Source organism: Ranitomeya imitator, chromosome 6, assembly GCF_032444005.1.
Source record: "Ranitomeya imitator isolate aRanImi1 chromosome 6, aRanImi1.pri, whole genome shotgun sequence".
NCBI lineage: Eukaryota > Metazoa > Chordata > Amphibia > Anura > Dendrobatidae > Ranitomeya > Ranitomeya imitator.
This window is the reverse complement of record NC_091287.1, coordinates 137,589,718-137,733,896: the sequence shown is the minus strand read 5'-3', so window position 1 is coordinate 137,733,896 and position 144,179 is coordinate 137,589,718. Positions and strand designations below refer to the sequence as shown.

At 44.0% G+C, this 144,179-nt stretch overlaps 1 long non-coding RNA gene across 2 annotated transcripts; it reads left to right on the top strand.

The window, feature by feature from the left end:
* Positions 1–34,849: 34,849 nt before the first annotated feature.
* LOC138643608 (uncharacterized) lies at positions 34,850–135,725 on the top strand. 2 transcript variants are annotated; one of them, XR_011314212.1, is made up of 3 exons: positions 34,850–35,023; positions 35,113–35,178; positions 135,488–135,725. It is a non-coding gene; the product is annotated as an uncharacterized lncRNA (long non-coding RNA). The 2 variants fall into 2 exon arrangements; XR_011314211.1 differs by lacking the exon at positions 135,488–135,725 and adding an exon at positions 35,258–35,480.
* The last annotated feature ends 8,454 nt before the right edge of the window (positions 135,726–144,179 follow it).

Sequence of the window (144,179 nt, the reverse complement as noted above, 5' to 3'; positions counted from 1 at the left end):
GTTACCAGTGAAGACATCGCTGAATCGGTGTCACACATGCCGATTCAGCGATGTCTGCGGGGAGTCCAGCGACCAAATAAAGTTCTGGACTTTCTTCCCCAACCAGCGACAGCACAGCAGGGGCCTGATCGCTGCTGCCTGTCACACTGGACGATATCGCTAGCCAGGACGCTGCAACGTCACGGATCGCTAGCGATATCGTCTAGTGTGACGGTACCTTTACTCTTCACACTAGGCTCCAGTGGTAACGCATTTATAATCCGAAATGTTGAGTTGTTTGTTTGCTACTTGTTATCTATCTTGCACTATTACCTGCTAAAATGAATAAAAACTGCATAAGACGAAGGTCTTACAGGCCTTATTATAAACTTTTAACATAAAATTGTTTACCTCCCCTTCCAAAAAAAGAAAAGAAAATAAGGGAAAAAAACGCTCTCACTCATGAATGGGAGTGGAAAACCATCTACATAAATCTTAATTGGATCATTACTTAGAAGTAGCAAAGAAATTTCACAAAGATTTTAAACAATCATAAATAAGCAAGAATATAATATTACGACAGAATACTGGCACGGGGGCATAGTGTGTGGCACCTTTGGCAGCGATAGGTAAGACTTACATGGGGTTATGACCTGGTGACATTTCATCAAGGGACAGACTGTATCTTTACACCCCACTTGAGGACTTACTATGTCTTTGCTGATATGATCTCTGGGACCCCTTTCTTTACCTTATCTTTGCACTGACACTTTATGTATATTTAAAAGTATATTTGAACCATGCTGTCACACTAATGGTACTGCAATTGTGTAGCACCGCTGTCTCTTACCAGTATTCTGTCCTAAAATTCTTGCTTATTTATGTTTGTTTAAAATCTTTGTGAAATTACTACGAATAAATATATTGATTGAATTTTAACAGTGGATTTGCACTCCGTTTTTTTGCATGTTTACAAATTTAGTGGGAGTTATCCATGGCTAGTGCTATTGGTAGTTTGGACATTTAGACCTAGTACCACGATTTGATATTATGTTTCCTCTTACTGGGATTTTGTATTATTAGAAGTAGCAAAGGTAGATCTTGTAAACCCTCTTCATTATTTATACATATATAAACACATTCAATGTTACTTTTTCAATATTCCCATTTTCGCTCAACAGCTATTTCAATTTATGTACTGAAGATATGGATTTCTATAGAAGATCGAGGATTAAAGAGGAGTAAAGCTGGCTAAATATTGACACGTTTAATTTTGTGGAAGACGGCAAATACTTGTTAAAGTCACATACTTCCCATTCAGACTTCTAAAGGGACATATTTAAATGTATGGTAGTAAAGATCCCAGCTTAAATTATGGTGAGCAGTATTAATCACACCCTCATTATGACTTTGTGGCTTGACCCAACCATGGCTCTTTGTCTTGTTAGGGCAGAACATTCATGGCTTCATGTTACAGAAGTTATAAGACACATTGGTTTCTAGACCCACAATAGTTAAGTTGTGGAGCAGTTCAGTAATCCATTCATTGTCAGAGGTCACCAGACTTGTCAACCCATCTTTCTTCTTGGAGAGGATGTATGTGGGAAGGACTCACAATCCCAACAAATAATCCTGTGTTTTTTTAAGCTTTGTACACTCTTTATACCCAACTGGAGGTGTGCCCATGCTCTACTTAATCCATTTGGGTTTTCTTTCTATAGTCTTTGATGTAAGCAATTACAAATATGTCTTCATTGATATATCAGGAGAAAATCTATAGTAGTTTCCTGGTTTGCTAAAACATTTGTGTTAAATGACAATGTGGATGCATGATAGCGTGTTTTTTTTCCTTTTCAGTGATATATCTTTATATCTTATTTGGCATTAATTATAGCTTTAGTTCTCATATGCATTACCTTTACCATATTAAATTTTTGAGTTCTGGGATATAGTACAAGCTGTATTACCCATGTCTATTGTAATTTTGTAATTTTGAAAAACAATTCCATAAAGATTATATTTTCAAATATTTAACTTAATCTCCTATAATTAAAGTAAAAATATTATTCTGCAACAAATTCTAAAATTGTGAATATTTTTTGCACAGCATCATCTCTGGCATCTATCTAGTGTGCCGATTGGAAGGGTTTACTTTGAACTACTCATTGTCCTTGCAGGAGAAAACATGAAGTCAGCAATGCGGCTGACTAGATGCAATGATCCCTAATTGTTCTACCTTAGTGATTGTTTTTGACAGCAGCCTGTATAGACCAAACCTTTCAGACGCACTTACGTTCTGAATGGGTATAGCGCACATATTACATTTTCTTGTATGAAATATTGCTTTATTTTTGTTAGTTACTGTACCCAATAGCACTACGTATCAAGACAAATCTTTGTCTATAGAGATTTGATCTTTAAATTAACTATGCACTATATTCATGTGTCTGCTTTATGCTTCATGTAATGAACCTACATATGTGCCCATTTATCGAGTGTTGCATTCATCAAATACTTAAACCATTATTGATTTACAAAAGTCTTATTAATCCAAAATAACAAACGTATATTATAATTCCCCAAAATTAAATAAAAGGCATTTTGTCCCTAAATTCCCAAAATACAACTCTCTAATACTGCAGCCTTATAGATGTATCATGCGTTAATATATTAGAATAGAGTTAACAATATAAACTCCTGAAATACATACAAATAATTTCTTAAATGTTTTTTCTGCTAAATAGATTTATTCACTAGCCACCTGATAGGTGAAACATATATGATTGCTAGATTGTTAACCTCTGTAACCCTCACCACTCCCCAGAACATTGATCCCAAAGTCATCTGCGCATTAACACAACTGTTCCATCCTCAAAGGAGGACTTTAGGATCCCTGTTTTCAGGATTAGTGTAAGTTCCATTGGCCCCATTCTGTACATAGTTAACAAATGCAGTTAGTGAAAAAAATCCCTATAAAAATAAAAGTACAATGCCATAAGACAATTTGTAATGCTCTCATAAAGTAGATGCTTCGTTAATATGCTGTATTTATCTATATCAATATGTGCACTGTATGGTCAACATTATAGGGAAACATGTAGTAACTTTTATGACTTTACCCCTCCTTTGAAGCTATAACAGCTACCATTCTTCTGGGTAGTCTTTGTGCAAGATTTTGGAGTGTGAATTTTTGCCCTTCATCCAGATGAGCACTTGTGAGTAGAGATGGTAGGACCTGACCAGTAAAGTTTGGGATCCGTTCTTGTTAGTGTTCGAGTGTTGTTAGTGTTCTAGTATTGTTTTAGTGTTGCTTGTGTTAGAGTTAACTGTCCTAGTGTTTTTGCATGGACCTCGAACACAGACGGCCAATAATTCCTATACCAATCCTGAAAACAGGAATCCCAAAATCCTTGACTAATGAATACTTCCATCAGTGGTACCTGCTCTTGCTGCTATCAGCGATAGCAGGCATAGGCTGATGAGAGTAGTACTCTCTGATCAGGTGACGCCTGTGGCCATCCGTCATATTTTTACCGCCGGACACAACAGCTGGCTCACGCTGAACAATGGATGTTTGGGACCCCCATTCATCTGAATGGGGTCCGGGTTCTGCTGCCAATGTAGTACTGGAGCCAAACTTTTTTTTAGATGTTCGGTCTAACCCGCTGGACCCGAATATCAACGGCTTTGCACATTACTATTTGTGAGGTCATACTAATGCTGCACAAGAGAGCCTGGCTTACAAAATTCTTTCTGCTTCATCAGAAAAAGTGTTTGATGGGGCTATGTTCACTCTGCGGGCCAGTCAAATTTTTCCACATCAAAGTTCCCTCCTCAACCATGCATTTATGGACATTGCTTTGTACACTGGGGCAAAGTCATCCTGGAACAAAATAAAAAAAGGCCTTGCTCAAACAGTTGTCTTAGTATGTTTTAGTATACTAAAGCATTAAGATTTCTAGTTACTGAAATTAAGATGCCTATGTCAATGCCACGAAAAAAATCCCAATGTTCTCCTAGCATTTGCCTAAACCTAAACTTATTCATTAGCCTTCCAGATAGAGAAGCAGGATTTGTCACTCCACAGAACATCTTTCACTGCTCCAGAGTTCAGTGGTGGTGCTGTGCTTTACACTACTTTATTTGAAACATGCATTGTGGTGATTGGGCTTGTTGCAGCTGCTCACCTATGGACACCCATGCTATGGTGCTTTTTATGCATTACGTTCCTCAGTACTTGGTGACCTCATTTGGTAACTGGCTGAATTTTTGCTCCTAAATGCTTTAACTTCTCAGTAATACCACTTGCACTTAATTGTGGAATATTTAGGATGGAAGGGTTTCACAAACTGACATGTTGCAATGTTAGCATATTATTACAGGCCCATGCTCAAATTCAGTGAAATCTTTAGCATAGCAGACTGTGGGAGGATTTTCAGCATGGGAGGCAATCGGACTGAATGAAAAACCTTAATTCAATGAGTAAGATAGGTGTCCCAATAACTAAGCTTATTCATTAGCCTTCCAGATAGAGAAGCAGGATTTGTCACTCCACAGAACATCTTTCACTGCTCCAGAGTCCAGTGGTGGTGGTGTGCTTTACACTACTTTATTTGAAACATGGCATTGTGCTTGGTGATTGGGCTTGTTGCAGCTGCTCACCTATGGAGACCCATGCTATGGTGCTTTTTATGCATTACGTTCCTCAGTACTTGGTGACCTCGTTTGGTAACTGGCTGAGTTGTAGTTCCTAAATGCTTTAACTTCTCAGTAACACCACTTGCACTTAATTGTGGAATATTTAGGATGGAAGGTTTTCCCAAACTAACATGTTGCAATGTTAGTATATTATTACAGGCCCATGCTCGCTCAAATTAAGTATATATATATATATATATATATATATATATATACACACACACACACACACACAGCTACTGTATACATACACTGTATGGACAAAGGTATTGGGACGCACCCCATAATCATCAAATTCACCAATCCAGGTTTTTCATACAGTCCAATTGCCCAATTGCCAGTATACATAGTAGTGTATATATGTATCTATCTCTCTCTCTCTCTCTCTCTCTCTCTATATATATATATATATGTATATATCTATATATATCTATCTATATATATAGATATAGATATATATTACTGTGCAAAAGTTTTAGGCAGGTGTTGAAAATACTGCTAAGTAAGAATGCTGAGAATGCTTTAGAAAATAGAAGTTTTAATATTTTATTTTTATCAATTAACAAAATGCAAAGTTAATGAACAAAGCAGAAATCTAAATTTAAATCCAAATCAATATTTGCTGTGACAACCCTTTGCCTTCAAAACAGTATCAATTAGGTACACTTGAACAAAATCACTGATTTTGTAGGGTTATAGTCAGATGTATGTGAGGTCAGTTATACCAGACAGGTGATAATCATCATCACTTTCATATACTGTATAGGTTTAAACACAGTCATTAACTAAAACAGGAACAGCTTTGAGGAGGCGTAAAATGGGAAAAGGAGCTTCCAAACTATGCTAAAAAGGTGAGATTGTGGAGACACGTCATAGGTTGTACACTATGACAAAACTGATCACAGCAACAAGACACAAGGTAGTTATACTGCATCAGCAAGGTTTTGTTCAGGCCAAAATTTCAAAGAATATTTGCTGTCCAAACTCTTTTGAAGAAGCACCAATAAATGGGCAGTGTTGATGGCAGCAGATGTAGTGGTAGGCCAAGGAAACTTAGTGCATCAGTTGATAGGAATTTAGATATTGAAAAATCCCAGAACATGCTCTGGACTGATGAGTCAAAATGTGAAATATTGTCTGCAACAGAAGACTGTTTCTTTGCTGATTGACTGAAGAACGTACAATAGTGTCTGTACGTAACAGTTACGCATGATTGAGGTTCCTTGCAAGTTTGTTGCTACATTTCAACAAATAGAGTTGGGGATTTGATCAGGATTAATAGTGTCCTCAATCATGGGAATTGCAGGCAGATTCTTATCCATCATGGAATATCATAAGGGAGGTGTCTGGTTCAATTTATTGTGCAGAAAGACAATGACTCCAAAAATACAGCCAACGTCATAAAGAACTATCTTTAGAGTAAAGATGGGCAAGGAGTCCTGGAAGTGATGATTTGTCCTCTACAGATCCCTGATCTCAACATCATTGTGTCTGTGTGGGATTACATGAAGTAACAGAAAAATTTGTGCAAGCCTACATCCACAGAAGATCTGTGGTTAGTTCTCCAAGATGTTTAGTACAACCTCCTTACCAAGTTCCTTCAAAAACTGTACAAGTGCACCGACAAGAATTTATGCTTTGCTGATGTTTTGCTTTCAAAATATTTTATTAAATTTTAAAGGGACACTGTCACCTGAATTTGGAGGGAACAATCTTCAGCCAGCCATGGAGGCGGGTTTTTTTGGGTGTTTGATTCACCCTTTCCTTACCCGCTGGCTGCAATATTGGATTGAAGTTCATTCTCTGTCCTCCGTAGTACATGACTGCACAAGGTAAGATTGCCTTGTGCAGGCATGTACTACGGAGGACAGAGAATGAACTTCATTCCAATATTGCAGCCAGCGGGTAAGGAAAGGGTGAATCAAACACCCAAAAACCCCGCCTCCATGGCTGAAGATTGTTCCCTCCAAATTCAGGTGACAGTGTCCCTTTAACTTTAACTGGTAAGGATTAGTTAGGGAAGGGAGGAGGGGAAAGGGTGGGGTATGGAGGTAGGGAAAAACAAAACCCCTAACAATAGGGGAAGCAGGCGATCATACAGTAGAATTGTATAAACATAGTAAGATAACAAGTATTATGTGCAGTTTCGCTATAACATAGTAATTTAGGATGGAATAACGCGATAGGCTATTAAACTGACTCATATAAAGTTTTATGTGAATTGGTTGAGTATGCATCTAAGACCATTATGACTAACTAATAGGTAGTAGTATATGAAGGCCTGTTATAAATTTTAGCTTTATGTATGATATGTATGGAATAACGCGATAGGTTATTAAACTGACACATATAAAGTTTTATGTGGATTTGTTGAGTATGCATCTAAGACCATAATGACTAACTAGTAGGTAGTAATATATGAAGGCCTGTTGTAAATTCTAGCTTAATGTATGATATGTAGTAACTTATGTCTGGAAACACCCAATGGTGATCCTGCGACTATGTGGGCGGTAAAATATCTGGCTCAGTATTAAAGCTAATCTTTGGGAATAAGTACATCTATAACTTGTAAGAGGTGTTGTGAAAGTAGATGTCAATGTGTTCAGAACAAAACTACAGTTCATGCAGGACCATTGTAGGTTCTAAAAGATTTCAGGCCATGTTGCTTGGAGATTCCAGGAGGATTTAGGCCGTGGTGCTGCAGAAAGGATAAGCCCTCCATTGGGTTTGCAACCTGTACATTTCCAGACAAAAGTTTTATCGTAAGAATAGAGGAGGGGGACCACGAATATGCAAAGTGAGCTCTCCGAAGCTCCCGTGTAATGGATGAAAAGTCTTTACGTTTTTTCAGAGTGTCTCTAGATAAATCTCTAAAAAATGATAAATGACTATATGGGGAGAGCTGAAAGTTCTTATCAGAGGGGAGATCGAATAATTTACTCCTGACCCAAGCCGGGAAAAAGGAGACAATGATGTCCCTTGGCACGTCTTGTGGGAGAAGCGCAGGTCTTTTGATTCAGAAAGCTTTTTCAATAATGTTTGGTCCACTGGCGTCAGGAATGAATTTGTGAATCATTTTAAGAATATAATTCTTCAAATGAGGGGGTTTGACAGACTCCGGAACTCCTCTTATTTTTACGTTATTTCTCCGTCTGTGGTCCTCAAGGCTCGCCATGCTGCTTTTTAGTGTGTCTATGTCTTTTTGCAGATTTTCGAGTGTAGTTCCAGATATAGGAGGGGTCAGCGAACTAACTAAGTGGGGAAGATCTAAACCCCTAGGTGCGAAGTCCTCCTCGCTGCTGTCAGATGAATATACAGAGGGTGAGTATGAGTCGCATATAGGCGAGGAGCAGTCACATTGGGATGACCTTGAAGAAGATGCCGATGAGGAGGAGTCAATGCTCTCTGCAATGGAAGTCAGTGCGTCTCTTATGTAGGACTCAGACGCTGTCTCCATACCATCTAATCCTGTGTTAAACGATTTGAAAGAGAGTATGTATTTGTCTAGCTTTGAAGAGCCTTCATCCATTTTTTTTCTTAATGATGTCACAGAAGCCTGTTAGTAAATTGTCCATAGTTATTTTAGTGGGAGGACCTTCTGTTACCATTGTCTCCACTGATCCGAATGATGGACATGGGGTGTTTGATGTGGAGCAATTCTCCCCCTGATCGATTAGACTGCTATGGCCCTTTAACAGCGCTTTTTGTGAAAAGCGATTTTTTTGTGGCGTGTCCTCTGGTTTAAGCTATGGTACCCCAAGGCTTGTTGACTGACGTTTCTCCTTTGACTGAGGTCTGAGCTGCGGTATGAATGAAGGGGCATCATATCTAAGGGTACGGGTTGCTGCTTGTTTTCTTATGTTGTTAGTGGCAGTGCAGCTGTAATCAGTGGGCGGAGTTGAGGGCGGGGTCTCATCCTGTCTCTCTCTTCCCTGTCCGAGATTTTTCCCCTGTGCTGCCCTGTACCCCGTCCCAGCCGGCAAATGCAGAGCCGCGCCACCCAACCCAGATGACGTACCGGACCGAGGAGCTGCAGCAGTCCCAGCTGGGGAGCTCTGAGCCAGAGCTGTCCGTGACCGAGGAACCTCCGGAGCTTCTTCTGTGTGCGGGTCCAAGCTCTTCTTAATGGGATCTGAGTTGCCGTGCGCTGTGGGCGGGACTGTGGGCGGGACCTTCTCTCCGTCCCCTCTCTCAAGCTTCTTCGGCGCGAGCAGTGCCGCGGCTCCACGTCCTCTCTCGGAGGTGTCACCGGCCCGGGTAAGTAAGTCGGAGGGTCCCAGGGGACTGGTGGAGGTAGGCATCGCTTCACCCGATCTCCCCTTAGCTTTCGGGATGCGGTTCAGTCCTCCTGTAGCGGCGCTGCCGCGAGTGGCGGGCGGAGCCGTGGGCGGGGCCACCTCCCCTCTCTTGCTTCTCGGCCTCGCCAGCTCAGGCGAGGCCGCGGCTTTGGGCCTACCTGCGGCGGCAGCTCCGATTCCAGCGGTGATGCCTGTGAGACCCGCGGTTTTCAGTGTGGGAGCCGCTGTGGACGTGTGCTTGTTCAGAAGTCCTTCTGTGGACGGATTCGATCTGGGGCTTTGTGGCACCGATGCGTGCAGCCTCTTGTCCTCCTGTTCATGCAGGCCTGTCACACGGCCATGTCTGGGATTAGTATGTCCCTTTGTGTTCTGTGCCTTCCATAAAGTTGCTTTTTTCATGGTGTATCTCACTCCTGGGCACTTCCAACAACTTTCTGGGTAGTTTCTTCCCAATGAAGTAGCTATTAGTCGCTAATAATACGGGATTCAGCAGGAGCTCCCCAGTCACAGGTCTGCTCCTGAGCCCGTGCAAGCCACGCCCCCTTTGCTGCTGTTTTGAAGGCAAATAATGTTTGCATGATTTTGCAATTTGGTAATTGAAAATTACACTACAATTTTAAAAGTATTCTTGCTTTGCAGCATTTTTTCAGACCTGCCTAAAACTTTGTATAGAAGTGATATATATATATACATTTATATATAAATATATATAGTTTATCTGTTATGACTCCTTGCTTATGTGTTTGTAGATTGTAAACGTTAATCTATAGTTCTTTGGAAAACTAACTAAAAATTGTGTTATGTGACTCTCTTAAGTCCTACAACATTTTCTGAAAGGGCATAAAAATGAAATTTTATAAAACTACAGTAATAGCCATTGCCTAAAGTAGATAATCCATAACCTTTATTTCATTTAGTTAAAATCTGTAAATTATATCTCATAAAAACCTTGCTAAATCGAATGCACAGTTTTGCTGTGGATGTAATTTTACTATACAAATTGAAGGCTCTATTTTATTTTCTATCTCTGTCATTATGATTTATTTTGGCTAATGCACTTTTCCAAATGTAAGCTGTGATAACAGTGATCATGATTTGTGAGACATTTCCTGCTACATTTAGTAGTGAATAGTTTAGTCTTGATGCTACTACAATAAATCTCTTAATTCTTACTCTATATTGTGAAGATAAACTTTAAACATGTCTATGTCATGAATTTTATATGGTCTTATGGAAGGATTTTTGTTTTATTTTTTCCATCCATTAGTTTTGCTTTGATGTTTTAATAGCCATGCTTTCAGTGACCTAGAGTATACACAGTTCTTTATACTCATGTCATGGCATGCATTTACAATATCTACTTTAATGATAGTGTGGCCTTGTTTCTGTTAGCAGTACAGGAGCATCCAACAATTTCAGCTGCATTTATGCCTTATAGATTTCCATATATCAATTAAAATATCCCCATATTTGCAAATATTTATTATACAAATATTTTCTATTCACTTATCAGCATTAAAAGCAACTTGGATCCGGCCTATGCCAAAAATATGCCAAAAATATAAGTCATGATCAGGTCCCAATTCCCATACCATGGCGCACATTTTTGTCAAGTTGATCACATGGGCGCATAGATGGCAAGGCATAAGTGAGCTCAGAATTAGGACCAGGGCCAAAACACATAGCCCTGCTTTTACTACATCCGCTTGCTAGCTTCGACAGTTTTACTCTTCAGATGGTGCTTTAAACATTGACTGTGGCATGTAAGTAGTTGGAGAAAAGAATGGGGTTCTCTCTATCACAGCTATGGCCTACTTGTAATGATCTAGCCAATTGTTATGGTAGCTGAAGACTCAACAATGGTCCTCATTGCTGCCACCTTAGGACACCTCTTAGACACTGCTTGAAATGGGACTTAACAAATTGCGTGTTAGTTTTCAGGTATGTGCACGCAACATCTTTTCTTGGTGGTCAAACAGAGCTTTTGAAGAATAAGACACTTCAGGAAACACCAGTGTTTTTTCCCTAAAGCCTCTTTTTTAGAGTTTTTATTTTTGTTCTTTCCTCAGCATTTTTGTTTATGAACGCAGGCTTTTTTCCATCATTTTTGTAGCTTCTCTTTCCTGACTTTTTTTAGGTGTTTTTTTTTTCTTTTAACTCTGATGAATTGAACAATGCAAAAACCTTAGCAGACTGTGAAGCAAGAATTCTGGAAAATGCTCTCCACTGGGCGTTTTCCAGACATCTTTTGAGCCTTCCGATTGACTTTTATTATAAAATATAGAGCATCTTCAGAGCAGAAAACGCTTGAAAACTGATCCGCTCACTTCTTTTAACAACTTGACGCCTTTGGACATTTTAAGGAGGTAACATATGCTCAAAATACTGAATGTATGAATAGCAAATCACTTTTAGTTAGTACTTTTTCAACTGTTTTTCAAAGTGAAATTTGCCTGAAAACATGTGTGAATATGCCTTAACACTGAGAATCACAATCGACTGCTGTCACGATAATGCAAATATGCCATGTTCGGAGTATATTTCTAGAAGGATTCATGGCTTTTCAGACACACACTGTGGGCTTTCTGACTCCCCCTCTTTACGCTGCCTAAAAGCTCTTCTTTTCACTGCCAGCCTCTCCCTCCCTACTGCATACAGCTGTAATGTGAAACCCGTGTGCTGTGAGCAGGCATACACACACACACAGCCTTTTGCAAAGAGCATGGTCGGGGGGCATTTCATTTGTTCTCTTACACTGGTATATCATCGAGCAGCTTAGGTCTGGAAGCAGGACCAATACATTTTTGGCCTCTGCATTGGCCGGGCCATCACCCAGTGCGTTTTCTAATTTTACCGTACCATTGGTATCTGAGAAACAAATTACTACTTGCATAGCCAGGTCATGTTTGGTCTAAATAGAATGCTAATCTCAAAACAAGATTAATTGTATTTGTCATCACTATATGAGTTTGCATCCTGGATCTACGACAGATATGAATGCTCTGTAATTCTGAGCCCCTCTTAGAAAGTAGGAGTGCATTCCATAACTCAGCCCACTAAGTGATGTCATGACCAGGGGTATAAGACAGTGAGACCTCATTTTGCTTCAGTCTTTGTCCAGGAAGCTAGCTGAGAGATGCTCTGTGATGCATCTTGATGTATCGCCCCCCCCCCCGCACTGCATGGTCTGCTATGAAATTACTTAAGCAACTGTAAGTGTTTTTCTTCCTTTAATCCCTTTTTATTTTGTAATGGTCTGTACATATGATACTTGTCCTCTTTTATAATATCTCTTTATACTTTTATAAACACTGCCTACCTTTTGGAGTAAAATACATACAATTGTTAGCTTTGTTTCTCCTTGCTCTATAACGTACTTTCACGTCCTCTGAAGTAAATTACGCTACTAAACCATTATTAATTATGAAATAGGAGCTGGTGGCAGCAGAAGTGTCCTGCGCTGGTGGGTAACGCTGGCAGTGACGATACAGGGTTTTTATAGCATATTGCTCGGTTGCATCTGGGAATAATTATGTCACTCTTACTGCATTGTGTGCCCAATAGTCAGTACATAGCAGCAGCCTATCAAACAGTTGTTCTCCAAAATTATATCAATAAAAACATCATCTCTTCACAAAAAAAATCTACAGGAAAATGAAAGAATTATAGCCCTCAGAATATTAAGCCAAGAAATTATTTAAAAAAAAATTATTAAAAAAAAAAGTAATAAAGTATAAAAAAAACTATTTGCATTGCAGTAATTGTGCTGAACAGAAAAATACATTGAACATGTAATTTAACCCCTTTCCGACGTTTGGCGTAATAATACGCCACATTGGACTCCCTCCCTCTGATGTGGGCTCCGCATCTGATCTGAGCCCGCATCTTTCCTGGCACATGTCAGCTGTTTGGAACAGCTGACATGTGTCCCTAACAGCCACGGGTGGAATCACCATCCTCCCGCACCTGTTAACCCATTAAATGCTGCTGTAAATTTTGACAAGCGCTCCAGTGACCCCGTCATGTGATCGCAGGTCACCGATGGATTGGCATGACAACTAGAGGTCTCCCATGGAGACTATTGAAGAATGCAAAAAGTAAAAAAGTTTTTAAAAATATAAAAAAATATAAAAGTTCAAATCACCCCCCTTCGTCCCATTCAAAATAAAACAGTAAAAAAGCAAACATACACATATTTGGTATCACCGCATTCAGAATTGCCCGATCTATAAATATAAAAAAAATTACCTGATCGCTAAACAACGTAACCAGAAAAAAGTCAAAATGCCAGAATTATGTTTTTTTGGTCATCGCTACATTGCAATAAAATGCAATAATGGGTGATCAAAAGATCGTATCCACACCATAATGGTATCAATAAAAATGTCAGCTTGGCACGCAAAAAATAAGGCTTCATCCAGCCCCAAATCATGAAAAATGGAGGCGCTAAAGGTCTCGGAAAATGGCGCCATTTTTTTAAACCAATGTTTGGATTTTTTTAATCACTTAAATAGAAAATAATCTAGACATGTTTGGTGTCTATGAAATCATAATGACTTGGTAAATCATAATGGCAGGTCTGTTTTAGCATTTATTAAACATGGTAAAAAAAATGAAAACAACTGTGGAATTGCACTTTTTTTTGCAATTTCACTGCAGTTGGATTTTTTTTCCCGTTTTCCAGTACATGATATGTTCAGACCAATGGTTTTATTCAAAAGTACATCTTGTCCTGCAAAAAACAAGCCCTCAAATTGCTATTTTGACTGAAAAATAAAAAATGTATGACTCTGGGAAGAAGGAGAACAAAAAAACTAAGACAAACAAACGGAAAATGTCTCGGGGGTAAAGCGGTTAAAATGTTAGCTGAATGCCTTAAAAATTAAATCCAAAAAACAAATCCCAAAAGTTGCTGAATTTCTAATGTGTAGAATAGTATGAGACTTTTTTTTCAATTTGCGCAAATCAAATTTCAATTTGTTTTAATTCCCCTGGACATTTGAATTTTTTTAAAAAAATTACATTAATGTGATTTGAATGGAATCAATTTGTTTTCAATTGTTCATCTCTATTTAGTTCCTATCAAAAATGGTCCAGGTAAGGGCTACCTGTGATCTGGCTACTAGGTCATGTGCTCCCAATGTTCATTGATACGTACAAGTGAAGCTTAGTCCATCTGTTCCAATCTCACAGATGAACTACTATAGCATACATTGCTTAAACAATTTAATGCTAACATTGAAACTAAGGTGTCAAAAATGCACAGTATGTCTCACCTTGTTGCAAAGCTGCAGACTTTTTAGAGTATCCTTGCTTATTTCTGTCCAATAGAGCCTACAACAAACTTAAGAATTGAACCATGAAGAAATGAAAGAAGGATAAATAATGTTTTCATTAACATCATGCTAGATACATTGCTTACCTTGCAAAGAAATGGCACTAGGATACATTATGGCAAAAAAAAAAGTGAATGCAGTGGAGGTGGCTTGTTGCTTCGGGCAATGTTCTGCAAGGAAATGTTGCATTCTTGCCAACCTAGCTAATGAAAAGAAAATCTGGGGATAGAGATGGGAGAATCAATTCGCAAGCAAGGCTCTGGTCTAGTGGCCAGGTCAGGAATCTGTGACCACTGTGTAATGTGTAAGCAGGCTGGCAGATGCAGTGACCGACAGGAGGCAGATCAAGGGTTAACAGGTTTTAACCTGGTCTTAAGGCCCCTTCACATTAAGCGACGCTGCAGCGATACCGACAACGATCCGGATCGCTGCAGCGTCGCTGTTTGGTCGCTGGAGAGCTGTCACACAGACAGCTCTCCAGCGACCAACGATGCCGGTAACCAGGGTAAACATCGGGTAACTAAGCGCAGGGCCGCGCTTAGTAACCCGATGTTTACCCTGGTTACCATCCTAAAAGTAAAAAAAAACAAACAGTACATACTTACCTACAGCCGTCTGTCCTCCAGCGCTGTGCTCTGCTCTCCTCCTGCACTGGCTGTGAGCACAGCGGCCGGAAAGCAGAGCGGTGACGTCACCGCTCTGCTTTCCGGCTGACCGACGCTCACAGCCAGAGCAGGAGGAGAGCAGAGCACAGCGCTGGAGGACAGACGGCTGTAGGTAAGTATGCTATGTGTGACAGCGACCAACGATCAGGCCCCTGCTGGGAGATCGTTGGTCGCTGAATAAAGTCCAGAACTTTATTTTGTCGCTGGACTCCTGCTGACATCGCTGGATCGGCGTGTGTGACACCGATCCAGCGATGTCTTCACTGGTAACCAGGGTAAACATCGGGTAACTAAGCGCAGGGCCGCGCTTAGTAACCCGATGTTTACCCTGGTTACCATCCTAAAAGTAAAAAAACAAACACTACATACTTACCTACAGCCGTCTGTCCTCCAGCGCTGTGCTCTGCTCTCCTCCTGCTCTGGCTGTGAGCGTCGGTCAGCCGGAAAGCAGAGCGGTGACGTCACCGCTCTGCTTTCCGGCCGCTGTGCTCACAGCCAGTGCAGGAGGAGAGCAGAGCACAGCGCTGGAGGACAGACGGCTGTAGGTAAGTATGTACTGTTTGTTTTTTTTACTTTTAGGATGGTAACCAGGGTAAACATCGGGTTACTAAGCGCGGCCCTGCGCTTAGTTACCCGATGTTTACCCTGGTTACCAGTGAAGACATCGCTGGATCGGTGTCACACACGCCGATCCAGCGATGTCAGCAGGAGTCCAGCGACAAAATAAAGTTCTGGACTTTATTCAGCGACCAACGATCTCCCAGCAGGGGCCTGATCGTTGGTCGCTGTCACACATAGCGATTTCATTAACGATATCGTTGCTACGTCACAAAAAGCAACGATATCGTTAACAATATCGTTATGTGTGAAGGTACCTTTACTCCATGCAGGGAGATAGGGAAAAGGTGAGGTAAAATGTAGCCAGAATAGGGAAAACGTGAGGTAAAATGAGGGCAGAATAGGGAATACAGGGATTTTATTGGGGAGAAATCTATGCAGGTAAACAAAGAAATTCATTTTCAATGAATTCACTTATCCATCGGGCGTCCTCCTGACAGGAACGGTTCTGGAGTAAATAATGGCGCCAACAGCTGTCGGCACGACGTGGTTCTGGTGTGGTGCTGAAAAAGGCGATGATACGTTCCTGGCTGGCAACATTGAGTCTTTGAAATGTCCCATGGAGTCCTCAATAAGGAGACTCTGGTGGCCAGCTATGTATAGGCCCAATTCCTGTCAAAATTAAGCGAAGTGCGAGTTCGCACCGGGGATTCAGGGAGTGGTATCCGGTCTCTGTCTCAGTCTCTGTCAGGCTGCACCCATGCAGCACTGACCCGTTAAAGAGCGATTGGCACCTTGGTTTCTGGGAGCCAATCTGCACACAGCAGGCTTCTAGTTAGAGTCTCTGTGGTAAATTTCCCTCATGGCAGGGCACACATCTCTGCAGCTAACGGTCCCTGAAGTAGTAGCTCTCCTTTTCCTCAGCCGTGTGTTCTGCCTTCCCGTCAACAACTCCTGTACCCACGTGCTGCACTCACCCTGGTAATGCTTAGCCGTGCCCCCTGTCAGACCATACACAGATCGATCCAGTTCCTTAAACTTTCTGACGGACGGCAGAAGAGATAGCCCCGACAGTTCTGGGAAAGGCACCCCCAGCCTGGTTTCTCTTCTACACATGCAGGTGACTGAATGCAATGCACAGAAAATGCAAAATGGAGACAGTCAGTGAATGTTATAACTTTGTTTAAATACAATAACAATTTGCGGCAATTCTAAACAGTTGGTAATAGTAACAAGGTAAATCAAACAATAAACCAGCAACTGCTATGTGCAGATTAGCAAAATAAGTTCTTCATTATGCAATATGGAAGTCCTCTGCGCAAAGGTGATATGCCCGTTCACGGGATTTACCACGTAGATGCTATCACTCGCTTTGGAATTCTGGGCCTAGCGGGGGCCACTAGGTTTTCCATATTGACCCCAAGTCTCTTTCTGACATAGTCTATTAACTTGCATTGAGTCTCCTGTACACCAAATGGCCACCTCCCAACCTGTCGGTCTAACCTCAGCCAACCCCAGTACCATATTTCCAGGCTGGAAGGGATGACCCTGCTTACTTGCAGCGCCTCACTGCGGTCATAGTCGTAGCTCCTGTGACATCGCCTCCTCGCTGATCCTCACGGCTTGACAGAGAATATCTGCTGTGGCCATAGCGGAGAGGACTGGGACTTGGCTCTTGACTGGCGAATTCCGATCTCTGGGTCTTCTCAAATGTTGTCTGGCCCTTAGCAGGTGGTGTCCAAAATTCCAGTTGCATAGACTTCCTGCTGAGGTTAATCACACTGGCCATCCTGGATCCCCGCCTTCTTCTCTCTCGCTCTTGGCGCCAAATCCTGCTGTTGTTTGGAGTGCAAGGTTTTCATACCCCAGGTCTCTGCCCTGTGAGTTACCTGACCAGGACCAGCACATGAAGCTGCACTCGAAACCCAAAACAAATTGGTTCCACCATGTTTTGACCCGCAAAAATGCTGGGATAGGCACAAAATAGCTGTTGTCCTCCTTCACTTCCCCACTCCCCCTGCATGTTAAAGGATTGTCCCACCACATAAAATAAAGGACATTAACCTTTTTTAAGATGCAATACTGAGTGCTGTTTCTTTTTTCAATATTGAACTGATTCAGACTGCAGTCAACAGTTTGGTGCCTTTTTTTCCATTTTTTCACTTTTTGCTTGTGTTATTATACTCGTTTACATTAAACTTAATGTAAAGTCCATGGCTGGAAAACATCAAAGTCACCCTTTGGGTACATTCAAGTGTTGTGGATTTCTCTGCTATGGATCTGCTGTGAATCCAAATTTTGCAGATTCTGGTGCTAATTTGCCACATTTCTGCATTGCATTTTGAAAAGTGTATTTTACTGTGAAAATCTGTGACAAATTCTCAAGACAACAGAGTGCTGAGGATTGTAAAACAGCAGCATGCCCCCAAATTGTAAGATTTGCTACCACTGTTTTTTAAATTTGTTGTCAATTTTTGGTGTGGAGTTCACCCTACAATCCTATAATTTGCAAAAAACCTGCAATGGCCGAACTCTAATATGACTGTTTGACAATAACTGATTAATTGACATCGGTTTCCCCCATCATCAACTACATGAACATATAAGATTTCGATGTTCAGCACCATATGGAGGGGGAGATGAGATCCACTGCCAGACACCTTTCATTGGACTCCAGTTCAGTGAAGGGAATGGGTAAAACTTGCAATACCTTTCAGCTAGTTTATCTCTGTAATCTAACAGTATGCGTGGCCATTAGATGTTTTTTATAGAAAGGTCAGTGAAGAGCTGAACTTAAGAAAAATAACTATATTTTATTTCAGTGTGTCAAATACACTACTAGTGAACATTATTCTTGGACTATTCACAGAATCCATAGTTCTTCTGCTTGCACTTTATTGATTTTCCCTCCACACGACTGATAACCTAAGAGAGATAGAAAGAAAGAGAGGCTCAGTCAAATAGCGGAGGCTTCAAATTTGTTTATTGACTGCCTGCTCAGCCAGCAGCGGGTCTCTCCATCGCAGTAATCTATTGAGCTAATTTACTAATCTCTGGAGCAAATGTCAACATGCTATGAAATGTGATTTAACACAAGCAAGGAGTTTGAAAATAAGAAAGCTGTAGCTGATATATCATATCATACACCACATCGACGAGAAATAAAGCCGTCCATTCAACAAACTATAGAAAATTCAGGACATCAAAATATTGTTAAGATGTGGTCAATGGAAATATATTTACGTGGTTACAACAATGCAGGATTAATAACCTCATATTTGGTCTTATTGTCATGATTTGTATTTATTGGTTTTATGATTTCATCCCAGGCAAGATCACCAGTTCCCATTAAACTCCCATTAAGCTCCCATTTTATTTAATGAAAAGTAATTACTCGCACAAAAAGGAGGATACAATACATGTATGGGCAACAGTAGAGGCACAGTTGTAATAATTCTGGACACATTAAAAATTCACTATTGTAATAATGGAATATGAGTTGTGAAATAATCTTAAATAATGACTGATCTGTTAGAATTGGGGCCAATGTAATGTATATCTAGCAGGATATGAAGTACCCACCGCTTAGTGCTAAACGTAATTGCAGTGGCTCAGATGCTGGCGCAACTTTCTCTCTATACTGTTAATTAAGAAGAAACTGCTTGAAGAATATTCATGTCACTCAATTTAACCATTTCAGGGTTTTCGAACCTTGAAGTGGTTATAAGAAGTGACATAAGACGGAACATGTGAACATGTACACAGCCATCCCATTTTGACATTGCTGTGTACTATGTTCATTTTACGAGGCATATTTGTGGCACTTTTTCAGGTGGAATCTGCCTAAGAAATGTGCTGTGTGCACATACCCTTAGGTTAAGTTCCCACGATGAGTATTTGGTGAGTTTTCGTCCCATCATATTTTTGCTGCACAAAAAAAAACAGGGTAATGCTTTTCCGGTAAAATGGAAGGGATTTACATGTCTCATACCCACTGTGCCAAATTCTTTTGTGCAGTGCAAACTGACCTGCAGTCCATTTTAAAATTTTGCAAACTGTCAAATTTTCTTGCAGTAAATATGCATTTTACTTTCAGATTTTCCACATAGACTTGAATGAGATTAGAGAAATTGAAAGGAGAAAATATGAATATCTATTTCTAGTGTGTTTTCCTAGTGGAAAAGCACAAAAACCTCATGTGATCTGCTCATGGTTTTATCTATATAGTTTTAGCAAAGCTAATTAAGAGGAAGCAGTTTTATTAAAGAGACAAGAACTGTAGCAGAAAAATAAACGATAAAAACATATATAGAAAATGTACTCAAAAATGCAATAAAAAACGCAAGTAACTTGATTTAGCCATTTGATGTAGAAATGCTGCAAAAAATACTCATTGTGATTAATGATGAGTGAGTGTGCTCGTTACATGAGGTTTCCGAGCATGCTTCCAAGCATGGGTGTTCTTCAAGTATTTTGGGCGTGCTTGTAGATTATGTTTGTGTCACCGCAGCTGCATGATTTGCGGCTGATAGACAACCTGAACACATGCAGGGATTGCCTGTTTGTTAGGGAATCCCCACATGTATTCAGGCTGTCTAGCAGCTGCAAATCATGCTGCTGCAACGACACAAACATAATCTCCAAGCACGCCCAAGATACTCGGTGAACACCCGAGCATGCTAGGAAATTTCGAGTAACGAGCACACTCACTCATCACGAACTGTGACAACTAAGTCTAAATATAAATATATATAATAAAAAATGGAGACTGCATTCCCTTTCATCTAGTCCCAACAAGAATATTCTGTCCACATTGCCATAAGAGGGTGGAACAAATCTTTAAATGTAATCCAAAAAAATACGAAAAAAAAATACTGCTTAAGAAAGGCTCATCATTGAGCCAAAACATCGCAGGCTTGTGTGGTGGTAATAAATCCCCATTTTAGTTTTTTAACCCCTTCACCTTGAAGCCTGTTTTCATCTTCCTGACTAGGCCAATTTTTTTTTAAAATTCTGACCACTGTCACTTTATGGCATAACTCTGGAATGCTTCCACGGATCCTGGTGATTCTGAGTGCACAGGATAAATGTGATTCAAAATGTTATGCAAAATGTTCCCAATAATAGCTTCAACTCAATCCAAAAAAAAGCAAGAAGGAAGTCGCCATCGTCATTTGTCACTGGAAAGGGTGTTTCTACTTTCTTGTATTACAAAGGCTCTGGAAAAGTGCTATAGCTCCTCGCAAACAAAGGAAATCCAGCAATTTCTGCACTCCCAAATCCAAATGTCCCCTCCATTCTGAGCTGTAGTTTGCTTAACCACATTTAGTGTCCACATGTTTGGCATTTCTGTAGCGATCAGAGCCTTCTTAGTTTATGGGGTACATGTCTCCAAAAGTTGGGCATAATGTATGGTCACTACCAGGGCCATATTTAGAGTTTCTAGTGCCCTAGGCACTTTTAGTTCTGCGTCCCCCACTGGTGAGTATAACACTATCGGCAATGACTTTGGCAAAAAATAGCTGATGTGAAGGTAGCCTTTTGCAGCAGATCCAGCAGTTTTTCCGCATCTGCCGTGTAACGGATTACTTACGGCAACACTGTGTTCGGCCTCATTCATTCCCTATGTGACTTGCGGACATGAGCCGCACTTGCGGTTTTGCCACGATCCATCAAATGCGGTACTTGCACCCCAAAAACTCTCCTACTACCTACACCCTCACCTTCCAATGTGTCTGTGTTTTCTAATTTGTCTCTCCCTTCCCACGCTTCCACTTCTAATGTGTCTTCTTCCATCCTTGTCCTCCCAGACCCCACGCATTTTTTAGGCCCTTCCCCTGTAACCCCTTCATCATCCACACATACTAGCCAATCATCCAAGCTCCACACTCCCCATGTCCATCCTATTTCACCCTCCAACATTCCCCAAAGCTAATTTTTTATTCTAATTTTTTGTTAAATAAAATTTTGCTTGTTTCCACAGTCACTGTGTTCTCTATCTCTGTATGAACCGTCGCCACACTTATGCACCGTAACCACACTTATGCGCTGTCGCCACACTTTTTATGCACCATCACCTCAAACACACACTTATGTGTATTGTATTGTTGAGGGAAGTTGGAACAGGTGTTTAGAGGTTTTTTATTATTTCAGTCAACAACAATTACATGAACATTTAAACATTACAGGTACATAGCTATAGCTCCTCACAAACAAAGGAAATCCAGCAATTTCTGCACTCCCAAATCCAAATGTCCCCTCCATTCTGAGCTGTAGTTTGCTTAACCACATTTAGTGTCCACATGTTTGGCATTTCTGTAGCGATCAGAGCCTTCTTAGTTTAGGGGGTACATGTCTCCAAAAGTTGGGCATAATGTATGGTCACTACCAGGGCCATATTTAGAGTTTCTAGTGCCCTAGACACTTTTAGTTCTGCGTCCCCCACTGGTGAGTATAACACTATCGGCAATGACTTTGGCAAAAAATAGCTGATGTGAAGGTAGCCTTTTGCAGCAGATCCAGCAGTTTTTCCGCATCTGCCGTGTAACGGATTACTTACGGCAACACTGTGTTCGGCCTCATTCATTCCCTATGTGACTTGCGGACATGAGCCGCACTTGCGGTTTTGCCACGATCCATCAAATGCGGTACTTGCACCCCAAAAACTCTCCTACTACCTACACCCTCACCTTCCAATGTGTCTGTGTTTTCTAATTTGTCTCTCCCTTCCCACACTTCCACTTCTAATGTGTCTTCTTCCATCCTTGTCCTCCCAGACCCCACGCATTTTTTAGGCCCTTCCCCTGTAACCCCTTCATCATCCACACATACTAGCCAATCATCCAAGCTCCACACTCCCCATGTCCATCCTATTTCACCCTCCAACATTCCCCAAAGCTAATTTTTTATTCTAATTTTTTGTTAAATAAAATCTTGCTTTTGTTTCCACAGTCACTGTGTTCTCTATCTCTGTATGAACCGTCGCCACACTTATGCACCGTAACCACACTTATGCGCTGTCGCCACACTTTTTATGCACTATCACCTCAAACACACACTTATGTGTATTGTATTGTTGAGGGAAGTTGGAACAGGTGTTTAGAGGTTTTTTATTATTTCAGTCAACAACCATTACATGAACATTTAAACATTACAGGTACATTTTAGCATTGCAGGTACATTTTAGTGGCTAAACCATTTTGTCTTGCCATGCCATACATCCATTATCAGAAACAAAGTAGGCAGCAAATGTATCCCTCATTTGGACAACTTCCACTGAAGTCCTCAGAGAGTGATCTTGTAATCACGCAATGTGGTACTAACAGGTTCCTCTAGTTCTAAGTTTGGTCAGTGGTCACTCTTTAGCCAGGATGTATTTGTGCAGAACAACACACGCTTTCACTACCTCATGAATAGTATCAATTTTTAGATTAAAGAGAACCTGTCACCCCAAAATGGAAGATGAGCTAAGCCCACCAGCATCAGGGGCTTATCTACAGCATTCTAGAATGCTGTAGATAAGCCCCCAATATATCCCGGTCAGGTTCTGGTCCGATGAGCGTCACAGTCCGGTCCGGGGCCTTCCTTCTTCATAGGATGACGTCCTCCTCTTGTCTTCACACTGCGGCTCCGGCACTGACGTACTTTGTCTGTCCACAGTTCTTCGTGCCTTTGTCAATTGGTAGCTGTAAGTCTTTTTTGTGTGATTTAAGTACAGACTTGAGTATGGTTTTTGGAGGTTAGCACACATTTGGAATGCTTCATCCCCAACAACAACAAACGGCATTGGCGGTCCTTCAGTGTTGGGAAGGGGTTGTGGTGGTGGAAAATTAAAATCATTAGCATACAATCGTTAGTCCATTTCAGAGTTTTTAAAAGTCTGTGAGTCATTTCCTCGTCCAAAAGAGCCAATGTCAACAGCGACAAATCTACAGTCAGCATCTGCAATCGCCATGAGAATGATAGAAAAGTATTTTTTATAATTGAAAAACTCAGATCTACTTCCAACTGGTTTCCTAATGTGAATGTGTTTGCTGTCGACAGCCCCCAAACAGTTAGGAAAATTACAAATGTCTATAAATTTTCCAGCATTTTCCAGCCACAGTTCAGTTGTTGGTTGGGAGAGAAATTCTGCAGGAAGAACATCACATAAAGCCCTGCAGATGTCTCCAACAATCCCAGAAAGGGTGGCAGTCCAAAACCAGGGATTCAAGCTTCAGGAGGCTAATTTGCATATTCCAGGTGCCTTCTGGGAGAAGCGAAGTCTCCCTAAGCTAGAAGATCGTTGGGTACAGCCGGGACCAGCTGATTCGAAAGCATCACCAAACCAGGGATTCAAGCTTCAGGAGGCTAATTTGCATATTCCAGGTGCCTTCTGGGAGAAGCGAAGTCTCCCTAAGCTAGAAGATCGTTGGGTACAGCCGGGACCAGCTGCTTCGAAAGCATCACCAAACCAGGGATTCAAGCTTCAGGAGGCTAATTTGCATATTCCAGGTGCCTTCTGGGAGAAGCGAAGTCTCCCTAAGCTAGAAGATCGTTGGGTACAGCCGGGACCAGCTGCTTCGAAAGCATCACCAAACCAGGGATTCAAGCTTCAGGAGGCTAATTTGCATATTCCAGGTGCCTTCTGGGAGAAGCGAAGTCTCCCTAAGCTAGAAGATCGTTGGGTACAGCCGGGACCAGCTGCTTCGAAAGCATCACCAAACCAGGGATTCAAGCTTCAGGAGGCTAATTTGCATATTCCAGGTGCCTTCTGGGAGAAGCGAAGTCTCCCTAAGCTAGAAGATCGTTGGGTACAGCCGGGACCAGCTGCTTCGAAAGCATCACCAAACCAGGGATTCAAGCTTCAGGAGGCTAATTTGCATATTCCAGGTGCCTTCTGGGAGAAGCGAAGTCTCCCTAAGCTAGAAGATCGTTGGGTACAGCCGGGACCAGCTGCTTCGAAAGCATCACCAAACCAGGGATTCAAGCTTCAGGAGGCTAATTTGCATATTCCAGGTGCCTTCTGGGAGAAGCAAAGTCTCCCTAAGCTAGAAGATCGTTGGGTACAGCCGGGACCAGCTGCTTGGAAAGAATCACCAAACCGCGCGCGAATTTTTGCCTGTAGGACATTATTGCAAGAGAGCTTGGCTGAGTAGATTACACAAGAAGGAAAACACACAGCAAGTCAGCAGGATCTAGGAGCAACATGGCAGATGTGACAACCTACATGGTGAGCTGCAGCATGTGCTACATGTTCACAGATCGACCAGAAGAAGAATCCAATTTCACCTGTCAGAAGTGTAGACTAGTGGCCCTTTTAGAAGAAAAGGTGCGGGGTCTGGAAGAAAGAATAGCAACTTTGAAACTCATCAAAGAGAATGAAGACTTTCTAGACAGAACAGAAGCATCTCTACTGGTCACAGAAGGTGCAAAAAGTGTCAGAGAACCTCCAAAAGCAGATGAGTGGAAGCATGTGACCAAAAGAAGCAAGAAGACCATGGAGAAATCACCAACCACACAACTGAAGAACCGATATCAAATCTTTGTAGAGGATGAAGATGGCACACCTAAGAATGAAGCAATACCAGCATGCAAAAAAGAAAAGGGCACACAGCAACAAGTGACAGCAAAAAGTACAGCCAAGAAGCAACGAAGAGTGGTGGTGGTGGGAGACTCACTACTGAGAGGCACAGAAGCAGCCATCTGCAGACCGGACATAACTGCAAGAGAAGTATGCTGCCTTCCAGGTGCGATGATCAAGGATGTGACCGATAGGATACCAAAGCTCTTCAGCTCCAAGGACGTCCACCCATTTCTTCTGATACATGTTGGCACCAATGACACGGCAAGGAAGGACCTACCGACAATCTGCAAGGACTTTGAAGAGTTGGGGAAGAAAGTAAAGGAACTGGATGCACAGGTAGTTTTTTCTTCTATCCTTCCAGTAGATGGGCATGGCACCAGGAGATGGAACAGGATCCTTGATGCAAACAACTGGCTAAGACGATGGTGCAGACAACAAGGATTCGGATTCCTGGACCACGGTGTGAATTACTTGTACGATGGACTCCTCGCCAGAGACGGACTACACCTCAACAAACCTGGGAAACACACATTCGCCAGAAGACTCGCTACACTCATCAGGAGGGCGTTAAACTAGAAGAAGAGGGGACGGGAAGAAAAACATTAGACTCGAACAAAGACGACCCAGGAAAACATACTCAGAAGGGAGGTAAGAACATTTCTAAAACAATCCACAGTGAGGAGATTGGAACAAAACAAAATCCTCTAAACTGCATGCTCGCAAACGCCAGAAGCCTGACAAACAAGATGGAAGAACTAGAAGCAGAAATATCTACAGGTAACTTTGACATAGTGGGAATAACCGAGACATGGTTAGATGAAAGCTATGACTGGGCAGTTCACTTACAGGGTTACAGTCTGTTTAGAAAGGATCGTAAAAATCGGAGAGGAGGAGGGGTTTGTCTCTATGTAAAGTCTTGTCTAAAGTCCACTTTAAGGGAGGATATTAGCGAAGGGAATGAGGATGTCGAGTCCATATGGGTTGAAATTCATGGAGGGAAAAATGGTAACAAAATTCTCATTGGGGTCTGTTACAAACCCCCAAATATAACAGAAACCATGGAAAGTCTACTTCTAAAGCAGATAGATGAAGCTGCAACCCATAATGAGGTCCTGGTTATGGGGGACTTTAACTACCCGGATATTAACTGGGAAACAGAAACCTGTGAAACCCATAAAGGCAACAGGTTTCTGCTAATAACCAAGAAAAATTATCTTTCACAATTGGTGCAGAATCCAACCAGAGGAGCAGCACTTTTAGACCTAATACTATCTAATAGACCTGACAGAATAACAAATCTGCAGGTGGTTGGGCATTTAGGAAATAGCGACCACAATATTGTGCAGTTTCACCTGTCTTTCACTAGGGGGACTTGTCAGGGAGTCACAAAAACATTGAACTTTAGGAAGGCAAAGTTTGAACAGCTTAGAGATGCCCTTAATCTGGTAGACTGGGACAATATCCTCAGAAATGAGAATACAGATAATAAATGGGAAATGTTTAAGAACATCCTAAATAGGCAGTGTAAGCGGTTTATACCTTGTGGGAATAAAAGGACTAGAAATAGGAAAAACCCAATGTGGCTAAACAAAGAAGTAAGGCAGGCAATTAACAGTAAAAAGAAAGCATTTGCACTACTAAAGCAGGATGGCACCACTGAAGCTCTAAAAAACTATAGGGAGAAAAATACTTTATCTAAAAAACTAATTAAAGCTGCCAAAAAGGAAACAGAGAAGCACATTGCTAAGGAGAGTAAAACTAATCCCAAACTGTTCTTCAACTATATCAATAGTAAAAGAATAAAAACTGAAAATGTAGGCCCCTTAAAAAATAGTGAGGAAAGAATGGTTGTAGATGACGAGGAAAAAGCTAACATATTAAACACCTTCTTCTCCACGGTATTCACGGTGGAAAATGAAATGCTAGGTGAAATCCCAAGAAACAATGAAAATCCTATATTAAGAGTCACCAATCTAACCCAAGAAGAGGTGCGAAACCGGCTAAATAAGATTAAAATAGATAAATCTCCAGGTCCGGATGGCATACACCCACGAGTACTAAGAGAACTAAGTAATGTAATAGATAAACCATTATTTCTTATTTTTAGTGACTCTATAGCGACAGGGTCTGTTCCGCAGGACTGGCGCATAGCAAATGTGGTGCCAATATTCAAAAAGGGCTCTAAAAGTGAACCTGGAAATTATAGGCCAGTAAGTCTAACCTCTATTGTTGGTAAAATATTTGAAGGGTTTCTGAGGGATGTTATTCTGGATTATCTCAATGAGAATAACTGTTTAACTCCATATCAGCATGGGTTTATGAGAAATCGCTCCTGTCAAACCAATCTAATCAGTTTTTATGAAGAGGTAAGCTATAGACTGGACCACGGTGAGTCATTGGACGTGGTATATCTCGATTTTTCCAAAGCGTTTGATACCGTGCCGCACAAGAGGTTGGTACACAAAATGAGAATGCTTGGTCTGGGGGAAAATGTGTGTAAATGGGTTAGTAACTGGCTTAGTGATAGAAAGCAGAGGGTGGTTATAAATGGTATAGTCTCTAACTGGGTCGCTGTGACCAGTGGGGTACCGCAGGGGTCAGTATTGGGACCTGTTCTCTTCAACATATTCATTAATGATCTGGTAGAAGGTTTACACAGTAAAATATCGATATTTGCAGATGATACAAAACTATGTAAAGCAGTTAATACAAGAGAAGATAGTATTCTGCTACAGATGGATCTGGATAAGTTGGAAACTTGGGCTGAAAGGTGGCAGATGAGGTTTAACAATGATAAATGTAAGGTTATACACATGGGAAGAGGGAATCAATATCACCATTACACACTGAACGGGAAACCACTGGGTAAATCTGACAGGGAGAAGGACTTGGGGATCCTAGTTAATGATAAACTTACCTGGAGCAGCCAGTGCCAGGCAGCAGCTGCCAAGGCAAACAGGATCATGGGGTGCATTAAAAGAGGTCTGGATACACATGATGAGAGCATTATACTGCCTCTGTACAAATCCCTAGTTAGACCGCACATGGAGTACTGTGTCCAGTTTTGGGCACCGGTGCTCAGGAAGGATATAATGGAACTAGAGAGAGTACAAAGGAGGGCAACAAAATTAATAAAGGGGATGGGAGAACTACAATACCCAGATAGATTAGCGAAATTAGGATTATTTAGTCTAGAAAAAAGACGACTGAGGGGCGATCTAATAACCATGTATAAGTATATAAGGGGACAATACAAATATCTCGCTGAGGATCTGTTTATACCAAGGAAGGTGACGGGCACAAGGGGGCATTCTTTGCGTCTGGAGGAGAGAAGGTTTTTCCACCAACATAGAAGAGGATTCTTTACTGTTAGGGCAGTGAGAATCTGGAATTGCTTGCCTGAGGAGGTGGTGATGGCGAACTCAGTCAAGGGGTTCAAGAGAGGCCTGGATGTCTTCCTGGAGCAGAACAATATTGTATTATACAATTATTAGGTTCTGTAGAAGGACGTAGATCTGGGGATTTATTATGATGGAATATAGGCTGAACTGGATGGACAAATGTCTTTTTTCGGCCTTACTAACTATGTTACTATGTTACTATGTTACTATGAAATGGGGAGATGATAATGTCTCTCTAGTAGCCAGGAATCTGCAGAGCAGAAAATGAAAAAAAAAATCAGTACATGGCTTTTAGAAAAAAAATGGAAAAAAAAATCAGTACATAGCCCTTAGAAAAAAATGGAAAAAAAGTCAGTACATGGCTTTTACAACAATCATATTATTAATGACAGGTGTTTCTTTTTCAAAATTACGTACTTTATGATCACCAACAGACGTTCCTCAGCAGGAATTGCTCGCCAAAGCTGTGTGTCGTGCCTTGGTTGTGGACCCTTGCACACGTTGGAGCAAGTCATCGAAGCTCTGTTCCGAGATCCTGGTGTAGTTGAAAGACTTCTGAGGGTTCGCAGGCAGCTCAGTGTACAACGCGTGATAGGCTCCACGGCTCTCTTGGACTTGTTGGAGTGTTGCCAGTAGTGATGACGACGTCTTCTCTGTCTTTCTCTTTCTCTTTCTTCATAACAAGAAGCAGCATAGGCATAAGCCAAGTTCAAATCCAATTTGAGATTAAGATATACGCTCTCCATGCGAAGATCCATCTTGCAGCAGGATACAGTAGCAAAAGATGAGGATTTCATCTGTACAAGGGTCTATATAGAGAATTTCCATGAGAAACGCCCATTGGACGTGGCTTGTGTCAAGGAAATTCTCCTGGAAAAGTATTATCCTATGAAACGCCTTCGCATAAATAATGCAAACGCATGTAAAAACGTAAACAACCGCATGCAAATGCAGCGTTTTTTGTTATCATGCGCAAGTTCCCCTTGGAAGAAACGTGGAGGAGGGTAAATTTAAAAAAAAAAAATTTCTACAGCCATTATACACCCTTGCAAAAAACTAGAGTGGCTGTAGCATAACTGAATAAGTTCATTCTCGTGGTGTCTGAAGAGACATCAAGGATGTCCCCCTATGAATGTTTTGCTTGGCTGAGGCAGTGTGCCATCAGTGAGATGTACCATCCCTGCCCACAAGCACTTGTCCACATGTCCGTGTTCAGGTGGACTTTCCCAGTAACAGCATTGTTGAGGGCATGGCTCATCTTGTTGGACATGTGCTTGTGTAATGCCGGGATGACACACTGGGAGAAATAGTGGTGGCTGGGCGACCGAATATTTTGGGGCGGCCGCCACCATCAGGTTGTGGTAAGCTTCCGTCTCCACAAGCCTAAAAGGAAACATTTCAAGAGCAAGCAGATGAGAAATTTGTGAATTTAGTACTGTGGCCTGTGGGGCTTTGGAGGCGTACTGCTGCTTGAATTCCAATGACTGTGGTATGGACAACTGAAGGCTGTGCTGGGACAAGGACGTGGACATGCTTGATGATGGTGCTAGTTGAGTCTGGGTAATGGCAGGTGCAGGGCAGGAGGCATCTTCACATGCACTGTGGACAGGGGATTGGCTTTCATGCACAACAGTGGAAGAAGGAGTGGTGCTACCTGCAGACACTGTTCCTGGTGCCTGTGGTTCTGCCCAAAAAGTCAGGTGCTTTGCTGCCATGTGTCTGATCATGCTGGTGGTGGTCAGGCTGGTAGTTTTGCTACCCCTGCTGATGCGGGCGTGGCAGGTGTTGCAAATTTCCTGTTTGGGGATATCGGCAGAGTCTTTAAAAAGCAACCAATAATATAGAGAATGTTCAGCACAGCCGAAGGAAGGAGGTGCACGGTCATAGGTTCCCAAGCCTCAATATATAGATAATAAGTGACTGGCACACTCCGGACGTGTTGTGATGCAAAATTGGGGTTTATTATACATACAGTAACACAAACGTTTCGGTCATAACTGGACCTTCATCAGTGTGCTAAAGAAAAATACATACAAAGGGAGTGATATCCAAAACATAAAGGATCAAAAATATACAAAATAAACATAAACAAAATGAACAAAAGTATATACAACACAAAAGGTCATGTTTCCAGAAAGAATTGATAATAACATCCTAGGAGGACCGTCAAAACAAAATTTGCCGAGAAAGAAGCGAACAATTGTGTGCAGGTCTGGTGACATGGAAGAGGGAGCAAGAGGAAGGAAGTATGGAAAGTAGGTGATGAAAGACACACTGTGCCGTGAGGTAAGGCTGAAAAGGTAAACCTACCTAGATAACTAGTATGTTGAAGGAGCCCCAATAATTGAAACTACATTGCATCTGAGGGGAAATAAAGTGCATATATACATGAACCTGTGCGTCCCTAAATGGGCCAAAGCGTAATACTATAAGGCTTTATGTGTCATATAAGATGGTTACATACCAGAAAAAAGCCTGGAGCTATATGAAATTCAGGTGATAGTATCAGTCCATGGACACAGGGGAATATGGCCCAGATGGTGCTATCTGCAGGGGAGATTGGTACAATGTAGATTGTGCCTGTGAGCCACTGGGTCATGTAGGTATATGGTACCTACCAGAAAAGAAACCTGAAGGTATATAGATCCCAGCAGGTGAGAACAATCTGCAGATGCAGGGTGGTGTATCAGAGGTAACGCTATCTGTAGGAAGGATAGGTAAGGTATATAATGGCACTAGTGAGCAATTAGATAATGAGCGTATGTAGTACACAGGACTTACCCCCCAGTAGATATGAAACCATGCGGAGTCACCGCTGCTGTGAGCTAAGAGGGAGGTATGCGCTGTCTGTACAGGGAGAGTATAAGCAGACATTGTATAAGGGGGATGTCGCTCTGTATTGCTAGGACAGAGAGCGTGCACTGTGTAGAACTTACCAGCCTGATGAGTGGAGGGAGCACGCGGTGTCCACCGCAAGTGCAGGCTGGGGAACGGAGCACCAGGGACCTCCTTATATAGTGGGGAGGTGAAATAGTGTGTGCATAGTAGTTGCCGGAGAAGAGAGGCCGGAGGGGGCGGGGCCGGGTGATGTGAGTGTCACATGACCGCTGGGGGCAGTGTTATTTGTGTTCCACTGTAAAGGAGAAGAGGTGGAAGTGCGTTCCAAGGTAGTGGATTGGCTGATATCGAGGTGTGCTACGGTGGCCCCAGAGTGTCACAGAAGGGGAAGTTTCAAAGTGGTCGATTCTGTAAAGGAGAGGCAGAGAATTAGCAAACAGAAAACCAACATTGTAAATCATGTATAGACAATGATCTTTATATATACACTATGCGCGCTGGTGCTGAATAGGAGGTGAATATCAAAATGCATTAAATGTAATTTGAAGAGAAAGTAGCTTATCGGACATGATCGGCTACGGACACAAAAAGGTTGCTGTATAAGCAACTAAAGCAAATGGGCAGACGTGCCCGGTTGTGCACAAACGTAATACATAAAGAACACCTGGCTGTTAGGCATCACACAAGGGCAGCAATGATACATTAGGTCAGGGAGGTTTCAAGCTGAAATGTGATAAACAGTCATGAAAATACTGTAACAATAACCGCAAACACATAAAATTACATCATAAAAAGGCGGTGTGGCGAGGCACAGCCCAAGGGTGTAAGGTAAATAACGTCTTTATGGCAGGGACTTAAATAAATGCTAATAGTTCGTAGTCCCTGTTGAGTCCCCTAGGGTGCAGTGTATTGAGCTCGTGTATCCAGTAAGCCTCTCTACGTTTGAGAATGGAGATGCGGTCTCCGCAGCGGCGAGGTGGTGTGATTTGCTCTATTATCTGAAATTTGAGCTGGGATACATTGTGGCCTTTTTCAATGAAATGGGATGGTATAGGAAGTAAGAGATTTTTGCACCTTATTGTCGATTTATGTTTGGATATCCTAGATTTGACTGATTGGGTGGTCTCACCGATATACAAAAGACCGCAGGGGCATTTGATGAGATATACCACGAAATTGGTGTTGCAGGTGAAAAAACCATCAATAGGGTATCTCTTGCCTGTGTGTGGGTGGTGAATGATATTACCCTTAAGGACGTTATTACATTGGTTGCAACTGAGACAGGGGAAGGTTCCTGTTTTGGGGTTACTTAAAAACCGTTGAGTAATCTGGGGTTGCGTAGGGCCTATATCCGCACGGACTAAGCAGTCTTTGATGTTACGGGGCCTTTTGAAACACGGTAAGAAAGGTTGTTGAAATTCCCTGACTGATGGATATGCTGTTCGGAGGATATGCCAATGTTGGCGGATAGACTTGTGTAGTCTGTAAGCAGCAGGGTGATATTGGTGGACAAAAGGGATACGTGATGTGGCAGGAATTTTATCCCTACGTGTGAGGTCTGTAGTGGACACTCAAACGGCATCCAGTCTACCCGCTGGTTACTCTCTAAAAACAACATGAGCCCTGATTTAATTGATTTTTGTTGCAAACTCCTATCTATTATCCTCAATAACAACTTTTTTCTCTTTGAGGATACTTACTATCTTCAAATCAAGGGCTCGGCCATGGGCTCAAACGTGGCACCTCCTTATGCCAATGCCTACATGGCCCACTATGAGGACACGTCAATATACACCCATGAGCTGTTCCACAACCATGTCTTAACGTGGAAACGATATATTGATGATGTTTTCTGCATCTGGAGGGGCGATGTCGCTTCTCTACAGACCTTTTTTCAATTTTTAAAAACTACCTGGCCTGGTCTTGATTTTACTGTCACACACGATCTCTACCAGATTAGTTTCCTTGACACATTGGTCAAGAAGGACATCAATGGTAATTTGACCACTGATCTCTACTCAAAACCCACTGATCGCAACAGTTTGTTGCATTTTGATAGCTTCCATCCGCTAAATATGAAAAAGTCAATCCCTAAGTCCCAACTCAATAGGGTAACTAGAATAGTCTCTGATCCTGACCTGAAAGACCATCGTCTATCCGAGATGAAATCCAAATTTTGTGAGAGGGGCTACCCACCGAGAATTCTAGAGTCCTCCACTACAGACCTCACACGTAGGGATAAAATTCCTGCCACATCACGTATCCCTTTTGTCCACCAATATCACCCTGCTGCTTACAGACTACACAAGTCTATCCGCCAACATTGGCATATCCTCCGAACAGCATATCCATCAGTCAGGGAATTTCAACAACCTTTCTTACCGTGTTTCAAAAGGCCCCGTAACATCAAAGACTGCTTAGTCCGTGCGGATATAGGCCCTACGCAACCCCAGATTACTCAACGGTTTTCAAGTAACCCCAAAACAGGAACCTTCCCCTGTCTCAGTTGCAACCAATGTAATAACTTCCTTAAGGGTAATATCATTCACCACCCACACACAGGCAAGAGATACTCTATTGATGGTTTTTTCACCTGCAACACCAATTTCGTGGTATATCTCATCAAATGCCCCTGCGGTCTTTTGTATATCGGTGAGACCACCCAATCAGTCAAATCTAGGATATCCAAACATAAATCGACAATAAGGTGCAAAAATCTCTTACTTCCTATACCATCCCATTTCATTGAAAAAGGCCACAATGTATCCCAGCTCAAATTTCAGATAATAGAGCAAATCACACCACCTCGCCGCGGCGGAGACCGCATCTCCATTCTCAAACGTAGAGAGGCTTACTGGATACACGAGCTCAATACACTGCACCCTAGGGGACTCAACAGGGACTACGAACTATTAGCATTTATTTAAGTCCCTGCCATAAAGACGTTATTTACCTTACACCCTTGGGCTGTGCCTCGCCACACCGCCTTTTTATGATGTAATTTTATATGTGTTTGCGGTTATTGTTACAGTATTTTCATGACTGTTTATCACATTTCAGCTTGAAACCTCCCTGACCTAATGTATCATTGCTGCCCTTGTGTGATGCCTAACAGCCAGGTGTTCTTTATGTATTACGTTTGTGCACAACCGGGCACGTCTGCCCATTTGCTTTAGTTGCTTATACAGCAACCTTTTTGTGACCGTAGCCGATCATGTCCGATAAGCTACTTTCTCTTCAAATTACATTTAATGCATTTTGATATTCACCTCCTTTTCAGCACCAGCGCGCATAGTGTATATATAAAGATCATTGTCTATACATGATTTACAATGTTGGTTTTCTGTTTGCTAATTCTCTGCCTCTCCTTTACAGAATCGACCACTTTGAAACTTCCCCTTCTGTGACACTCTGGGGCCACCGTAGCACACCTCGATATCAGCCAATCCACTACCTTGGAACGCACTTCCACCTCTTCTCCTTTACAGTGGAACACAAATAACACTGCCCCCAGCGGTCATGTGACACTCACATCACCCGGCCCCGCCCCCTCCGGCCTCTCTTCTCCGGCAACTACTATGCACACACTATTTCACCTCCCCACTATATAAGGAGGTCCCTGGTGCTCCGTTCCCCAGCCTGCACTTGCGGTGGACACCGCGTGCTCCCTCCACTCATCAGGCTGGTAAGTTCTACACAGTGCACGCTCTCTGTCCTAGCAATACAGAGCGACATCCCCCTTATACAATGTCTGCTTATACTCTCCCTGTACAGACAGCGCATACCTCCCTCTTAGCTCACAGCAGCGGTGACTCCGCATGGTTTCATATCTACTGGGGGGTAAGTCCTGTGTACTACATACGCTCATTATCTAATTGCTCACTAGTGCCATTATATACCTTACCTATCCTTCCTACAGATAGCGTTACCTGTGATACACCACCCTGCATCTGCAGATTGTTCTCACCTGCTGGGATCTATATACCTTCAGGTTTCTTTTCTGGTAGGTACCATATACCTACATGACCCAGTGGCTCACAGGCACAATCTACATTGTACCAATCTCCCCTGCAGATAGCACCATCTGGGCCATATTCCCCTGTGTCCATGGACTGATACTATCACCTGAATTTCATATAGCTCCAGGCTTTTTTCTGGTATGTAACCATCTTATATGACACATAAAGCCTTATAGTATTACGCATTTAGGGACGCACAGGTTCATGTATATATGCACTTTATTTCCCCTCAGATGCAATGTAGTTTCAATTATTGGGGCTCCTTCAACATACTAGTTATCTAGGTAGGTTTACCTTTTCAGCCTTACCTCACGGCACAGTGTGTCTTTCATCACCTACTTTCCATACTTCCTTCCTCTTGCTCCCTCTTCCATGTCACCAGACCTGCACACAATTGTTCGCTTCTTTCTCGGCAAATTTTGTTTTGACGGTCCTCCTAGGATGTTATTATCAATTCTTTCTGGAAACATGACCTTTTGTGTTGTATATACTTTTGTTCATTTTGTTTATGTTTATTTTGTATATTTTTGATCCTTTATGTTTTGGATATCACTCCCTTTGTATGTATTTTTCTTTAGCACACTGATGAAGGTCCAGTTATGACCGAAACGTTTGTGTTACTGTATGTATAATAAACCCCAATTTTGCATCACAACACGTCCGGAGTGTGCCAGTCACTTATTATCTTTAAAAAGCAACCAGGCTCAAAAAGATCTTACAGTTGGGCAGGCAACTTCCGTCATGTTGGTGTTGCGTGGAATGGTAGTCTGCCTTCTCTCTGCGGACAACACATTGCGTCTTCCTGACTGTTGGGGTGCTACGCCTTCATTTCCCTGTGTGCTGCTGTCCTCGCTCTTCATGTCCCCATGCCAGGTTGGGTCAGTTACTATATCATCCACCTCCTCTTCTTCCACTTCCACACCCTGGTCCTCCTCCTGAGTTTCTGGCAATTGCGTCCCATCATCGTCCACCTCTTGTGATACGTTAACACTGTTGCCTTCGTGTGACAATGGCTGCTCAAATATTTGGGCATCGCTACATGGAATCTCATCTTGCCTTGCTCCAATTGGACCGGGAGAGAGGTACGAATCGATAAATGGAAAAATGAAAACTCTTCGGAGTGTCCAAGTGTTGGATCAGTTGTCTCAGGGCACTCAGCATGGTGGGAGGAAGGAGGATCAGGGTGAAGAATATGCGATGCAGAGTCACAGCCACTCAGACCATGTGGAAGACAGGGTGCTGGTGGTGGTGGCAAAGTGACTCTTCTGCCGTGCCCTATAAATTCTGACATAAATCTGTTGCGAGAAGATGTGGGTGTTTGTTGTGGCCCACTTTCAGCTTTCCAAGGCCAGTCCTTTTTATTTTTTATTTCAAAATAATGTTTTGAGCAAGGGAAGCGGACAGCCAAAAAAGTGGAATGAATGCCTGAAAAGCAACTATTTCCAAAACACAGATTGATGAGGAGTCTGATGGAGATAACACACCCTTCAATATGTGGCCTGGAGTTTTTTTTTTTTTACCCCAAAATACTGTATAGACCTAGGGTAGTGGACAGCTAAAAAAGTGGAATGTAGGCCTGAAAAGCAACTATTTGGAGAGCAGAGATAGACCAGGCGTCTGACGGAGATAACAAACTGTTCAATACGTGGCCTGTATTTTTTTATTTTTTACCCCAAAATAGTGTATAGACTTAGGGTAGCAGACAGCAAAAAAGTGGAATGTAGGCCTGAGAAGCAACTATTTGTAGAGCACAGATAGACCAGGAGTCTGACGGAGGTATCACACTCTTCAATATGTGGCCTGGAGTTTTTTAATTTTTTTACCCCCAAAAACTGTATAGATCTAGGGTAGTAGACAGCCAAAAAAGTGTTATGTAGGCCAGAAAAGCAACTATTTGTAGAGCACAGATTAACCAGGAGTCTGATGGGGATAATAGACTGTTCAATACGCAGCATGCATTTTTTTATTTTTTACCCAAAAATAGTGTATAGACCTAGGGTAGCAGACAGCAAAAAAAGTGGAATGTAGGCCTGAAAAGCAACTATTTGAAGAGCACAGATAGACCAGGAGCCTGACGGAGATATCACACTCTTCAATATATGGCTTGGAGTTTTTCATTTTATACCCCAAAATAGTGTAAAGAACTAGGGTAACCGACAACAAAGACAGTGGAATGTAGGCCTGAATTGTCACAATTTGTAGGCCACAAATAGATCAGGCATCTGACAGTGATACCAGACTGTTCAATATGTGGCCTAGTATTTTTTACCCCAGAATTGTGTAAAGACCTAGGGTAGCAGACAGGAAAAAAAAATTGGAATGTAGGCCTGAAAAGCAAATATTTCTAGAGGACAGATAGCCCAGGAGTCTGACAAAGATCTCACACTCTTCAATATATTGTTAGGGCTAGCGGAACACACCAAGTAATAGCGTGATAGATACGAGGTGTGTTCGCAGCCCGGAGTCCACTGTGTAGAGATACCTGCTGCAAGTAATGGCGGATGGACACTGAGCTCACACGTAGGTTAAACTTCACCCCGTGTGAAATGAAAGCGAGCTCTGTTGCCTCACAGATTCGCGCTGTACACAGGGACTAAAGCCCTAACTAAAAGTTGTGCTTGCTCTGAAACTCTTCTGTGCTAACCGCACACATGAAGGAACCAGATGCTAAGCCAAGGCTAATTGCCCCCACTGACACTAGCTGCCTGCCTGAGTGTACAGCCCCAAGGCTAAACAGACTCACACCACTTAAATACAGTGTGGCAGAGTATCCACTGGCAACTGCCAAACACAAATGATACTAGCGCATGGCCATGCGGCCATGCGAACCTTTTATAGCTGTAGCAGTTCAGGACCTTCCTAGTGGACCAACAGAAGCTGCTACAGGACCTGAGCATGTGACTCCCGACCTCCAATGAGAGGTCTTCCCTTCTGTATGCTCAGGAGGAGAAAAGCAGGACTTAGTCCCAGGAGCGCCTTCTCGCCGCCGAGCAGTACTGATTATAATAGCTGGACCTGGAAGGTCAGCTGTAACCAAGCGTGCAGCATCTGTCTGAGCCAGGCGCTGGGACCGACGTCTCTGCTGAGCATGCTCTACTGCGGCTTGAGAAGAATTGGAGACCGCAGCGGACATGGCTCAAGATTCCCCCTGTGCAGCGGCAGGAACTCGACGCCTAACATTACCCCCCCTCCTAGGGCCGCCCTCCTTGGGCCTCGCTATGCTCAAAGACCGCAATGAGCAGTGGAGCCCGAATATGCTAAACAGGCTCCCAGGTTCTATAGTTTAGCCACTGGGCGGTTTGCAAATACACCAAATTTTTGTGCTCGGTGAAAACTTGGAAGGGAAAATAAGCCCCCTCCAGGATGTGTCTCCACTCCGAGAAGGCCAACTTCTTGGCTAGTTACTCACTATTCCCGATGGAAAAATTCCTCTCCGGCGGTGTGAAGGTCTTAGAGAAGAAGAAGCAAGGATGCTTCTGACCTTGAGCATCCTTCTGGAAAAGGACTGCTCCAGCACCAATGGAAGAGGCATCCACCTCCATGATAAATGGTTTTTCAACATCGGGGCAATGTAAAATGGGAGCGCCAGTGAAGTGTGACTTGATAGAGAGGAAGGCCTTGGAGACCTCCTCCGACCACAATTTGGGATTAGCTCCCTTCTTGGTGAGGACAACCAGAGGAACTACCAAAGTTAAAAAGTGGGGAATGAAATGGCGATAATAGTTGATGAACCCCATAAAGCGTTTCACCACTTTGAGAAAATGGGGCTCCTGCCAGTCCATCACAGCCTGTAGCTTGGCGGGATCCATAGCCAATCCTTGGGCCGAGAGGATATTGTCCAGGAAAGGCAAAGACTCCCGCTCAAACACACACTTCTCCAACTTGGCATAGAGGGAGTTTGCCCGTAGGAGGTCGAAGACTTTGCAAACATCTCTCCGGTGGGAGTCTATATCTGGAGAGTAGATGAGAATATCATCCAGGTAGACTACAACAGAGGTGGAGAGCATATCCCGGAAGATATCATTCACAAAGTCTTGGAAAATGGCTTGGGCATTACAGAGCCCGAAGGGCATCACCAGATATTCATAGTGCCTATCCCTGGTGTTAAAAGCCATCTTCCATTCGTCCCCCTCACGGATGCGAATCAGGTTGTAAGCACCCCGCAGATCTAGTTTAGTAAATATCCTTGCTCCCCGAAGCCTATCAAAAAGCTCAGATATCAGGGGCAATGGGTACTTGTTCTTAACAGTGATGGCGTTAAGACCCCTGTAATCTATGCATGGACGTAACTCTCCGTTCTTCTTCTGCACGAAGAAGTACCCAGCCACTGCAGGTGACACTGACTTCCTAATGAATCCTCTTGCCAGATTCTCCTGGATGTACTCAGACATTGCCTCCGTCTCCAGGAGAGACAATGGGTTGACCCCGGGGAGGCTCAGCACCAGGCAAGAGGTCAATAGGACAGTCATAGGGGTGGTGAGGCGGAAAGGGTCTCCTCTGTTGTGAATTCTGTTGTCAAGCTCCCTCCTGTGGTCATGAATGGTACTTCGGCTGGTTCTGTCCATGGGCTTCCTCTGGTGGTTGTGAGTGGGGCTGCGGCTTCTGAGTTTCCTTCCACAGGTGACAAGGTTAATTCGTTAGCTGGCTGCTCTATTTAACTCCACTTAGATCTTTGCTCCATGCCACCTGTCAATGTTCCAGTATTGGTCTAGTTCGCTCCTGGATCATTCTTGTGACCTGTCTTCCCAGCAGGAGCTAAGTTCCTGCTTGTTTTTCTCTTGTTTGCTATTTTTCTGTCCAGCTTGCTATTTTGATTTTTGTCTTGCTTGCTGGAAGCTCTGGGACGCAGAGGGAGCGCCTCCGCACCGTGAGTCGGTGCGGAGGGTCTTTTTGCGCCCTCTGCGTGGTCTTTTTGTAGTTTTTGTGCTGACCGCAAAGTTACCTTTCCTATACTCTGTCTCTTCAGTAAGTCGGGCCTCTCTTTGCTATATCTATTTCATCTCTGTGTTTGTAATTTTCATCTTAACTCACAGTCATTATATGTGGGGGGCTGCCTTTTCCTTTGGGGATTTTCTTTGAGGCAAGGTAGGCTTTATTTTTCTATCTCTAGGGCTAGCTAGTTTCTTAGGCTGTGACGAGTTGCCTAGGGAGCGTTAGGAGCAATCCACGGCTATTTCTAGTGTGTGTGATAGGATTAGGGATTGCGGTCAGCAGAGTTCCCACGTCCCAGAGCTTGTCCTGTATTATTAGTAACTATCAGGTCATTCCGTGTGCTCTTATCCACCAGGTCCATTATTGTCCTAACTACCAGGTCATAACAGTACAGGTGGCCCAAAGTACTAATGCATCTCAATAGAGGGATAAGAGAAGTTTTGAGACCATTTTTTTTTCTTTGCAGTGTGTTTTGTCTCTCTTTTCCCCTTTACCTCTGGGTGGTTCAGGATACAGGTGTAAATATGGACATTCAAGGTCTGTCCTCTTGGATGGATAATCTCACTGCAAGGGTACAAAACATTCAAGATTTTGTGGTTCAGAATCCGATGTCAGAGCCTAGGATTCCAATTCCTGATTTGTTTTTTGGGGATAGATCTAAGTTTCTGAATTTCAAAAATAATTGTAAATTGTTTCTTGCTTTGAAACCTCGCTCCTCAGGTGACCCTGTTCAACAAGTGAAAATCATTATTTCTTTGTTACGTGGCGACCCTCAAGACTGGGCATTTTCCCTTGCGCCAGGAGATCCGGCATTGCGTGATGTTGATGCGCTTTTTCTGGCGCTTGGATTGCTTTATGATGAACCAAATTCAGTGGATCAGGCAGAGAAAATCTTGCTGGCTCTGTGTCAGGGTCAGGATGAGGTAGAGATATATTGTCAGAAGTTTAGGACGTGGTCTGTACTCACTCAGTGGAATGAATGTGCCCTGGCAGCAATTTTCAGAAAGGGTCTCTCTGAAGCCCTTAAGGATGTCATGGTGGGATTTCCCACGCCTGCTGGTCTGAATGAGTCTATGTCCTTGGCCATTCAGATCAATTGATGCTTGCGTGAGCGTAAAGCTGTGCACCATTTGGCGGTATTCTCTGAGCATAGGCCTGAGCCTATGCAATGTGATAGGACTTTGACCAGAGCTGAACGGCAAGAAAACATACGTCGGAATGGGCTGTGTTTTTACTGTGGTGATTCCACTCATGCTATCTCCGATTGTCCTAAGCGCACTAAGCGTTTCGCTAGGTCGGCCACCATTGGTACGGTACAGTCGAAATTTCTTTTGTCCGTTACTCTGATTTGCTCTCTGTCGTCCTATTCTGTAATGGCATTTGTGGATTCAGGCGCTGCCCTGAATTTGATGGACTTGGAGTTTGCCAGGCGCTGTGGTTTTTTCTTGGAGCCCTTGCAGTATCCTATTCCATTGAGAGGAATTGATGCTACACCTTTGGCCAAGAATAAGCCTCAGTACTGGACCCAATTGACCATGTGCATGGCACCTGCACATCAGGAGGATATTCGCTTTTTGGTGTTGCATAATCTGCATGATGTGGTCGTTTTGGGGTTGCCATGGCTACAAGTCCATAATCCAGTATTGGATTGGAAATCTATGTCTGTGTCCAGCTGGGGTTGTCAGGGGGTACATGGTGATGTTCCATTTTTGTCTATTTCGTCATCCACCCCTTCTGAAGTCCCGGAGTTTTTGTCGGATTACCGGGATGTATTTGATGAGCCCAAATCCAGTGCCCTACCTCCTCATAGGGATTGCGATTGTGCTATTGATTTGATTCCTGGTAGTAAGTTCCCTAAGGGCCGACTGTTCAATTTATCTGTGCCAGAACACGCCGCTATGTGGAGTTATATAAAGGAATCCTTGGAGAAGGGTCATATTCACCCGTCGTCGTCACCATTGGGAGCAGGGTTCTTTTTTGTGGCCAAGAAGGATGGTTCTTTGAGACCTTGTATTGATTACTGCCTTCTTAATAAGATCACGGTCAAATTTCAGTACCCTTTGCCGCTGCTGTATGATTTATTTGCTCGGATTAAGGGGGCTAGTTGGTTTACCAAGATAGATCTTCGTGGTGCGTATAATCTTGTGCGTATTAAGCGGGGCGATGAATGGAAAACTGCATTTAATACGCCCGAGGGCCATTTTGAGTACCTAGTTATGCCTTTCGGACTTGCCAATGCTCCATCGGTGTTTCAGTCCTTTATGCATGATATCTTCCGAGAGTACCTGGATAAATTCCTGATTGTATATTTGGATGATATTTTGGTCTTCTCGGATGATTGGGAGTCCCACGTGAAGCAGGTTAGAATGGTGTTCCAGGTCCTTCGTGCGAATTCTTTGTTTGTGAAGGGGTCAAAGTGTCTCTTTGGAGTTCAGAAGGTTTCATTTTTGGGTTTCATTTTTTCCCCTTCTACTATCGAGATGGACCCTGTTAAAGTCCAGGCCATTTATGATTGGACTCAGCCGACATCTGTGAAGAGTCTGCAGAAGTTCCTGGGCTTTGCTATTTTTTATCGTCGCTTCATCAGTAATTTTTCTAGTGTTGCTAAACCGTTGACTGATTTGACCAAGAAGGGTGCTGATGTGGTCAATTGGTCTTCTGCGGCTGTGGAAGCTTTTCAGGAGTTGAAGCGTCGTTTTTCTTCTGCCCCTCTGTTGTGCCAGCCTGATGTTTCGCTCCCGTTTCAGGTCGAGGTTGATGCTTCTGAGATTGGAGCAGGGGCTGTTTTGTCGCAGAGAAGTTCTGATGGCTCGGTGATGAAACCATGTGCCTTCTTTTCTAGAAAGTTTTCGCCTGCTGAGCGCAATTATGATGTTGGCAATCGAGAGTTGTTGGCCATGAAGTGGGCATTCGAGGAGTGGCGTCATTGGCTTGAAGGAGCCAAGCATCGCGTGGTGGTCTTGACGGATCACAAGAATTTGACTTATCTCGAGTCTGCCAAACGGTTGAATCCTAGACAGGCTCGATGGTCGCTATTTTTCTCCCGTTTTGATTTTGTGGTTTCGTACCTTCCGGGCTCTAAGAATGTGAAGGCTGATGCCCTGTCAAGGAGTTTTGTGCCCGACTCTCCGGGTGTTCCTGAGCCGGCGGGTATTCTCAAAGAGGGGGTAATTTTGTCTGCCATCTCCCCTGATTTGCGGCGGGTGCTGCAAAAATTTCAGGCTGATAGACCTGACCGTTGCCCAGCGGAGAAACTGTTTGTCCCTGATAAATGGACTAGTAAAGTTATCTCTGAGGTTCATTGTTCGGTGTTGACTGGTCATCCTGGAATCTTTGGTACCAGAGATTTGGTGGCTAGATCCTTTTGGTGGCCGTCTTTGTCACAGGATGTGCGTTCTTTTGTGCAGTCCTGTGGGACTTGTGCTCGGGCTAAGCCCTGCTGTTCTCGTGCCAGTGGGTTGCTTTTGCCCTTGCCGGTCCCGAAGAGGCCCTGGACGCATATTTCTATGGATTTTATTTCGGATCTCCTTGTCTCTCAAAAGATGTCGGTCATTTGGGTGGTTTGTGATCGCTTCTCTAAGATGGTCCATTTGGTACCCTTGTCTAAATTGCCTTCCTCCTCTGATTTGGTGCCATTGTTTTTCCAGCATGTGGTTCGTTTGCATGGCATTCCAGAGAACATCGTTTCGGACAGAGGTTCCCAGTTTGTTTTGAGGTTTTGGCGATCCTTTTGTGCTAGGATGGGCATTGATTTGTCTTTTTCCTCGGCTTTCCATCCTCAGACAAATGGCCAAACCGAACGAACTAATCAGACTTTGGAAACATATCTGAGATGCTTTGTTTCTGCTGATCAGGATGATTGGGTGTCCTTTTTGCCTTTGGCTGAGTTCGCCCTTAATAATCGGGCCAGCTCGGCTACTTTGGTTTCGCCGTTTTTCTGCAATTCTGGTTTCCATCCTCATTTCTCTTCAGGGCAGGTTGAGTCTTCAGACTGTCCTGGTGTAGATACTGTGGTGGATAGGTTGCAGCAGATTTGGACTCATGTGGTGCACAATTTGACATTGTCCCAGGAGAAGGCTCAATGTTTCGCTAACCGCCGGCGCTGTGTGGGTCCCCGACTTCGTGTTGGGGATTTGGTTTGGTTGTCATCTCGTTATGTTCCTATGAAGCTTTCCTCTCCTAAGTTTAAGCCTCATTTCATTGGTCTGTATAGGATTTCTGAAGTTCTTAATCCTGTGTCATTTCGTTTGGACCTTCCAGCTTCTTTTGCCATCCATAATGTATTCCATAGGTCGTTGTTGCGGAGATACGTGGCGCCTATGGTTCCCTCCGTTGATCCTCCTGACCCGGTGTTGGCCGAGGGGGAGTTGGAGTATGTGGTGGAGAAGATTTTGGATTCTCGTGTTTCGAGACGGAAACTCCAGTACCTGGTCAAGTGGAAGGGTTATGGTCAGGAAGATAATTCCTGGGGTTTTGCCTCTGATGTTCATGCTGCCGATCTAGTTCGTGCCTTTCATTTGGCTCATCCTGATCGGCCTGGGGGCTCTGGTGAGGGTTCGGTGACCCCTCCTCAAGGGGGGGTACTGTTGTGAATTCTGTTGTCAAGCTCCCTCCTGTGGTCATGAATGGTACTTCGGCTGGTTCTGTCCATGGGCTTCCTCTGGTGGTTGTGAGTGGGGCTGCGGCTTCTGAGTTTCCTTCCACAGGTGACAAGGTTAATTCGTTAGCTGGCTGCTCTATTTAACTCCACTTAGATCTTTGCTCCATGCCACCTGTCAATGTTCCAGTATTGGTCTAGTTCGCTCCTGGATCGTTCTTGTGACCTGTCTTCCCAGCAGAAGCTAAGTTCCTGCTTGTTTTTCTCTTGTTTGCTATTTTTCTGTCCAGCTTGCTATTTTGATTTTTGTCTTGCTTGCTGGAAGCTCTGGGACGCAGAGGGAGCACCTCCACACCGTGAGTCGGTGCGTAGGGTCTTTTTGCGCCCTCTGCGTGGTCTTTTTGTAGTTTTTGTGCTGACCGCAAAGTTACCTTTCCTATCCTCTGTCTCTTCAGTAAGTCGGGCCTCTCTTTGCTATATCTATTTCATCTCTGTGTTTGTAATTTTCATCTTAACTCACAGTCATTATATGTGGGGGGCTGCCTTTTCCTTTGGGGACTTTCTCTGAGGCAAGGTAGGCTTTATTTTTCTATCTTTAGGGCTAGCTAGTTTCTTAGGCTGTGACGAGTTGCCTATAGAGCGTTAGGAGCAATCCACGGCTATTTCTAGTGTGTGTGATAGGATTAGGGATTGCGGTCAGCAGAGTTCCCACGTCCCAGAGCTTGTCCTGTATTATTAGTAACTATCAGGTCATTCCGTGTGCTCTTATCCACCAGGTCCATTATTGTCCTAACCACCAGGTCATAACACTCCTCAGCCCTTTTGGAGAATACGTCCCCATAGGGCCAATATTGCTTGGGTCGAGAGGACAAATCTGCGGGTACCTCAGTAGTAGCAACCTGAACGCATTTCCTCTGATATCTACCCCCACAAGATTGACTCCATCCCAAAATTCTGACTATGGACCACTCAATATGAGGGGAGTGGTACCGTAGCCAAGGTATCCCTAACAGGACCTCATCAATTCCCTCAGGAATGATGAGCAGAGATATAATCTTCTGATGAGATGGGGACCTAGAAAGTGTAAATGGAATGGTCTGGTGTGTTATCTGTGAGGGCAGTGTTGACCCATTCACCACTCGTACGGTCACTTGTTTGGCGAGCATCACCAGGGGCATTGCGTGTCGTTGGGCGAAGGCAGATGACATAAAATTGCCCTCTGCCCTGGAATCCACGCAAAGTTCTACCGAATGAGTGGATGAGCCTATGGTAATTGTCCCTTTAAAGGACAGTTTGGAGGCAAACGTCGCAATGTCTAGTGTACCTCCACCTACTACAACTAGAGGCTGACATTTCCCCGACCGCTGGGGACATCTGGTGGCAAGATGTCCTGACTGCCCGCAGACATGACAGACCTTGAGTGCATGAGCGGTCCAGGACTTAAATCCCGCTCATCTCCATGGCCTCATGTGACTCAGGCGCCTTGACTGGAGATTGCAAAGGTTTGGCGAAGGTGGGAGCCAGCCGAAACCTCTGCCTACACTGGGCTCGCTCTAATCTCCTCTCGTTAAAACGGAGGTCAATGCGAGTGGATACAGCTATTAGCTACTCCAGTGTGGCGGGAATCTTCCTAGTGGCCAAAGCGTCCCTCACATGGTCAGCCAGCCCCCTCCAAAATACAGGGATGAGGGCTTTATCCGACCACTCCAGCTCAGATGCTAATGTCTAGAAATGGACAGCAAAATGGCTGACCATGGACGAGCCTAGAGTCAATGCCAACAGTTGGAGTGCCGTATCATGGGTGACTTGAGGTCCCAAAAAGAACTGCTTCAGAGTGCTCAAGAACAGCGGAGCACTCTGCACGACATGATCACCATGCTCCCACAGCAGCGTAGCCCACTCCAACGCCCTGTCCGACAGAAGAGATATAACAAATCCTACCTTTGCCCGCTCTGTGGGAAAACATGCAGCCAGGAGCTCGAGGCGTATTGCACCCTGGCGCTAGTATACTGTTAGGGCTAGCGGAACGCACCAAGTAATAGGGTCAGGGGCGGATTATCAGAGGGTCAATATGGGCGGTAGCCCAGGGCCCAGTGGTCTGGGGGGGCCCTGGGCTGCCGCACAGATTGACCCTCAACTAATCGTCTGTGATTGAATGCCCACCGCCGGGCCGGCATGTATGTGCCCCCGGATCCGGTGGGCAGAGAGAGGGGGCCCGCATTGGGCCCCTTCTCCTCTGCTCACCGGGCCCCTTCCGGCGCTGCGGCGGTTTCCTATTGATGTGCGGGCGCGCGCCCGCACATCAATAGTTAACAACAACAGCCGCCAGCCAATTGGAGGCTGGCAGCTGATGTCGGCCGCAGCGCACACGTCGCCGGCGTCTGACGTCATTGTCAGTCGCCGGCGAGTGTGCGCTGCTGGAAGGAGCTCGCCGCCTGGAGCGCGGACAGGTGAGGAGACTGTTTTTTTTTTTTTTTTTTGATAAGCTAACGGTTACGGTGGACACACTGGGGGGCAATGCTGGAGGACACACTGGGGCAATGCTGGAGGACACACTGGGGCAATGCTGGAGGACACACTGGGGGCAATACTGGAGACACTGGGGCAGATTGCTGGAGGACACACTGGGGGCAATACTGGAGACACTGGGGCAGATTGCTGGAGGACACACTGGGGGCAATACTGGAGACATTGGGGCAGATTGCTGGAGGACACACTGGGGGCAATACTGGAGACACTGGGGCAGATTGCTGGAGGACACACTGGGGGCAATACTGGAGACACTGGGGCAGATTGCTGGAGGACACACTGGGGGCAATACTGGAGACACTGGGGCAGATTGCTGGAGGACACACTGGGGGCAATACTGGAGACACTGGGGCAGATTGCTGGAGGACACACTGGGGGCAATACTGGAGACACTGGGGCAGATTGCTGGAGACACTGGGGCAGATTGCTGGAGACACTGGGGCAGATTGCTGGACACACTTTCTGGGGGCAATGCTGGACACACTGGGGCAATATGTTGGACACACTGGGGGCAATATGCTGGACACACTGGGGGTAATATGCTGGACACACTGGGGGTAATATGCTGGACACACTGGGGGTAATATGCTGAACACACGGGGGTAATATGCTGAACACACTGGGGCAGATTGCTGGACACTGTCTGGGGCAATGCTGGACATACTGTGGCAGATTGCTGGACACACTGGGGGTAATATGCTGGACACACTGGGGGTAATATGCTGGACACACTGGGGGTAATATGCTGGACACACTGGGGGTAATATGCTGCACACACTGGGGGTAATATGCTGGACACACTGGGGCAGATTGCTGGACACACTGGGGCAGATTGCTGGACACTGTCTGGGGGCAATGCTGGACACTGGGGCACATTGCTGGACACACTGGGGGCAATATGCTGGAGTTAGACACTGGGACAGATTGCTGGACACACTTGGGCAGATTGCTGGACACACTAGGGCAGATTGCTGGACACACTGTCTGGGGGCAATGCTGGACACTGGGGCAGATTGCTGGACACACTGTCTGGGGGCAATGCTGGACACACTGGGGCAATATGCTGGACATACTGGGGCAGATTGCTGGACACACTGGGGGTAATATGCTGGACACACTGGGGCAGATTGCTGGACACACTGGGGGTAATATGCTGGACACACTGGGGGTAATATGCTGGATACACTGGGGCAGATTGCTGGACGCTGTCTGGGGGCAATGCTGGACATACTGTGGCAGATTGCTGGACACACTGGGGGCAATACTGGAGACACTGGGACAGATTGCTGGACACACTGTCTGGGGGCAATGCTGGACACACTGGAGCAATATGCTGGACATACTGGGGCAGATTGCTGGACACACTGGGGGTAATATGCTGGACACACTGGGGCAGATTGCTGGACACACTGGGGGCAGGACTGGAGGCATGGGCAGAATGTAGACATGTGGCATGATTGGAGACACGGGGCAGGATTGGATCATGGGGCAGGATGGATACGATGGAGACAGATGGGGCAGGATGGGGAGATCATATGGTGTAGAATGGATAGTCATGAGTGCAGGATGGGAGAACATATGGCTGGAGCCAGGAATGAGACACACGGGGCAAGGGTGGGGAATATTATTACCATAGGGGCTAATTAAGGGATATTATTACTGCAGTGATGTATTTATTTTATTTTTTTGAGTATACTGTTTTAAATGGGGGGGCGGTCCTGTTACTGTGCAGAGTGACACTGTCGCCTTTTTTTCTTCGTGTTGTAATGTAGAAGTTGTGAAAAATTAAGTAATGTGTTCTGCAAGCGGAGCTCGAGATAACTGTGTTATTTCCTGCAGAAACGAGTCCTGGCTAGAAAAAATGATGGCGGTCTTTGCTGGATGAAAGATGAAGGACTTCACCTAGAGACGTCACTGGTGAGTCAGTGTTACCTATACACTGACACTATACACTGTATACTATATACAGAGCTCCTGTGTACTATGTCACCAGTGATCACTGTATTCCATATACATTATATACAGAGCTCCTGTGTATAATACCACCAGTGATCTCTGTATTACCTCTACACAGACACTGCATACTAAGTACAGATCTCCTGTGAATACTGGCACTTATAGTGTTATAGTATTGTGTTTGTTTGTTTTTTGTTTTCTTTTTTATTACTGATCAGTATTGTAGTATTCAGTCACTATGTGGTGGTAATATGTGGTCTGGAAATGGTGTTGTGGTATTTGTCCCTTGTATGTGCTATTTGGTCACCAAATGGTAATATGTGGTCTTGACATGGTGCGGTGGTATTTGTTCCTTGTATGTGATATTATTCGATCACTGTGGTTGTAATTTGTGGTCTGATCATGGTGCGGTGGTATTTGTTCCTTGTATGTGATATTATTCGATCACTGTGGTTGTAATTTGTGGTCTGGTCATGGTGCGGTGGTATTTGTTCCTTGTATGTGATATTATTGGTCAAAATATACCTAAATTGTATTGCAGATTTTAACAAATATTTAATAGGTTACAGTAGAGTAGGGCCCGGCCATTTTTCTGGAATAATCTGGCTCGGGTATGGCACATGACCCCCGTCACATGACCCCCGTCACCCGTCACATGACCCCCGTCACATGACCCGGGGGGCCCACAGTGTCTGAACAGCCCGGGGCCCTGGCTACCCTTAATCCACCCCTGAATAGGGTGATAGATACGAGGTGCGTTCGCAGCTCGGGGTCCACCGTGCAGAGATACCTGCTGCAAGTGATGGCGGATGGACACTGAGCTCACACGTGGGTTAAACTTCACCCCGTGTGAAATGAAAGCGAGCTCTGTTGCCTCACAGAGTCACGCCGTACAAACCCTAACTAAAAGTTGTGCTTGCTCTGGAACTCTTTTGTGCTAACCGCACACATGAAGGAACCAGATGCTAAGCCAAGGCTAATTGCCCTCAATGACGCTAGCTGCCTGCCTGAGTGTACAGCACCAAGGCTAAACAGACTCACACCACTTATATACAGTGTGGCAGAGTATCCACTGACAACTGCCAACAGAAATGATACTAGCGCATGGCCGTGAGGCCATGCAAACCTTGTATAGCTGTAGCAGTTCAGGACCTTCCTAGTGGACCAATAGAAGCTGCTACAGGACCTGAGCATGTGACCCCCAACCTCCAATGAGAGGTCTTCCCTAGGGCATGCTCCGGAGGAGAAAAGCAGGACTTAGTCCCAGGAGCGCCTGCTCACCGCCGAACAGTACTGGTTATAATGGTCTGGAGTTTTTTTATTTTATACCCCAAAATAGTGTACAGAACAAGGGTAACAGACAGCAAAGACAGTGGAATATAGGCCTGAATTGCCACAATTTGTAGGCCACAAATATATTAGGCGTCTGACAGCGATACAAGACTGTTCAATACGTTGTCTGTACTTTTTTATTTTTTATCCAAAAATAGTGTATAGACCTAGGGTAGCAGACAGCAAAAGAAGTGGAATCTAGGCCTGAAAAGCAACTTTTTGTAGAGCACAGATAGACCAGGTGTCTGATGGAGATAACAGATTATTCAATATGTGGCCTGTATTTTTTTATTTTTTACCCCAAAATAACGTATAGAACAAGGGTAGCAGACAGCAAAAAAAGTGGAATGTAGGCCTGAAAAGCAACTATTTGTAGAACACAGATAGACCAGGCATCTGATGGAGATAACAGACTGTTCAATACGTGGCCTGTATTTTTTTTATTTTTTACACCAAATTAGTGTATAGACCTAGGGTAGCAGACAGCAAAAAGTGGAATGTAGGCCTGAAAAGTAACAATTTCTAGAGCACAGGTAGACCAGGAGTTTGACGGAGATATCACACTCTTCAATATGTGACCTGGAGTTTTTTATTTTATACCCCAAAATAGTGTACAGAACTAGGGTAACAGACAGCAAAGACAGTGGAATGTAGGCCTGAATTGACACAATTTGTAGGCCAAAAATAGATCAGGCATCTGACAGCGACACTAGACTGTTCAATACATGGCCTGTATTTTTTTATTTTTTACCCCAAAATAACGTATAGACCTAGGGTGGCAGACAGCAAAAAAAGTGGAATGTAGGCCTAAAAGGCAACTATTTGTAGAGCACAGATAGACCAGGAGTCTGACAGAGATATCACACTCTTCAATATGTGGCCTGGAGTTTTTTTTACATTTTTTTACCTAAAAATACTGTTTAGACCTTGGGCAGTGGACAGCCAAAAAGTGGAATGTAGGCCTGAAAAGCAACTATTTGTGGAGCACAGATAGATTTGGCGTCTGACGGAGATAGAACACTGTTAAAAATGTGGCCTGGATTTTTTGGGGCCCAACAAAATTGTTTCAATAAGGGTGGTTTCACACTTGCGTTTTTGTCTGCAGCGTTTTTTGCACGAAAAAACGCATGCGTTTTTTTTCCTATATTTAACATTGAAAACGCATGCGTTTTTTTGTGTACGCGTTTGGTCGCGTTTTCAATCGCATGCGTTTTTTTACTGCATGCGTTCATTTTCAAAAATGCAACTTGTAGTATTTTTGAGAGGCGTTTTTTTGACACATAAAAACGCATGCGTTTTCATGCGGGTTTTTTTGGACCAAAAATACATTGGCGTCAATGGGGACGCATGCGTTTTTTTGTACATGCGTTTGCATGCGTTTTTTTGACGCATGCGTTTTTTTTAACAAAGGTTGAATAGACTGCAGATAAGGTTGTCTAGACACTGATAAGCCTCCCCCATAGCAGCAGGGTTATAAAAGGAAGGTTGGGGGAAGTTTCTGGTCACTTCTCATCAGACTCCAAAGAAGACAAGACCGTGCTCGGACGCATTGGTGGACAAGACCCAGAGCAATGTGAGTATATCCTAGCCAATGCATTTATTTTAAATTTTTTGGATCTACATGTCCAAATTTCTTCTTTTTTTTAATTTCAACATGCATCAGAATGTCTTCTGCGGAGTCTTCATCTGATGAGGAGTTTGAGCCACGTCAGTCAGAAGTGGATCATGTCAGTGAGGTTAGTTTTTTGTCCTTCAGCTTGGTAAGTATTGACTGTCACATCGACACATGAGACAATTTGTTTTTTGTTTTTTTTATAGAGCACTTCAACTGAGGGACAGAGAGGGACGGAGCAGCGGAGTCAAGGTCCTGTGGGAAGACGGCAGCGGGTATGTATAGAAGGCAGACTGTCCTCATTGTAATATTCTTGAATCTTCCTTTCTGTACCCTTGATTTTCTTTTAATTTTTCTTGTATGATCCTTTTCTGAAAGTTGACTTTCATATTCCTGCCCTTTCTCATCTTCTGTTTTTTTTTTTTCCCCCAATGTGATTCAGCAAACTTATATGATTTTCTTTTACTTTTAGGTTTCACAACGGGACGACGACCGGATCGATAATGACCTCCTGATCACCCTGGTCCAGGAGCGAGTCCTGTTGTGGGACAGCCGGGATCCACAGCACGCAGTCAATAGTACGCTCCGTCGGTTGTGGAGTGAGGTGGCCCAAGCGTTGTGGGATGGCTGGGAGAATGCCCCGCCACGGGTCCGTAATGCATTTGGTAAGTATTGCACTGCAGTGTGAAGCAGCAGAGACCATGGCCGGGCTCTCTTGACTGTGTGTGATGAAAGAAACTTTTCGGAGTTTCTGTCATCACACACAGTCAAGAGAGCACGGCCAAAAGTACTTTTTCTGACCATTATATGTTTTTGTTATTTCACAGTGGACAAAATAAGAACACGTTGGCGTTCCATGAAGGACCGCTTCAACAAGGACCTTCGTGCAGAGAATCGTGCAGCAAGTGGTTCCGGAGCAAGGCACCGGCTGTACAAATACCACCGTGTGCTGGCCTTTTTAAGACCGGTCCTTCTCATGAGAACGTAAGTATTTCTCACATGCTTCCGGTTGTATTGCATTGACATAATCTGTAATTTTAATTTCCACAGGATGTACCGTCTTGTTATATTTTGGCATTAATTTTCTGTTTTCTTTTTTTACAGCACACACTGCACGACTGTCGCAGGTTCTGGAGCGGTCCTTCAGCCGGCAGCCACGGACCCATCCCAGCCATCCAGCAGCGCAGCAGCAGGTGGGCCTTCCACGCTCACTGGAGACCAGGGAGCTGGCCCATCAGGTATTCCCCTTTCACAGTCCTCTTTCACTGCACCCATTTTTGCGGGCTCATCCCGGCAGCGACAGAGGGCTTCGGATAGGTCTCTCATGCCCGAGTTTTTGCACTTGAGCTCGGTTTTACACGAAGCAATCAAGGCTTTAGGTGACAGAATGGATGTGCGCCCGCACATCAATAGTTAACAACAACAGCCGCCAGCCAATTGGAGGCTGGCAGCTGATGTCGGCCGCAGCGCACACGTCGCCGGCGTCTGACGTCATTGTCAGTCGCCGGCGAGTGTGCGCTGCTGGAAGGAGCTCGCCGCCTGGAGCGCGGACAGGTGAGGAGACTGTTTTTTTTTTTTTTTTTTGATAAGCTAACGGTTACGGTGGACACACTGGGGGGCAATGCTGGAGGACACACTGGGGCAATGCTGGAGGACACACTGGGGCAATGCTGGAGGACACACTGGGGGCAATACTGGAGACACTGGGGCAGATTGCTGGAGGACACACTGGGGGCAATACTGGAGACACTGGGGCAGATTGCTGGAGGACACACTGGGGGCAATACTGGAGACATTGGGGCAGATTGCTGGAGGACACACTGGGGGCAATACTGGAGACACTGGGGCAGATTGCTGGAGGACACACTGGGGGCAATACTGGAGACACTGGGGCAGATTGCTGGAGGACACACTGGGGGCAATACTGGAGACACTGGGGCAGATTGCTGGAGGACACACTGGGGGCAATACTGGAGACACTGGGGCAGATTGCTGGAGGACACACTGGGGGCAATACTGGAGACACTGGGGCAGATTGCTGGAGACACTGGGGCAGATTGCTGGAGACACTGGGGCAGATTGCTGGACACACTTTCTGGGGGCAATGCTGGACACACTGGGGCAATATGTTGGACACACTGGGGGCAATATGCTGGACACACTGGGGGTAATATGCTGGACACACTGGGGGTAATATGCTGGACACACTGGGGGTAATATGCTGAACACACGGGGGTAATATGCTGAACACACTGGGGCAGATTGCTGGACACTGTCTGGGGCAATGCTGGACATACTGTGGCAGATTGCTGGACACACTGGGGGTAATATGCTGGACACACTGGGGGTAATATGCTGGACACACTGGGGGTAATATGCTGGACACACTGGGGGTAATATGCTGCACACACTGGGGGTAATATGCTGGACACACTGGGGCAGATTGCTGGACACACTGGGGCAGATTGCTGGACACTGTCTGGGGGCAATGCTGGACACTGGGGCACATTGCTGGACACACTGGGGGCAATATGCTGGAGTTAGACACTGGGACAGATTGCTGGACACACTTGGGCAGATTGCTGGACACACTAGGGCAGATTGCTGGACACACTGTCTGGGGGCAATGCTGGACACTGGGGCAGATTGCTGGACACACTGTCTGGGGGCAATGCTGGACACACTGGGGCAATATGCTGGACATACTGGGGCAGATTGCTGGACACACTGGGGGTAATATGCTGGACACACTGGGGCAGATTGCTGGACACACTGGGGGTAATATGCTGGACACACTGGGGGTAATATGCTGGATACACTGGGGCAGATTGCTGGACGCTGTCTGGGGGCAATGCTGGACATACTGTGGCAGATTGCTGGACACACTGGGGGCAATACTGGAGACACTGGGACAGATTGCTGGACACACTGTCTGGGGGCAATGCTGGACACACTGGAGCAATATGCTGGACATACTGGGGCAGATTGCTGGACACACTGGGGGTAATATGCTGGACACACTGGGGCAGATTGCTGGACACACTGGGGGCAGGACTGGAGGCATGGGCAGAATGTAGACACGTGGCATGATTGGAGACACGGGGCAGGATTGGATCATGGGGCAGGATGGATACGATGGAGACAGATGGGGCAGGATGGGGAGATCATATGGTGTAGAATGGATAGTCATGAGTGCAGGATGGGAGAACATATGGCTGGAGCCAGGAATGAGACACACGGGGCAAGGGTGGGGAATATTATTACCATAGGGGCTAATTAAGGGATATTATTACTGCAGTGATGTATTTATTTTATTTTTTTGAGTATACTGTTTTAAATGGGGGGGCGGTCCTGTTACTGTGCAGAGTGACACTGTCGCCTTTTTTTCTTCGTGTTGTAATGTAGAAGTTGTGAAAAATTAAGTAATGTGTTCTGCAAGCGGAGCTCGAGATAACTGTGTTATTTCCTGCAGAAACGAGTCCTGGCTAGAAAAAATGATGGCGGTCTTTGCTGGATGAAAGATGAAGGACTTCACCTAGAGACGTCACTGGTGAGTCAGTGTTACCTATACACTGACACTATACACTGTATACTATATACAGAGCTCCTGTGTACTATGTCACCAGTGATCACTGTATTCCATATACATTATATACAGAGCTCCTGTGTATAATACCACCAGTGATCTCTGTATTACCTCTACACAGACACTGCATACTAAGTACAGATCTCCTGTGAATACTGGCACTTATAGTGTTATAGTATTGTGTTTGTTTGTTTTTTGTTTTCTTTTTTATTACTGATCAGTATTGTAGTATTCAGTCACTATGTGGTGGTAATATGTGGTCTGGAAATGGTGTTGTGGTATTTGTCCCTTGTATGTGCTATTTGGTCACCAAATGGTAATATGTGGTCTTGACATGGTGCGGTGGTATTTGTTCCTTGTATGTGATATTATTCGATCACTGTGGTAGTAATTTGTGGTCTGATCATGGTGCGGTGGTATTTGTTCCTTGTATGTGATATTATTCGATCACTGTGGTTGTAATTTGTGGTCTGGTCATGGTGCGGTGGTATTTGTTCCTTGTATGTGATATTATTTTTCAAAATATACCTAAATTGTATTGCAGATTTTAACAAATATTTAATAGGTTACAGTAGAGTAGGGCCCGGCCATTTTTCTGGAATAATCTGGCTCGGGTATGGCACATGACCCCCGTCACATGACCCCCGTCACCCGTCACATGACCCCCGTCACATGACCCGGGGGGCCCACAGTGTCTGAACAGCCCGGGGCCCTGGCTACCCTTAATCCACCCCTGAATAGGGTGATAGATACGAGGTGCGTTCGCAGCTCGGGGTCCACCGTGCAGAGATACCTGCTGCAAGTGATGGCGGATGGACACTGAGCTCACACGTGGGTTAAACTTCACCCCGTGTGAAATGAAAGCGAGCTCTGTTGCCTCACAGAGTCACGCCGTACAAACCCTAACTAAAAGTTGTGCTTGCTCTGGAACTCTTTTGTGCTAACCGCACACATGAAGGAACCAGATGCTAAGCCAAGGCTAATTGCCCTCAATGACGCTAGCTGCCTGCCTGAGTGTACAGCACCAAGGCTAAACAGACTCACACCACTTATATACAGTGTGGCAGAGTATCCACTGACAACTGCCAACAGAAATGATACTAGCGCATGGCCGTGAGGCCATGCAAACCTTGTATAGCTGTAGCAGTTCAGGACCTTCCTAGTGGACCAATAGAAGCTGCTACAGGACCTGAGCATGTGACCCCCAACCTCCAATGAGAGGTCTTCCCTAGGGCATGCTCCGGAGGAGAAAAGCAGGACTTAGTCCCAGGAGCGCCTGCTCACCGCCGAACAGTACTGGTTATAATGGTCTGGAGTTTTTTTATTTTATACCCCAAAATAGTGTACAGAACAAGGGTAACAGACAGCAAAGACAGTGGAATATAGGCCTGAATTGCCACAATTTGTAGGCCACAAATATATTAGGCGTCTGACAGCGATACAAGACTGTTCAATACGTTGTCTGTACTTTTTTATTTTTTATCCAAAAATAGTGTATAGACCTAGGGTAGCAGACAGCAAAAGAAGTGGAATCTAGGCCTGAAAAGCAACTTTTTGTAGAGCACAGATAGACCAGGTGTCTGATGGAGATAACAGATTATTCAATATGTGGCCTGTATTTTTTTATTTTTTACCCCAAAATAACGTATAGAACAAGGGTAGCAGACAGCAAAAAAAGTGGAATGTAGGCCTGAAAAGCAACTATTTGTAGAACACAGATAGACCAGGCATCTGATGGAGATAACAGACTGTTCAATACGTGGCCTGTATTTTTTTTATTTTTTACACCAAATTAGTGTATAGACCTAGGGTAGCAGACAGCAAAAAGTGGAATGTAGGCCTGAAAAGTAACAATTTCTAGAGCACAGGTAGACCAGGAGTTTGACGGAGATATCACACTCTTCAATATGTGACCTGGAGTTTTTTATTTTATACCCCAAAATAGTGTACAGAACTAGGGTAACAGACAGCAAAGACAGTGGAATGTAGGCCTGAATTGACACAATTTGTAGGCCAAAAATAGATCAGGCATCTGACAGCGACACTAGACTGTTCAATACATGGCCTGTATTTTTTTATTTTTTACCCCAAAATAACGTATAGACCTAGGGTGGCAGACAGCAAAAAAAGTGGAATGTAGGCCTAAAAGGCAACTATTTGTAGAGCACAGATAGACCAGGAGTCTGACAGAGATATCACACTCTTCAATATGTGGCCTGGAGTTTTTTTTACATTTTTTTACCTAAAAATACTGTTTAGACCTTGGGCAGTGGACAGCCAAAAAGTGGAATGTAGGCCTGAAAAGCAACTATTTGTGGAGCACAGATAGATTTGGCGTCTGACGGAGATAGAACACTGTTAAAAATGTGGCCTGGATTTTTTGGGGCCCAACAAAATTGTTTCAATAAGGGTGGTTTCACACTTGCGTTTTTGTCTGCAGCGTTTTTTGCACGAAAAAACGCATGCGTTTTTTTTCCTATATTTAACATTGAAAACGCATGCGTTTTTTTGTGTACGCGTTTGGTCGCGTTTTCAATCGCATGCGTTTTTTTACTGCATGCGTTCATTTTCAAAAATGCAACTTGTAGTATTTTTGAGAGGCGTTTTTTTGACACATAAAAACGCATGCGTTTTCATGCGGGTTTTTTTGGACCAAAAATACATTGGCGTCAATGGGGACGCATGCGTTTTTTTGTACATGCGTTTGCATGCGTTTTTTTGACGCATGCGTTTTTTTTAACAAAGGTTGAATAGACTGCAGATAAGGTTGTCTAGACACTGATAAGCCTCCCCCATAGCAGCAGGGTTATAAAAGGAAGGTTGGGGGAAGTTTCTGGTCACTTCTCATCAGACTCCAAAGAAGACAAGACCGTGCTCGGACGCATTGGTGGACAAGACCCAGAGCAATGTGAGTATATCCTAGCCAATGCATTTATTTTAAATTTTTTGGATCTACATGTCCAAATTTCTTCTTTTTTTTAATTTCAACATGCATCAGAATGTCTTCTGCGGAGTCTTCATCTGATGAGGAGTTTGAGCCACGTCAGTCAGAAGTGGATCATGTCAGTGAGGTTAGTTTTTTGTCCTTCAGCTTGGTAAGTATTGACTGTCACATCGACACATGAGACAATTTGTTTTTTGTTTTTTTTATAGAGCACTTCAACTGAGGGACAGAGAGGGACGGAGCAGCGGAGTCAAGGTCCTGTGGGAAGACGGCAGCGGGTATGTATAGAAGGCAGACTGTCCTCATTGTAATATTCTTGAATCTTCCTTTCTGTACCCTTGATTTTCTTTTAATTTTTCTTGTATGATCCTTTTCTGAAAGTTGACTTTCATATTCCTGCCCTTTCTCATCTTCTGTTTTTTTTTTTTCCCCCAATGTGATTCAGCAAACTTATATGATTTTCTTTTACTTTTAGGTTTCACAACGGGACGACGACCGGATCGATAATGACCTCCTGATCACCCTGGTCCAGGAGCGAGTCCTGTTGTGGGACAGCCGGGATCCACAGCACGCAGTCAATAGTACGCTCCGTCGGTTGTGGAGTGAGGTGGCCCAAGCGTTGTGGGATGGCTGGGAGAATGCCCCGCCACGGGTCCGTAATGCATTTGGTAAGTATTGCACTGCAGTGTGAAGCAGCAGAGACCATGGCCGGGCTCTCTTGACTGTGTGTGATGAAAGAAACTTTTCGGAGTTTCTGTCATCACACACAGTCAAGAGAGCACGGCCAAAAGTACTTTTTCTGACCATTATATGTTTTTGTTATTTCACAGTGGACAAAATAAGAACACGTTGGCGTTCCATGAAGGACCGCTTCAACAAGGACCTTCGTGCAGAGAATCGTGCAGCAAGTGGTTCCGGAGCAAGGCACCGGCTGTACAAATACCACCGTGTGCTGGCCTTTTTAAGACCGGTCCTTCTCATGAGAACGTAAGTATTTCTCACATGCTTCCGGTTGTATTGCATTGACATAATCTGTAATTTTAATTTCCACAGGATGTACCGTCTTGTTATATTTTGGCATTAATTTTCTGTTTTCTTTTTTTACAGCACACACTGCACGACTGTCGCAGGTTCTGGAGCGGTCCTTCAGCCGGCAGCCACGGACCCATCCCAGCCATCCAGCAGCGCAGCAGCAGGTGGGCCTTCCACGCTCACTGGAGACCAGGGAGCTGGCCCATCAGGTATTCCCCTTTCACAGTCCTCTTTCACTGCACCCATTTTTGCGGGCTCATCCCGGCAGCGACAGAGGGCTTCGGATAGGTCTCTCATGCCCGAGTTTTTGCACTTGAGCTCGGTTTTACACGAAGCAATCAAGGCTTTAGGTGACAGAATGGATGTGTCCCATAACCTCTTAGATTGCCGCATCCAGGATGTCGCCAAAAGCGTTGATCAAGTTAAAGCCGACCTCCAGAAGCCAGCTCATCATTTTTTTAATCAAATACAACAGGGCATGTCGGAACACCTTAGCCCTGATCTCCAGCTGAGTGTGATGCAGGCCTGCAATGTTGCTTTTGTGCAGGCTATGCAGCAGAGTCAGAGTCGTAATATGGCGGCATATCCAACTGTGCCGTCACTGTCACGATTAACCACCATTCCTACCTCTGCTGCATACCAATGCACAGCCACCTCTATTCCCTCCACAGGTGTACTCCACTACAGCGCCAACACGATGATGAGTGCTGTTGGACATCCCACCGCCACCACCGTGACAACCGCTGCTCCGGCTTGGACCTCCTCCGCTGACACCACGATGACGCAGGACCCTGGCGTGGCTTATCGGCCCGGCCCCCTCCCGATGCAGCAGGACCGAGGCATGGCATATCGGACCGCCCCCCCCCGATGCAGCAGGACCGAGGCATTGCTTTCTGGGCAGGACACCCCCCGATGCAGCAGGACCCAGGCCAGGCGTATAGGACGGCCCCCCCCCATGCAGCAGGACCCAGGCATGGCGTATCGCACCGGCCCCCCCACGATGCAGCAGGACCAAGCCATAGCTTTCTGGGCAGGACCCACCCCGATGCAGCAGGACCCTGCCAGGGCTTTATGTTCCTCCCCACCAGCAATGCAGCAGGACCCTGGGAGGGGTTTAGGTCCCCCCCAACGATGCACCAGGACCCTGGTATGGGCTTATGTTCCCCCCCAACGATGCACCAGGACCCTGGGAGGGTTTTATGTTCCCCCCCAACGATGCACCAGGACCCTGGGAGGGTTTTATGTTTCCCCCCCAACGATGCACCAGGAACCTGGCAGGGCTTTATCTTTCCCCCCACTACGATGCAGTTGGACTCTGACGTTGCCGAGCGCTCCACAATGGAGACGGACTGTGTTATTGTGGAGCCGGATCCTGACGTGTCTCCCGCCAACACTCAACATCCTATTAGCCCAAGAAGACATCCCCCTACAAGGAAAACCCAAAGTAAAACCCCCAAAACACATAAAAAACAAAAAACTCTGAGTATTCCTCCCCCATCACCTACCGATGTGTCTGTATTGTCTGTTGTGTCTCACCCTTCCAGTGTGTCTCAAGCCTCTCATGTTTTAAGCCCCATCCCCGAACTTCCAGACCCTTCCAGTTTTATTGCCCCTTCTCCTGCCACTTCTGCCTCCTCCACGGTGAGCCAGGCTTCAGTTCTCAACACCCCCTGGTTACGTCACTCTACCCCAAGCCGTCGCGGTACAACCCGTCGCGGTACAAAAAAATAAATTTGTTTGTTAACTCAATAAAAAAAAAGTTTATTTGCAACAATTTTGCTTGGTTTATTGTGTCTTTCACCGCTCTCAATACACACCAATAAACTTCGCCACACACTTATTCTTTTGGCCAAAACATATCTCCAGTAGTATAAAATACAAGACTACATCTATATGTGTTTCTTCAGTATACAGATATGAGTTGGCCAAAAAAATATTAGTTATTTCCATACTCTTATTTTTGTACCTAGTGTAGAGTCACTGTACAAAGAGAAAATGGTGGAAATCAAGTTCAGTACTCAACTGAATCGGTCAGATGTCAAAATAGACACCTGATCTATTTAGTTGATTACTGCCTTGTATATTCACCATATTCTCTTATTTATATAGCACATTATGTGACAATGGTTGTCAAACTGATGGGACAATGGTTGTCACACGCTACATATCTATGCTCACCTGGCCAGGTGTAAGAAATTGTGAATTCATGATCATGTATATGTTTATCATGAATTCATTATTTCTTACATTTGACTTGATGGGTATAGAGAGCGTGACAGTCTTGATGCAATGATGTCAAGAAAATTACCAATAAATCAACATTTTTTTCCATTATTATAAGTATGCGGCCTGTGTTTTATATCATTATGTGTAAACCAAAATAGGGAGTGCAACAATATAAGAGGTCAATTATGATTAAAAAAAAAAATATTACCTCATCATCTATCACCCACTCCTGGTTTTGGATTACAAAATATGATATACATATCTACTGCCCATCTTTGGTCAACCTTTGTTTAGAGAGGAAAAAGATAGGAGACATGGTCAACACAACCAACACTCAAGTTTATTAATTTGAAAAATTTGTATCAGTATTTAATAATTGGTAAAGATAAACATACAACAGGACATTTACACAACATTGTCCTGCCATGACACCCGTCCAATATCGGACACAAAATAGGCCGCAAATTGGTCCCGCATAAGACCAACGGCTGCAGTTGACCGCATCGGGTGATGCTGAAAATCAGGCAATGGGTGTGAAACTGGTTCATCAAGTTCAATGTGGGGTCGCTCCTTAGCAATGAGGTAATTGTGTAGAACCTCACAGGCTTTGACCACCTCGTCCACTGTTTCCACTTTTAGATTGATGGCTGTTGCAAGAATGCGCCATTTAGCAACCAGAATGCCAAAGGTGCACTCTACGGTTCTTCTGGCCCTGGTCAGTCTGTAGTTGAATATTCTGCTAGTGTGGTCCAAGTCCCTACTAGAATATGGCTTCAGGAGATTTTCACACATCTGGAAGGCCTCATCCTCAACCATAACAATTGGCAGCGGTGGGCCTTGAGTGTTGGGGAGAGGCTGTGGAGTGGGAAAATTAAAATTGTTGCCATACACACGATGGCCCATATCCGAGCTCTTAAAAGTCTGGGAATCATTGCCACGGCCAAAAGCTCCAATGTCCACGGCGATGAAGCGACACTCCACATCCGCTATTGCCATGAGAACTACCGAAAAATATTTTTTGTAGTTAAAAAACTCAGATCCGATTCTGGCAGGTTTTATAATGCGGATGTGCTTTCCATCCACCGCCCCTATACAGTTGGGGAAATCACACACGTTCAAAAATTTATCAGAAATTTCACGCCAAATCTCCACGGTGGGTACTGGTATAAACTCCTCACGGAGTACATTCCATAACGCATGACAAGTGTTCACAACAATTCCGGACAGGGTTGAGATTCCAAGGTGGTATTGGAAGTGGAGGGAAGATAAACTCTCTCCTGTGGCAAGAAATATAGAAGAAAAAGAAACAAAAAAAAACATTTAATATCGGCTCTTTTAATGGTGTGTTTAAAAATAAGAAAAAGAAAAAAACAACATAAAATACATGTCATAACAAAAAATTTGACGGTCATTGGTTTAGTTTTGGAACATACCGTAATGTCACTAACAGACGTTCCTCGGGTGGAATCGCTCTACGGAGCCGTGTGTCCTGTCTGTTATGAACAGGTAATTCAGAACCACAATGGACATTGAAGTTCAGAGCACACAAAGTGACCTGACAATTACCAAAAACACAGGACGAGCTCTGAGACGTGGGAACTCCGCTGACCGCAATCCCTAATCCTATCACACCACACTAGAGGTAGCCGTGGATTGCGCCTAACGCTCCCTATGCAACTCGGCACAGCCTGAGAAACTAACTATCCCTGAAGATAGAAAAATAAGCCTACCTTGCCTCAGAGAAATTCCCCAAAGGAAAAGGCAGCCCCCCACATATAATGACTGTGAGTAAAGATAAAAATACAAACACAGAGATGAAATAGATTTAGCAAAGTGAGGCCCGACTTACTGAATAGACCGAGGATAGGAAAGATAGCTTTGCGGTCAACACAAAAACCTACAAACAACCACGCAGAGGGGCAAAAAGACCCTCCGCACCGACTAACGGTACGGAGGTGCTCCCTCTGCGTCTCAGAGCTTCCAGGAAGCAAGAAAAACCAATATAGCAAGCTGGACAGAAAAAATAGCAAACAAAAATAACACAAGCAAAACTTAGCTTATGCAGGAAAGACAGGCCACAGGAACGATCCAGGAGGAAGCAAGACCAATACTAGAACATTGACTGGAGGCCAGGATCAAAGCACTAGGTGGAGTTAAATAGAGCAGCACCTAACAACTTAACCTCATCACCTGAGGAAGGAAACTCAGAAGCCGCAGTACCACTCTCATCCACCAAAGGAAGCTCATAGACAGAACCAGCCGAAGTACCACTCACGACCACAGGAGGGAGCTTGGTCACAGAATTCACAACAGTACCCCCCCTTGAGGAGGGGTCACCGAACCCTCACCAGAGCCCCCAGGCCGACCAGGATGAGCCACATGAAAGGCACGAACCAGATCGGCAGCATGGACATCAGAGGCAAAGACCCAGGAATTATCTTCCTGACCATAACCTTTCCACTTAACTAGATACTGGAGTTTCCGTCTCGAAACACGAGAATCCAAAATCTTCTCCACTATATATTCCAATTCCCCTTCAACCAAAACCGGAGCAGGAGGATCAATAGATGGAACCACAGGTGCCACGTATCTCCGCAACAATGACCTATGGAACACGTTATGGATGGAAAAAGAAGCTGGAAGAGTCAAACGAAAAGACACAGGATTAAGAACCTCAGAAATCCTATATGGACCAATGAAACGAGGCTTAAATTTAGGAGAGGAAACCTTCATAGGAATATAACGAGATGACAACCAAACCAAATCCCCAACACGAAGTCGGGGACCCACACAGCGCCTGCGGTTAGCGAAATGTTGAGCCTTCTCCTGGGACAAAGCCAAATTGTCCATTACATGAGTCCAAATCTGCTGTAACCTATCCACCACAGTATCCACACCAGGACAGTCCGAAGACTCAACCTGCCCTGAAGAGAAACGAGGTTGGAACCCAGAATTGCAGAAAAACGGCGAAACCAAAGTAGCCGAGCTGGCCCGATTATTAAGGGCGAACTCAGCCAAAGGCAAAAAGGACACCCAATCATCCTGATCAGCAGAAACAAAACATCTAAGATATGTTTCCAAGGTCTGATTGGTTCGTTCCTCATTTGTCTGAGGATGGAAAGCCGAGGAAAAAGACAAATCAATGCCCATCCTAGCACAAAAGGCTCACCAAAACCTCGAAACAAACTGGGAACCTCTGTCAGAAACGATGTTCTCTGGAATGCCATGCAAACGAACCACATGCTGGAAAAACAACGGCACCAAATCAGAGGAGGAAGGCAATTTAGACAAGGGCACCAAATGGACCATCTTAGAGAAGCGATCACAAACCACCCAAATGACCGACATTCTTTGAGAGACGGGGAGATCCGAAATAAAATCCATAGAGATATGTGTCCAAGGCCTCTTCGGGACCGGCAAGGGCAAAAGCAACCCACTGGCACGAGAACAGCAGGGCTTAGCCCGAGCACAAATCCCACAGGACTGCACAAAAGAACGCACATCCCGCGACAGAGACGGCCACCAAAAGGATCTAGCCACCAAATCTCTGATACCAAAGATTCCAGGATGACCAGCCAACACCGAACAATGAACCTCAGAGATAACTTTATTCATCCACCTATCAGGGACAAACAGTTTCTCCGCTGGGCAACGGTCAGGTCTATTAGCCTGAAATTTTTGCAGCACCCGCCGCAAATCAGGGGAGATGGCAGACAAAATTACCTCCTCTTTGAGAATACCCGCCGGCTCAGGCAAACCCGGAGAATCGGTCACAAAACTCCTAGACAGGGCATCCGCCTTCACATTTTTAGAGCCCGGAAAATACGAAACCACAAAGTCAAAACGGGAGAAAAACAGCGACCAACGAGCCTGCTTAGGATTCAACCGTTTGGCAGACTCGAGATAAGTCAAGTTTTTGTGATCAGTTAAGACCACCACGCGATGCTTAGCTCCTTCAAGCCAATGACGCCACTCCTCGAATGCCCACTTCATGGCTAGCAACTCTCAATTGCCAACATCATAATTTCGCTCAGCAGGTGAAAAATTCCTGGAAAAGAAGGCGCATGGTTTCATCACCGAGCAATCAGAACTTCTCTGCGACAAAACAGCCCCTGCTCCAATTTCAGAAGCATCAACCTCGACCTGGAACGGAAGCGAAACATCTGGTTGGCACAACACAGGGGCAGAAGAAAAACGACGCTTCAACTCCTGAAAAGCTTCCACAGCAGCAGAAGACCAATTGACCACATCAGCACCCTTCTTGGTTAAATCAGTCAACGGTTTAGCAATACTAGAAAAATTATTGATGAAGCGACGATAAAAATTAGCAAAGCCCAGGAACTTCTGCAGACTCTTCAGAGATGTTGGCTGAGTCCAATCATAAATGGCCTGAACTTTAACAGGGTCCATCTCGATAGTAGAAGGAGAAAAAATGAACCCCAAAAATGAAACCTTCTGAACACCAAAGAGACACTTTGACCCCTTCACAAACAAAGAATTAGCACGCAGGACCTGGAACACCATTCTGACTTGCTTCACATGAGACTCCCAATCATCCGAGAAGACCAAAATATCATCCAAGTATACAATCAGGAATTTATCCAGGTACTCTCGGAAGATGTCATGCATAAAGGACTGAAACACTGATGGAGCATTAGAAAGCCCGAATGGCATAACCAGGTACTCAAAATGGCCTTCGGGCGTATTAAATGCTGTTTTCCATTCATCGCCCCGTTTAATACGCACAAGATTATACGCACCACGAAGATCTATCTTGGTGAACCAACTAGCCCCCTTAATCCGAGCAAACAAATCAGACAGCAGCGGCAAGGGGTACTGAAATTTGACCGTAATTTTATTTAGAAGGTGGTAATCAATACAAGGTCTCAGCGAACCATCCTTCTTGGCCACAAAAAAGAACCCGCTCCCAATGGCGACGATGACGGGCGAATATGACCCTTCTCCAAAGACTCCTTCATGTAACTCCGCATAGCGGCGTGCTCAGGTACAGATAAATTAAACAGTCGACCCTTAGGAAACTTACTACCAGGAATCAAATCGATAGCACAATCACAATCCCTATGCGGAGGTAGGGCATTGGACTTGGGCTCATCGAATACATCCCGGTAATCAGACAAGAACTCTGGGACCTGAGAAGGGGTGGATGATGAGATAGACAGAAATGGAACATCACCATGTACCCCCTGACAACCCCAGCTGGACACAGACATTGATTTCCAATCTAATACTGGGTTATGGACTTGTAGCCATGGCAACCCCAACACGACCACATCATGCAGATTATGCAACACCAGAAAGCGATTATCCTCCTGGTGCTCAGGAGCCATGCACATGGTCAGTTAGGTCCAATACTGAGGCTTATTCTTGGCCAAAGGCGTAGCATCAATTCCTCTCAATGGAATAGGACACTGCAAGGGCTCCAAGACAAACCCACAGCGCCTAGCAAATTCCAAGTCCATCAAATTCAGGGCAGCGCCTGAATCCACAAATGCCATGACAGAATAGGAAGACAAAGAGCAGATCAAAGTAACGGACAAAAGAAATTTCGACTGTACTGTACCAATGGTGGCAGACCTAGCGAACCGCTTAGTGCGCTTAGGACAATCGGAGATAGCATGAGTGGAATCACCACAGTAGAAACACAGCCCATTCTGACGTCTGTGTTCTTGCCTTTCAGCTCTGGTCAAAGTCCTATCGCACTGCATAGGCTCAGGTTTATGCTCAGATAATACCGCCAAATGGTGCACAGATTTACGCTCGTGCAAGCGTCGACCGATCTGAATGGCCAAAGACATAGACTCATTCAGACCAGCAGGCATAGGAAATCCCACCATGACATCCTTAAGGGCTTCAGAGAGACCCTTTCTGAAAATAGCTGCCAGCGCACATTCATTCCATTGAGTGAGCACGGACCACTTTCTAAACTTCTGACAATAAATCTCTATGTCATCCTGACCCTGACACAGAGCCAGCAAATTTTTCTCTGCCTGATCCACTGAATTAGGTTCGTCGTACAGCAATCCGAGCGCCAGAAAAAACGCATCAATATTACATAATGCAGGATCTCCTGGCGCAAGGGAAAATGCCCAGTCTTGAGGGTCGCCACGTAATAAAGAAATAATGATCTTAACTTGTTGAACTGGGTCACCAGAGGAGTGGGGTTTCAAAGCCAGAAATAGTTTACAATTATTTTTAAAATTCAAAAACTTAGCTCTATCTCCAGAAAATAACTCAGGAATAGGAATTTTAGGTTCTAACATAGGATTCTGAACCACTAAATCTTGAATATTCTGTACATTTATAGCGAGATTATCCATCAAAGAGAACAGACCTTGAATGTCCATGTCCACACCTGTGTTCTATACCACCCTGATGTAAAGGGGAGAAGAAAGACAGAACACAGTGCAAAGAAAAAAAAATGGTCTCAGAACTTCTCTTTTCCCTCTATTAGTACTTTGGGCCTCCAGTACTGTTATGAACAGGTAATTCAGAACCACAATGGACATTGAAGTTCAGAGCACACAAAGTGACCTGACAATTACCAAAAACACAGGACGAGCTCTGAGACGTGGGAACTCCGCTGACCGCAATCCCTAATCCTATCACACCACACTAGAGGTAGCCGTGGATTGCGCCTAACGCTCCCTATACAACTCGGCACAGCCTGAGAAACTAACTAGCCCTGAAGATAGAAAAATAAGCCTACCTTGCCTCAGAGAAATTCCCCAAAGGAAAAGGCAGCCCCCCACATATAATGACTGTGAGTAAAGATAAAAATACAAACACAGAGATGAAATAGATTTAGCAAAGTGAGGCCCAACTTACTGAATAGACCGAGGATAGGAAAGATAGCTTTGCGGTCAACACAACAACCTACAAACAACCACGCAGAGGGGCAAAAAGACCCTCCGCACCGACTAACGGTACGGAGGTGCTCCCTCTGCATCTCAGAGCTTCCAGCAAGCAAGAAAAACCAATATAGCAAGCTGGACAGAAAAAATAGCAAACAAAAATAACACAAGCAAAACTTAGCTTATGCAGGAAAGACAGGCCACAGGAACGATCCAGGAGGAAGCAAGACCAATACCAGAACATTGACTGGAGGCCAGGATCAAAGCACTAGGTGGAGTTAAATAGAGCAGCACCTAACGACTTAACCTCATCACCTGAGGAAGGAAACTCAGAAGCCGCAGTACCACTCTCATCCACCAAAGGAAGCTCATAGACAGAACCAGCCGAAGTACCACTCACGACCACAGGAGGGAGCTTGGTCACAGAATTCACAACACCTGTCGCCGTATGGATCCTTCGACACGAGACAGTAAATCCCGGAAAGATTCTTGAGACATTCTCGTGTAATCCTGGAATTTCTCCGGGTTGGCATTCAGCTCCGCATAGAGCGTGTGATGTGCTCCACGGCTCTCACGCACTTCAATGATGGGGTGCCTCCAAAAACGCCGACGCTGTCTCCTTCTCCATCTTTGGCGGTTTCGGTCTTGCTCCCAAGCAAAAACACAGGCAAGGAAAATCTTGAAGCTGAACTCCAGTTTGAAATAAAAGCTCTCCATTGAAAGATCCATCATGACACCGGAAACGGTAGCAAGCTGTGAAAATTTCTGTACCCCTAGGGTCTATATATTGAGAGACAATCATATACGCCCTCTCTATTCCCATTAGTTGTGTCTGGTTACCTTTTTTTTGTATTTTTTTTTTTTTGGAAAATGCTGTAAAAAACGCAAACCCATGCAAAAACGCATGTAAACGCGTGTAAACACTGCGTTTTTTTGACGCATGCGTTAAACGCGTGCGTCAAAAAACCGCAGCGTTTACACGCGTTTACATGCGTTTTTGTACCATGCGTTTTTTTTTTTAAAACGCATGCGTTCAAAAACGCAAGTGTGAAACCAGCCTAAGTAGGCTATGACACTAAAAAAAATGTTGGAGTACTAGAATTGTAAAATATTTAGCACAGTGATGTGCGATGCATGTGGTGTACAAAACACAGTGATAAATATAAGAAATGTAGCTAAATATTTTGGCCAGATAAAAATGTTTTTGGCCAGCAAAATGGTGTCCAAAAATGTTGTAAGACACTCCAAAAAATACTACAGTACCAAAAAAAATAACTCACAAAAAATTGCCCTTAATAGAATATCCCTAAACCAGGGAGACAAGATCCACTATACATCAATACATATATCACGTTTTTTTGGTGATTACACTGTACAGTAAATCCCAAAACAAGTGGTGCTTTCAAAATAAAATATTATTTATTAAACATAAATTAAAACATAATTAAACATACAATAACAAAAAGGTGCAGGATCCAATAAAAGAGGGACATACAACCATAGGAAAACCACCAGATTCCTATGACACTTCAGTGTGATTAGGTAAGAAGAGAGCTAAATACCACACAAAAAAGCCACTAACTAAGTCTAATAGGGAAGATTCCATAGCCCATGCTGCCCATATAGTTTATTCATGTCTGAAACCCAGACAATCATGTGCAGTGGTAGCTAAGGAGTATAGTAAAGTATAGTGAGCCCTTATGACCAAAGTAGTGAATATGTGGGTAAAGCTCCGTATAATATAACAGTGGCACATTACCTGAAATGTGTGATGTGGTTTTCCTCGGCATCCCTCTGCCCCGACGCGCGTTTCACTGACCGCTTCTTCAGGAGGCATGTCTAGGCAGGGGGAAAGCCGGTTTATATACAAAGGAGAGCCGCGCTGATAGGAGGTATAAGGACCCGAGATATAGTCATTTCCGTCTCTGCGGTGTTACAGAGGCTCCAATGCATCTGCGCGTAAGTCCGTACATTAGCCAAAAAGGCCATCGCGCACCCGTGGAAGATGAGTGAAGGAGTGCCGGTCCAATCCCCAAGTAAGAGCGAAACAACCACACCGCATGCACCAAAGGCAACCACCACTAGATGGCAACCGCGCATGCCCAGACCGCCGGACATGGGAAAAGTGCCCATGACGCAAGTGTATAAGGTTACCATGGCAATATACTACAGCACACGAGTGAGCGGCAGCCAGGGAATAAGGAAATGTGACCATAATACAAATAGTTACCATAGCAATAAACAGAAACGTAAGCATGAGCCGGAAAAAAAACCCCGTATATAAATGGTAAGTATAGCCGAGAAGATAAAACGGAACCTACCAAATATGCAGTCTCCTGTAATACATGGGAATATATATGGGAAACTCCGCCACGCAACATGAGTAGTTGCCATAGTAACAGATGACAGTATACAGGTCCTTCTCAAAAAATTAGCATATAGTGTAAAATTTCATTATTTACCATAATGTAATGATTACAATTAAACTTTCATATATTATAGATTCATTATCCACCAACTGAAATTTGTCAGGTCTTTTATTGTTTTAATACTGATGATTTTGGCATACAACTCCTGATAACCCAAAAAACCTGTCTCAATAAATTAGCATATTTCACCCATCCAATCAAATAAAAGTGTTTTTTAATAACAAACAAAAAAACCATCAAATAATAATGTTCAGTTATGCACTCAATACTTGGTCGGGAATCCTTTGGCAGAAATGACTGCTTCAATGCGGCGTGGCATGGAGGCAATCAGCCTGTGACACTGCTGAGATGTTATGGAGGCCCAGGATGCTTCAATAGCGGCCTTAAGCTCATCCAGAGTGTTGGGTCTTGCGTCTCTCAACTTTCTCTTCACAATATCCCACAGATTCTCTATGGGGTTCAGGTCAGGAGAGTTGGCAGGCCAATTGAGCACAGTAATACGATGGTCAGTAAACCATTTACCAGTGGTTTTGGCACTGTGAGCAGGTGCCAGGTCGTGCTGAAAAATGAAATCTTCATCTCCATAAAGCATTTCAGCCGATGGAAGCATGAAGTGCTCCAAAATCTCCTGATAGCTAGCTGCATTGACCCTGCCCTTGATGAAACACAGTGGACCAACACCATCACTGACTGTGGGTACTTGACACTGGACTTCAGGCATTTTGGCATTTCCTTCTCCCCAGTCTTCCTCCAGACTCTGGCACCTTGATTTCCGAATGACATGCAAAATTTGCTTTCATCAGAAAAAAGTACTTGGGACCACTTAGCAACAGTCCAGTGCTGCTTCTCTGTAGCCCAGGTCAGGCGCCTCTGCCGCTGTTTATGGTTCAAAAGTGGCTTTGCCTGGGGAATGCGGCACCTGTAGCCCATTTCCTGCACACGCCTGTGCACGGTGGCTATGGATGTTTCCACACCAGACTCAGTCCACTGCTTCCTCAGGTTCCCCAAGGTCTGGAATCGGTCCTTCTCCACAATCTTCCTCAGGGTCCGGTCTCCTCTTCTCGTTGTACAGCGTTTTCTGCCACATTGTTTCCTTCCAACAGACTTACCATTGAGGTGCCTTGATACAGCACTCTGGGAACGGCCTATTTGTTGAGAAATTTCTTTCTAGGTCTTACCCTCTTGCTTGAGGGTGTCAATGATGGCCTTCTTGACATCTGTCAGGTCGCTAGTCTTACCCATGATGGGGGTTTTGAGTAATGAACCAGGCAGGGAGTTTATAAAAGCCTCAGGTATCTTTTGCATGTGTTTAGAGTTAATTAGTTGATTCAGAAGATTAGGGTAATAGGTCGTTTAGAGAACCTTTTCTTGATATGCTAATTTATTGAGACAGGTTTTTTGGGTTATCAGGAGTTGTATGCCGAAATCATCAGTATTAAAACAATAAAAGACCTGACAAATTTCAGTTGGTGGATAATGATTCTATAATATATGAAAGTTTAATTGTAATCATTACATTATGGTAAATAATGAAATTTAACACTATATGCTAATTTTTTGAGAAGGACCTGTACATCCAAACATCCAAAAAAAGGCCAACATTTTCTGCGCACTCACATCTGATGCCTGGGACAAAAAAGCAGTTTTAAATTGCTAAATTTTCACACTGTTGTATTAAAATGACCTGACTGTAGTCTGCAGTGTGACCAAGCAAATACATGTAGAAAAAAATCAGGGCTCTGGATTGCTTTGTAATAAAATTAGCAGGATTCAGGTGTCAAAAAAATATATTCCTAGCCACAGATACCTGCAGCTAGGTGTATATAAAATAGGCAGCAGCAGACAGTAATGGACCCTCTTGATGTATGCAGTGATGTGGATATGCGCACATAGACTAAAAAGGACTGTTGTTTTATCTGGATTTATGGCTTCTGTGATGGTAGACCCATGCTAATTAATAAAAGAACAAATCGGACCCTATCTCTGCAGCAGCTCTCCCTACACCAGCTAAGTCCGGAGCCGAATGTGCCTAGCAGGGCGGCGTCCGGTCTCTTATAGACCTGATGATGCTGTGCGGCCAGCCAATCACTGTAATACCACAACAAAGATGGCTGCGGTATTACAGTGCATGGCAGACAATCCCTTCATGCTCATTGGTGCTCAAAAGAGGGCAAAAATTGCAGGGTGGAGACCTGACCTCCTGCCAAATAATCCCAGAAATGCTCGGTGCTCACCGAGTACACTTATACAGTGATGCTCGGGCGAGTAACGAGTGGTGATGAGCACTTTCGCTCATCACTAATTGAGAGATGTAGTTTGTAAAATGAGGTCACTTGTGGAGGGTTTTTGTGTTTTGGCACATGTGGGGCTCTGCCAATGTCACATGGCACCCTCAGACCATTCCAACAAAATCTGAACTTCAATATGGCGGTGCTTTCCGCCTGAGTTATGCACTATACCTCAAAAGTAGTTTACGATGGGATATTGGCACACTCAGGAGAAATTGTCTAACAAATTGTACCATTTTCTCATCTTATATCTTTTGAAAATTAAAAGCGTGAGGCCAAAGCAATATTTTAGTGGAAACAATAGTAATTTTCCATTTACACTGCCCAGTGTTATACAATTCTGTGAATTGCCTGAGGGTTAATAATTATCATTACACCCCTAGATGAATGTCACAAGTGTGTCTTGACAAACTTGGAGATCTGGGGGTAGAAGATCACTGTGTATTGTGAATCGCAGATCTTCCATTTAGCCTGTGTATTTGGATCCCATATTAACCCCTTAGTGACAGAGCCAATTTGGTACTTAATGACCAGGCCAATTTTTGCAATTCTGACCACTGTCACTTTATGAGGTTATAACTCTGGAACGCTTCAACGGATCCCGCTGATTCTGAGATTGTTTTTTCGTGACATATTGTACTTCATGTTAGTGGTAACATTTCTTCGATATTACTTGCGATTATTTATGAAAAAAACGGAAATATGGCGAAAATTTTTAAAATTTTGCAATTTTCAAACTTTGTATTTTTATGCCCTTAAATCAGAGAGATATGTCACGAAAAATAGTTAATAAATAACATTTCCCACATGTCTACTTTACATCAGCACAATTTTGGAAACAAAATTTTTTTTTGTTAGGGAGTTATAAGGGTTAAAAGTTGACCAGCAATTTCTCATTTTTACAACACCATTTTTTTTTAGGGACCACATCACATTTGAAGTCATTTTGAGGGGTCTATATGATAGAAAATAATGAAGTGTGACACCATTCTAAAAACTACACCCCTCAAGGTTCTCAAAACCACATTCAAGAAGTTTATTAACCCTTTACGTGCTTCACAGGAACTGAAACAATGTGGAAGGAAAAAATGAACATTTAACTTTTTTTTGCAAACATCTTAATTCAGAACCATTTTTTTTATTTTCACAAGTGTAAAAACAGAAATGTAACCATAAATTTTGTTATGCAATTTCTCCTGAATACGCCAATACCCCATATGTGGGGGTAAACCACTGTTAGGGCGCACCGCAGAACTTAGAAGTGAAGGAGCGCCGTTTGACTTTTTCAATGCAGAATTGGCTAGAATTGAGATCGGACGCCATGTCACGTTTAGAGAGCCCCTGATGTGCCTAAACAGTGGAAACTCCCCACAAGTGACACCATTTTGGAAACTAGACCCCTTAAGGAACTTATCTAGATGTGTGGTGAGCACTTTGAACCCCCAAGTGCTTCACAGAAGTTTATAACGTAGAGCCGTGAAAATAAAAAATCGCTTTTACACAAAAATGATCTTTTCGCCCACAAATTCTTATTTTCACAAGGGTAACAGGAGAAATTAGACCACAAAAGTTGTTGTGCGATTTCTCCTGAATACGTCGATACCCCATATGTGAGGGTAAAACACTGTTTGGGCGCACCGCAGAGCTTGGAAGAGAAGGAGCGCCGTTTTACTTTTTCAATGTTGAATTGGCTGGAATTGAGATTGGACGCCATGTCGCGTTTGGAGAGCCCCTGATGTGCCTAAACAGTGGAAACCCCCCACAAGTGACACCATTTTGGAAACTAGACCCCTTAAGGAACTTATCTAGATGTGTAGCGAGCACTTTGAACCCCATGTGCTTCACAGAAGTTTATAACGTAGAGCCGTGAAAAAAAATCGCATTTTTTCTACAAAAATGATCTTTTTGCCCACAAATTTTTATTTTCACAAGGGTAACAGAAGAAATTTGACCACTAAAGTTGTTGTGCAATTTCTCCTGAGTACGTCGATACCCAATATGTGGGGGTAAAGCACTTGTTTGGGCGCACCGCAGAGCTTGGAAGAGAAAGAGTGCCGTTTTACTTTTTCAATGTAGAATTGGCTGGAATTGAGATCGGACGCCATGTCACGTTTGGAGAGCCCCTGATGTGCCTAAACAGTAGAAATCCCCCACAAGTGACCCATTTTGGAAACTAGACCCCCCATGGAACTTATCTAGATGTGTGGTGAGAACCTTGAATGCCCAAGTGCTTCACAGAAGTTTATAATGCAGAGCCGTGAAAATAGAAAATATTTTTTTTTTCCACAAAAAAGATTTTTTAGCCCCCAAGTTTTTATTTTCACAAGGGTAACAAGAGAAATTGGACCCCAAAAGTTGTTGTCCAATTTGTCCTGAGTATGCTGGTACCCCATATGTGGGGGTAAACCACTGTTTGGGCGCACGGCAGAGCTCGGAAGGAAGGAGCGCCGTTTTGGAATGCAGACTTTGATAGAATGGTCTGTGGGTATTATGTTGCGTTTGCAGAGCCCCTGATGTACCTAACCAGTAGAAACCCTCCACAAGTGACCCCATTTTGGAAACTAGACCCCCCAAGGAACTTATCTAGATGTGTGGTGAGAACTTTGAATGCCCAAGTGCTTCACAGAAGTTTAGAATGCAGAGTCGTGAAAATAAAAAATATTTTTTTTTTTCCACAAGAAAGATATTGTAGCCCCCAAGTTTTTATTTTCACAAGGGTAACAGGAGAAATTGGACTGCAATAGTTGTTGTCCAATTTATCCCGAGTACGCTGATGCGCCATATGTGGGGGTAAACCACTGTTTGGGCGCACGGCAGAGCTCGGAAGGGAAGGAGCGCCTTTTTGGAATGCAGACTTTGATAGAATGGTCTGTGGGCATTATGTTGCGATTGCAGAGCCCCTGATGTACCTAAACTGTAGTAACCCCCCACAAGTGACCCCATTTTGGAAACTAGACCCCCCAAAGAACTTATCTAGATGTGTGGTGAGAACTTTGAATGCCCAAGTGCTTCACAGAAGTTTAGAATGCAGAGTCGTGAAAATAAAAATTTTTTTTTTTTCACAAAAAAGATTTTGTAGCCCCCAAGTTTTATTTTCACAAGGGTAACAAGAGAAATTGGACCCCAGAAGTTGTTGTCCAATTTATCCCGAGTACGCTGATTCCCCATATGTGGGGGTAACCCACTGTTTGGGCGCACGGCAGAGCTCAGAAGGGAGGGAGCACCATTTGACTTTTTGAGCGCAAAATTGGCTGTCGTGTTTGGAGACCCCCTGATGTACCTAAACAGTGGAAACCCCCCAATTCTAGCTCCAACCCTAACCCCAACACACCCCTAACCCTAATCCCAACCTGATCCATAATCCTAATCACTAACCCTAACCATAATCACAACCCTTACCCCAAAACAACCCTAATGTCAACCCTAACCATAACCCTAATCAAAACCCTAAAATCCAACACACCCCTAATCCTAATCTCAACCCTAACCTCAAACCTAACCCTAATCCCAATACACCCCTAATCACAACCCTAACCTTAACCCTAATCCCAAACCTAACCCTAATCCCAAGCGTAACCCTAATGCCAACCCTAACCCTAATACCAACCCTAATCCAAACCCTAACCCTAATCCCAGCTCTAACCCTAACTTTAGCCCCAACCCTAGCCCTAACTTTAGCCCCAACCCTAACCCTAGCCCTAAGGCTACTTTCACACTTGCGTCGTTTGGCATTCCGTCGCAATCCGTCGTTTTGGACAAGAAACGGATCCTGCAAATGTGCCCGCAGGATGCGTTTTTTGCCCATAGACTTGTATTGCCGACGGATCGTGACGGATGGCCACACGTCGCGTCCGTCGTGCACTGGATCAGTTGTGTTTTGGTGGAGCGTCGGCACAAAAAAACGTTCAATGTGTTAGGAGTCGAGTTTCCTCTGCTGCACAGGGGGAATCTCGATCCGTCTCCGCTGCGGTCTCCCATTCCCCTCCAGCCGCAGTGGAGTCTGCTCAGCAGGGACGTCGATCCCAGCGTCTCGCTCAGTCTGACTCTGTGAGAAGAGTTATTGCTGCTTCTCCAGCTTCTGCCTTTGAAGCCTATTCTGGTCAGCAGCGAGCGGACTTCTCTGGGACTAAGTCCTTATCTGCACACACTGAGCATGCCCAGGGCAAGATCTCCCGTTGGAGATCGAGGGTCATGTGCTCAGGCTCTGCGGCACATTCCATTGGTCCTCTTGGCAGGTCCTAGAAGGGCAAAAGTTCTGTAGCCATTTCCTGTGCTGCAGCTATATAAACTGCGCATGACCGCACGGCCATGCGCTAGTATTGTCTTACAATTGATATGTGTGTATGTGTGAGTGCAAGTCGTTCTTGGTTACCCCTTCCCTATTGAATGTCTGTTCGCGGAAGGTGTACGGTTGCTATCTAGCGCCCGACTTAGCCTACTACACTAAACACACATCACAGCGTCCTGTAGCTGTGCCTGCCAGTACGGCGCCGTGCGCCTGCCTTGCGCTTTCCATACCCAAGTCTGGGTGGTTAGTGGCGTCCGTTAGTGCGGCATCGCTCGCGCACTTGTGCGCTTATATTTCTGAAGGTTCTCTACACACCCAGTTGCGGTGTTGTGCCAGCAAGGGCCTAATCGGGCTTCAATCCCTTCTGGGGTTAAGTCCGCTGGCCACTTGCTCGCTCTCTAGTGCGGTATTGCGGTCCTGTGAATTAACAGGATCGCTTTCCTCACGCTGGGTGAGGTTTAACCCACGCGTGTTTACTTTAGTGTACCGCTATAGAGTCTGCAAATTGCTAGCAGCAGGTTCTCACCTGCACGGTGGACCCCGGACTGCGAACGCATCTTCGTCACCTGTCTTGGTGCGTTCCGCCAGTCCTAACATAATACTAGCGCCAGGGTCTGGCTAGTAAATGGCAGACGGTCAGCGTCTACAGCAGTACATCCAGCAGCTGGAGGGTAGGTTGGCGGCTCTCGAGCGCACAACCTCAGCTGTGGACGTTACTGCTGTCGCTGTTCAGGCTGCAAGTGCAGCTGCAGCCAGTTTGTCCGCTGCCACCCCTGCTCCGACCTTATCCCGTCTCCCGCTTCCAGACAAGTTTGCTGGTGACAGTAAGCCATGTCGGGGATTCGTGAGCCAGTGCTCCATACATCTCGAGCTGCTGGCTGCACGTTTTCCTACGGAACGGGCGAAAGTGGGATTCATTATATCTCTCTTGTCGGGCAGGGCGTTGGAGTGGGCAACGCCGCTTTGGGAACGTGGTGATCGTGTGGTGCAGAGTGCTCCTATCTTCCTGGACGCTCTGAGGCAGGTCTTTCTGGGACCTCGTGTCACCCACGATACCGCGCTCCAATTGTTGGCAATTACTCAGGCTTCGTCCATGGTCAGCCAGTTTGCCATCCTATTCCGGACTCTAGCTTCTGAGCTGGAATGGCCGGATAAAGTCCTTATTCCGGTGTTCTGGAAAGGACTGGCAGATCATGTGAAGGACGCCTTGGCCACCAGGGAGATTCCCGCCACACTGGAGGAGCTTATTACTATAGCTACCCGCATCGATCTCCGTTTTAACGAGCGGAGGTTGGAGCGGACCCAGTGTAGGCAGAGGTTTCGGCTGGCTCCCATCTTTGCCAAACCTCTAGAATCTCCTGTTATGGCGTCCGACTCCCATGAGGCCATGGAGGTTTCTCGAGCGGGATCTAGGTCTCAGACCGCTCGAGTACCTGTGCTATGTAAAAATTGCCAGCAACCGGGACATTTCGCTAATAAATGTCCACGGCGGTCGGGAAAACGATCGCGTCTAGTGTCCATTGGAGGAGGTTCACTGGACACCGCGGCATTTTCCTCAAAATTGTCCTTTAAAGGGACAATCCTGTTAGGCACATCCACTCTTACAGTAGAGCTTTGTGTGGATTCAGGAGCAGAGGGAAATTTTATGTCTTCTGCTTTTGCTCAGCGCCACGCAATACCTCTGGCTATGCTAGCCAAACCAGTAACCGTGAGAGTGGTGAATGGGTCGACACTTCCATTACAGATCACACATCAGACTGTCCCTTTCACGTTAGCCATGTCCCCATCCCACCAGGAGACTATTTCCCTTCTTGTCCTTCCCGAGGGAATGGATGAGATTCTGCTGGGAATGCCCTGGCTTCGTTTCCACTCCCCACATATTGAGTGGACCTCTGGGAGGATATTGGGTTGGAGTGAATCCTGTAAGGGCAGATGTGTGAAAGAGTGCGTTCAGGTTTCCACCACTGAGATACCCGCAGATCTCTCTACTCTCCCCAAACACTATTGGTCTTATGCAGACGTCTTTTCCAAAAAAGCCGCGGAGACCCTTCCGCCTCACCGTCCCTATGACTGTCCTATAGATCTCTTGCCTGGAGCAGAACCTCCTCGGGGACGTGTCTATCCCCTCTCTCTCCCGGAAACGGAGGCTATGTCCCAATACATCCAGGAGAATTTGGCAAGAGGATTTATTAGGAAGTCAGTGTCACCAGCTGGGGCAGGGTTCTTCTTCGTACAGAAGAAGAATGGAGAGTTGCGTCCTTGCATAGACTACAGGGGTCTTAACGCCATCACCGTTAAAAATAAGTACCCGCTGCCCCTGATTTCTGAGCTTTTTGATAGGCTACGGGGAGCTAAGGTATTTACCAAATTAGACCTGCGGGGAGCTTATAACCTGATTCGCATTCGTGAGGGGGACGAATGGAAGACGGCGTTTAACACCAGAGATGGGCATTATGAGTATCTGGTGATGCCCTTCGGGCTCTGTAATGCCCCAGCCGTTTTCCAAGACTTTGTCAACGACATCTTCCGGGATATGCTTTCCACCTCGGTCGTAGTCTATCTGGATGATATTCTCATCTTCTCTCCAGATATTGACTCCCACCGGAGAGATGTTGGCAGAGTCTTCGACCTCTTACGGGCAAACTCTCTTTACGCAAAGTTGGAGAAGTGTGTGTTTGAGCAGGAGTCTTTACCTTTCTTGGGCTATATCATCTCTGCCCAAGGATTGGCTATGGATCCTGCCAAACTACAGGCTGTGATGGACTGGCAAGAACCCCATTCACTTAAAGCGGTGCAGCGCTTTATGGGGTTCATTAATTATTACCGCCAGTTCATCCCCCATTTCTCAACTTTGGTAGCTCCCTTGGTAGCCCTCACCAAGAAGGGAGCAAATCCCAAAGTGTGGTCTGAAGAGGTCTCCAGGGCCTTTTCTTCTACTAAGTCTCATTTTGCTAGCGCTCCCATCCTACATCGTCCCGATGTCGATAAGCCGTTTATAATGGAGGTGGATGCCTCTTCCGTTGGTGCTGGAGCAGTCCTCTTCCAGAAGGATGCTCAAGGTCGGAAGCATCCGTGCTTTTTCTTCTCCAAGACCTTCACACCAGCGGAGAGGAATTATTCCATCGGGGACAGGGAGTTGCTAGCGATGAAATTGGCTTTCTCTGAGTGGAGACATCTCTTGGAGGGGGCTCGTTTTCCCTTTCAAGTATTTACAGACCATAAAAATTTGCTATATTTGCAAACAGCCCAGAGGCTAAATTCTCGCCAGGCCAGATGGTCCTTATTTTTCTCCCGATTCCACTTCACCCTCCATTATGTCGCTGGGGAGAAGAACATTCGAGCTGATGCTCTTTCTCGCTCTGTTGTGTCATCTGAGGAGGAGGAAGGAGAGCCTCGGCTTATTGTTCCTTCTGAGAGCTTGAGAACCGTGGCTCCGGTGTCGCTTGAGTCTGTGCCTCCAGGCAAGACTTTTGTGCCCATAAATTTGCGACCGGAGGTTCTCTCTTGGGCTCATTCCTCCAGGGTGGGTGGACACTTTGGGACTAAAAGGACATCTGAGCTGCTGGCGAGGACGTACTGGTGGCCGCATATGCTGCGAGATGTCAGGGATTACGTTCTGGCGTGTGTCTCATGCGCCAAAAATAAGTCTCCTCGACAACGGCCGTCTGGGTTACTCTATCCCTTGCCGGTGGCAGACAGGCCCTGGGAGATGGTCGGGATGGACTTTGTAGTGGGTTTGCCCAAGTCTCGCGGCTGTACCGTCATTTGGGTAATTACCGATCATTTCTCGAAAATGGTGCACTTGGTGCCGCTCCCACGGTTACCTTCTGCACGGGCCTTGGCAGCGTTGTTCATAAGACACATCTTCCGCCTACACGGCATGCCAGACAAAATTGTCAGTGACCGGGGTCCCCAGTTTGCGTCTCGGTTCTGGAGAGAGCTTTGTCGTCTTCTCAGCATTGAGTTAAATCTCTCTTCCGCATATCATCCCGAGACGAATGGGTTGGTAGAGAGGGCCAATCAGACTCTGGTCACATATCTGCGACATTTTGTTTCTGCCAGGCAGGATGACTGGGCATCTTTATTACCATGGGCAGAGTTCGCCCTTAATAACGCTGTAGCCGATTCCACCGGTCAGACTCCTTTCCTTCTTAATTACGGCCAGCATCCGCGGGTTCCTGTGCCTATGCCCGTGTCCTCTGCTGACTCCAGGGTGGCAGACTGGGCAGTGGAGGCACGGGACATTTGGGACCGCACTCAGGATGCCATTCGGGCCTCGAAGGAGAGAATGAGGTCCTCCGCCGATGCACATCGGCGCCCTGCCCCGGCCTTTGCTCCTGGCGACTTGGTGTGGCTCTCCGCCCGTAACATCAGGCTGCGAGTTGAGTCCACTAAGTTTGCTCCTCGCTACTTGGGCCCATTCAAGGTCCTCGAGCAGGTTAATCCCGTGGTCTACCGCCTGGCTCTTCCTCCACGCTTGGGTATCACCGACACCTTTCATGTGTCCCTCTTGAAACCCGTATACATGTCCCGGTTTTCCGAGTCATCTGCCGGGACATCGGGTTCGTCTACGGACGATTACGAGGTGAACGCTATTTTGGGGTGCAAGGTGGTACGCGGCAAAAAGTTTTATTTGGTGGATTGGAAGGGTTATGGTCCAGAGGACAGGTCTTGGGAGCCTGCTGAAAACATTCGGGCCCCACAGCTCATTGCTGCCTTCGAGCGTAGCGAGGCCCAAGGAGGGGGGGGCCCTAGGAGGGGGGGTAATGTTAGGAGTCGAGTTTCCTCTGCTGCACAGGGGGAATCTCGATCCGTCTCCGCTGCGGTCTCCCATTCCCCTCCAGCCGCAGTGGAGTCTGCTCAGCAGGGACGTCGATCCCAGCGTCTCGCTCAGTCTGACTCTGTGAGAAGAGTTATTGCTGCTTCTCCAGCTTCTGCCTTTGAAGCCTATTCTGGTCAGCAGCGAGCGGACTTCTCTGGGACTAAGTCCTTATCTGCACACACTGAGCATGCCCAGGGCAAGATCTCCCGTTGGAGATCGAGGGTCATGTGCTCAGGCTCTGCGGCACATTCCATTGGTCCTCTTGGCAGGTCCTAGAAGGGCAAAAGTTCTGTAGCCATTTCCTGTGCTGCAGCTATATAAACTGCGCATGACCGCACGGCCATGCGCTAGTATTGTCTTACAATTGATATGTGTGTATGTGTGAGTGCAAGTCGTTCTTGGTTACCCCTTCCCTATTGAATGTCTGTTCGCGGAAGGTGTACGGTTGCTATCTAGCGCCCGACTTAGCCTACTACACTAAACACACATCACAGCGTCCTGTAGCTGTGCCTGCCAGTACGGCGCCGTGCGCCTGCCTTGCGCTTTCCATACCCAAGTCTGGGTGGTTAGTGGCGTCCGTTAGTGCGGCATCGCTCGCGCACTTGTGCGCTTATATTTCTGAAGGTTCTCTACACACCCAGTTGCGGTGTTGTGCCAGCAAGGGCCTAATCGGGCTTCAATCCCTTCTGGGGTTAAGTCCGCTGGCCACTTGCTCGCTCTCTAGTGCGGTATTGCGGTCCTGTGAATTAACAGGATCACTTTCCTCACGCTGGGTGAGGTTTAACCCACGCGTGTTTACTTTAGTGTACCGCTATAGAGTCTGCAAATTGCTAGCAGCAGGTTCTCACCTGCACGGTGGACCCCGGACTGCGAACGCATCTTCGTCACCTGTCTTGGTGCGTTCCGCCAGTCCTAACACAATGAAACGTTTTTTTGTACGTCGCATCCGCCATTTCTGACCGCGCATGCGTGGCCGTAACTCCGCCCCCTCCTCCCCAGGACATAGATTGGGCAGCAGATGCGTTGAAAAACTACAGCTGCTGCCCACGTTGTGCACAATTTTCACAACGTGCGTCGGTATGTCGGGCCGACGCATTGCGACGGCCCCGTACCGACGTAAGTGTGAAAGAAGCCTAACCCTAAATTTAGCCCTAACCCTAACCCTAAATTTAGCCCCAACCCTAACCCTAAATTTAGCCCCAACCCTAGCCCTAACCCTAGCCCTAACCCTACCCCTAGCCCTAACCCTAGCCCTACCCCTAACCCTACCCCTAACCCTAACCCTAACCCTACCCCTAACCCTATCCCTAACCCTACCCCTAACCCTAACCCTACCCCTAACCCTACCCCTAACCCTACCCCTAACCCTATCCCTACCCCTAACCCTAACCCTAACCCCACCCCTAACCCTAAACCTACCCCTAACCCTACCCCTAACCCTAACCCTACCCCTAACCCTACCCCTAACCCTACCCCTAACCCTAACCCTAATTTTAGCCCCAACTGCTGTTCTCCTGCCGGCCGGCAGATGGAGACAGATGGCGGGCGCACTGGGCATGCGTCCGCCATGTTCTTCTGCCGGCGGCCAGGAAGAGGATCCAGAGACCTAGGTGAGTATGCTAGGGTCCCCGAATCCCCCTATTTCTCTGTCCTCTGATGTGCGATCACATCAGAGGACAGAGAATTACACTTTACTTTTTTTTTTTTTTTTTTTGCGGTCGCCGGTAAACAGTTAATTACCGGCGATCGCAAAACAGGGGTCGGTAATACCGACCCCGATCATGCTCTTTGGGGTCTCGGCTACCCCCGGCAGCCGAGACCCCAAAGATTCTCCCGGTGCCGGCCGGCGGGCGCACTGTGCATGCGCCCGCCATTTTGAAGATGGCGGCGCCCACCGGGAGACACGAGGAGCATCGGGGGGGCTAGGTGAGTATTGGGGGGCCACCTGGGACCCCTTTTCTCTGTCCTCCGATGTGCGATCACATCGGAGGACAGAGAAATTAAAAAGAGATCTCGTTTTTTTTTTTTTTGCGATCGCCGGTAAACGGTTAATTACCGGCAATCGCAAATGCGGGGTGGGTTAAAACCCCCCCGAATCATGTTCTCTGGGGTCTCGGCTACCCTCGGCAGCCGAGACCCCGGAGAAAATCGGCCTCTGGGGGGCGCTATGGACTTTTTCCACAGCGCCGTTAATTAACGGCGCTGTGGTTTAAGTACCCTTAGCGGCCGCCGTTAAAAGGCGTATCGGCGGTCGCTAAGGGGTTAAACGAATTTGGTTTCCTTTGGTGCAGAAGAGTTTAACAACCTTTTCTATGTTTGTCAGAAACTTGCAGGTCAATTTCAACTGCTTCTAATCTTGTTGTTAACTCTTCCTATAAAACCAGTCCAGACGCTCTGTGTCCTGCCAGTGGAAGCTCTGCTTCCTTGTTCTTAGGAGATGCTGTGCTGAATAGGAGTTTGTTGTAGCTATTGGAGATTCATCTTCCTGTGCTGTGTGCTAAAGCTAAGTAGTTGGAGTTTAGAGTTGTGGTGTTCTGTAGTTTTCTGTTGTATGTGGGTGTTTATCTCCTTGTCCCTTTTCTCAATTAGTTTATTCCCCCCAGTCCTTATCCTCTTCCATATTGTTGGTTCGTACTTTTGTATGTTAGAGGTCTTCTGTTATCCCTGTTTTGTCTTTGTTTCTGGTTTATCTTTCATTTCTGTTCCATGCCTCATTGGCTGGGGGAGGGGACAGATTAGGGCTTTTACAGGAGCATAGTAAGGACAGAGACTCAGGCATCACTACCTTTAAGAGTACCTCCGGTACTGGGACAGGGACAGTTTGGGGCCCCTCTTTCTTATTGAAGACTGTCACAGTGTGACAATTAATTCCCTGAGAGGAGTAGCTTTCAAAAAGAGGTCACTTGTGGGAGGTTCTACTGTTTTGGCTTGTCAGAGGCTCTTCAAATGTGACATGACATCTGCAATCTATTCCAGCCAAAATTGGTGCTCTTTCTCTTCTGAGCCTTCCCATGTGCCCAAACAGTAGTTTTCCACCATATATGAGAGTATTAGTGTAATCAGTAAAGATTGCATAACAAATTTTTGGGTCCAATTTCTCCTGCTATACTTGTGGAAAACAAATTTTGAGGCCAAAGCAATATTTTTGCAGGAAAAATAAATGTTTTCATTTTCACTGCTCAACGTTGTAAAATTCTGTGATGCACCTGGGAAGAAGGAATCAATATCACCATTACACACTGAATGGGAAACCACTGGGTAAATCTGACAGGGAGAAAGACTTGGGGATCCTAGTTAATGATAAACTTACCTGGAGCAGCCAGTGCCAGGCAGCAGCTGCCAAGGCAAATAGGATCATGGGGTGCATTAAAAGAGGTCTGGATACACATGATGAGAGCATTATACTGCCTCTGTACAAATCCCTAGTTAGACCGCACATGGAGTACTGTGTCCAGTTTTGGGCACCGGTGCTCAGGAAGGATATAATGGAACTAGAGAGAGTACAAAGGAGGGCAACAAAATTAATAAAGGGGATGGGAGAACTACAATACCCAGATAGATTAGCGAAATTAGGATTATTTAGTCTAGAAAAAAGACGACTGAGGGGCGATCTAATAACCATGTATAAGTATATAAGGGGACAATACAAATATCTCGCTGAGGATCTGTTTATACCAAGGAAGGTGACGGGCACAAGGGGGCATTCTTTGCGTCTGGAGGAGAGAAGGTTTTTCCACCAACATAGAAGAGGATTCTTTACTGTTAGGGCAGTGAGAATCTGGAATTGCTTGCCTGAGGAGGTGGTGATGGCGAACTCAGTCGAGGGGTTCAAGAGAGGCCTGGATGTCTTCCTGGAGCAGAACAATATTGTATCATACAATTAGGTTCTGTAGAAGGACGTAGATCTGGGGATTTATTATGATGGAATATAGGCTGAACTGGATGGACAAATGTCTTTTTTCGGCCTTACCAACTATGTTACTATGTTACTATGTTACCTGTGAGTTTAAGGTGCTCACCACACCTTAAGATAAATTCCTCTCTAAGCGACCCAAGGCATTGCCTTTGGTTCAGTAGGTGATGAGGCACTGTGGCCGCGGTGTCCTCTGGATGCCATTCACCTCACCCTCACTGTGCAAGGGATGTTTTCTCTATGCTTGCCGCTTGTGGATCTACCTGCACAACGAGCTGCTCTCCCTTCCAACCACTCCCCTGTGCCATAATACGGGCTCCATTACATAATGTTTTCCTTGGAGTCCAGAGAAAAGGGTTTGAATCTGGATAGGTAGCCTCATAAACGGCTACCACATCCAAAAAAGGCAGCAGTCTAGCTAATTAACCACTGGTCAACTGAGTCAGCAGTTGATGTAGCAAGACAATAGCGATCCATGATAATTTAGAGGCTCTGCATTTGCAATTAGTTGCTAAATTCTTTAATGAGCATCTATTTGGGGGCAAATCTTGTGCCTGCAGTGAAACTGCGAATGATCATTAAATCAGTCAGTTTGGATTTAATTTTCTGAAACTCTGTCTAGTAGGGTTGAGCGACTTTTCCTTTTTTGAGGTCGAGTCGGGTTTCGCGAAACCCGACTTTCTCAAAAGTCGAGTCGAGTGAAATCGGCCGATTATCTTGAAAAGTCGGGGTCGGGGGATCGGCCGAAACACGAAACCCAATGCAAGTCAACGGGAAATCTCTATATATTTATATTTACTTCAGCGCGATATAGCAGAAAAGCTGGTAATTCATTTGCTGGCTTTTCATTTCTCCTTCCTAAACCCGACATAATATCAGACATGGTTTACATACAGTAAACCATGTCATATTCCCATTTTTTTTGCATATTCCACAAAATGTGCATGTGCAAAATTTGGGCGCTGTAGCTATTAAATTTAAGGGTTAAATCACGGAAAAAATTGGCGTGGGCTCCCGCGCAATTTTCTCTGCCAGAGTGGTAAAGCCAGTGACTGAGAGCAGATATTAATAGCCTGGAGAGGGTCCACGGTTATTGGCCCCACCTGGCTAAAAACATCTGTCCCTAGCAACCCCAGAAAAGGCACATCTGGAAGATGCGCCTATTCTGGCACTTGGCCACTCTCTTCCCATTCCCGTGTAGTGGTGGGATATGGGGTAATGAAGGGTTAATGTCACCTTGCTATTGTAAGGTGACATTAAGCCAGAGTAATAATGGAGAGGCGTCAATTATGACACCTATCCATTATTAACCCCTTCCCGACCCATGACGCCACGTATGCGTCATGAAAGTCGGTGCCAATCCGACCCATGACGCCTATGTGGCGTCATGGAAAGATCGCGTCCCTGCAGATCGGGTGAAAGGGTTAACTCCCATTTCACCCGATCTGCAGGGACAGGGGGAGTGGTAGTTTAGCCCAGGGGGTGTGGCTTCACCCCCCCGTGGCTACGATCGCTCTGATTGGCTGTTGAAAGTGAAACTGCCAATCAGAGCGATTTGTAATATTTCACCTATTATAACTGGTGAAATATTACAATCCAGCCATGGCCGATGCTGCAATATCATCGGCCATGGCTGGAAACACTAATGTGCCCCCACCCCACCCCACCGATCGCCCCCCCAGCCCCCCGATCTGTCCGGTACACTGCTCCGGCTCCCCTCCGTCCTGTGCTCCGCTCCCCCCGTGCTCTTGTCCGCTCCCCCCGTGCTCCAATCACCCTCCCCGTGCTCCAATCACCCCCCCTGCACTCCGATCCACCCCCCCGTGCTCCATTCCACCCCCCCGTGCTCCGTTCCACCCCCGTGCTCCGTTCCACCCCCCTGTGCTCCGTTCCACCCCTCCCGCGCTCCGATCCACCCCCCCATGCTCCGATCCCCCCCGTGCTCCCCCCCACCCCATCTAACTTACCGATCCTGCCGGGGTCCGTCCGTCTTCTCCCTGGGCGCCCCATCTTCCAAAATGGCGGGCGCATGCGCAGTGCGCCCGCCGAATCTGCCGGCCGGCAGATTCGTTCCAAAGTGCATTTTGATCACTGAGATAGATTATATCTCAGTGATCAAAATAAAAAAAATAATAAATGACCCCCCCCCTTTGTCACCCCCATAGGTAGGGACAATAAAAAAAAAAAGATTTTTTTTTCCCACTAATGTTAGAATAGGGTTAGGGTTAGGGTTAGGGGTAGGGTTAGGGGTAGGGCTAGGGTTAGGGTTAGGGGTAGGGTTAGGGGTAGGGTTAGGGTTAGGGGTAGGGTTAGGGTTAGGGCTAGGGTTAGGGTTAGGGCTAGGGTTAGGGGTAGGGTTAGGGGTAGGGTTAGGGCTAGGGGTAGGGTTAGGGCTAGGGTTAGGGTTAAGGGTAGGGTTTCGGTATGTGCACACGTATTCTGTTCCTCTGCGGATTTTTCCACTGCGGATTTGATAAATCCGCAGTGCTAAACCGCTGCGGATTTATGGCAGATTTACCGCGTTTTTTCTGCGCATTTCACTGCAGTTTTACAACTGTGATTTTCTATTTGAGCAGTTGTAAAACCGCTGCGGAATACGCGCAAAGAAGTGACATGCTGCGGAATGTAAACCGCTGCGTTTCCGTGCAGTTTTTCCGCAGCATGTGTACAGCGATTTTTGTTTCCCATAGGTTTACATTGAACTGTAAACTCATGGGAAACTGCTGCGTTTTCCGCAGCGTGTGCACATACCTTTAGAATTAGGCTATGTGCACACGGTGCGGATTTGGCTGCGGATCCGCAGCAGTGTTCCATCAGGTTTACAGTACCATGTAAACCGATGGAAAACCAAATCCGCTGTGCCCATGGTGCGGAAAATACCGCGCGGAAACGCTGCGTTGTATTTTCTGCAGCATGTCAATTCTTTGTGCGGATTCCGCAGCATTTTACACCTGTTCCTCAATAGGAATCCGCAGGTGAAATCCGCACAAAAAACACTGGAAATCCGCGGAAAATCCGCAGGTAAAACGCAGTGCCTTTTACCTGCGGATTTTTCAAAAATGGTGCGGAAAAATCTCACACGAATCCGCAACGTGGGCACATAGCCTTAGGGTTAGGGTCGGAATTAGGGTTGTGGTTAGGGGTGTGATTAGGGTTATGGCTACAGTTGGGATTAGAGTTAGGGGTGTGTTGGGGTTAGTGTTGGAGGTAGAATTGAGGGGTTACCACTGTTTAGGCACATCAGGGGTCTCCAAACGCAACATGGCGCCACCATTGATTCCAGCCAATCTCGTATTCAAAAAGTCAAATGGTGCTCCCTCAATTCCGAGCCCCGACGTGTGCCCAAACAGTGGTTTACCCCCACATATGGGGTACCAGCAAACTCAGAACAAACTGCGCAACAATTAATGGGGTCCAATTTCTCCTGTTACCCTTGTGAAAATAAAAAAATGCTTGCTAAAACATCATTTTTGAAGAAAGAAAAATGATTTTTTATTTTCACGGCTCTGCGTTGTAAACGTCTGTGAAGCACATGGGGGTTCAAAGTGCTCACCACATATCTAGATAAGTTCCTTGGGGGGTCTAGTTTCTAAAATGGGGTCACTTGTTGGGGGTTTCTACTGTTTAGGCACACCAGGGGCTCTGCAAACTCAACGTGACGCCCGCAGACCATTCCATCAAAGTCTGCATTTCAAAAGTCACTACTTCCCTTCTGAGCCCCGACGTGTGCCCAAACAGTGGTTTACCTCCACACATGGGGTATCAGCGTACTCAGAAGAAACTGGACAACAACTTTTGGGGTCCAATTTCTCCTGTAACCCTTGGGAAAATAAAAAATTCTGGGCTAAATAATTATTTTTGAGGAAAGAAAACGTATTTATTATTTTCACGGCTCTGCATTATAAACTTCTATGAAGCACTTGGGGGTTCAAAGTGCTCAACTCACATCTAGATAAGTTCCTTTCGGGGTCTAGTTTCCAAAATGGGGTCACTTGTGGGGGGTTTCTACTGTTTAGCCACATGAGGGGCTCTGCAAACGCAACGTGACGCCCGCAGAGCATTCCATCAAAGTCTGCATTTCAAAACGTCACTACTTCAATTCCGAGCCCCGGCATGTGCCCAAACAGTAGTTTACCCCCACATATGGGGTATCACCATACTCAGTAGAAACTGGACAACAATTATTGGGGTCAAATTTCTCCTGTTACCCTTGGGAAAATTAAAAAAATCTGGGCTAAATAATTATTTTTGAGGAAAGAAAACGTATTTAATATTTTCACGGCTCTGCATTATAAACTTCTGTGAAGCACTTGGGGGTTCAAAGTGCTCACCACACATCTAGATAAGTTCCTTTCGGGGTCTAGTTTCCAAAATGGGGTCACTTGTGGGGGGTTTCTACTGTTAAGCCACATCAGGGGCTCTGCAAACGCAACGTGACGCCCACAGAGCATTCCATCAAAGTCTGCATTTCAAAACGTCACTACTTAACTTCCGAGCCCCGGCATGTGCCCAAACAGTGGTTTACCCCCACATATGGGGTATCAGCGTACTCAGGAGAAACTGGACAACAACTTTTGGGGTCAAATTTCTCCTGTTACCCTTGGGAAAATAAAAAATTGCAGGCTAAAAGATCATTTTTGAGAAAATAATTTTTTTTTTCTTTCATGGCTCTGCGTTATAAACTTCTGTGAAGCACTTGGGGGTTCAAAGTCCTCACCACACATCTAGATTAGTTCCTTTTGGGGTATAGTTTCCAAAATGGGGTCATTTCTGGGGGATCTCCAATGTTTAGGCACACAGGGGCTCTCCAAACGTGACATGGTGTCCGCTAATGATTGGAGCTAATTTTCCATTTAAAAAGCCAAATGGCATGCCTTCCCTTCCGAGCCCTGCCGTGCACCCAAACAGTGGTTTACCCCCACATATGGGGTATCAGCGTACTCAGGACAAACTGGACAACAACATTTGTGGTCCAATTTCTCCTATTACCCTTGGCAAAATAGGAAATTCCAGGCTAAAAAATCATTTTTGAGGAAAGAAAAATTATTTTTTATTTTCATGGCTCTGCGTTATAAACTTCTGTGAAGCACCTGGGGGTTTAAAGTGCTCAATATGCATCTAGATAAGTTTCTTGGGGGGTCTAGTTTCCAAAATGGGGTCACTTGTGGGGGAGCTCCAATGTTTAGGCACACAGGGGCTCTCCAAACGCGACATGGTGTCCGCTAACAATTGGAGCTAATTTTCCATTCAAAAAGTCAAATGGCGCGCCTCCCTTCCGAGCCCTGCCGTGCGCCCAAACAGTGGTTTACCCCCACATATGAGGTATCAGCGTACTCGGGAGAAATTGCCCAACAAATTTTATGATCCATTTTATCCTATTGTCCATGTGAAAATGAAAAAATTGAGGCGAAAATAATTTTTTTGTGAAAAAAAGTACTTTTTCATTTTTACAGATCAATTTGTGAAGCACCTGAGGGTTTAAAGTGCTCACTAGGCATCTAGATAAGTTCCTTGGGGGGTCTAGTTTCCAAAATGGGGTCACTTGTGGGGGAGTGCCAATGTTTAAGCACACAGGGGCTCTCCAAACGCGATATGGTGTCCGCTAACGATGGAGATAATTTTTCATTCAAAAAGTCAAATGTTGCTCCTTCCCTTCTGAGCCTTACCATGTGCCCAAACAGTGGTTTACCCCCACATGTGAGGCATTGGTGTACTCAGGAGAAATTGCCCAACAAATTTTAGGATCCATTTTATCCTGTTGCCCATGTGAAAATGAAAAAATTGAGGCGAAAAGAATTTTTTTGTGAAAAAAAAGTACTTTTTCATTTTTAGGGATCAATTTGTGAAGCACCTGGGGGTTCAAAGTGCTCACTATGCATCTAGATAAGTTCCTTGGGGCATCTAGTTTCCAAAATGGGGTCACTTGTGGGGGAGCTCCAACTTTTAGGCACACGGGGGCTCTCCAAACGTGACATGGTGTCCGCTAAAGAGTGGAGCCAATTTTTCATTCAAAAAGTCAAATGGCGCTCCTTCCCTTCCAAGCCCTGCCGTGCGCCCAAACAGCGGTTTACCCCCACATATGAGGTATCAGCGTACTCAGGACAAATTGGACAACAACTTTCGTGGTTCAGTTTCTCCTTTTACCATTGGGAAAATAAAAAAATTGTTGCTAAAAGATAATTTTTGTGACTAAAAAGTTAAATGTTCATTTTTCCCTTCCATGTTGCTTCTGCTGCTGTGAAGCACCTGAAGGGTTAATAAACTTCTTGAATGTGGTTTTGAGTACCTTGAGGGGTGCAGTTTTTAGAATGGTGTCACTTTTGGGTATTTTCAGCCATATAGACCCCTCAAACTGACTTCAAATGTGAGGTGGTCCCTAAAAAAAATGGTTTTGTAAATTTCGTTGTAAAAATGAGAAATCGCTGGTCAAATTTTAACCCTTATAACTTCCTAGCAAAAAAAAATTTTGTTTCCAAAATTGTGCTGATGTAAAGTATACATGTGGGAAATGTTATTTATTAACTATTTTGTGTCACATAACTCTCTGGTTTAACAGAATAAAAATTCAAAATGTGAAAATTGCAAAATTTTCAAAATTTTCGCCAAATTTCGGTTTTTATCACAAATAAACGCAGAATTTATTGACCTAAATTTACCACTAACATGAAGCCCAATATGTCTCGAAAAAACAATCTCAGAACCGCTAGGATCCGTTGAAGCGTTCCTGAGTTATTACCTCATAAAGGGACACTGGTCAGAATTGCAAAAAACGGCAAGGTCTTCAAGGTCAAAATAGGCTGGGTCATGAAGGGGTTAATCCAATTGTATGAAATGGTTAAAAAACACACACACATTATTACAAAGTCTTTTAATGAAATAAAGACACAGGTTGTTGTAATATTTCATTAGACTCTCAATCCACCTGAAGACCCTCGCTCTGTAACAAAGGAAAAATAAAAAAACAACAATATCTCATACCTTCCGATGATCTGTCACGTCCCACGCTGTAAATCCATCTGAAGGGGTTAAATAATTTTACACCCAGGAGCTCTGCTAATGCAGCTGTGCTCGTGGCTGTAAAACCCCAGCGAATGAATGAAAAGTTGGTCAATGACCTGTAGTTACCTTCATTCGCTGTGATGCGCCCTCTGCTGGATGTCCTCATATGACCTCGAGCGTGGGAAAATATTCAGAAAAGTTCCCAGGCTCGATTTCATATGAGAACATCCAGCAGAGGGCGCATCATCGCGAATGAAGGTAACTACAGGTCATTGACCTACATTACCTTCATTCCCCAGGGTTTTACAGGCACGAGCACAACTGCATTGTAGCAGAGCTCCTGCCTGTAAAATATTTTAACCCCTTCAGATGGATTTACATCGTGGGACATATCAACAGAAGGTATGAGATATTGTTGGTTTATTATTTTTAATTTGTTACAGGTCGAGGGTCTTCAGGTGGATTGAGAGTGCAATAAAATATTACAACAACCTGTGTGTTTATTTCATTAAAATACTTTGCAATATTGTGTGTGTGTTTTTTTAACCATTTCACACAATTGGATTAATAATGGATAGGTGTCATAATTGACGCCTCTCCATTATTAATCTGGCTTAATATCACCTTACAATAGCAAGGTGACATTAACCCTTCATTACCCCATATCCCACCGCTACACGGGAGTGGGAAGAGAGTGGCCAAGTGCCAGAATAGGTGCATCTTCCAGATGTGCCTTTTCTGTGTTGGCTGGGGGCAGATGTTTTTAGCCAGGGGGGGCAATAACCGTGGACCCTCTCTAGGCTATTAATATCTGCCCTCAGTCACTGGCTTTACCACTCGGGCGGAGAAAATTGCGCGGTAGCCCACGCCAAGAGCAAGTGACACTACTCTACTCCTTCTCCTGGGCCTTCTGCCTTCGACACTGTGGACCATTCCCTCCTGCTGCAGATTCTCTCATCTCTTGGCATCACAGACTTGGCCCTATCCTGTATCTCGTCATATCTAGCAGACCGGACATTCAATGTCTCCCTCTCCCACACCACCTCCACACCTTACCCCTCTACCCCTCCACTAAACCTATCCATCAACGTCAATGGCTGCTCACTTTCCCCAGTCCCACATGCTCGGTGCCTCGGGGTGATCCTGGACTCTGCCCTCTCCTTCAAGCCATATATCCAAGCCCTTTACTCCTGCCATCTTAAACTCAAAAACATTTCCCATATCCGTGCATTCCTTGACCACGAAACCACAAAAACACTAGTGCATGCCCTTCTCATCTCCTGCCTCGACTACTGCAACCTCCTACCCTCTGGCCTTCCCTCTAGCAGTCTGGCACCACTCCAATCCATCCAACACTCTGTTGCCCAACTAATCCACCTGTCTTCCCGCTATTCCCCAGCCTCTCCCCTATGCTAAGCCCTTCATTGGCTTCCTATTGTCCAGAGGCTCCAGTTTAAAACCCTAACTATGACACACAAAGCCATCCACAACCTGTCTCCTCCATACATCTGTGACATGGTCTACCAGTACTTACCTACATGCAACCTTTGATGTTCTCAAAATCTCCTCCTCTACCCCCCTCTCATCTCTTCTTCCCACAACTGCATACATGACTTCTCCCGTGCTTCCCCCATACTCTGGAACTCTCTACCCCAACACATCAGACTCTCGCCTACCACAGAAACCTTCATAAAGAACCTGAAGACCCTCCTCTTCCAACAAGCCTACAGCCTGCAGTGATCCTTAACCTGCTGAACCATCGCAAGACCAGCTCTACCCTCTCCTAGTGTATCCTCACCCATCCCCTGTACCCTGTGAGCACTCGCGGGCAGAGTCCTCTCTCCTTCTGTACTTGTGTGTGCCTTGTTTTTGCTCATGTTTATTGTACTTTATATTTGCCCCTTTTCACATGTAAAGCGCCATGGAAAAATGGCTCTATGAAAACGTCTAATAATAATAATAATAATAAAGTAATAATAATGTTTTTATTTGTACTATTTTGGAGCTCATGACATTTTTTTACTGCTTTCTATTCCAATTTTTAGGAGGCAGAATAAACAAAAATCAACACTGTAGGAATTGTTTTTTTTATGCTGTTCTGCATGTGTTAAATGTGATAAGGCAGCTTTATTCTTCAGGTCAGTATGATTATAGCAATACCACATTTATATAGTTTTTTATGTTTTGATGCTTTTACACAATAAAAAGATGATGGTTTAAACTATACCATTTTTTTTTTACATTAGTCACTTTGATCGCGTTTTATTCCACTTTTTGTTCGGCGGTATGATGATAAAGCATTTTTTTTGCTTTTTTTTAACAGTGTTCACTAAAGGGGTTAACTAGTGGGACAGTTTTATAGGTTTATAATAATATTTATTTATGGGTACAGTGTATATACTTTTTTATTATCTTGTGATTTTTAGCAAAATATTTTTCCAACTTTTTTTTCACTTTTTTAAACTTTTTTTTGCTTATTCCCACTATAGGACTTTCACTTTCTGCAGCCTGACTATACCTTATAGCCTGTCATCCCTGCAGAGACAAGTTAGTTAGGTCATGCACTGCACATGATCTAACTAACGTCCTAGTGCCTGGTGACCCAGATGTCATTATGGCATCATCGGGACACCATAGCGAGTGCCTGCAATAACATCACAGGGTACAAAGTCTTCAGTCCAAGGGCAGAGGGTCTTTATTCCCTCTGCCTGCTTTCTAAATTCTGCGATCTCACAGTTCACAGAATTTAGGGGGTTAAAGTGCTGGGAGCGACGAGAGCACCACTCCTGGCAATGAGAGCCGGGTGTCAGATGTCAGTATCAGCTGACATCTGTTGGCGATCGCTGGTGTACAGCCCCCTGTACGCAGGCGATCGCCATGATGTACTTCCCGATCATGATGTACATGTACTACAAATGTCCAAAAGGGGTTAAAGAAAATAATTTTTACAATAACCAGATTTTAAATATTTCACTGACTATACAGACATCCCATCATAAATGCCTAAGCATTAATAACAGAGCACTGTAACACCAACTGACATCACTTGGATAAAGCAAACTTGAAATTATTGTTGCCCTTTTGGCCTCCATTTACATCATTATGTGCTCATCTTTCTACATGTTTCTCATCTCTCTGCATGTTTAGTTCTATCATCATTCTGATCTGTCATGCGTCTATGCGCCTCAGTATTTCTCTTGTTCATGTCTTCGCTGGTATCAAGATTCTGTGTTGACTTTTTATAAGTGACCTGCTGTCTTTCAAGGTTTACATGTTAAAACAGAATGAGAAACATTAGATTTTGGGGAAATAAATAAAAATGCAATTTTACATGTTAGCGCTAAAGGTCCATTTACATAAACCGACAGGCGGCACTAAATGCTCGCAGATCAAATACTTGGTTCCTGATTGGCGGTCATTTAAATGCATTTTTACATGAGAGGACCACTCTTCAGATAGGAAATGAACAATCAGTTATAGCTCATTCAGTGTTCATAGGCTGACATATTTCTCAGCAATGTGGGTCTTCTTTACACAGGACGATAAGGCACAATGAGAATCTCAAAAGATCATTTCACCTGACAAACGAGGGCACTTTTTGTATAGCCTATACATTTTTTTAAAGGCATCTGTGATTTTTTTGAAGTTAAAGAAACTTATACCGATTATTTTGATGGTAATTATCATTTTACAATTTACAGTTAACACAACTACAGTAAGGTTTACATATCAGAATTATGGGCTGTAGATCTGTATCACTTACTGTATAATGATAATTCTAACGGTTTTCCAATTTGTCCGTAAAAAATTTTGTCTGATTTTTTTTTATAAACTGTCCAGAAAAAATTAAAAGGCGAGTTGGCAACTCTGATCAGCAATGTTAGGATGTGTTCCCACCATAAATATGATGCAACGTATTTTTCTTCAGGATTTGTAAGCCAAAACCAGGAGTTGGTGATAAATACAGAAGTGGTGACGTGTTTCTATTATACTTTTCCTCTGATTGTTACACTCCCGGTTTTGGCTTAAAAATACTGAGGTAAATTACTGACCAAATACTGAACGTGTGAACATGGCCTAAGCAGTAGATTTTTTAGAACAAAATGCTGCACTGCATTAGATTGTAAGTAGAATCATTGTGCATGAAATTTTACAAAATCTCTTCTACATGCTGTGGTTGAAATCTATTGATTGGCTCTGCAGATCTGAATTACTCAATTTAGGCCGGCGTCACACCTAACATATAAAAATACGGTCCGTTTTTTACAGCCGAGATACGCAGAAATTTTCATGAACAGTGAACCGCATGTCATCCATATTCAATGCGAGGATGCGATTTTTTCTCAAAAAAGTATCTGTGTCATCAGTATGGCATCTGTATGGCGAGATTATCTTGCCGGCTTGCAAAATGGACAAATAATGGATTCATGGGCTCAAATATTCGTAAAAACATATATATAGTATATATATATATATATATATATATATATATGTCAGTGAGACACACACACATACATATATATATATATATATATTTCATACAGAGATGGATAGCAGGAAAGCTGCTAATTCAATTGTCGGCTTTTGATAAATCATTACCGAGCAGGCAGGATATGAGACATGGTTTACATACAGTAAACCATTGCAGAACAGTTAGATTTTTATATATCTCTCCCTAATGTGTGTGTGTAAAATTTGGGAGCTGTAGGTGTTAAAATAGGCTACTTTCACACTTGCGTTTTCTGGTTTCCGTCGTCGTGCAGTGAAATGACGTATCGACGGACGTCATGGAAATAGTGAAAAACGTGCGTGACGGATCCAGTGAAATGACGGATGCGTTGTTTGGTTTTATGATGGAAAAATTTCCGGAATTGAAATGTTTGGGGACGAGAGAGAGAGAGATCCTTCCGGGCATGCTCAGAAGGGGAAAACTGGATCCGTCGCTGGATTCCTGTGTGTGACGGCCAGCGACGGAGCTGGCGTCCATAGGCTTCCATTGTAGCCGATGACGGGTAGCGCAGGATGCTTTGCTGACCGATTTTCCGACGTGTACAAAAAACGTTGCAATGAACGTTTTCTCTGCAAGACGGACCGCTATTTTACAACGGATCCAGTGCACGACGGATGAAACGTATGGCCATCCATCACAATCCGTCGCTAATACAAGTCTGTGAGAAAATGCAAATTTTTTTTGCAGGATCCTGCATTCTCATAAAACAACGAATTGTAATGGAAGCTGAAACATGGAAGTTTGAAAGAGCCCTTAAAGGGTTAAATCACGGAAAAAAACTGGTGTGGCCTACCGCACAATTTTCTCCACCAGAGAGGGAAAGCCAGTGACTAAAGGCAGATATTAATAGCCTAGAGAGGGACCATGGTTATTGTATTGGCCCCCCCCTGGCTAAAAACATCTGCCCCCGGCCACCCCAGAGAAGGCACTTCTGTAAGATGAGCCTATTCCGGAAGCATTGGCATATGGGATAAAAAGGGGTTAATGTCACCTTGCTATTGTAAGATGACATTAAGCCAGGTGTGAGGCAGTGACCGGTGTCATATGCGAGGGTCGCTATGTGTCCCCCAGGATGTGCTTAGAAGCATATTAGATCCGCTGGAGTGCCCTGTGCTCACAGCAGGTTGCCTGTGAGACACAGGGAAGAATAAAAGTAAGTGTGAACTGGGTCAAGTTATTTGTCCCAGAATTTATTCAGGAAAACCTGGTATGGGCTTTTATTTTGAAACGGACTGCAGGATGGTAGTGGGGCCGGTCCGTTTCCTCCAGCCCAGATCTTATAGTGGCCCATGGCCATAGAATCTGGAGGATAGAAAAAAAAACCCCAGCAAGAGAGTTTGGGTGTGTCAGTCTGGTCTGGGATTCAGACCTAGCAGGAGGCTTGTGCAGAGCTCCTTCCGTGTGGAGAAACACGGGCCAGGCAGAGCCTGAAAAGCCAGACACCCCAGCGTACATGGGGGTGAATATGCTCACGGCAGCGGACTGTGGACTGTTGTTATTTTTTCCCGGCTGCATACCGAAGGACTTGTTTGTTTTCTTTTCCGGTTTGTGAGTATGCTGTGAAATAAACAGAACTTTGTTTGAACTTTATATGGGTCACTGCCTATTCACTGCACAGCAAGGACATCGGTACATCACAATTGGTTGGAGAATGCGGAGCAGTGTGAATTAAGGCATACCCCAACGCCATTTGCATGTCTGTTATTAAGCCTGCTACATTGCAATTCAGGCCTACAGACAAAATGGAGGAGATCCTGAGGCAGCTAGTCCTCACACAGCAACAACAGCAACAAATTAATAATCTGTTGCTGCAGCAAATTACAGCCCTGCGAGAGGCACCTCCAGCACCGACCCCGGAACATCGCGATGCCCGTGACAAGGTCCGCTCCGCTTTGAGGAAATTGAGTCCGGAAGATGACGTGGAAGCTTTCCTCACCGTCTATGACCGCACGGCAGAACGGGAGAATCTGCCAGCAGCACAGTGGGCTGAAGTTGTGGCTCCGTTCTTGAGGGGTGATGCGCTAAAGGCCAACTTTGACCTCAGTCGGGAGGATGCCCAGGACTATTCCAAGTTAAAAGGTGAGATCTTTGCCCGACTGGGGGTTAATACTTATGTGAGAGCTCAACGGGTGTTTTCTTGGACTTTTGTGGAAGCCCAGCCTGCCCGGTCTCAGATTTTTGACTTATTGCAGCTTGTGAAACGGTGGCTCCAACCTGAGACTTTATCCACAAGTCAGATAGTGGAGAGGGTGGTGGTCGACCGACTGGTGAGGGCTCTGCCAGCGGCCATTCAGCGTTGGGTGGGTCAAGGGGACCCGGGTACCCTAGACCAGGTTGTAGGCCTGGTAGAGCGATATAAGGCCACCCAGAACTTTATACGGGACACTGCTCCGCTTCGGCTGTCACGTAAGGCTCTGCCAGCTCAGGAGTCTGAGAAAAGTCCACGGCCCTCCACTGGGACAAGACCGGACCGAGTCCGTGCTGAGGGGTTGTCTCGGAAAGAGAGTGACCACAGACCTGTGTCCCCTAAACTGGCTCCAAGGTTACCTCGTGCCACAGTCGTTACGTGTTGGCGGTGCCAAGAACCTGGACATGTGGTTGCTAATTGTCCCCTAACAACAGAACCCATGGACTGCGGGTATACCTGCCGCGTGTCTATGTATGCCCAGCCAGTCTGCATTGCCACTACAGACCCTGCCAGTACCGAACCTCAGCTGTGCAGAGTGCTCGTTAACGGGTACCAAACGGATGCTCTCTTGGACTCGGGGAGCTTGGTGACCCTGGTACACGGGTCCTTGGTTGCTGGGGACAGTCCTATTGGACGAAAGGTGGGGGTAGTGTGCATACATGGGGACCTCCGAGAGTACCCGACTGCGGAGGTCACGTTCTCCACCCCATGTGGAGAGATAAAACATGTGGTGGGAGTGGTAAAAACTCTTCCGTATGGGACTGTGTTGGGTAGAGACTTACCGTTGTTCTGGTCCCTCTGGGAGACCAGAGTTAACCCTCTCAGGGTAAAAAGCATTCCGGGTGCAGAACCCGAAGATCCCGAGTCAGGGATACCTGCCGTAGGGGTCGCCACGATAGGGACAGTGTGTAATCCCGATAGGTTTCCCCTAGAGGTATTGGCAGGGGAAGTGGAAGAGAATCCACCAATTCATGAGCTGGAGGTGTCACCTGGTAAGTTTGGGACTGCCCAGCTCCAGGATCCCACTCTGACCCGGGCAAGGGAAAGAGTAATCGAGGTAAATGGGGTGGCACAACAACCTGGTGCAGAAAAGGAGTTTCCCCGGATGGCGGTCATCCAGGAGTTACTGTACAGGGTTGATAAAATCCGGGATGAGGTGGTGGAACAACTGGTAGTGCCCCAACCCTATCGTCGGGCGGTGCTCGACATGGCTCACACTCACATGTTGGGGGGGCACTTGGGGGCCAAAAAGACGTTAGAGCGCATATTACAGAGGTTCTTTTGGCCTGGTGTCTACGCTGAGGTTACAAAGTACTGTGACACTTGTCCTGAGTGTCAACTAACCTCACCCACCACAAACTACCGGAGTCCGTTAGTACCTCTGCCCATCATAGAAGTACCCTTTGAGCGGATAGCGATGGATCTGGTGGGACCAATAGTAAAATCCGCCCGGGGCCATCAGCACATATTAGTAGTCGTAGACTACGCCACCCGGTATCCAGAGGCGATACCGCTCCGGCACACTTCGGCTAAACTAATAGCCCGTGAACTGTTTGCCATGTTTTGTCGTCTTGGGCTCCCCAAGGAGATCCTTACAGATCAGGGAACCCCTTTTATGTCTAAAGTGACTAGGGAGCTATGTAAATTGCTCCAAATTAAACAGTTGCGTACGTCAGTGTACCATCCACAAACCGATGGGTTGGTCGAGAGGTTTAATAAGACCCTCAAGGCCATGCTCAAAAAGGTGGTCGCCAAGGATGGGAAGGATTGGGATATGTTATTGCCATATTTAATGTTCGCCATACGCGAGGTACCGCAGGCGTCCACGGGGTTCTCCCCATTTGAGCTATTGTATGGCAGGCACCCGAGGGGGCTGCTGGATGTAGCCAAAGAGACATGGGAACAGGAGCCCACTCCACATAAGAGTGTTATCGAGTATGTGGCAAGTATGCAGGATCGGATTGCAGTCGTGCAACCCATCGTAAAGGAGCATCTGTTGGATGCCCAGGCCGCTCAGAGCCGTACCTATAATAAAAGGGCCACGGTCAGGTCCTTTAAAGAAGGAGACCGGGTGTTGGTACTAGTGCCCACCCCAGAGAGTAAACTCATGGCCAAGTGGCAAGGGCCGTATGAGATACGGGGAAAGGTGGGGGAAGTGAATTACAAAGTGTACCAACCCGGGAAAAGAAAACCCGAGCAGTTGTACCATGTAAACCTGCTAATGGCCTGGAAGGACCGAGAATGTTTGGTCACAGATGCAACTACGGTCATACAATCGGAGGTCCCTCTGGCCCTGGCCAAGGACACAGCCAGGTGTGAGGTAAAAGTCAATGATGCCCTCACAAAACAGCAGCGGCGGGAGGCTCGAGCTTTGGTACAGCAGAATATGGATGTATTCTCAGAGCTGCCGGGGCGAACCTCAGTGATTCAGCATGACATTGTCACTGAGCCCCGGGTAAAGGTGCGGATGAAACCGTACCGAGTGCCAGAAGCCCGAAGGCAAGCCATCGCGGCCGAGGTAAAGCAAATGCTTCAGTTGGGAGTCATTGAGGAGTCCCGAAGTGAGTGGGCTAGCCCCATTGTACTTATACCAAAACCTGATGGGTCATTACGCTTCTGTAATGACTTTAGGAAGTTAAATGAAGTGTCAAAATTTGACCTGTATCCCATGCCACGGGTGGACGAGCTAATTGAGAGACTGGGGAAGGCCCAGTACTTCACCACGCTGGATCTCACGAAAGGTTACTGGCAGGTTCCCTTAACAGAGTCAGCGAAGGAAAAGACTGCTTTTATAACCCCAGAGGGTCTCTTTCAATACATTGTCTTACCTTTTGGGTTACATGGGGCTCCGGCCACATTCCAGAGGCTGATGGACATTGTGTTAGCACCACATAGAGATTACGCATCGGCCTATTTGGATGACATAGTCATCTTTAGTACCGACTGGGATACCCATCTGTCCCAGGTACAAGCAGTGCTAGAGTCTCTTAGAGCCGCAGGGTTAACAGCAAACCCAAAGAAATGTGCGATAGGTCTCACGGAAGCCCGGTACTTGGGATATGTGATCGACCGGGGGGTTATCAAACCTCAAGTGAACAAAATTGAGGCCATTCAAAACTGGCCCAAGCTCTTAAGTTCCAAACAAGTGAGGGCATTCCTTGGCATCATTGGGTATTACCGTCAGTTTATAACCAATTTTGCTGGTAAATCGGCTTCCCTAACGGACCTGTTAAAAGGGAAGAAAACGGTGATGGTCAAGTGGAATCCTCAAGCAGAGGAAGCGTTCCAGTCTCTGAAGTCGACGTTGTGTGGACAGCCGGTCCTCATCAGCCCCGACTTCAAGAAAACCTTTATTGTGCAAACCGATGCCTCAGAGGTAGGCTTAGGAGCGGTGCTGTCGCAAGAGGTGAACGGGGATGAGCATCCAGTCACCTATTTAAGCAGGAAACTGACCCCGGCAGAGAAAAATTATAGCGTAGTGGAGAAGGAGTGCTTGGCGATTAAATGGGCCTTGGAGTCCCTACGCTACTATTTGCTCGGGCGTCAATTTCGGTTGGTAACAGACCATTCACCCCTTGTCTGGATGAGAAATGCAAAGGAAAGGAATGCCCGAGTCACCATATGGTTCTTGTCCCTACAAAACTTCAGCTTCTCTGTGGAACATCGGGCTGGGAAATCACAGGGAAATGCAGATGCCCTGTCACGGGCACCATGTATGCTGACAAATGTTCAACCCCACAAGTCTGAACAGAGGGGGGGGGGGTATGTGAGGCAGTGACCGGTGTCATATGCGAGGGTCGCTATGTGTCCCCCAGGATGTGCTTAGAAGCATATTAGATCCGCTGGAGTGCCCTGTACTCACAGCAGGTTGCCTGTGAGACACAGGGAAGAATAAAAGTAAGTGTGAACTGGGTCAAGTTATTTGTCCCAGAATTTATTCAGGAAAACCTGGTATGGGCTTTTATTTTGAAACGGACTGCAGGATGGTAGTGGGGCCAGTCCGTTTCCTCCAGCCCAGATCTTATAGTGGCCCATGGCCATAGAATCTGGAGGATAGAAAAAAAAAAACCCAGCAAGAGAGTTTGGGTGTGTCAGTCTGGTCTGGGAGTCAGACCTTGCAGGAGGCTTGTGCAAAGCTCCTTCCGTGTGGAGAAACACGGGCCAGGCAGAGCCTGAAAAGCCAGACACCCCAGCGTACATGGGGGTGAATACGCTCACGGCAGCGGACTGTGGACTGTTGTTATTTTTTCCCGGCTGCATACCGAAGGACTTGTTTGTTTTCTTTTCCGGTTTGTGAGTATGCTGTGAAATAAACAGAACTTTGTTTGAACTTTATATGGGTCACTGCCTATTCACTGCACAGCAAGGACATCGCTACATCACACAGGTTAATAATGGAGAGGTGTCAATAAGACACCTATCCATTATTAATCCAATAGTCTGAAAGAGTTAAAAATATACACGCATGTTAAGAATAAAGTATTTTAATGAAATAAATAAACACAAAGGCTTTAACATCTTTATTGCACTTGCAATCCAAGTGAAGCCCTTGTTCTTCTGTAAAAAAAAAAAATCCAAAATAAAAACAAAAATGTCCCATACCTGTCCGCCATACAGTCATGTCCCTACAGTAATCCATATCTGGGGGCATTTACATTTACAACTGGGAGCGCTGCTAATGCGGCCGCTCCTGGCTGTAAATGACTGGGGAATGAATGAAAGGCAGGAAACAGAGCTTCGGTAACTAGCGGTGCCATCACCGAAGCTGCGCCCCTGGCGGCATGAAGTCATATGAACTCTTCAGCCTGGGAGTAATTTAATACCTACAGCTCCCAAATTTTACACACACACACACACACACACACACACACACACACACACACACACACACACACACACACACACACACACTACTAACATTATTAGGGAGGGATATATAAATTTAACTGTTTGTAAACCATGTCTCATGTCCTATCGGGTTCGGTAATGATTTAGCAAAAGCCGACAATTGAATTACCGGCTTTTCTGCTATCTAACCCTCTACGAAAAAAAAAAAAAAAAAAAAAAATATATATATATATATATGTGTGTGTGTGTGTGTGTGTCAATGACATATATATATCTACCTATACTATGTGTAGACATTTATTTTATATATTCTATTCTAACCTGTCAGTGTGATTTTAGTGTACACTGCACTGAATTGCCGGCTTTTCTACAGGACACCGATGCGTATTTCTCGCAAGTCACACTGATGGTCTATGTGGTGTGCGAGTTTTTCTAGCACCCATAGACTTGCATTGGCGTACTTGGGGCGTAATACGGTGACAATCGCAGCATGCTGCGATTTCTCTCGAAAGTATAATACGGCCGAGAAAACAACGGATGATAGGAGCTGCCCGATAGATTAACATTGGTCCGAGTGCCATGCAATTCTTTATTGCATAGCAAGCATCCGTATTATGGTGTAGTGTGACTCTGGCCTGATGCTGTAAATTTTCTCGCTTGGCAACCCAAAGTGTGATTTGTGTGGCAAAATTGTATCTCTCATACTAACACCGGGATGATGCGAGCATTAATTCTCTCATGCAAGAGAATTGGCTTGATTATACTAATGAGTCAGAGTTTGATCCGAGCGTCAGCTTTCCTTGATCCGATTCTCGCATGACATGATTGCAGCATGGGTGTGGAAAAGAGGGAAAACTTAATTTCTCCATCTTCTCCACTGTCTGTGTCCACGTAATTTGTACTGCACTTATTGGACATAGACGTAAATGCGTGTGTGCCATTCGATTTGCGGAGCCACTTGCAGCATTCTTCAATTTCTTTCTCATAGTAAATCGCAATGAGAAAAAAATCCCAGATTTGCACTGCCCCATAGAGTAACATTGGGCTCAGTACTATCTGATAACCCTCCGATTTATATGTTCGTGTTAGCGATCTCTAAAAAATCTGCTATGTTTTTTTTCTTTTACTGAGGAATCTGTTACAGATTTTCCACTGCAGAAATTACACAATGCATATATCCCCAGAAACATGCCAACCTACATTCTTCTGTCTCAAGATAATATTGATATACAACAATGAGTTATAAAAACACACGAATCGTGATCTCACCTAATCTAAAACAGACCCAACACATTACATGCAGTAAATGGCTCAGCTTGCCTAATTGGCTTATGACTTAGTGACCACTGTTTACAACTGTTTTTCACAGTTTTCTGATGTTTTTCAATGTTTTTCAATGTTTTCTAATTTTTCACATAGGTTTTTTTTTTGCCTAAAATACAAAGGAAATATGTCTTTAACTTAAAGGTACCGTCACACTAAGCGACGCTGCAGCGATACCGACAACGATCCGGATCGCTGCAGCGTCGCTGTTTGGTCGCTGGAGAGCTGTCACACAGACACCTCTCCAGCGACCAACGATGCCGGTAACCAGGGTAAACATCGGGTTACTAAGCGCAGGGCCGCGCTTAGTAACCCGATGTTTACCCTGGTTACCATCGTTAAAGTAAAAAAAACAACCACTACATACTTACCTACCGCTGTCTGTCCTCGGCGCTCTGCTTCTCTGGTCTCAGCATAGCGAACCCCTGGCACCCCACAGCGTAATATGGTGGTGCCGTCGCCCTCGGCAACCAAACTCCCACGGACTGTTTTGTTTCCTGGCTGCGATCTGGAGGATACCGTATACTGTACACTGTGTGAGTGTGGACATTAAACACGTTTCCTGAGAACTTTTCCTGTGGTCACTGTCTGTCACGCTAAACCAACCCCGCTGCACAACACATTGTAGTGTACAAGTTTAGTCTTTCCTTATTTTCTTAACTGCTTGAAGATTTGGAAACTATAAAGCAGTTAAAAGAAGTAACATGTTCATTTTTTGGGTTGTTTTGTTTCGGAAGACACCTGCTCTCTATGCTTGTAAGCACAGGGAAAAGAGGCTGGTGGCGAAGCTGTCACAAAATTACAGCAAAGCTGCCAGTGAAAAAAAAGACAGCTGGCTTTTTCCTGAAGCATTTTCACCTTGTAAAACCATGGTGACTTGGTCGTTGGAATTAAGACATAGTGCCCAAAACCTTAACACAGCACATAACACAGGATCCAACAATTTACAATAGGAAATGCCACAGTTCCCCCTGTTCCTCTTCTCTTCACAATAACCTTTAACCCCTTTACCCCCAAGGGTGGTTTGCATGTTAATGACCGGGCCAATTTTTACATTTCTGACCACTGTCCCTTTATGAGGTTGTAACTCTGGAACGCTTCAACGGATCCTGGTGATTCTGACAATTTTTTCTCGTGACATATTGTACTTCATGATAGTGGTAAAATTTCTTTGAGATTACCTGCGTTTATTTGTGACAAAAACGGAAATTTGGCGAAAATTTTGAAAATTTCACAATTTTCCAACTTTAAATTTTTATGCCCTTAAATCACAGAGATATGTCAGACAAAATACTATATACATACAATAATAAGTAACATTTCCCACATGTCTACTTTACATCAGCACAATTTTGGAAACACATTTTTTTTTGTTAGGGAGTTATAAGGGTTAAAAGTTGACCAGCAATTTCTCATTTTTACAACATCATTTTTTTTTATGGACCACGTCACATTTGAAGTCATTTTGAGGGGTCTATATGATAGAAAATACCCAAGTGTGATACCATTCTAAAAACTGCACCCCTCAAGGTGCTCAAAACCACATTCAAGAAGTTTATTAACCCTTCAGGTGTTTCACTGGAATTTTTGGAATGTTTAAAAAAAAATTTTACATTTAATTTTTTTTCACAAAAAATTTACTTCAGCTCCAATTTGTTTTATTTTACCAAGGGTAACAGGAGAAAATGAACCCCAAATGTTCACCGATACCCCATATGTGGGAGTAAACCCTTGTTTGGACGCATGGCAGAGCTCGGAAGGGAAGGAGCGCCATTTGACTTTTCAATGCAAAATTGGCTGGAATTGAGATGGGACTCCATGTTGCATTTGGAGTGCCACTAATGTGCCTAAACTTTGAAACCTCCACAAGTGACACCATCTTGGAAAGGAGACCCCCTAGGGTACTTATCTAGATGTGTAGTGAGCACTTTTCCCCACCAAGTGCTTCACAGAAGTTTATAATGTAGAGCCGTAAAAATAAAAAATAATATTTTTTCACAAAAATGAACTTTTCACCCCCAATGTATTATTTTCCCAAGGTTACCAGAAGAAATTGTACCCCAATCATTGTTGTGCAATTTGTCCTGAGTACGCGGATACCCCATATGTGGGGGTAAACCACTGTTTGGGTGCTTGGCAGAGCTCGGAAAGGAAGGAGCGCCGTTTGACTTTTCAATGCAAATTTGGCTGGAATTGAGATGGGATGCCATGTTGCGTGGGGGAGCCCCTGATGTGACTAAACATTGAAACCCCCAAATTTTTATTTTCCTAAGGGTGACAAGAGAAATTGGATGCCAGAAGTTGTTGTCCAATTTGTCCTGAGCACGCTGATACCTCATATAAGGGGGTAAACCCATGTTTAGGCGCAAGGGAGAGCTTGGAAGGGAAGGAGCACTGTTTTACTTTTTCAACGCAGAATTGGCTGGAATTGAGATCGGATGCCATGTTGCATTTGGAGAGCTCTGATATGCCTAAACAGTGGAAACCCCAAATTCTAACTGAAACCCTAACCCAAACACACCCCTAACCCTAATCCCAACCATAACCCTAACCACACCCCTAACCCTGACACACCTCTAACCCAAATCCCAATGGTAAAAGTAATCCAAACCCTAACCCTAGCCCCAACCCTAACCCTAGCTCTAACCCTAACCCTAACCCTAACCTTAGCCCTAACCCTAACCCTAGCCCTAACCCTAATGGGAAAATGGAAATACATTTTTTTAATTTTATTATCTTTCCCTAACTAAGCGGGTGATGAAGGGGAGTTCGATTTACTTTTATAGCAGGTTTTTTAGCGGATTGTTATGATTGGCAGCTGTCACACACTAAAAGACGCTTTTTATTGCAAAAAATATTTTTTGCGTTACCACATTTTGAGAGCTATAATTTTTCCATATTTTGGTCCACAGAGTCATGTGAGGTCTTGTTTTCTGTGGGATGAGTTGACGTTTTTATTGGTAACATTTTCGGGCACGTTACATTTTTTGATCGCTTTTTATTCCGATTTTTGTGAGGCAGTATGACCAACAACTAGCTATTCATGAATTTCTTTGGGGGGGGGGGCGGTTATACCGTTACGCATTTGGTAAAATGAATAAAGCAGTTTTATTCTTCGGGTCAGTACGATTACAGCGATCCCTCAGTTATATCTTTTTTTATGTTTTGGCGCTTTTATACGATAAAAACTATTTTCTAGAAAAAATAATTTTTTTTGCATTGCTTTATTTCGAGGACTATAACTTTTATATTTTTTCACGGATGACACTGTATGGCAGCTCGTTTTTGCGGGACAAGATGACGTTTTCAGCGGTAGCATGGTTATTTATATCTGTCTTTTTGATCGCGTGCTATTCCACTTATTGTTCGGCGGTATGATAATAAAGCGTTATTTTTTGCCTCATTTATTAACGATGTTCACTGAAGGGGTTAACTAGTGGGACAGTTTTATAGGAGGGGTCGTTACAGATGCGGCGATACTAAATATGTGTACTTTTATTGTTTTTTTTTATTATTTAGATAAAGGAATGTATTTATTGGAACAATATATATATATTTTTTTTTATTTAGGATTTTTTTTTTTACACATGGAAATATATATATTTTTTTTACTTTTTTACTTTGCCCCGGGGGGGCATCACAGTAAAGTGACAGATCGCTGATCTGACACTTTGCTGTGCACTGTGTCAGATCAGCGATCTGACGTGCACAGCAGGGAGGCTTCCCGGCGCCTGCTCTGAGCAGGCGCTGTGAAGCCACCTCCCTGCAGGACCCGGATGCAGCCCCGCGGCCATTTTGGATCCGGAGCCTGCAGGGAGAAGAAGGTAGGAGACCCTACCTGCACGATGCTTCCCTATACCGCCGGAACACTGCGATCATGACCACTCCTGGCACATAGTGCCGGATGTCAGCTGCGATAGTCAGCTGACACTCGGCTGCGGTCTGCCGCGCTCCCCCGTGAGCATGGCCGATCGCTATGAAGTACTATCCTGTCGGTGGGCATACGGGTCCACCCCACCTCGACGGGATAGTATGTCTCATGTCAGAAAGGGGTTAAAATGCTCAATAGACACTTCAATACAAAATATAGGGTTGGGATATGACCATTGTGGCTATGTACATGTGTTGTTTCCAGAAACAACAGAAAGTGAAAAGTCTAAAAAAGCCCTAGGGGCTGGAGTGAAATTGCAAGAGTTCTATTCTTTATTTTTAATATCAATTGTGAAATGAGAAGAAAAATGGCAAAAAATAAAAACCCCTATCATTTAACACAATAATATGATTTAAACAGTAGGTCATTTTCATTTGATAGCATCCCTTTAGTTAGTAGATTAGCGCTAACCCATTGCTTCACCAACTGTAAGTGTATTTCCAACCCTAGTGCACCAACTGTAGGCACAATTCTATCCCTTTTTCCTTTTTTCAGCCATGTTTCCTCTCCGTTTGTTAATCCAGCACTGCTTCCATTTCATTACTTGCAATTTTCTTTTTGAAAACTGCATTATAACTCCATGCATACACTTCAGAAACAGCCGGCAGGGTTGCCAACTTGATTTTTATTTTTTTCTGAACAGTTTATAATAAAAATGATGTACAGACAATATTTTTCACATTGTTAAACTGTAATAAATCATTTTGATTATAAGTGATACATGTCTACAGGTCATAAATCTGATATTAAGACATATCAGTGGCATTCACTGTCAACTGCAAACTGATGATAAAATGATAATAATTACAGTCAAAATAATTTATATAATTTTAGTCAACTTAAAAAAAATTATTAGCGTCTTAATTTTTTTTTACAGACGGAGCTCATTGACCCAGGGCATCGGATATGTGTTGAACTTGGACACTTCTTTCAGCTTTCTGTAGTCATTACGGAAGCACCATGCTCCTTCCGGCTTTGAAAAGCAAAAAAAAAATATCCAGCTCAACGAGACAGTGAAAAGTAAAAACTTGGTACTTTATTCACTTCATGTAGAAGCAGAGGATAAAAACATCAGCACAATAAGGATAAAAACACTATCTATATACGTGTTTCAGGTGGCAAAGCACCCTTCTGGCTTTGGCAGAAGGGCAATAGGGCTAGACAAGCCGCTCTTTGACTCCTCGATGACGCCCAGTCTCAATATTCTTCTCACCTCCTTGGAGATGACCTCGTGAAGGGCTTTGGGAATCCCATACGGCTGTTGTTTCACCCTCACATGTAGTTCTGTCAGGATTTTATGCTCCATGGCCTGCGTACAACCTGGCAACTCTGAAAACCTGTCCCGGTTTCGTTGAAGCAGCACTCGGCACTGTTGCTTATGGGTCGGTGACATTGTATCTGCCACTGTGACATCCTCGACCATGGCTTCAGGATTGGCCCCTAGGCATGTTGCTTCCACCAGTCCCCTATCTCAGCATAGTTTAAGCAGGTTAATGTGGTACACTTCCTACAGCTTTGTTCTCCCTGGTTGGTCGACCTTGTAGTTGATGTCACTCAACTTTTCGACCATTTTGCATGGTCCTTGTCACTTTGCCAGAAATTTACTTTCCACTTTGGGGATCAACACCAATAATTTGTCTCAAGGGCTAAAGTGTCTCAGTCTTGGCAACCGATTGTAGGCCCCTGCCTGGGCCCCTTGGGCTTGAAGGAGGCTGTCCCTCACAATTGTCATCACCCTCACGATCCTGTCCTGCAGTTGGGCCACTTGTTCAATGATGGTTTGTTTCAGTGTTATCTTGCCTTCCCAGGTCTCCTTTGCAATATCCAGAAGTCTCTGAGAGTGCTGTCCATATAGCAGCTTGAATGGTGACAACCCTGTAGAGACCTGTGGGACTTCTCTAATGGAGAACAGTATTTACGGTAGCAGGCAATTCCAGTCTCGGACATCCTTCTCCATGACCTTCTTCAGCATAGATTTCAAGATCTTATTGAACTTCTCCACTAGACCGTCCATCTGCGCATGATACACTGACATCTGGAGCTAGGTAATCTGGAGAGCCTTACACAACTCTCTCATCACTTTGGACATTAAAGGAGTCCCTTGGTTTGTCAGGATCTCCTTCAACAGGCCCATCCGGGAGAAAATATGGACTAGCTCTTGCACTATGCTCCTGGCTGAGGAGTTTATCAGAGGTAGCGCCAGGATGTATTGGTTACCCCTGGTGGACTTAACTACACCGACAAGGTCCTTGGCAATCCAGTCAAATGGGACTTCTATTATGGACAAAGGCACTAGGGGACTACGAAAGTGGGAAATGGGAGCAGTTAGCTAACAGGTAGGGAAGGATCAACAGAAATTAACAAAGTCCTGGTGAAATGTAGGCCTCTAGAACCTCTGAAGGACCTGCTCCTGAGATTTGAGATCATTTTACTGCTAGATGCCCATCTAAGACATGAGAATGGGCCAGATCTAATGCCCTTTGCCTGTTTGGACCCTGCACCAACAATTGCTCTATCACTTCCCCTCTTGATTTAGTCACCCGATAAAGCAACTCCTCATTTAGAGTAAAATATGGAAACCTGGTGTTGGCCCCCGGCTCTTGAGCAACCCAATTTATCGCAGTCATATTATCAAAAGCCACTTTCCAGATAAGATCTTGCATTTGGGCAGCCCCAAAATTTCCCCCAGAAACTCCCAACTCAGGAATCTCATCCTCACGGGTCACTGTCTTGAACTTGTCACCAACAGAGAAGAAAAACATTTTTCCACCACAAGGAGCGAAACAGTAACAATGAGATAGGCAAGATGATTGTCTATAAAATGATGGTTGTTTCACGTTCGGAGCAGTAGTGGATGGTGAGATATAGAGCACGAAAGTCAAAAGTTCAAAACTCTTTTGCTCCTCAGTGTACTAGAGTTTATGTCACCTTGAAGTCATGAGGTGGGGTGGCTAATGTAAAATAAATAAATAATACGAACATAAGTAGAAAAAAATATAGAATACTGATTAAATTTTAAAAAAGTAAATTGAAACAATATTTTAGTTTTGCTTTTTCCATACATTATCATCATGCAAAAAATATATTAAAAACAACCTTTTGTGTTAAGAAAACAAACACTATGAGAATAATTCCTGTGGTCCAAGAAATTGAAAAATTGGGCTGTTAAATTCCGATGTGAGAAAAGTCATTAAAAAGTGCTGGTCATTTAGGACAAAAAAAGACTCTAGTCATTGAGGGGTTAATGCTCCATGACTTTTATTTATTTATGGATTATTTGTGGTTCTGTGAACTCCTGATCTATAGGTGTGTCTATGTCAGCCTCTATCTATCCAGTATTGTTCTGCCTGTCACCTTGCTAATAGGATTTGCTTTACCAGCTTCTGCTAGCATTTGCAGGATGCTATCTAAGGAATTTAGTTGGCACAATGAATTCTAGGAACACTTTGTTTGAAAACCACTTCTAAAATGTTCTATAAGGCCATAGTTTGATCCATTCTTCCAAAGCTACAGCATATTATGTATTGCATCATGGAAAGTAAAAAGAAAAAAAATCAGCAGCATATTTACTCCATGGGCTCATAACTTTAACATTTTGCATTAATTTGCGTTACACTGTGTCTTTACTATTTTGTTTTTTCACTCCAGTCGGAAGATGGCAATAGAGCGTTTGATGAGAATAACACCATTTAGTAAGATTCAGATAATTTTACTTTACAATTCTATGTAACTGAGAGTGGATTTTTAACATTCTTTCTTCTGTTCTTCTGGTGTTTGCCACTTAATTCTCATTCATATTTGATATTTATATAAGCCAGTATCACTTAAAATATGTCTATATATTTTGCATTTTGGTTCTTGATAGGTTCATATGCAAATAGGATGCTGAATTATGAGGATTGTGGAAGGAACCAGGTAAATCACTATTGGGATTTTAGTCATAGGCCTCTCATACACCCAAATCAGATCATGCTTTGCACTGATAAGGGGGCAGCAACTCGAAACATGGGTCTGAGATTCTGGTTTAGCTTTTCAGTCATATGGTAAGGCTCGGTATAGTTTCATCCTAGAGATGTCTGTTTTTTAACTACTGTTTGCTTGGAGAAGTTTGAGAAACTTCTATCCATTTTCTTTTTTCATATGAGAAAAATCAATTGAGCACTGATGGTAAATACGAACACACTAAGCAAACAATGATTAACCCCTTCATCACCTTGGGATTTTCCATTTTTGCGTTTTTTGCTCCTCTTCTTTCCAGAGGCATAACATTTTTATTCTTCGGTCAATATGGCCATATGAGGACTTCTTTTTTGAAGGACGAGTTGAACTTTTGAATAATGCAATTCATTTTACCATATAGTGTACTGGAAAACAAAATAAAAATTCCAAATGCGGTAAAATTGCAAAAAAAAAGTGCAATTCCGTATTTTTTTTTGTTACCTTGTTTACTATGTGCTAAAACTGACTTGCCATTATGATTATCCAGGTCATTACAAGTTTGTAGATGCCAAATATGTATAGGTTCTTTTTTATTTAAGTGATGAAAAAAAAATCCAAAGTTTTGAAAAAAAAAAAAGGCGCCTCCATTTTTCGTGATCTGGGGCTGGGTGAGGGCTTAGTTCTTGCGTGCTGACCTGATGTTTTTATTGATACAAATTTAGGGTAGGTACAATGTTTTGATTATATAACTATAACTAGATGGTGGCCCGATTCTAACGCATCGTGTATTTTAGAATATGCATGTCCACGTAGTATATTGCCCAACCACCTAGTATATTGCCCAGCCACATAGTATATTGCCCTGCTACGTAGTATATTGCCCAGCTACATAATAAATTGCCCAGTGACGTAGAATATTGCCCAGCCACGTAGTATATTGCCCAGCCACGTAGTATATTGCCCAGTCACGTAGTATAATTCCCAGCCACATAGTACATTGCCCAGTGACGTAGTATATTGCCCAGCTACATAGTATATTGCCCAGTGACATAGTATATTGCCCAGCCACATAGTATATTGCCCAGCCACGTAGTATATTGCCAAGTCACGTAGTATATTGCCCAGTGACGTAATATATTGCCCAGCTGTAGTATATTGCACAGCAACGTAGTATACAGCACAGAGCCACGTAGTATATTGCCCAGTCACAAAGTATATTGCCCAGTCATGTAGTATATTGCCCAGTCACGTAGTATATTGCCCAGTGACGTAGTATATTGCCCAGCTACGTAGTATATTGCCAAGCCACAAAGTATATTGCCCAGCCAAGTAGTATCTTGCCCAGTGACGTAGTATATTGCCCAGCCACATAGTACATTGCCCAGTGACGTAGTATATTGCCCAGTTACATAGTATATTGCCCAGTGACATAGTATATTGCCCAGCCACATAGTATATTGCCCAGCCACGTAGTATATTGCCAAGTCACATAGTATATTGCCCAGTCACGTAGTATATTGCCCAGCCATGTATGTAACAGGTTAAAAAATAAAAAATAAACATATACTCACCCTCCGAGAGCCCCTTGTAGTCCTGTCACCTGTGTGCGGTGCACGCGGCAGCTTCCGGTCCCAGGGTTGGTATGAGCGCAGGATCTGTGATGACGTCACGGTCACATGACCGTGATGTCATGGCAGGTCTTCTCGCATAGCATCCTTAGCATCTGAACCTGCCGCTTGCACTGCCGAGGACAGGACGCGACGTCGGAGGGTGAGAATAACATTTTTTTTTATTATTCTTATTTGTAACATTAGATCTTTTTACTATTGATGCTGCATATGCAGCATCAATAGTAAAAAGTTGGTCACACTGGGTTAATAGCTGCGTAACCGGAGTGCGTTAAACCGCGCTCCGGTAACGCTGGCATTAACCCTGTGTGAGGGCTGACTGGATGACTGGAGGGGAGTATGGAGCGGGCACTGACTGCGGGGAGGAAAGAGCGGCCATATTGCCGCCAGACTGTGGCTGTCGCTGATTGGTCGTGGCAATGGTCATGGGCGTTTTGCCACGACCAATCAGCGACTTGGATTCCATGACAGACAGAGGCCGCGACCAATGAATATCCGTGACAGACAGACAGAAAGACAGGACAGACGGAAGTGACCCTTAGACAATTACAGTGGGGCAAAAAAGTATTTAGTCAGTCAGCAATAGTGCACGTTCCACCACTTAAAAAGATGAGAGACGTCTGTAATTTACATCATAGGTAGACCTCAACTATGGGAGACAAACTGAGAAAAAAAAATCCAGAAAATCACATTGTCTGTTTTTTTATCATTTTTTTTGCATATTATGGTGGAAAATAAGTATTTGGTCAGAAACAAACAATCAAGATTTCTGGCTCTCACAGACCTGTAACTTCTTCTTTAAGAGTCTCCTCTTTCCTCCACTCATTACCTGTAGTAATGGCACCTGTTTAAACTTGTTATCAGTATAAAAAGACACCTGTGCACACCCTCAAACAGTCTGACTCCAAACTCCACTATGGTGAAGACCAAAGAGCTGTCAAAGGACACCAGAAACAAAATTGTAGCCCTGCACCAGGCTGGGAAGACTGAATCTGCAATAGCCAACCAGCTTGGAGTGAAGAAATCAACAGTGGGAGCAATAATTAGAAAATGGAATACATACAAGACCACTGCTAATCTCCCTCGATCTGGGGCTCCACGCATAATCCCACCCTGTGGGGACCTAGTGAATGAACTGCAGAGAGCTGGGACCAATGTAACAAGGCCTACCATAAGTAACACACTACGCCACCATGGACTCAGATCCTGCAGTTCCAGACGTGTCCCACTGCTTAAGCCAGTACATGTCCGGGCCCATCTGAAGTTTGCTAGAGAGCATTTGGATGATCCAGAGGAGTTTTGGGAGAATGTCCTATGGTCTGATGAAACCAAACTGGAACTGTTTGGTAGAAACACAACTTGTCGTGTTTGGAGGAAAAAGAATACTGAGTTGCATCCATCAAACACCATACCTACTGTAAAGCATGGTGGTGGAAACATCATGCTTTGGGGCTGTTTCTCTGCAAAGGGGCCAGGACGACTGATCCGGGTACATGAAAGAATGAATGGGGCCATGTATCGTGAGATTTTGAGTGCAAACCTCCTTCCATCAGCAAGGGCATTGAAGACGAAACGTGGCTGGGTCTTTCAACATGACAATGATCCAAAGCACACCGCCAGGGCAACGAAGGAGTGGCTTCGTAAGAAGCATTTCAAGGTCCTGGAGTGGCCTAGCCAGTCTCCAGATCTCAACCCCATAGAAAACCTTTGGAGGGAGTTGAAAGTCCATGTTGCCAAGCGAAAAGCCAAAAACATCACTGCTCTAGAGGAGATCTGCATGGAGGAATGGGCCAACATACCAACAACAGTGTGTGGCAATCTTGTGAAGACTTACAGAAAACGTTTGACCTCTGTCATTGCCAACAAAGGATATATTACAAAGTATTGAGATGAAATTTTGTTTCTGACCAAATACTTATTTTCCACCATAATATGCAAATAAAATGTTAAAAAACAGACAATGTGATTTTCTGGATTTTTTTTTCTCAGTTTGTCTCCCATAGTTGAGGTCTACCTATGATGTAAATTACAGACGCCTCTCATCTTTTTAAGTGGTGGAACTTGCACTATTGCTGACTGACTAAATACTTTTTTACCCCACTGTATATAGTAGATGTCCAAAAGTAAAGAATGGCACTTCACCTTAGCATATCTTACATGTACTCTGCTCTAAATAAAGAGGGGAAGCTAAGATATCCATATTTAAAATACAATTTTATTATATAGAATTAAAAGAAAAAAACAAAAAGCAGTGCGCCTCACATAAGGACGGTGTCCGCTACCAAAATCAAGAGACCTAAGATTTATATACAAATTCCAAATGAATACATACCTCTTATATATGTTTAATCCTGCATAATTTATAGGTAATGTCAGTATTAAATATTATAGTACATCCAATAATGGAAAAAACAATATGTAAAACTGAGACAATCAAGTTTAGAAAATAAAATATATAAATATAATCAATTAGCACAGGCTATCAAAATGTTTTATACACAAAAACAGTGAATATGTGCTGTAGTAAGCATGAAAATTCTGCTATACTAAGCATAAAAAATATTCAATCGTCATAGGCTATTGATTAGTATACAACTACAGCAGCAGGTTTCTGCTATAATGAGTGTGAACAGATTAATGATGGGTACCTTTTATGCTTAATCACCTATGATTCTTAAGTTAGTATAATGTTTAACCCACTGTGTAATTAAAAAGACAAAATTTGCTTATTTAATAATAGATTATAAAGAAAAGTGCTCATAATAAATGGGGGGCCATGCCCGCATAAATAGGTGACAGATTCACCTTAGGTTGTGGAGCTGATAAACACATCCTCTCATCCCAACAAGCGTTTCACCACTGGCTTCTTCCTGGGGGCGTGGCTAGGTGAGGGGCCATGATCTACTTATATCAATGTGCAGCCAATAGGAGTGGAGACTTGTGTCATACGCTGGCTTTTCGACGCATGCAGCTGATACCACTCCCCCGGTACAGCGTAACTTCCTGGACGATGCTCAGTGACACGCAAGCCAAAGTGCATGTATATACCGGTAATCATAAATATAGTGAACAATGTGTAAGGGGTTGTTGGTGATAAAATGTTATATACGTAAAGTAACCTGTGCACATCGAACATTTCCATTATATATACTGGGGATATACCAGGATCCATTTTATGAATAAATATATTAAATTACATATTAAAGAGAAGTAAAGTTCTATAGTAGAATAGAAACCAATAGAAAAAATTATATCATGGCATAAAAAATAATTAAATGTATCTATACTCTCAACAGTAAACCAAAAATAAATATGAAAGCATTAAATAATCAATGCGTAATATAAAAAAGGAGCACAAAACTCATATACAGCAATTGATAGTTCAATTCATCTTTATAAATGCTATATTTAAATAATAAAAATCTTTAATATATTAACCCCTTAAGCGCCAAGGGTGGTTTGCACGTTAATGACCGGGCCAATTTTTACAATTCTGACCACTGTCCCTTTATAAGGTTATAACTCTGGAATGCTTCAACGGATCTTGGCGATTCTGACAATGTTTTCTCGTGACATATTGTACTTCATGATAGTCGTAAAATTTTGCCGATATAACTTGCGTTTATTTGTGAAAAAAACAAAGTTGGCGAAAATTTTGAAAATTTTGCAATTTTCCAACTTTGAATTTTATGCCATTAAATCACAGAGATATGTCATGTAATATAATTAATTAGTAACATTTCCCACATGTCTACTTTACATCAGCACAATTTTGGAACCAAATTTTTGTTGTTAGGGAGTTATAAGGGTTAAAAGTTGACCAGCAATTTCTCATTTTTACAACACCAATATTTGTTAGGGACCACATCACATTTGAAGTCATTTTGAGGGGTCTATATGATAGAAAATAACCAAGTGTGACACCATTCTAAAAACTGCACCCCTCAAGGTGCTCAAAAGCACATTCAAGAAGTTTATTAACCTTTCAGGTGTTTTACAGGAATTTTTGGAATGTTTTAAAAAAAATTAACATTTAACTTTTTTTTACAAAAAATTTACTTCAGCTCCAATTTGTTTTATTTTCTCAAGGGTAAGAGAGGAAATTTAACCCCAAAATTGTTGTGCCATTTGTTCTGAGTACGACGATTCCCCACATGTGGGGGTAAACCACTGTTTGGGCGCATGGCAGAGCTCGGAAGGGAAGGAGCGCCGTTTGACTTTTCAATGCAAAATTCACTGGAATTGAGATGGGACGCCATGTTACATTTGGAGAGCCCCTGATGTGCCTAAACATTGAAACCCGCCACAAGTGACACCATTTTGGAAAGAAGACCCCCTAAGGAACTTATCTAGCTGTGTTTTGACAGCTTTGAACCCCCAAGTGTTTCACTACAGTTTATAATGCAGAGCCGTGAAAATAAAAATTATTTTGTTTTCTACAAAAATTATATTTTAGCCCCCAGTTTTGTATTTTCCCAAGGGTAACAGGAGAAATTGGACCCCAAAAGTTGTTGTTCAATTTGTCCTGAGTACGCTGATACCCCATTTGTGGGGGGAACCATTGTTTGTGCGCATGGCAGAGCTCGGAAGGGAAGGAGCGCCATTTGCAATGCAGACTTAGATGGATTGGTCTGCAGGCATCTCGTTGCATTTGCAAAGCCCCTGATGCACCTAAACAGTAGATATCCCCCAGAAATGACACTATTTTGGAAACCAGACCCCCCAAAGAACTTATCTAGATGTGTTGTGAAAACTTTGAACCCCCAAGTGTTTCACTACAGTTTTTAACGCAGAGCCGTGAAAATAAAAAATCATTTTTTTCCACAAAAATTATTTTTTAGCCCCCAGTTTTGTATTTTTCCAAGGGTAACAGGAGACATTGGACCCCAAAAATATGTTGTCCAATTTGTCCTGAGTACGCTGATACTCCATATGTGGGGGGGGGGGAACCACCGTTTGTGCACATGGCAGAGCTCGGAAGGGAAGGAGCGCCATTTGGAATGCAGACTTAGATGGATTGGTCTGCAGGCGTCACGATGCATTTGCAGAGCCCCTGATGCACCTAAACAGTAGAAACCCCCCACAAGTGATACCATATTGGAAACTAGACCCCCCAAGGAACTTATCTAGATGTTTTTTGTCGGCTTTGAACCCCCAAGTGTTTCACTACAGTTTATAACGCAGAGTCGTGAAAATAAAAATTAATTTTTTCCAACAAAAAATTTTTTTTAAGTTCCCCAAATTTTTATTTTCCCAAGGCTAACGAGAAATTGGACCCCATTAGTTGTTGTCCAATTTGTCCTGAGTATGCTGATACCGCATATGTTGGTGTACACCCCTGTTTGGGCACACGAAAGAGCTTGGAAGGGAAGGACCACTGTTTTACTTTTTCAATGCAGAATTGGCTGGAATTGAGATCGGACGCCGTGTCGCGTTTGGAGAGCCCTGATGTGCCTAAACAGTGGAAACCCCCAATTCTAACTGAAACCCTAACCCCAACACACCCCTAATCCCAACCATAACCCTAATTACACCCCTAACCCTGACACTCCCCTAATCCCAACCATAAATGTAACCCTATCCCTAACTTTAGCCCCAACCCTAACTTTAGCCCCAACCCTAACTTTAGCCTCAACCCTAACCATGACTTTAGCCCCAACCCTAACTTTAGCCCCAACCCTAACTTTAGCCCAAACCCTAACTTTAGCCTCAACCTTAATCCCAACCCTAGCCCCAACCCTAGCCCCAACCCTATCCCTAACCCTAACCCTAGCCCTAACCCTAGCCCTAACCCTAACCCTATCCCTAACCCTAATGGGAAAATGGAAGTAAATACATTTTTTATTTTTTAACTAAGGGGTGATGAAGGGGGTTTGATTTACTTTTCTAGCGGGTTTTCTAGCGGATTTTTATGATTGGCAGCCGTCACACACTAAAAGACGCTTTTTATTGCAAAAAATATTTTTTGCGTTACCACATTTTGAGTCCCATAATTTTTCCATATTTTGGTCCACAGAGTCATGTGAGGTCTTGTGTTTTTTGTGGGACGAGTTGTAATTTTTATTGGTAACATTTTCGGGCACTTGACATTTTTTCATCGCTTTGTATTCTGATTTTTGTGAGGCAGAATGATCAAAAACCAGCTATTCATGAATTCCTTTTGGGGGGGGGGCGTTTATACCGTTCTGCGTTTGGTAAAATGGATAAAGCAGTTTTATTCTTTGGGTCAGTACGTTTACAGCAATACCTCATTTATATCATTTTTTATACGATAAAAACTATTTTATAGAAAAAATAATTATTTTGCATCGCTTTATTCTGAGGACTGTAACTTTTTATCTTTTCGCTGATGATGCTGTATGGTGGCTCATTTTTTGCGAAACAAGATGTCGTTTTCAGCGGTACCATGGTTATTTATATCCGTCTTTTTGATCGCGTGTTATTCCACTTTTTGTTCGGCGGTATGATAATAAAGCATTGTGTTTTGCCTCGGTTTTATTATTTTTTTTTTAAGATGTTCACTGAATGGGTTAACTAGTGGGACAGTTTTATAGGTCAGGTTGTTACAGACGCGGTGATACTAAATATGTGTACTTTTATTGTTTTTTTTTTTTTATAAAGAAATGTATTTATGGGAACATTAAATATATTTTTTTCTTTATTTAGGAATTTTAAAAAAAAAAAAATTTTTTTTACATATCTAAAAAAATTTTTTTTTACTTTTCTACTTTGTCCCAGGTGGGACATCACTGTATAGTGACAGATCGCTCATCTGACACTTTGCAGAGCACTGTGTCAGATCAGCGATCTGGCGTGCCCTGCTGCTTGGTTACCAGAGCCTGCTCTGGACCCGAAGTACTCCCTGCAGGACCCGGAAGTAGCCCCGTGGCCATTTTGGATCCAGGGCCTACAGGGAGGAGACGCTCGGTACAAGGTGAGCACATCGCCTTGTACCGATCGTCTCAGGGAAGCCCGCAGGGAGCCCCCTCCCTGTGCGATGCTTTCCTATGCCCCTGGAACACTGCGATCATGTTTGATCGTGGTGTGCTGGGGGTTAATGTGCCGGCAGCGATCCGAGACCGCTCCTGGCACATAGTGCCGGATGTCAGCTGCGATAGTCAGCTGACTCCCGGCCGCGATTGGCCGTGCTCCCCCCGTGAGTGCGGCCGATCGCGTATGACATACTTTCCCATCACTGGGAATTAAGTCCCAGGTCACCTTGACGGGATAGTACGTCATATGGGATTAAGGGGTTAAATAATTCCTTACTAATATAAAAAAATAACAAATAATCAACAGATCTATTTTCTCTAACATTAAATAAATAGACATCCATTGATAATCACGTTTATCTCTATAAATAATATATTCAGTAGTAACAGAGCTATTAAATAGTCTCTTAACAAAGTTAGAGTCTCTTGCAAAATTTGAAAAAGAGGCATATAACTTATAACCATAATTTAATAATTATTCAAAAGGTGCATAGAATTCATAGGCACTAATTGATAATGCAATTTTTCTCATGATTCATTGAATAAAGGTATATGATATCCAATTAATAAATTGTTCTAGGTGAAAAAAAGTGCTGTGAAGTGCATGAAACATTGTTGGTGTACAGTCATATTGTACTGAAAAAATCATAATACTGAATTGTCCAAAGTGAAACAGAGTGCTACTGATAAGCCAAAATTTGATGATGTCCAGCCATTTTGCAAAGGGAAGATTCTCATCCCGATGAAAGCCACCAAAATATATTAACTAAAAAAATACAACAAAATAAAAACATCAATATCAGAGAGTACAGAAAACATACTATAAATAACATAGAAAAACTATAAAACAATCCCCTCACCTAAAAATACATGATATTCAGCAAAACAAAAGCTCTCATTCAGACCCTGAGGATTAAGGGTACCTAATCTGTAGATCCACTTACTTTCCAATTGTGCTAGGATTCTTGCTGTATCTCCCCCTGCAAAGCCCAGATTGACTAGAGCGAGTCCTTTAGTTCTCAAACCTTTAGGATTACAATCATGGAAACATTTAAAATGTGGAGGTAAGGTCTTTAAAAGGGAGACGTCTTCTAGTACTGCAGCCTTTCCTATATCCCGGATGTATTCCCTGAACCTAACTCTCAGTTCCCGTGTTATCAACCCAAAGTAAATTTGGCCACATGGGCATTCAGCATGGTACACCACTGCTTTAGAGGAACATGTCAAGTGCTTTCTGATGTCAACGTTACGAGATCAATATAAGGCCGGTTTCACACGTCCAGATAATTTCAGTACCGGAGACATCGGTACCGGAGTTATCCATGTCCGTGTGCTCACGTGGCACATCAGTGTGGCACACGTGCGGCAGCCGTGTGCTGCCCGTGTGCCGACTGAGGACCACACGGACCGTGCAGGAGACAGCGCTACAGTTAAGCGCTGTCTCCTGCTTTTGGTGCTGAAGCCAGCATTCATTCCTTCTCCCCAGCAGCGTTCGCTGGAGAGAAGGAATGAAAAATCAAGGTGTTTTTTTTGTTAAAAATAAAGTTTGGGGTAACCTCCCGCCTCCCATCCCCCAGGGGACAGCGCTTACTGTAGCGCTGTCTCTCCTACAGCGGTATGTGCACATGGAGGAGAGTGCACACTGTTCTCTGTGTGCACGTGTGCGGGATGCTTTGCGGACCGTGCTGCCAGAGAAAAGCGGACACGTATCCGTGTTTTCAACAACACAACAACTTTCTAGCAACAACAAAAAAATGTGTTCAAAAATTGTACTGATGTAAAGTAGACATGTGGGAAATGTTACTTGTTAAGTATTTTCTGTGACATATCTCTGTGATTAAAAGGCATGAAAATTCAAAGTTGGAAACTTTCAAAATTTTTTGCCAAAAGTCAGTTTTTTTCTCAAATAAACACAAGTCATATCAAAGAAATTTTACTACTATCATGAAGTATAATATGCCATGAAAATAGATTCTCAGAATCACCGGGATCCATTGAAGCATTCCAGAGTTATTACCTCATAAAAGGACAGTGGTCAGAATAGTAAAAATTGTCCTGGTCATTAACGTGCAAACCACCCTCGGGGTAAAGGGGTTAATATGGAATCTAGCAAAGAGAAAAAAACAGCATCAGGTGATTTCCATAAAAATTAAAATTTTTATCTTTTTATTTAATCCATTACATGCAAAAGATTAAAAACATACGTGTCATTAAATGTCAAGGGGCAAAACATCCCCTTGCATGCCTGATGAGTTTCGGACTTCGTGAACTTTTAACTTTTTGCAAGCAATGGATTAAATAAATAAAAGGTAAAAATTTGAATTTTTATGGAAATCACCTGGTGCTGTTTTTTTTCCCTTTGCCTGCATTTACAAGTGGACTCCAGCCACATTGAACCTGGCACCAGTGGTCCTGTGATCCTCTGGTGAGCACTGAGTAAATCCTTTTCCCCTTTTCCTATGTTGATTTAATATGCAATCTATATGTCCTTTTTTACTTTGATATGAATTCTGTATGTCCTTTTTTTTTACTTTCATATGAAATCTGAACACAGAGACAATATGTTGTGTAAAGCTTACTGTTCTTATATTGTGAAACCACAATTATGGGTGACACTGCCCTATATGTTTATAAATGTTTGAGCTTTTTAGATGAAATATAATGAACGCTAAATTATATAGGTTCTGTTCTTCTCTTGGTTCTTAACTTATCAGAATTTGTTTATTCTCTTGGAAATTCCTTAACCCCTTTACCCCCAAGGGTGGTTTGCACATTAATGACCGGGCCAATTTTTACAATTCTGACCACAGTCCCTTTATGAGGTTATAACTCTGGAACGCTTCAACGGATCCCAGTGATTCTGACATTGTTTTCTCATGACATATTGTACTTCATGATAGTTGTAAAATTTTTTTTATATTACCTGCGTTTATTTGTGAAAAAGCTGAAATTTGGCATAAATTTTGAAAATTTCGCAATTTTTCAACTTTGAATTTTTATGCAATTAAATCACAGAGATATGTCACACAAAATACTTAATAATTAACATTTCCCACATGTCTACTTTACATCAGCACAATTTTGGAACCAAAAATTTTTTTTGTTCGGGAGTTATAAGGGTTAAAAGTTGACCAGCAATTTCTCATTTTTACAACACCATTTTATTTTAGGGACCACATCTCATTTGAAGTCATTTTGAGGGGTCTATATGATAGAAAATAACCAAGTGTGACACCATTCTAAAAACTGCACCGCTCAAGGTACTCAAAATCACATTCAAGAAGTTTATTAACCCTTCAGGTGTTTTACAGGAATTTTTGGAATGTTTAAATAAAAATGAACATTTAACTTTTTTTCACAAAAAATTTAATTCAGCTCCAATTTGTTTTATTTTACCCAGGGTAACAGGAATTAATCGGCCCAAAAGTTGTTGCACAATTTGTCATAAGTACGCCGATACCCCATATGTGAGGGTAAACTACTGTTTGGGCGCATGGCAGAGCTCGGAAGTGAAGGAGCGCCATTTAACTTTTTTTTACAAAAAAATTACTTCAGCTCCAATTTGTTTTATTTTCTCAAGGGTAAGAGAAGAAATTGAACCCCAAAATTGTTGTGCCATTTGTTCTGAGTACGACGATACCCCACATGTGGGGGTAAACCACTGTTTGGGCGCATGGCAGAGCTCGGAAGGGAAGGAGCGCTGTTTGACTTTTCAATGCAAAATTCACTGGAATTGAGATGGGACGCCATGTTGCGTTTGGAGAGCCCCTGATGTGCCTAAACATTGAAACCCACCACAAGTGACACCATTTTGGAAAGTAGACCCCCTAAGGAACTTATCTAGATGTGTGGTGAGTAGTGTTGAACATTCCGATACTGCAAGTATCGGAATTCCGATACCGAGATACCGAGTTCCAATATTTTTGTGATATCGGAATCGGCGTGTGCGATGCGTATGGTTCCCAGGGTCTGAAGGAGAGGAAGCTCTCCTTCAGGCTCTGGGATCCATATTCATGTAAAAAATAAAGAATAAAAATAAAAAATATGGATATACTCACCCCTCCGGCGAACCCTGGCTGTCACCGCTGCGAGCGTCTGCCTCCGTCCCTGAGAATGCAGAGAGTGAAGGACCTTCGATGACGTTGCGGACACGTGAGCGGTCAGGTGACCTGTCACCTGACCGCGACGTCATCGAAGGTCCTTCACTCTCAGCATTCTTATGAACGGAGGCAGACGTTCGCAGCGGTGACAGCCAGGGTTCGTCAGAGGGTGAGTATATCCATATTTTTTATTTTTATTCTTTATTTTTTACATTAATATGGATCCCAAGGCCTGAAGGAGAGTTTCCTCTCCTTCAGACCCTGGGAACCATCCAGGATACCTTCCGATATTTGTGTCCCATTGACTTGCATTGGTATCGGGTATCGGTATCGGCGATATCCGATATTTTTTGGATATCGGCCGATACCATCCGATACCGATACTTTCAAATATCGGAAGGTATCGCTCAACACTAGTGGTGAGCACTTTGACCCATTTAGTGATTCACAGAAGTTTATAATGCAGAGCCGTAAAAATAAAAAATCATATTTTTTCACAAAAATGATATTTTTGCCCCCAATTTTTTATTTTCCCAAGGGTAAGAGAAAAAATTGGACCCCTAAAGTTGTTGTACAATTTGTCCTGAGTACGCTGATACCCCATATGTGGGGGTAAACCACTGTTTGGGTGCATGGAAGAGCTCGGAAGGGAAGGAGCGCCATTTGACTTTTCAATGCAAAATTGACAGGAATTGAGATGGGACGCCATGTTGCGTTTAGAGAGCCACTGATGTGCCTAAACATTGAATCCCCCCACAAGTGACACCATTTTGGAAAGTAGACCCCCTTTGGAACTCATCTAGATGTGTTATGAGAGCTTTGAACCCCCAAGTGTTTCACTACAGTTTATAACGCAGAGCCGAGAAAATAAAAAATCTTTTTTTTTTCCACAAAAATTATATATTAGCCCCCAGTTTTGTATTTTTTCAAGGGTAACAGAAAAAATTGGACCCCAAAAGTTGTTGTTCAATTTGTCCTTAGTATGCTAATACCCCATATGTGGGGGGAACCACCGTTTGAGCGCATGATAGAGCTCAGAAGGGAAGGAGCATCATTTGGAATGCAGACTTAGATGGGTTGGTCTGCAGGCGTCACATTGCATTTGCAGAGCCCCTGATGTAACTAAACAGTAGAAACCCCCCACAAGTGACCCCATATTGGAAACTAGACCCCCCAAGGAACTTTTCTAGATGTGTTGTGAGAACTTTGAACCCCCAAGTGTTTCACTACAGTTTATAACGCATAGCTGTGAAAATAAAAAATCATTTTTTTCCACAAAAATTATTGTTAGCCCCCAGTTTTGTATTTTCCCAAGGGTAACAGGAGAAATTGGACCCCAAAAGTTGTTGTCAAATGTGTCCTGAGTACGCTGATACCCCATATGTTGGGGTAAACCACTGTTTGGGCGCACGGGAGAGCTCGGAAGGGAAGGAGCACTGTTTTACTTTTTCAATGCAGAATTGGCTGGAACTGAGATCGGACGCCATGCCGTGTTTGGAGAGCCCCTGATGTGCCTAATAGTGGAAACCCCCCAATTAGAACTGAAACTCTAATCCAAACACTTCCCTAACCCTAATCCCAATGGTAATCCTAACCACACCCCTAAGCTTGACACAACCCTAACCCTAATCCCAACCCTATTCCTAACCGTAAATGTAATCCAAACACTAACCCTAACTTTAGCCCCAACCCTAACTGTAGCCTTAACCCTAGCCCCAACCCCAGCTCTAGCCCTAGCCCTAACCCTAACCCTAACCCTAACCTTAGCCCTAGCCCTAACCCTAACCCTAGCCCTAACCCTATCCCTAACCCCAACCCTAACCCTAATGGGAAAATGGAAATAAATACATTTTTTTAATTTTTTTATTTTTTCCCTAACTAAGGGGGTGATGAAGGGGGGTTTGATTTACTTTTATAGCAGGTTTTTTAGCGGATTTTTATGATTGGCAGCCGTCACATACTGAAAGACGCTTTTTATTGCAAAAAAATATTTTTTTGCGTTATCACATTTTGGGAGCTATAATTTTTCCATATTTTGGTCCGCAGAGTCATGTGAGGTCTTGTTTTTTGCGGGACGAGTTGACATTTTTTATTGGTAACATTTCGGGCACGTGACTTTTTTTATCGCTTTTTATTCCGATCTTTTTGTGAGGCAGAATGACCAAAAACCAGCTATTCATGAATTTCTTTTGGGGGAGGCGTTTATACCGTTCCATGTTTGGTAAAATGGATAAAGCAGTTTTATTTTTCGCGTCAGTACGATTATAGCGATACCTCATTTATATCTTTTTTTATGTTTTGGCGCTTTTTTACGATAAAAACTATTTTATAGAAAAAATAATTATTTTTGCATTGCTTTATTCTGAGGACTATAACTTTTTTATTTTTTTGCTGATGATGGTGTATGGCAGCTCGTTTTTTGCGGGTCAAGATGTCGTTTTCAGCGGTACCATGGTTATTTATATCCGTCATTTTGATTGCGTGTTAGTCCACTTTTTGTTTGGCGGTATGATAATAAAGCGTTGTTTTTTGCCTTGTTTTTATTTATTTTTTTACGGTGTTCACTGAAGGAGTTAACTAGTGGGACAGTTTTATAGGCTGGGTCGTTATCGACGCGGTGATGCTAAATATGTGTACTTTTATTGTTTTTTTTCGCGTTGCTCCGGGGGTCTCAGGGAAGCCCGCAGGGAGCCCTGTTATGATCTGGTGGTTTAGGAACAACATGAGACAAGCTCTGAAGGAGGTGGTATCTGTACTGACCGCAAACCCTGAACCTAGCAGCGCAACTAAAAATAGCCGTGGGGGGTACTTGACGCTCCCTAGACCCCTCGTCACAGCCTAAGATCTAACTTCCCCTAAAGATGGAAACAGGAAACCTATCTTGCCTCAGAGAAAATCCCCAAAGGAAAGATAGCCCCCACAAATATTGATGGTGAGAGGAGTGGAAAATAACATACGCAGAAATGAAATCAGATTTTAGCATAGGAGGCCAGTCTAGCTTGATAGATAGGACAGGAAAGGATACTGTGCGGTCAGTATAAAAACTACAAAACTATCCACACAGAGCTTACAAAATCTCCACACCTGACTAAAGGTGTGGAGGGTAAATCTGCTTCCCAGAGCTTCCAGCTAACAGAAATAATCCATACTGACAAGCTGGACAAATATAGAATGCACAGAACAATAAATCCACAACATGTGGACTGAAATGAGCAAAGCCAGAACTTATCTTTGCAGAACTGGTTAGGAAACCAGGAGAATTCAAGCAGAGATGTGAATCCAGCCAGGAAACATAGACAAGTAGCACAGGCTGAAGAAAGAGCCAGACTTAAATAGCGGAGCAGAAGAGACGATAAGTGGAGGCAGCTGATGACAGCTAACTCCAAGGAGCAGCCATACCACTAGAAACCACAAGAGGGAGCCCAAGAGCAGAACTCACAAAAGTGCCACTTACAACCCAACCACCGTAGGGAGCCCAAGAGCGGAATTCACAACAGAGCCCCTTCCCTGCGCGATGCTTTCCTATAACCCCTCTAACCTTATTAATATTCCCTGCATGCCTTCTGTCTCTTTGAATTGTGCCCTTTGGAATTCTCGCTCTGTGTGTAATAAACTCTCCTTCATCCATGACTTCTTCCTTTCTAATTCTCTTAACCTCCTGGCTCTTACTGAAACCTGGATCCAGCAGTCAGACACCACCGCTGCTGCTGCTCTTTCATATGGTGCACTACACTTTTCTCATACCCCAAGATCGGACAACAGAGCAGGTGGAGGCGTTGGTCTGCTCCTTTCACCAAAATGTACTTTCCAAGTTATCCCCCAAGTACCCTCACTTGTCTTCCCTTCCTTTGAGGTCCATGTGGTCAGACTCTACGTCCCCTTCTCCATGCGAGTGGTGGTGGTGTATCGTCCTCCCGGCCCCTCTCATCAGTTCCTGGATCACTTTGCCACCTGGCTTTCACACTTTCTTTCCTGTGACACCCCCACCCTTATCATGGGTGATTTCAACATCCCTATTGCCTCTCCCCTCTCCCCATCTGCTTCTCACCTTTTGGCTCTAACCTCCTCTTTCGGCCTCTCGCAGCATACTAACTCGCCAACACATGAAGATGGAAACTCCCTTGACTTGGTCTTCTCCCGGCTTTGCTCAGTGGATGATTTCACAAACTCCCCTCTCCCACTCTCTGACCACCACCTTCTTTCATTCTCTATCAAGAACTGCCATCCCGCTCAGGTCACCCCCACTTTCCACACTTATAGAAACATACAGGCCATTAACACCCAGGAACTTATGAAGAACTTGCAGTCCTCATTGGCCCCAATCTCCTCCATCTCATGTCCTGATTCTGCTCTGAAGCATTACAATGAAACCCTGCAAAGTGCCCTGGATGAAGCTGCTCCTCCTATACATAAAACAACTCGGCACAGACGGCAACAACCGTGGCACACGCTGCAAACACGTTTCCTGCAGCGGTGCTCCAGGTGCGCAGAACGTCTGTGGAGAAAATCTAATCTACCCGAAGATTTCATCCATTATAAGTTCATGCTAAAGACATACAATTCTGCCCTTCACCTCTCCAAACAAACCTACTTCAACACCCTCATCACCTCCCTGTCCAATAACCCTAAACGTCTCTTTGACACGTTCCAGTCCCTACTCAACCCAAGAGCGCAGGCCCCAACCACGGATCTCCGTGCTGACGATCTGGCCAATTACTTCAAAGAAAAAATTGACCATATTCGACAGGAAATCATCTCCCAATCTCTTCATACCATGCACTGTCCTCCCTCCCCCACTGCATCTAGTTCACTCTCTGACTTTGAACCAGTTACAGAAGAAGAAGTAAGCAGGCTCCTTGCATCTTCTCGCCCGACCACTTGCACCAGTGACCCCATTCCGTCACATTTCCTCCAGTCCCTTTCCCCGGCTGTCACCTCTCACCTAACAAAAATATTCAACCTTTCCCTCACTTCCGGTATTTTTCCCTCCTCATTTAAGCATGCCATCATACATCCATTACTTAAAAAACCATCCCTCGACCAAAACTGTGCCGCTAATTATAGACCTGTCTCTAATCTTCCCTTCATCTCTAAACTCCTCGAACGCCTGGTCCACTCCCGTCTTACCCGCTATCTCTCAGATAACTCTCTTCTCGACCCTCTTCAATCTGGTTTCCGCTCTTTACACTCTACTGAAACTGCCCTCACTAAAGTCTCTAATGACCTACTAACAGCTAAATCTAATGGTCACTACTCCATGCTAATTCTCTTGGATCTCTCTGCAGCATTTGATACTGTGGATCATCAGCTCCTCCTCACTATGCTCCGCTCCATCGGCCTCAAGGACACCGTTCTCTCCTGGTTCTCCTCCTATCTCTCTGACCGATCCTTCACTGTATGTTTCGCTGGTTCCTCCTCCTCTCACCTTCCCCTTACTGTTGGGGTTCCTCAAGGATCAGTCCTAGGCCCCCTCCTCTTCTCTTTGTATACTGCCCCTATTGGACAAACAATCAGTAGATTTGGCTTCCAGTACCATCTCTATGCTGACGACACCCAACTATACACTTCTTCTCCTGATCTCACGCCTGCCTTATTAGAAAACACCAGTGATTGTCTTACCGCTGTCTCTAGCATCATGTCCTCCCTCTATCTGAAACTAAACCTGTCAAAAACTGAACTCCTCGTGTTTTCTCCCTCTACTAACCTACCTTTGCCTGACATTGCCATCTCCGTTTGCGGTTCCACCATTACTCCAAAGCAACATGCCCGCTGCCTTGGGGTCATCCTTGATTCTGACCTTTCATTCACCCCCCACATCCGATCACTGGCTCGCTCTTCTTACCTGCATCTCAAAAACATTTCTAGAATTCGCCCTTTTCTTACTTTCGACTCTGCAAAAACTCTTACTGTTTCACTTATTCATTCTCGTCTGGACTATTGTAACTCTCTACTAATCGGCCTCCCTCTTACCAAACTCTCCCCGCTCCAATCTGTCCTGAATGCTGCTGCCAGGATCATATTCCTCACCAACCGTTACACCGATGCCTCTACCTTGTGCCAGTCATTACACTGGTTACCCATCCACTCAAGAATCCAGTACAAAACTACTACCCTCATCCACAAAGCACTCCATGGCTCAGCACCACCCTACATCTCCTCTCTGGTCTCAGTCTACCACCCTACCCGTGCCCTCCGCTCCGCTGATGACCTCAGGTTAGCATCCTCAATAATCAGAACCTCCCACTCCCGTCTCCAAGACTTTACACGTGCTGCGCCGATTCTTTGGAATGCACTACCTAGGATAATACGATTAATCCCCAATCCCCACAGTTTTAAGCGTGCCCTAAAAACTCATTTGTTCAGACTGGCCTACCGCCTCAATGCATTAACCTAACGATCCCTGTGTGGCCTATATTAAAAAAAAAAAAAAAAAAAAATTAATTAACTGGTTCATGCAGCTTTACATGAACACCCAAGCCTTACACTATGGCTGGTCCGAATAACTATAGCAATTGTTACCATCCACCTCTCGTGTCTCCCCTTTTCCTCATAGTTTGTAAGCTTACGAGCAGCAGGGCCCTCACTCCTCTTGGTATCTGTTTTGAACTGTATTTCTGTTATGCTGTAATGTCTATTGTATGTACAAGTCCCCTCTATAATTTGTAAAGCGCTGCGGAATATGTTGGCGCTATATAAATAAAAATTATTATTATTATTATTATATACCGCCGGAACACTGTGATCATGTTTGATCACAGTGTGCTGGGGTTAATGTGCCGGGGCGGTCCGTGACCGCTCCTGGCACATAGTGCCGGATGTCAGCTGCGATAGTCAGCTGACACCCCGCTGCGATCGGCCACGCTCCCCCCGTGAGTGCAGCCGATCGCATATGACTTACTATCCCGTCAGTGGTCATACGGGCCCACCCCACCTCAACGGTATAGTACGTCTAATGTCAGAAATGGGTTAAAGGGAACCTGTCACACCCAAAATCGAAGGTGAGCAAAGCCCGTGGCCCTGGGCACCCATGTTAAAGGGATGGTCTTTAAAGGAGTTTTTGAAATAAAGAACGTTCGTGAAGCCACCTGTGGTATTCGATCAGGGATGACCAACGCTGCTAAAAGGGGTCATCTGGGACAGCCAGATGGTATAACTTCCCACAGGTGAAGTAGGTCCCCAGGGCTCCCGGTGAATAGATGGAGGATGGTGAGAGGTGCAGTATAGAACGAAGGATGCAGTTGTGCAGTCTTTTTACCTGGTTTACTGATGGTAGCAAGCAGCCACAGTCCAGGGCACCTCTTAGTGTGATGATATTATAGTCCCTTACTGCCTATGGCTTCTTAGAAAGGTCATCTCAGTTATCTCTGTCCTTTATTGAAGTGGGACACAAACCTGTATGACAGGTGACTCGAGCCTTTTTATAGGGTCTCTCTTATGACCCAGGCTCTATGTGTCACTGTGTCTCCTAGGAATTAGGGCGGACAGGTTCTGTGTAGTCTAGGTGTCCTACCGGTTTCTGCTGTGCCTCCTAGAGTATGACACAACCTCGGTCTTCCGGTTACTGGTATCTGTGCTCTATCAGGGATCTAGCCAAGTCGCAGCTATTCTCCCTTGCTGTCACTCTCCTGTGCATTGCTCTCTGTCACGTTAGCTAAAGGCTATTCTTCCTTCTGTATCTCACTATCCAGGGGCTGCAGCACTTTAGGCTGTACGGCCCCACACTCGTCCTTCTGCCTCAGACTGCTCCAGTCTACTGTCCGGCACCAACTTTCTATCTCTTCCTAACTGCCTAGCAACTGCCTAGCAACTATCTCCTCCTCCCAACCAGAGAGAGCAGCTCCCCTGAAGTCGGGTGTAGAGCTGCCCTTCTGGCCTGGAGTCAGAATGGTGTTGTATGTGCTAATTACCTGTTAAGTGGTATCTTCCATCGCTTCCAAGAGTGACATTACTCTCCCTATGAGGAAAGCAATGCCACTGTGACAACTAGGACCCTGGGGCATCACAGAAGGATTGGTAGAGGTGTAGCAAGAGATTGGTAAGCTGAGTATTACACCTTTTGTTATTTTATACCATTGTAATGTTAGTAAATTATTTGGTTTACAAATTCTGGTTTTGAACACAGTGATTGGTATTTGGTAAAAGTATTTAGTGAGCAATAAATGTTGAAAAGATTTGCATGGAATAGGTGATGCATTCCGTATATCAGTTTCTTTGAAAATTATGAAAGACAATTATACGTTTCTCATAAAAGAAATAAAACAATTTATTTGCATAACCTAACATTTACCATATGTGTGTTTTATCTCTTTATTAGGTCACAACTGTGAGCAGCAAGCAATGAAAACAAAAAGGAGGAATTTTATAATATTATATGATTTTTGAAGAAAAAAATTGCCGGGATCAGTTTTATTCTCCACGCAAATTTTCCTGAAATCGATCTTGTACAGACATTTTGAAGACTTTTGTGCACTATTCTGTGAATTAAAAAAAAAAAAAAAAAAGTAAATTAGTGACATTTATAATATGGTAAGACTATGAGATAATAAACAGTTTTCATGTATTAAAAATCTTTGTTGAACCTTTCTTGAGTAGTGTGGTTTAGTCACTCTATCCTGAAAGCAAACCCTATTTCTCTTATATCGAAACCAAATTGGAATTGTTGTTTGTACCCAAGAACATAATTTTTATGTATCTTTATGAAAAACAAACTCCCACAAAATATTTTGTATATTTCAATTATATAAGTCAAAAGTTATGTAATCATTTTCCTGCTACTTCCCATAATTCGGTATGTCAGCAACCTCATATCCTACAATCCAGTGGCCAGAACTCATTTTTACTGCCGATCAAAATTGTGTAAAGGAAATTAGGCTGTGGTGATAATGGTTAAAGTGATATGAAAACATTAGTTGTTTCCTAGAGTTGCTTCTTGGTGGTTTATGAGAAGCATTCATGTATTGTAATGAGACAAATGTATGCATTTAAATGCTAATTATATGTGTGTGTACTGTATATAATTTACTTTATATATTTTAATTCATTTAATATATACATATTACTTTTAGCAATTAACAAAAGGCAAAGTGATGGAACAAAAGAGAAATTTAAATCAAATCGACATTTTGTGTAACTGCCTTCAAAACAGCTTAAAAGTATCAATTTTTGTACATGCACTAACACACAATTTTTGAAGGAACTCAACAGGGAGGTAGCTCCAAACATCTTGGAGAACTAACTACATATCTTTTGTGGATGTAGGTTTTTCCAAATCCTTCAGGCTTTTCATGTAATCCCATATAAACTTAATGATGTTAAAATCAATTTCCTGTGGGATCCATCTAATCACTTCCTGGTTTCCTTGTTTTTATATACGTGGAAGATAGTTCTTAATGACATTGGAGCAGTTGTTGCATGATGGATGATTATCATTCTATATTTCTCAGCATACACGACATCATTAAAGAAGCACTCCGCCCATCAAACTTTTTTATCCTCTTAATACGTTGCATTCATCATATTATACACCACTGTGTACTTACAATTGCTCATTTTGCCCTTCTATCCAGTTAATTCTTCTCTTTTCCATTAGGTCTATTAAGTATTTGCCCACCATACAGGGTAATGCCATAGCCATGCTGGTTACTGGCATTACTGTGATTGGCCTGCCGCATTGTGTCAGTGGGTTTTATGAGTTCTGGTGATTCCATGCCCAGCACACTGTGTTCAGGAAGCAGTTCAGGGAGAGTTGTTATAGGAGGGAGAGCTTATGTTTAACCTAATAAGTATACAATTACAAAAAAAGACTTGGGGTTCCCCCAATTTTTGATAATCAGCCAAGGTAAAGTAGACCGTTGGGGGCTGATATTATCAGGCTGGAAAGGTCCATGGTTATTGGGCCCTTCTCAGCCGAAAAATACCAGCCTCCAGCCATCCCAGGATTGGCGCATCCATTAGCTCTGGGGCAGTGGCAATCGGGTAATATTTTTGGGGTTGATGTCAACTGTCATCAAGCCCTGGGGTTAGTAATGATACCCCCATTGCTAATCCATTAATAAAAAAACAACATGCACACAGACACACACACACACACACACACACACAGGAAAAATACTTTATTTGAATAACAACTAACCCACACTATCCCTCGTTCACCAATTTATTATAAAAAATGTTCCCATGAAGCTCCTCCGATGTAGTTCACGTTCCCCAATGTCTCCTGCGTCTGTTAATAGCACTAAAGTTCAGCTATTCATAGGTGCCGGATAGTGATGACAGCCTCTCACCATATGTCACCATCCATCCAGTCCACAAAGGCAAAGAAATTAAACCATATATGTCCATAAATTTAGGATGATGAAGATGAAACGAGAGCGAACATTTCTTCAAGACAATGATCCCAAACTTTTGTACTTTGAGACTTTTGTTCAAAGTATTAAATACATTTCACTAAGAGTGTTCAAAACATTGTCTCTGTGCCATTTCTCATTATTACACATAACTTAATTTATAGACATCTATGGTTTGATTTCTTTGCCTGTGTGGATTGGATGGGTTGCTACTGACATCTGGTGAGAATTTCATGTCAATAGCAACTTTAGAAAAATATTTACTTAGAAAATTGGTGATGTGTTCAATACTTATTTCACCCACTATCTATCTACAGTATATTGCAATTTTATAACTAGGTAATAAAACAGTATCTCAGTATATTACTTTTCAACTTCTAAATATTGAGATATGCCAGCATGTTTAATCGACCAAGGTAGGAACTATATTTTTAGTCTGGCCTCGTGTTATAGTACTTCTTTTAAAGCCCAGGGCACATACAAGTAGATTTGTTTTAGTATAAAGTAATAAGAAAATTATTCTGGAGGGAACTTTAGAGAATAAAACTCTGCTACAATGCATTATTAGAAATGATTGAGCATCTGCAGTAGGTCAGACTAATATATCCATGTGGGAAATTTATACCACACACTATAGATCTGTTAATGTGCATACATACATATTCAAGTAAAATAGCTTATTATAATTTGCATATGCTGAAAAATGAATGTTATTTTGCTTGTTAGTAAGCATCCTGTCATAAAGACTGGAAAACAAACCTGCATGTCAGAGACATAAGTAGTAGGGGTACAGCACTCGGGTAAGAGGGTGCAATAAATGAGTGGTCCACGTAACCCAATCCAGGTAATGTATGCTTACAATGACAGAGCCCCTCCATTATTGGAATGGCTACAGGGGGCACCACAGCTGACGATAATCCTATTGCTGAATAAAAACCTTACAAAGTGAATGACAAATATTTCCACCGTACAATGACCCTATAGTGATAGATACCAGATCAGCAGGTGAGGGTCCCTGAGGTGAGTGTTTGGCAGGGAATGGCCTCTGAGGTGTGTCTGTGTGGCAAGAGACCCTGGAGTGCAAGTGTGTCTGATAGGAAAGGTCCCCTAAGGTGTAAAAATGTCTGATGGGGAAGATCTCTGGAATGCAGGTTTCTGCGAAATTGGTGTGATTAATGGGGTGCAAGTGTGTGTGATGGGTTGGGCAATGGGGTATGGGATGTTGGGGGCACAAGTGAGAGGGGTCACTCCGGAGTGGTAAAATAGTGTTGTGTGTGATGATGAGCCCTGTGTGCAAGTGTGTAGGGAAGGGAGAAATGAGGTTTTAAGAGTATTAGTCTGGTGGTCCCACTGTGTTCACATGGGTGTGATTGGGAGGGCACCTGAAGTACAAATGGGAAGGGCCCTTGGGATGTGTATGATGGGGAGTGGGGATCCCTGGGGACCAAATGTATATGACATGATGGGCCTCTGAGATGCACAGGGAGGACCGCTGGGCTACATATTTGTGTGACAGGAAAGGTCCCTTGGATGCAAGTGTTTGTGTGATAGAGAGGGCCGTTGGGGTGAAGGAATGTATGGAAGGATGTGGCTACCTTTAGTGAAGATATGTGTTAAAGGTGGGGTCCCTTGGGTGTAAGTGTGTGATAAATAAAGTGCCCTAAGGTGCAAGTGTATATAATGGGGGAGCCCCAAGGAGCAACAGGTCCCTGACCTGTGCGTGTCTGTTCAGAGAAGTCATGTATTCAAAGGGAATTCGTAGTTAAAATTCTGTGCTCCCGCTGGGATGAATTTCAGGAGAGTATAGTTGATTCACAGTGGTTTTATTCAACGCGTTTCAGGGGTCTCATGCCCCCTTCATCAGGAAATACCACACCTGGGCCGCTATGCATGGATCATCTCAGCTTATTAACAGCTAACATATCACGAGGTTGCCGCAAGAGAGAGGAGCCAGAAGACAGCACTGTCTGATTTCTCTTACTCCTGCACTGACCAGAAGCACTTCACCTTCACATTAATCAGTGCAGGTTTCTTGTAGCAGTGCCTCAAAGATCTCAGATGTTCACTGTTTGCCACTCCCCTCTCCTATATAAACTGGACTCTGGCAATTAAGCATTGCCAGAGAGGATATATTCAAGACAACAGATGAAAAATAAACATTAAATATTTTGGAATAACTTTTGGAGAAACAAAGGAGACGTGAGGATGGTAAGTACCCATATGCACTGTTACCTAAATCTAAATAATTCCCACAATTTTCAATCTGTTTATCCAATTGGTAACAGAAGACCTCAAAAGGATCCCTGAATCACTTGCTAGGCATAATCTCTCACCCTCACAAAGATTAGCTCTCAAAGAACTTTGTCAAATGAAGTATGTTGTAATCAAGCCATCTGATAATCGGGGTAATGGGGTCTTGTGTCCTGTAAAAATGTATGAGTGGGAGATACTGTATATACAACTTCGAAATTAAACGTATTACTTAATGTTGACCTTCAACCCTCTCAATGCTTATTAATCTCAGTTGAGTGTTCTCCTGGGAAAAGCATAGGATAATGGTATCATAACTAAACACCAAATGGATGGACTTTTATTGAAAAATCCGACTATAACTACTATCTATTTGCTCCCAAAATGACCTTTTCACTTTCTTACTTTTTCTTTTTCATCATCAACATTCTACACAATGATATTCTATTTTTAATATGTATTAGTCTTGGCACCCTATAATTGATTTTTGTTATGTGAAAAAGAGGATAATTGGTAACTTTATCGATGATCTCAATAATATGTCAGTATGTACTGATGAGTGGCATGCCAGTGACATGACTGCCTGTTCCACCATGGTTATCTATAGATTTTATGTTAATGTATTATTCATGCCTTACGAGGATTTGATCTAACTCGTCCTTTTATGACCCTTGTCAATATTGTTCTGTGAACTGAGTGCAAAGTTTCTACCTCATTCATGCTATTCTAATGTAGCAATCACTTGCTATGACACTGTGTATGATCCCCATTCTATAGGCACATGAATGCTCAGAAGGCCCTTCTTGAGGAAGCGGTGTCACATGATCGGCTTGTTGGGTGGTCACATACCTAACGTGATCTTTTGCACGAGTTATCATTTTAACGCGCTGATCAGATGACTCTTCATGTTTGGTGATGACTCGTAATGCGCACGCGTAGCGCTGTAACATTTTATATTATTAATATGCACTCACGGCACTGGATCATACCTTCACATACACATGTGCTGGCTTTCATACCACACTTGGTAAGCCTATATTTCAACCCATTCACCCCCGGAGCTTTTTTCATTTTTTTGCTTTCGTTTTTCGCTCCCCTTCTTTCCAGAGCTGTAAGGCTGCCGTCACACTATCAGTATTTGGTCAGTATTTTACATCAGTATTTGTAAGCCAAAACCAGGAGTGGAACAATTAGAGGAAAAGTATAATAGTAACATATGCACCACTTCTGCATTTATCACCCACTCCTGGTTTTGGCTTACAGATACTGATGTAAAATACTGACCAAATACTGCTAGTTAGGGTTGAGCGAAACGGGTCGAACATTTTCAAAAGTCGCCGACTTTTGGCGAAGTCGAGTTTCATGAAACCCGATCCGACCCCTGTGCGTTGTCGGCCATGCGGTACGCGACTTTCGTGCCAAAGTCGCGTTTCAATGACGCGAAAAGCGCCATTTCTCAGACAATGAAGGTGAACGCAGAGTGTGGGCAGCGTGATGACATAGGTCCTGGTCCCCACCATCTTAGAGAAGGGCATTGCAGTGATTGGCTTGCTGTCTGCGGCGTCACAGGGGCTATAAAGGGGCGTTCCCGCCGACCGCCATCTTACTGCTGCTGATCTGAGCTTAGGGAGAGGTTGCTGCCGCTTCGTCAGAAGCAGGGATAGCGTTAGGCAGGGTCCATTAAAAGCAAAAGAAAAAAAGAAAAAGAAAAAAAAGTGGTTAGCACTCACCAAACCCGATGCTGTAAAAAGTCTTTATTTTGACATGGACATGGACGGAGAGAACATGATGTCTGGAGGATGACCGCTGTTTCGCGCTACATGCGCTTCCACAGAAACCGCTTGTGCTGTAGCGATTTCCACTGCCCAACACCACCTTCGGTGTGCAGGGACAGTGGAAGCTACATTTTTTTCTTCCTCAGCGCTGTAGCTCATTGGGCTGCCCTAGAAGGCTCCCTGATAGCTGCATTGCTGTGTGTACGCCGCTGTGCAAACCAACTACTTTTTTCAAAGCACAAATCCTCTTGTTCCTTCCTTTCTGCACAGCTATCTTTTTTGTTTGTCCACACTTTTTATGTAATTTGTGCATTAGTCCACTCCTTATTGCTGCCTGCCATACCTGGCTGAGATTACTGCAGGGAGATAGTAATTGTAGGACAGTCCCTGTTTTTTTTTTTTTTTTGTGGGAGATTAAGATTGGCATTTCTGCTAGAGTGCCATCCCTGTGTGTGCCATCTCTCACTCAGTGGGCCATAGAAAGCCTATTTATTTTTTTGCTTGATTTGGGTTATAAATTCTTCCTGAAAAAATCACTACATCAATCAGTGGGAGAAAAATATTGGCCTCAGGGCTTGTGTGCCACTCCTGACTCCTGTGTGTGCCATCTCTCACTCAGTGGGCCATAGAAAGCCTATTTATTTTTTTGCTTGATTTGGGTTCTAAAATCTACCTGAAAAAATCACTACATCAACCAGTGGGAGAAAAATATTGGCCTCAGGGCTTGTGTGCCACTCCTGACTCCTGTGTGTGCCATCTCTCACTCAGTGGGCCATAGAAAGCCTATTAATTTTTTTGCTTGATTTGGGTTCTAAAATCTACCTGAAAAAATCACTACATCAATCAGTGGGAGAAAAATATTGGCCTCAGGGCTTGTGTGCCACTCCTGACTCCTGTGTGTGCCATCTCTCAGTCAGTGGGCCATAGAAAGCCTTTTTTTTTTTTTATTTGGTTTCTAAATTGTCATTGAAAAAATCATTTTATTTTATTTGGTTTCTAAATTATTCCTGAAAAAATCATTTTATTTTATTTTGTTTATAAAGTCTCCCTGAAAAAAAAAAAATAGGTGGGAGATTAATATTGCCCTTTCTGCTTGTGTGCCAGTCTTGACTCCTGGGTGTGCCATCTCTCTCTCTCTCTCTCAAATTGTGGGCCATAGAAAGCCTATTAATTTTTAAATTGTCATTTTATTTTGTTTATAAAGTCTCCCTGAAAAAAAAAAAATAGGTGGGAGATTAATATTGCCCTTTCTGCTTGTGTGCCAGTCTTGACTCCTGGTTGTGCCATCTCTCTCTCTCTCTCTCTCAAATTGTGGGCCATAGAAAGCCTATTAATTTTTTTGCTTGATTTGGGTTCTAAAATCTACCTGAAAAAATCACTACATCAATCAGTGGGAGAAAAATATTGCCCTCTGGGCTTGTGAGCCACTCCTGACTCCTGTGTGTGCCATCTGTCACTCAGTGGGGCATAGAAAGCCTTTTTTTTTTTGGGTTTCTAAATTGTCATTGAAAAAATCATTTTATTTTATTTGGTTTCTAAATTAGTCCTGAAAAAATCATTTTATTTTATTTTGTTTATAAAGTCTCCCTGAAAAAAAAAAAAAATAGGTGGGAGATTAATATTGCCCTTTCTGCTTGTGTGCCAGTCTTGACTCCTGGGTGTGCCATCTCTCTCTCTCAAATTGTGGGCCATAGAAAGCCTAATAATTTTTTTGCTTGATTTGGGTTCTAAAATCTACCTGAAAAAATCACTACATCAATCAGTGGGAGAAAAATATTGGCCTCTGGGCTTGTGGGCCACTCCTGACTCCTGTGTGTGCCATCTGTCACTCAGTGGGGCATAGAAAGCCTTTTTTTTTATTTTATTTGGTTTCTAAATTGTCATTGAAAAAATCATTTTATTTTATTTGGTTTCTAAATTATTCCTGAAAAAATCATTTTATTTTATTTTGTTTATAAAGTCTCCCTGAAAAAAAAAAAAATAGGTGGGAGATTAATATTGCCCTTTCTGCTTGTGTGCCAGTCTTGACTCCTGGGTGTGCCATCTCTCTCTCTCTCTCTCTCAAATTGTGGGCCATAGAAAGCCTATTAATTGTTTTGCTTGATTTGGGTTCTAAAATCTACCTGAAAAAATCACTACATCAATCAGTGGGAGAAAAATATTGGCCTCTGGGCTTGTGGGCCACTCCTGACTCCTGTGTGTGCCATCTGTCACTCAGTGGGGCATAGAAAGCCTTTTTTTTTTTTATTTGGTTTCTAAATTGTCATTGAAAAAATCATTTTATTTTATTTGGTTTCTAAATTATTCCTGAAAAAAATCATTTTATTTTATTTTGTTTATAAAGTCTCCCTGAAAAAAAAAATAAAAATTGGGAGATTTATATTGACATTTGTGCTTGAGTGACAGTCCTGCGTGTGTGGCATCTCTGTGATTTGGTGCCACAGAAAACAGAGTGTGTAACATTGTGCCTGATTTTCCTTGTGGTATCACCAACCTGTAAAGGGATATTGAAATCAAACAGAAGTTATAGCTCACCGTGTAAGTTGTTTGACAGCAACAAATAAAGTTACTTTGGTTAAGTTTATAAAACAATGAGGAAGTCTGGTGCAAGAGGTCGTGGCCGTGGGCGTTCATT